At 46.6% G+C, this 142785-nt stretch overlaps 2 protein-coding genes and 3 long non-coding RNA genes across 9 annotated transcripts in view; 2 read left to right on the top strand and 3 right to left on the bottom strand.

Moving 5' to 3' along the window:
• Positions 1-27585: 27585 nt before the first annotated feature.
• FIBCD1 (fibrinogen C domain containing 1) lies at positions 27586-102033 on the top strand. Of its 3 annotated transcripts, XM_083485239.1 has the most exons (8): positions 27586-27699; positions 28294-28389; positions 64505-64981; positions 73663-73822; positions 74746-74882; positions 96342-96438; positions 99576-99755; positions 100714-102033. In XM_083485239.1, exons 2-8 carry the CDS (start codon positions 28318-28320, stop codon positions 100971-100973), a joined length of 1383 nt encoding a protein of 460 aa, XP_083341365.1. In that variant the 5' UTR covers positions 27586-27699; positions 28294-28317; the 3' UTR covers positions 100974-102033. The 3 variants fall into 3 exon arrangements, with proteins under 3 accessions (XP_083341365.1, XP_083341364.1, XP_083341366.1); XM_083485238.1 differs by lacking the exon at positions 27586-27699 and having other exon boundaries at positions 27731-28389; XM_083485240.1 differs by lacking the exons at positions 27586-27699; positions 28294-28389 and adding an exon at positions 61312-61436.
• Positions 102034-106148: 4115 nt separating this feature from the next.
• LOC310698408 lies at positions 106149-114870 on the bottom strand. The gene is made up of 2 exons (XR_014521509.1): positions 114797-114870; positions 106149-107586 (listed from the first exon to the last, which is right to left on the bottom strand). It is a non-coding gene; the product is annotated as an uncharacterized lncRNA (long non-coding RNA).
• Positions 112573-119166, top strand: LOC310698346. The gene is made up of 2 exons (XR_014521424.1): positions 112573-118658; positions 118707-119166. It is a non-coding gene; the product is annotated as an uncharacterized lncRNA (long non-coding RNA).
• Positions 119167-119650: 484 nt separating this feature from the next.
• LOC310698339 lies at positions 119651-122601 on the bottom strand. 2 transcript variants are annotated; one of them, XR_014521408.1, is made up of 3 exons: positions 120387-121618; positions 120128-120255; positions 119651-119953 (listed from the first exon to the last, which is right to left on the bottom strand). It is a non-coding gene; the product is annotated as an uncharacterized lncRNA (long non-coding RNA). The 2 variants fall into 2 exon arrangements; XR_014521407.1 differs by having other exon boundaries at positions 120128-122601.
• Positions 122602-138063: 15462 nt separating this feature from the next.
• ABL1 (ABL proto-oncogene 1, non-receptor tyrosine kinase) overlaps positions 138064-142785 on the bottom strand; it is a 126234-nt gene continuing 121512 nt past the window's right edge. For both annotated transcript variants that reach the window (XM_083485020.1, XM_083485021.1), the window contains exon 11: positions 138064-142785. This exon is cut by the window's right edge and continues 404 nt beyond it. In XM_083485020.1, coding sequence (XP_083341146.1) covers positions 141532-142785 — 1254 coding nt within the window. In that variant the 3' untranslated portion in view covers positions 138064-141531.

Raw genomic sequence — 142785 nt, 5'->3', positions numbered from 1 at the left:
ATTTAATCCCCACAACAACCCTGTGAGGTAGGTTAGGCTGAGAGGGAGTGACTGGCCTAAAGTCTCTCCCATGACTTCATGGCCAAACTGGGGATTTGAGCCCTGCTCTTCCAGATCTTAGTCTGACACTTTAGCCCCCACCCCACACTGGCTCATATTACAATGGGTGGCAATAAAATGCATGTGGACTTGAAAAGAAATTGCAAATGGAGCAAACCTAAGACTGCACAGTGGCAGATTTGTCCATCTTTCCTTCACATTGGCCTTAGCTCGCCTCTACAGTCTGGTGGGTGGGGGTTCAGGGCAGGCCCAGCCTGCCCAGGAGGCAAGGTGAAGCAATTGCCTCAGGTTGACAGGCATGGGACCATTGGGAGGGTCTGCAGATATTGGCCCACAAGGAGTGCGCCCCTCGCCGCTCACCACCTCCCCCTCCTCCCCTCTTTGCCTCCTCCTCTTCCTCAACCACCCCACCTTGCCAGGGTGTGTGTGTGTGTGTGTGTGTGTGGAATCAGTGGGAAAGTTGTCATCAGAGTGGGCGGTCAACAGCAGGGGACTTCAACGTGGGGAGAGGTGGCCCTTTCTATTTTGCCTCAGTGGCAAAACACTCCAGTGTAGCTGAGAGGGGCTTTTGCTCCAAGTGGGGCTAGAAGATTGCAAAACAGTCAAGGCTGTCACTCTTCAGATACCTGCAAAGGTAAGAAGAGGGAGCAATCATGCAGCCTTGGTAATTGGTGACAAGATTACTCCTCTGAAGTGTAATGCTATGCAAAGTGCTTCCAACGCTCTGAAGTGTAATGTCAGTCGGGTATTATTATTTTGTAAATGCCAGGTATTCTTACTCTTTCTGTGGGTGGGTGGTGGTGGGGCTTTCTAGCTTTCTGGTTCTTTCGTTCCAGGGGCAGGGAGCCTATTATTTCAGACCAAGGGCCACATCCCCTTCTGAGCAGCCTTCTGGGGGCCATGTGCTGGCAGTGGGTGGGGCTTGCCACCTTTGTTCTGGCAAAATATAGGGCAGGGCGTGGCAGGATGGTTTGGGGTGATATTTTTTTCATCTCATGCTAAAGTGACTTCAAAGCAATCTATTGCAATCTATTGTACCCTAACAGGATGGCCTCTCTGGAATTTGTCACACACACACACATGCACGTGAATTTGTAAATCTATCTGTGCTTGGCTACCCCAGAGCTTAAATACATGATCTTTCACACACTCTTTCACACAGGTGCATTTGGAGAGAATCCCTGACTTAGCCTAGAGACAGAAAGGGAGGAGCAGAAATAAAAGACAATCAGTATCCTGTGTTGAATACAGGATGTAGCAGTCTACATTGAAATAATGGATTGAAATATGCAACCCTAGCACTGGTTGCGAGGGGCAAAAATGGGCAGAGCACTGAATACAAATGTTACCTTTGCACATTTGGTTTGTTTTTACACACACTCGCCCACCCTCCTCTATGCTCCATCCAGTGAGTCAAGCAGCATGATCTGAGTTCAAGGACACATTTACAGCCAGGCAATAACACTCAAGGAGGATGTGGAGCAGGGCTAGTGAGGAGTGTGGCTGGTGGAAAAGGGGGCGTGACCTAGTGAGGTTACCAAGGGCCACAAAATAAATGAGATTTATTTGGTCTGATCCCTTTTTCTCCTCTTGCAAACTCCTTCCATTGGCTTCCTGGGGCTTCAGGGCCTGTGTGTTTATGCACCCATCCCCTCACTTCTGCCATGGACACCTCTACATCATGAGAACCAGTGTGGTGTAGTTGCTAACAGTGTTGGGCAAGAACCTGGAAGCCTAGGGATAAAATCCTCACTTAGCCATGAAGCCCACTGGGTGACCCTGGGCCAGCCACTGCCTCTTAGTTTACCCTACCTCGCAGGGTTGTTGTGGGGATTAAACAGGGTGGGGGTGGGAACAACGTACAGCATCTCCAGCTCCTTGGAGAAAAAGTGGGATATAAATTCAGCAAAATAAGAAGAAGAAGAAGAAGAAGAAGAAGAAGAAGAAGAAGACAACGACGACGACTTTCTGGCTGAGAGTTAGGGTAGAATAGCCACTATTTATTTGAGAAGAGAGTCTCAAGATCCCTGGTTCAAACTTTAGCTTCCCCCAATAAAAGAATAGGCAGTATTTCCCCCTGAGCTCCCAACTTACAACATGGTGGGATCATCATCACACTCACTGACCTACCTTGCAGGGTTGTTGTGAACCTTACCAAAACAATACCTACAAAGCAACTTATCTATTCATTTATAGAAATACCTATATACACTGGTACCTCAGGTTACATACGCTTCAGGTTACAGACTCCACTAACCCAGAAATAGTACCTTGGGTTAAGAACTTTGCTTCAGGATGAGAACAGAAATCGTGCTCCGGCAGTGCAGCGGCAGGAGGAGGCCCCATTAGCTAAAGTGGTGCTTCAGGTTAAGAACAGTTTCAGGTTAAGAACAGACCTCCAGAACGAATTAAGTTCTTAACCTGAGGTACCACTGTACCTCTCTCTCTCTCTCTCTCTCTCTCTCACACACACACACACACACAGAGAGAGAGAGAGAGAGAGAGAGAGAGAGAGAGAGAGAGGCAGGCCTTGGGCTTGCAGGGCGGGGGTTTAACCTTCCTCCCCCTCACAGGGGATTTAAAACACACCTCACTTAATGGATGAATGAACTGACGAGTGAACAAACACAGAAGCGTCACAGAGCAGAAACACTAGACTTGCCCATCCTGCCGCGATAATGACTACAAATCCCAGGAGCCTTTGGGAGCCGTGACAGTCAGACTAGTGCAAATCCGATATGTAGACAAGTATCTTTTTTTTATGAAAAGAAGGTGGAAGTAGCTTTGGGATTCTGCCAAATAAACACTGCAGGTGGATCAAATGCTTAACAACTTGGCGAGATGAGGATGAAGCTGAAGGGTAGAGGGGGCTGGCAGTGAGGGGTGGGGGAGAGACTCTGCCTAAATCAGATTATGCAAAAGGCTTGCTTGGAGTAGAGGCAAGTGAAGAGGGAAGGAGGATAGGAATTCTTGAGGGGCGGAACGGCAGGGCCAAAAGGACAAGCGGCAAAATGAAATTAAGCAAAAACGAAGTGTTATGCTTGGCATGTCAGTTGCTGGGTGGATGGCGAGGGCGTGGGGGAGGGGGGGGAAGCCATGAGATCTAAATCTATTAGCTGGCAGAGCAGTCTCCTATGGGAAACTCCCAGGGGGAAAATGCTGGTAACTTGAGACACTGAAAGGGAACCTTGACAAAAATATTAGTGTGCTGTGCAAAACTGCTGGTTGAAATTCTCCCCCACTCCCATTTTTGGGATGGAGGGAAAAATAGGTGAATGGGGGACACAAACAGTTTCACAGAATTTATCCAGGGAGGAGCACTTTAATTCACATTTAGATGCTATTCAGCAGTGGCACTGACTCCCTCGGGACGCTGTGGGCCCTCCTTCATCAGAGTTTTTTAAGTAGATGTTGGGTGGCCACCTGTTGGGGATTCTTTGGCTGCAATCCCTACATAGAATCAATTCTGTGATTCTATGACCTTGGAAAGCGGTGGCCTCTCCTTCACTGGAGGTTTTTAAAGGGAGGTGAGATAGCCATCTGCCAGGGATTCTTTAGCTGTGGTTCATGCTTTGCAGGAGGTTGGACTAGATGACCCTTACAGGTCCCTTCCAACTCTACAAGCTCTATTATTCGGATCCCTGGCACTTTGCCGGGAGCCACCCAGAGGAGCCACTCCATCCCAGGAGACAGTGGATCAGAGGCTGGAAGGTGTAATGGAGGTGAACAGGGTGCTTTGCAGTAGAGGCCTGTTCAGAAGCAGGTAAGGACACTTTAGCCTTTGTGCCACTGAGAAGAAAGGACTGACTGACCAGCTGCTGAAAAGGCCTCATTATCAGGCTATCTAGAAGCTTGCACAGGGACAATGGGCTCTATTCTTTATTTTTTAAAAAAATCTTTTTTTTAAGAAAAGGGGGAGAGAATAGCAGGGAGAGAGAACAGAAAGGGACAGGCTCCCCTGCCTGTGCAAACTAGGACCTTTCGCCTGCTTCTTGCCAGCTGCAATCATTACTAGTTGGCCACCTCCTACCCTTCCAAGCCTCTGCCCTGGCCATGAAAGTGTCCCATCTATAGTTAATGATAGCAAATAGGTTGCCGTTCCAAGAAGAAAAAGAAGAATAAGAAATGGGAATGATTTTTTTTTCTTAATGCAACCAACCTCTCTTGCTTGTGCATGGCAGAAAGAAAGAAAAGTGGAGGAGGAATTGAAGAGCAAAGATCTGCCTGCCTGCGGGTAGGTTAACCAGAGCTTTTTTCTTTTTTTCTTCTTGTGAATAATTTTTATTTCATTCGATAACGTATATAAAAAGCAGAGAGAACAGCTGCAGCAACAGATGAAAATTAAAAGATGGAATACAAAAACCATAAAATTGTAGAATGAGTCCAGTTGCATGGAGGCGGAAAATAACAAAAGCCCAAGTAAAGAATATCAGCATTATTCTGATTATCAAGGATAGTGTTCTGTATCTGCCAGGAATGTGATGAGGGTCATCTTGAAAATGATGGTTTTGCTGTACATGTAACGAAGGAGTGCCAAATCATATAATAATAATAATAATAATAATAATAATAATAATAATAATAATAATAATAATAAATGCCTGGAGGTTCTAGTCCCTGTCAAAATCTCAAAGGATGCATAATTTTCTCCATTATAACCACATTCCAGGGTGAGTGGTACCAAGATTTTGGACTGTTTTCCATTACCACTCAACTTGCCAGTATTGTTTATAAGACTTTCAGGTCCTACCTGAATTCTCCTGCTAGGGGGCTTGAAAATACAGGTGGGTGAGAGGGCCCTTAACGATTAAAAAAAATATTAAGAGGACTGTGCATGCAGCTTGCAAGCTTCAGCCTGGCTTCAAATTATAGAACAGACCTTTGGGAGGGGACGGGGTTGCCCTCCTCCCCTCTCCCAATCACATGCACTGCCTTTCCCCTGTGACTGAGGACTGAGGGCGCCAGGGCTATGCAATGTCAGCACGCCCCATGGCACGGTGACGTCACTTGTGCATGCCACAGAGCATGCTGACATGTTGTGTGGACGCCCTCTGGCTTGCACATGTGATGTTAGCACGCCCTGTGGTGTGTGCACACAGCTGACACAGAACTTTGGGGGGCCCCAGCCCCTTCAATGAAAATATTTGGGGAGCCCCGGCCCCCCAACCCCTACCTGCCATGCCTACTCACAGTTAACCTCCATCTCCAGGGGCCTCCCCCATGACATCACTTGGGTGCCCCCACATGGCAGCACCAGAGATTGTTCCTAGGTCTCAGGTTTGGGCCCTGGAATCGTGGGGTCTGGGATGCTGTTGACTTGGCAACCCTACCTGTGGGTGTTGCGGGGGAGGGGAGGGGGGAGAGAAAGCTTGGATCTGGGCAGTTTGGAAGATACCAAGGCATGGGTAGGCAAACTAAGGCCCGGGGACCCGATCTGGCCCAATCACCTTCTAAATCCGGCCTGTGGGCAGTCCGGGAATCAGCGTGTTTTTACATGAGTAGAATGTGTGCTTTTATTTAAAATGCATCTCTGGGTTATTTTTGGGGCATAGGAATTCGTTCCCCCCCCCCATATAGTCCGGCCCCCCACAAGATCTGAGGGCCAGTGGACTGGCCCCCTGCTGAAAAAGTTTGCTAACCCCCTGTTGTAAGGGGATATTGCTTTGAGTAAGGGCAGCCACATGGAGGATTACTGTAAAACAGGGACAGGGTACATCCAACATGGCCCTCTGGATCTCTCTTTGACACTCTTATTATTCTCCCTAGGCCACATTCCCAAGTCCCTTCACAGTAATTGGCGCTGCTACAGACACAACGTAATCCCATACCCTCCAGCATTTGTCTGATGAAAATAGGGACATCCCATTTCATAATGATAATTTTACTATTTATATCCCACACATCTTACTGGGTTGCCCCAGCCACTCCAGGCAGGCTTCCAACATATATAAAAACCATAATGAAACGTTAAACATTAAAAAAAAAAACACCTTCCCTATACAGGATTGCCTTTAGACGGCTCAGGAGTCGGATAACTCCATACCGTCCAACATTTCTCCAATGAAAATAGGGACATCCTAAGGAAAAGTGGGATGTTCCAGGATCAAATCAGAAACTGGGACGGCTTCTCTAAATCAGGGATGTCCCTGGAAAATAGGGACACTTGGACGGTCTGTAATTCTCATTCAGCATTGTAAGGAATTGATCTTTTAATGTGGCAGAACCTGCAACTTTGAAACTCCCTGCCTATTAACTCTGAGGAGTCCATGAGCCAATCATTGATGTCTGGAAGTAGAGAGGTCTCATTGGAGATCAGGGAAGGAGATGCAAGTTCTGGGGCCTGCAGCTCTAAATGGGATGGGCCAGGCAGTGGATCCATCCGCTCCTCAGGGCTGTTGTCAGAGGACTCTGCCTCTGACGATTCCTGGTATGGGGACCACCACACAAGTCCCTACAATTATCACCACTGTCTGTGAAAACCTTGCGAGAGAGTCCAGTGTTCATCCTCCCTCTTCCCATGTTTCCTCCATTGCAATTGTTGGCATATGCAGTAAAAGTAATTAGGAGTCCCAATGCAAATTAGATTTGTTTTCTTTCTTTCTTTTTTAAAAAGCAATGACAACAGCCAATGTCTGTTGCAAGAGATTAATTCCGTGGCTTAATTGAAAGTGCAAGAGCAAAACAGGGTGGGGAGGGGGGAAGGAGGGGAAATGAAATATCTCTGAGTGTGAGGGACCAGCTTCTTCCTAAACTTCATTCATCTTTCTTGATTCCTAAAAGGGTTTCTGCAGCCACAGCTAAGTCAACCAAGACTATATCCCTCGGTTAAAGCAGGTAACCATTTACTGTCAATGTTGCGTCTGGTGACCGTGTTGCTTGATTGCTTATGCCTGCTCTGTTGCTCCTAAGCCTTTTTGTTGAGGGTGTGACTTCTGTGCCATAAGCGGTTACAATTAATTGAGCAAAGAAGGTGGAGCAAATGGAAACACTAGGAATCCCCAAACTGGGTATTGAGGGGGCAGGCAGGAAGTACCTGCCCCACCCAACAATGCACACACCTGGGTTTTCTGAACACCCCCCCCCCCTGCAGCAGCCAGTCTAGTGGGGAACATAAGATTGTGAGAAAAGCCTGGCTGCTGGATCCTGTGGCTTCCAGCAACTAGTATTGCTGCCTCCAACTGTGGTGGCAGAACAAAGCCACCATAGCTAGTAGACATTAATAGCCCTCTCATCCACGATTTTTTCTAATCCTCTTTTAAAGCTATCTAAGTTGGTAGCCTTCACTGCCTCCTGCAGGAGTGAGTTCCATGCAGTTTAACCATGCACTGTAAGCTGTACACTCTTTTATCTATCCTGAATCTTCCAGCATTCAGCTTCACAGGATGTCCATGTGTTATGCGAGATGTCCATTAGTGTTATGAGAGAGGGAGAAAAAACTTTCCTCTATCCATTTTCTCCATGCCGTGCATAATTTTACAAACTTCCATAATGTCGTCGTTTGCTTGTCTTTTCTCTAAGCTGTCTTTTATTCATCCTGGATCTTGCAACAGGGGATGTCCACAAGTTGTAGTCCTATGAGAGAGGGAGAAAATCATATCTCTACCTGTTCTCTCCATAACATGTAAGACCCTTTCCTAAAATGCCTCTGCATGTTTTTAAAGAAGGCCTGAAGTCTCTGTTGCGCAGCGCTTGGGGATAGAATGGGGGGAATGGACAAAAAACCACCCTGCAAATCATCCAGAGAGAAACTGACCTCCACTAGCCAGTTGCAATAAATAGCACCTTAAAAGGGTCCACCAGTATTGTTGTGCACACCATATATCATATAAATCAATGATGGGCCTTCAGTCCTCATAAAGGGAACGCTGTCCACTTGTCACTGCCCCACTTCATTACTGAGCTGACGGTACAACAGTTTTCCTGTGTCCTTCTCCGGAACGCTTGCAGTGTCTCCTTGAATCTAGCCGAGAGGATGTCAAAATCCCTTAAGCAGCTCCGTTCCATTTTGCTTCCCTTATAGGAAGCACCTCTGCAGGAGGCTTATTTTTAAACCCTCCAATCTTTTAGACAAACATTTAGGCAGTTGGTGCAGTACATCAAGGGAACAAAAGATGCGGCCGTCTAATAAGTCAGACCACAGGTCCATCTGAGCCCCGTATTGACTACAATGACTGGCCAAGGCTCTTCAGGATTTCCAGGTGGAGATCTTTCCCAACCCTGCCTGGAGATGCCATTGCATCTGGGATCTTCTGCATGCAAAACAGATCCTCTGCCCCTGAGCTAAGGTCCTTCCCCTCAAAACAAAGTAAGCTTCTAGCCCTCAGTTTTTAAAATAAAGGGTAGAATGATACAGGGAGCTGGCTTATGTCAGGTTAGACAATTGGTCTATGTTGTTCAGCATTGTCTCCACTGGCTGGCAGTCATTTTCCTGGATTTCAGATAAGGAGTCTCCCCCCAACTCTACCTGAAGATGCTGGGGGCAGGGCGGCGGGGGGGGAATCAAACCTGCTGCTCTACCTTTGCCCCCAGATCTAGTAGTAATATAGTTTTGAAGGCATTATTAAAATCTTTCCTAAAGGCGAAATAGGGACAGTATGTTACCAGTGACCATAAGTATCTGCCATAAGAACCTAAGACCCTGATGGATAAATGGCCCATCTAGTCCAGCACCTTGTTCTCACCGTGGCCAACCAGATGCCTCTTCTGGAAAACCCACAAGCAGGACCAGAACACAAGATCATTCTCCTCTTCCGTGGTTTCCAGCAACTTTTATAAGGAAGCATTTCTTCCCCTAGTTGTGGAGACAGAGCACAGTCACTTGCTCAGTCTTCTTTCAGTGTTATGTAGAGTGTCAAACTAGGAACTGGGAGACCAAGATTCAAATCCTCACTTGGCCATGAAGCTCAGTGTGTATGGCCTTGGGGCCAGTCACTGCCTCTCAGCCTAACCTACCTCACAGGGCTGTTGTGGGGGATTAAATGAGGAGGGGGAAGAAGAACCAAGACACCACTTGGAGCAAGACATAAATAAAACAAAGAAATATTTTGATAAACAGAGACACTTGATGTAGAATGGGATCCTGAAGAACAAGACACACCTGGTTTCCCCTAAACTAACAAGAACCAGTTTTCATTCCTGCAGCAGCCCAGCTGCTACTGCATCCTCCTCTCTTAATTCCTCCAACCTACCCCCCTCTTTCCTGAGGATGAAGGCAGATGCACTTGCAAGCAGCTAACACATGCAGATTCCCCCGGCTTCCACCTGGGACTGTTCAAAGCCAATTTTTTTTTGCAAAAACAATGGATTACCCAGCGTTTCAATCAATATTCTTCTGTGGTAGAACGAAAGAGAGAGAAAGAATGAGGGAGAGCTGGAGGCTTGGAGACAAGAAAAAAATAACATTTGTGTTTGTGTGTGTGCATTTGCGTGTGATGAGAACCAGGAGGGAGCAAGAGAATAAAGATGTAGGGTTGTTGATCACTGAAAAAAAATGGGTTTTGTTTTCCTGTTGTTATAACAGTGATGTGTGTTTCTCACCAAATTAAGTGCTGGGGGACAGGTTCCCCAAGGAACTTGGTGAATTCTGTCCCCTCCATAGGCCCCTCCATTGCCTACAGATGGGTCTCTTGTTTCCCACCTCAAGGAATCCAGCAGAATACTGTCCCACCCCGCTCCACTTGCCATTAATTGGAATTCAACAGAACACACATAAAACTGGAATGAGAGCAAGAGAGAGCCGTATGGCACACAACCCCAGAGCAGTGAGAATTGTGTTCTTTTCCTAGGTGTTCGCTTAACCTTCCCCCCTCTTTTCCCTTTGTGTTCAATCTGAGCACCTCTTTTGGGTGGGCTAATGAAGACTCGAGGATGAGGAAAGGAACCCCTTGAACAACAGGGGGCAGTGGTTACAGGTGTGAGTACAAAAAGGGACCTTTGAGGAAGGTTGATGCATACATCCAGGCCAGCGATGAATCTTATTTTGGCCCTTGGTCAACAGGTTAAGAGGCCCAGAAATATCGGGAAGGCATTCAAATGGAGCAGGACCAACAGGAGGCCTAGGTGGAATTTAGGAATTGGGCGTCATAACACATCATCAGAAGTCCCCAGCAAGATGTCCTTGTAATAGTTCAGATACATGGGCTCTTCAGAAGGATGCTCCTTGTGCTACGTTTTTGCTCAGGGTCTCATAATATGTAAGAAAGATCTGCTGGATCAGGTCGGGGGGACTCATCCAGTCCAGCGTCCTGTCCTCGCAGTTGCCGGCCAGATGCCCCAATGGGAAGCTCACAAACAGGACCTGAGCATGACAGCAACTCTCACCACTTGTGATTCCCAGCAACTGGTATTTGGTGGTAGACTGCCCCTGGGCATGGAGGTTCTGCTGGATTGGCCCATTATGAAAAGCCCCTTCTAACTCTATGGTGCTGAGTGGACACAGCAAAGGAACTGGTGGAGTGGTGGCCACCTGGAACCTCAGATGGCTTTACCTGGCCTTAGGTTCCTATCACAATCAATTCACAGGAGGAAGGAAAAGGCCTGCAGAATTCCAACACACAAACCCAGATGTTGTGAACTTAAAAGCATTCGTCTTGATTTTTGATCCTCAGTAATGAAGGGACTGGATCAGTGTTTTTGTTTGGGAGGGCTTTCCCCCTCCCACCCCCATGTTTTCCATTCTCTTCTGCTTCGAATGAAGCTCACGAGGCTGTTTTGCATGCAAGGCTTCTGTCAGCTGCTCTACACTAGGGTCTAAGATCTTAGAAAGAGCTGCCCTTTCATTATTAATATTATTATGATGTCTGATGAGGTGTGTGTGTGCGGTGGCTGTTTGGTGGCTGTAATGGCATGTTTCCAAGAGAAGCGTGTTCCCCAACCCTGGGTGGGGGTGGGGGCCGGTGCGGATCTCAAAGCAGAAGGCACTGTTGTTTTTGCATCTCTCCTTTCTTCCAGTCTCATATATGCACAGCAGGAATATTGGGAAGGACAAATACATTTGGTTTAGGGCAGATTAATGCCTCTGAGCTGTATCCAGAAAAATATGAACCACCGAAATTAATGAATTAAGTTAGTAACACCCATTATTTTCAGTGGGCCTACTCCCAGAAGTACTAGCATAAAATAAATGATCCCCCCCCACCCAGTACACAGTTAAACTATGGAACTCACTTCTTCAGGAAGCTGTGATGGCTATCAACCTAGATGGCTTTAAAAGATGATTAGACAAATTCAAAGAGGACAAGACTATTAATTGCTACTAGCCAGGATGGCTTTGCTCTGCCTCCACAGCTAGACACAGAAATGCTTCTGAATACCAATTGCTGGAAACCACAGGAGGGGAGAGAGGGCTCTTGTGCTCAGGTCCTGCTTGTGGGTTTTCAACATAAGTTATCTGATCTGTTCTGAATCCTCCAACATTCAGCTTAATTGGATGTCCATGCGTTCTAGATTAATGAGAGAAGGATAATTTTTTTCTCTGCCCACTTTCTCCTTGCCATGAATATTTTATAAACTTCTATCATGTCACCTCTTACCTTTTCTCTAAACTAAAAAGGCTCAAGTGCTGCAAACGTTCCTCATAGAGGGGTTGCTCCATCCACTTGATCATTTGGTTGGAGCTTCCTGGGCCTTTTCAGACTCTACAATTTCCATTTTGAGGTGAGGCAACCAGTACTGTACACAACATCCTAAATGTGGTTGCACCATAGATTTCTCCCCCATCCCAGAGAAATGTTGCATAACGGTTCCCCATTGCCAATTTCTCTGCCAGAAAGATTGGAGAGTTCTGAGAAGCCCTTTGAGCACAGCTGTTATTTAGAAATCCTTCATTGATGTCACTCATTTAAATTCCTGGTCCCCACATGCTCCCTGGCCAATAGAAACAATGCCACTACCGATTTTATGGATCAAGGAGACTACGAGATGTTTAATTTATTGTGTTCCCTTAAAAAAATGAAGATGAAAGTAGGCAAATAACAACAGTTGCTTTCTGCAGGAGCTCTCCCAGGTCCTGAAAGAGGCCCACACCACGCTGTATGGAACCCTACCCACTGTGGCTGTGGCTGGAATGTGAAATGGTGTCAACTGAACTTTGTAACTGATGGAACTTAACTTAGTCATTCTCATTGATTTCATAAGGACATAAGAAGAGTCCTGAGGGATTGGACCAAAGGCCCATCTAGTCCAGCATCCTCTTCTCACAGTGACCAACCAGATCTCCCAGTGGGAAGCCCAAAAGCAGAACCTGAGCACAAGGGCACTCTCCCCTTCTGCTGCCTCCAGCTGTGGAAGTAGATTACAGCCATCATGGCTAATAGCCATGGATAGCCCTGTCCTCCATGAAGTTGTCCAAGCACATCTGACTGCCTTCCACACTGGTGACCATTGCTGCCTCCTGTGAAGGCAACCCAAACTGAAATTTGAGAGGCATACAAAACAAGCCGGGGCACACCAGAGGCACAAAGGTTGAGTCCTCTCGCCCTTGTTCTTGAATCTGCAGTGTGGCATATACGTGGAGTGGGTGGCAAGGAATGGACCAACACAAGCTCAAAGCATGATGGAACAACCCTTTAATAGTAATTAATTACTATTAAAGGGTTGTTCCATCATGCTTTGAGCTTGTGTCGATCCATTCCTTGCCACCCACTTGTGCCATTGTGAAATCAACTCCAATTTGCATTAAGTTCAATGCACAACAGTTAATATTTGTTCAGACTTGCTCCCACAGGAGGCAGTGATGGCTGGCAATCTATTATTATTTATTTATTATATTTGCATACCATCTTTCATCTGAAGAGCTCAGGGTGCTTCACAGCATAAAAATACAAACCATAAACCCAAACTAGGTAATAAAAACAAGGACAAGAACAATCCTCATTTAAAAGAAGATTAGACAAATTCATGGAGGAGAAGGCTATCTATGGCTATTAGCCCAGATGGTCATGCTCTCACTTCACAGTCGGAGGCAGAAATGCTTCTGAATACCAGTTTCTGGGAGCCACAGGAGGGGTGAGCACTGTGGCACCCAGGTCCCTTTTTCAGGCTTTCCATTAAAGCACCTGCTTGACCCCTGTGAGAACAGGACGCTGGGCCACAAGGGCCATTGGCCTGCAGCAGACTTTTCTTATATTCTTATATTCTTACACTCATAGACAAACAGTGAGCCCCACAAACGGAGTGCTTATTGCACTGGGCTATTGTGAGGATGGATGCCATCAGGATGTGAAAGAGCACTGCATATGAAAAGCGCTATAGAAATGATTAATAATAATAATAAAAGGCCATTTTCTTTTTGTCTTGGAAGAATAAAATGCCAACAAAAGAGAAGAAGCCAAGAAAAGTGTGTGTGTGTGTGTGTGGTGTGTGTTTTTGTTTTTTTTGCAGCGCTCCCAACTTCGAAGAAGTGTAAAGGCGCATTGCGGGGAAAGTAAATGCCAACATTAATCTGTTACCAAGATGCTCAAGTTAAATCAAATGCCAGCCGATCCCTCCTTATTCGCCACCCTGCCCAAGTTTCCCAAACAAAAGTTGATGCTGATGCAGACAACATCTTTGCAATCAACCAGTGGACACCTGCCTGTCATTCCAGAATCACTTTGAAATCACCAGCATAAACAAAGCCTATGTCTCCTCAGGTGTGCAGGTCAAATATGGCCCTCTAGCCATCTTGGGTCTCCAAGCCCCACCTGGACATGCCAGTGGGGGTTAAGCCTGGGACCTTCCGCATTCCAATCAAATGTTTTACCACTGAGCTAAGGTCCTTCCTCAATAATTTGTTTAAATCAAAATATGCTGCGTTGGGACTGATCCGCAGACCTTCTGCATGCCAAGCAGACCACTGAGCCTTCCCTACCTGTCTCCAGTATTGCAGGTTCCCTACTTCATATCCCACCTGTCCCTCCCTGCCACAGATGTGTCAAATGCTTTGGGTTTTACTGTCCGTCTGAATAACCTTTCCAATTGGCTTTAGAGTAATTTTCTTTTGAGAGTTGGGTGGGGAGCGGGGGGAAACCTGACCAGTCTGTCTGGGAGACAAAGGATGAAATAAAGTAAAACAAATAAAAAGGTTTCCCCCCCCCCCAGCATTTTTGTGTGTGTGTTAAAGAATATATTAAAAATAAATAAAACCAAGCCAGCAATCTTCCAAGCCTCAGTGCTGAGGTCCCTTGTGAACAATTAAGGAACAGAGAAGCTGTATGAATCCTAGCTAACTCTGAAGATGCAGAGGATCAGGGTGCTATTAGGAGAGTTCTACAGCCGCTTCCAAAAAAACCTCAACGCAATCCCAGATGTTAATGAACGATTCATTTCTCTGCTGGATGTTCAGAAGAGTGTTTGGGTGACGTCCAGGGTTCATAATGAAGACAGAGCCTCTGCATATTTATTTCTCTGTTGGAGTGTATATTTAGTCTCTGCCAAATGACAGAAATTCTCAAGGTGGTTTACAATCTACAAGAAGATAGACAGGAGTCAATATAGAGGGGCAAAGACAGATGCAGGTCCTCACTGCCTCACACAGATGTTCCAGCTTCTGCTTCACTTCTAAAACAGGATTGTAGCAGAAGAAATGGTTGCTGTAGAGGCTGGATAGTGATCCTTTGTGGGGCTCCTTCAACCTGTGGAACTGGTACTGTTACAGGTGCCCCATAACAGCTGTACTGCATTTGTAAGAAATCAATCTTTATGCATGGTAGCACCATATTGACACCAGACAGGTGCCTTCAATGTTCTTTTTTTGCCAACAAACAACTAAAAACATTTTTGTTTAGACAAGCCGACCAAGACATGTAGAACACTGATGTATGTTTTAATCTGTGTTTAGTTTATTGCTGATTTTATCTTTCAAATGTTTTATGGAGTGTTTTCCCCACTGATAATCTTATTGTTTTATTCTCTTTGCAAACTGCTCTGAAGTTGTTGGGTCCACTCTTATGCCCCGATTAAGCAAGGTATAAATTTAGTGAGATAAATAAATAGTTCCTGCACTGTGCTTGGGCACCATTTGTTCAAAACGCAGCAGCAGCAGCAGCAGCAGCAACAACAACAATGCCTTTGTGTATGTGTGTCTGTCATATGTTGCCAAAATCTTTCCCTTTCCGCCGGCTGCTGCTTTCTCCAGGGAACCCCAGCAATGTGAATCGAAGCACACTTATGCAGGAGAGAGAACGACTGTCTGTGTGCTCCCAGTTGACAAAACTCTGCCAAGAGGGAAAGGCAGAGAGAGTATTTTATTAGCTGGGTCCAGGAAGTCTGGACAATTACTGCTGGGATCAGTCTGCACCTCCCCTCCCCCATGTTGTTCCAGCAGCAGCAGCAAGCAGAGTTACAGAAATCATCCAGGAACGCTGGTTGGGGTATATTCTGCATGACAGCAGCATCTAAGATGTACAACGGACACCTCAGCCAACTGCCTCCAAAGATATCTCTTTTAAAAGAAAGGATGGTGGGATCAATCCTGATGGGCATCATTTCCACACGCTAGGCCTGAAACTCTTTTAAATGCCCACCAGAGAAGAGTAAGGACAATTAAACTCATCTGTATTTGTCAAAAACTAAACTCCCTTGAAGGAACTTCAAAATTCCACCACCAGGGGAGCAGAACTGGCATGCTCTCTCTTACATTGTTGGATGTAGGGTGCAATCCTGTACTTAAAAGACTCATTGCCTGACGTAAGAATAGCCTGCTAGATCAGGCCAATGCTTGTCTAGTCCAGCATCCTGTTCTCACAGTGGCAACCCAGCTGCCTGTGGGAAACCTGCAAGCAGGATCTGAGCACAAGAGCAGCACTCTCCTCTCCTGCGGTTTCCAGAAGCTGGTATTTGGAAGAATTGCTGCCTCCAGCATGGCAGAGCACAGCCATTGTGGCTAGTAGCCACTGACAGCACTCTTCTCCATGAATTTGTCCAGTCTTCTTTTCAAGCCATCTAGGTTGTCTGACAGGACGCTGGTGGCGCTGTGGTCTAAACCACTGAGCCTAGGGCTTGCTTATCAGAAGGTCGACAGTTTGAATCCCCATGGCGGGGTGAGCTCCAGTTGCTCGGTCCCTGCTCCTGCCAACCTAGCAGTTCGAAAGCATGTCAAAGTGCAAGTAGATAAATAGGTACCGCTCCGGCGGGAAGGTAAACGGCATTTCCGTGCGCTGCTCTGGTTTGCCAGAAGCGGCTTAGTAATGCTGGCCACATGCCCCGGAAGCTGTATGCCGGCTCCCTTGGCTAATAAAGTGAGATGAGCGCCACAACCCCAGAGTCTTCTGCGACTGGACTTAATGGTCAGGGGTCCCTTTACCTTTACTAGGTTGGCTGACATCACTGCCTCATGTGGGAGCGAGTTCCATCATTTATGCACTGTGCGAAGAAGCCCTTTCTGGCTGAAGGGTAGTGGGATGCCGGCATGATAGATATGTCCTCGAATATATTGGTGGGATAGTGTGTTGGTGGAGCAGCCTCAGCACGAGGAAACATGAAAACGTGGATGGGATGGGGTGACAGGAAAAAAGAATACACTTACACCAAATCCCATTGTCATGCTTTGCTTTACACCAACCTCAGAACTGGATGTATGGGGTTCCTTTCCATTGACTTCACTGGTGATGCACAATGGCATTTAGTTTTTGACTAATTGTTGGCAGATGTCCAGTCGTATTTAAGACCTGACTATATATTTTTACAGTTGGAGAGTCACCTTACCCCACATATTGTCACTCAACCACTTTGATCTGCAGAACTGGCACTTTTCCGAGTGCAAAATAGTATTTGTTCAGTGTTTGCAAGGCACCAACCTTTTAGTGTGGCACCCTGGAACTCCTTGCCGATTGATAGGTGTCTTCCCTGTATTCTTTTTCAGCAGCTGCTAAAAGCTTTTCTGTTTAGGCTAGCCTACCTAGACAGGTACAGTTCACATACCTTTTAACCTATAATTTTAACTTATCATGCATAATTTTAACTTGGTTTTATTCATTTTGCCTGTGTGTGTGTGTCCTTGTTTTTAGCATTGATTTGTAGTGGCACTTCAATGCTACTACAAATGCATGTACATTTCATATTCTTTGTGAACCCCTTTGAAGTTTTATTTACAGGGATTCATTTTTTTTTCTTCCAAGGACCTGAAGGTGGAATACATGGTTCTTCCTTTCTCCTCATTTAATCCCCACAACAACCCTGTGAGGTAGGATGCATGCAGAAGGTCCTGGGTTTCAATCCTCAGCATCTCTGCATAGAATGGTTTCACTCTGTGGATCTGCTCCCAGACAAGGTAGACATCACTGGCCCAGATGGACATATGAGACGACTCCATGGAAAGTAGATCCATGCATTGCAAAGCTATCAAGAGAGATGGTCATAAGCAGGGATAGTGAAGAAATTTGATTTAGGTTGGATTTACAGCCAATCCTACCAAATTAACAGTTTCCAAGAGAGTTGAACCCAGCCATTCTGAAAATTCACACTTACCCAAATTTTGTGATGTAGTTTTCCAGCTGAAAATACATATATTATGAGGAAATGTGCCCCAAAATGGCTGCATTAGTGAAAATAACATACAAAAATGCATTATATTAAGAGAATTTGCTTACAGAAATATGCACGTGGGTCAAAAGTACATACAAAAATGTGTTTATCGAAAGAACCTCCGTACAAAATGCTGAAGAGTTTTCAGGAAGATTTTTTTAATTGGAAATTGCTCCGGAAATGTGAAGAATGGTGAGCCTGAAAGACATTTGACTCAGCCTGATGCTCTTGATTCTAGGAAAACAAGTGATCAATGCACAAATGGATACCAGTATATACTACTGTTCACACCTATCTGTAGCACGCAAGCTACTTTCAGCTCTTTGGAGAAAAAGGTGAAATATAGAAATATAGAAAAAGGTGAAAACAGATAAACAATAGCATTGGGTAAACAGTTATGTGGGATGGTCCCTGTATCTAGGGACAGTCCATTATGTGGTTGGTCATATGAAAGACTGTATCTCACTTTGTGAGCCTGTCTGGGTGCTGTGGTCCTCAGGTGGGTACTTGCTCTCAGTCCCATCAACATCAGAGACACAAGAGAGAGAGCAGAAGAGAGAGAGAGAGAGAGAGAGAGAGAGAGAGAGACGGACGGACAGACAGACAGACAGACAGACTCTTCTGCGGTTTCTCCCTTATTGTGGGACCCCTCCCAAGACAGGTAAGACTGGCTGCCTCTTTGCTTTCCTTTTGCTGGCAGGCAAAGACCTTTCTGTTCAGACAGGCCTTTGGAAACTAAGGTGCAGGTGACGCTGATCACTGAGCTGCTGTAGGGGACAAAGTGGATTTGAATGGCTGGCTCTAAATATGTCCGCATGTATTTTAATTACTGGTCTTAACTACTCAGCTTTTATTACTTCATATTACTTAATAATGGAATTTTTAAATGTTGGGAGTCTACTTGAATCCAAGCTTGGGAAGAAAGGATATGAATGATGATGATGATGATGATGATGATGATGATGATGATATCACACACAAATTTCACCTTGAAATTCAAGTTTCAGACTCAAAGTGAAAATTTCACACTCAAAAGACTAATGGCAAATGTGTTTCAGCCGCATCTGAATCTCAGGTTCCAGTTTGGTCTCAAACCCCAGCCTGGAACGGGAAGCCACAATGCTGCCACAACTCTTTCCATGTTTAGGTGGCGCATTTGTTCAACCGCTGTGGGAGCAGAAACCAAGAGCGCTCCCCTTTCCAATTTTCGCTGCTCAATCCTCCCTTTATTGCAGCTTTCATCCTGTCATACCTGCTGATTGTTGACAGAGCAAAAGTAGAAGACCCAAAAAAACAAAACAAAACAAAACAAAATCAATTCCATCAGTTGGCCCTGCTCTCCTCTCTTCCTCCTCCTCCTCCTCCTCTCACCATCTCCCTCCCCCACTGCTATTGTATTATGGGTTTATGTCAAGGTATGTTAGGTGCTAAATTAAACGTCAACCCAACTGTACGTTCTTGGGCTCCGGCAGGAGAAAATGAGTTGCCGGACTTGGAAAAGATCCAGTGTGCTCGGCTCAGCAGGCTGAATGCCGCGGCGTGACAGGCCCACTGAATCACTCCCCCTGCAGATTTCCAGGGCTGCGTGAAGCCAAGACAAATTTATTTTTAATGGTAAATTTTATTGTCAGAGTTAAGTCGAAACAGCTTCGAGAGAAGCAAGCCCCCCAGCTGTTTTGAAAGACGGTGGGGTGAGGATCTTGTCAGGGGCCGGGAGTCTGCCAGGGATGAAATGAGCTGGACCAAACTCCATGGAAGATGGTGACCACCGATACAGCCTGCTCTGAATGTATGAAGGGATCCACCACCTGCAAGACAACCCTCCCCACACCTTGTTTATGCATTTAATCTTATTGTGGATAACAAAAGTGAACTGTGGAAATAAAGCACCACAGATAGAGGCTGTTCCATTTGGGTGAACAGGGGACTGCTCCCCGCCCCCCCTCCAGTCTGCAGTCAGCAAGATCCCACCTGCCCGCCCTCTTACTTACAACTGATTGGAGTGTGGCTCTGCCTGTCATTGGCTCTGGCAACACCTGCTGCTGATCTTCCTGCCTTCTGCCCTACCAGAGGGGGCTGGTCCATGAGGGCAAATGGGGCTGTGCCCCACCAACCTCAGTCTCCCTTCAGCCAGCTCCCACCCAATCTCCTTTCATATTTACAACTAATCCAGGAGGTTGTGCCATCTCCTTCCTCCTCAGCCTCTGTGTTTCCCCTGGTAGAACTCGACAGGGAAGAGGACAAAGCCCGTTTTCTCTGTATAACGCATTTCAATATTCTCATAGTCTTCAGGCCAAGGTGGATAGTCAGTGGATTTTAAATATCTGTTTGGGTGTATTCTGCATGAAAAAGCATAACACTTCATGCATGCTCAGAGGCCCGACAGCAGCCAGGTTAATGCATGAAAAAAGAACAAAGGTGCATGAAAATGCATACAACAGGAAACAGAATTTACTAAATTGCATTATATTAAGGAAATGTATATATTAGGAGAGGCTTGGACTAAAATGCTGATGCTTTTTTTAAAGAAAGAATCCAGCCAGCTCTCCCTATAGCCCTTCCTGCAGGGTGCAAAGCCCCTTGTGGTGAGGACTTTTGCCAGCCAGTAGAAGGGGCTGAACAGGAAGAGGTGATAGCAGAGCTGGAGTCAGAGGGGCAGGGCTTGATTTTGTCACCAGGAACCATTCTTGACTTCCACAGATGGGATCAGATGCACCAGCAGAGTGTGTGTTTGCCCACGTAGCAGTCTCGTAAGGCAAGAAAATCCCATAAAGGAGCTTTAGACGTTCAGCAGGAGGGGCATGAAAATCTTTGGGGCATCTTCATCACTTTCATTCAGCCCTGCCTCTCAGTCTAGAAAGTGGATAAAGTCCGCATCTCGCTTAACACTAGAATTTGTGGACATCCAATAAAGCTGAATGTTGGAAGACTCAAGACAGATTAAAGAAAGCCCTTCTTCACACAGTGCATGGCTAACCTACAGAACTCATCCCCACAGTAGTGATGACTACCAACCTAGATGACTTTAAAAGAGGATTAGGCAAACTTATGGAGGACAAAGCACAGTTGGAGGCAAAAATGCTTCTGAATTCCAGTTGCTGGAGACATGGAGAGAATGGGCTCTTGTGCCCAAATCTTGCTTGAGGGCTTCCCATAATGGGCATCTGGTTGGCCACTGTGGGACCAGGATGCTGGCCTAGATGGGCCATTGAGCAGACTCTTCTCATGTCATTATGTCTACATTGGAATTGTGACTTCTGAACCTTGTGTTCACTGCTGAGCCTATCTTGTCATTTGCCTGATTGAAGATCTCTTCCTAACCCTCTCCGGTAAGAGTCACCGTTGTTGTGTTTGGGGACGGGAGGGTGGTGGCCTTGCCAAATTGGGGAAACAAGCACCCCTTCCCTAATTCCTTCCCCCAAATGTCCCACCAGGCTAAGAAACATGCTAGAAACATGCCTGACTATAATTTAGCTATTGTGCTGTGGGTGGGTGGCTCCAGGGATGTCCCCCCCTCCTCAAAAAAACAACAACAACAAAAAACCACTGTAATGTCTTTTTCCATGCCCTTACTGCTTCCTGATCATCTGGTTCTTTTTCTCTGGGGCCCAAACACACTGGGAAATGGGGAGGGTTAATGTACCATGAGGAGGCCAGCTCTCCTGTTCTTTGAGCTTCATTAAAGGTCCTTCAAGCCATGAAGAAAACAAAAAAACAGTGGCATTCTGGGGCCACACAATACTCACAAGGCCTTCAAATGTCTCTGGGTTGGATCCAGCATTACTTCTCTCTATATGCACCATTAATGATGAGCAGGGAAATGGAGAGACATGGAGGAAAGAGGCAACAACGTGGATGTTTGTGGTAGTGGAATGGTCACATATGTAGCAGGTGCAAAGAGGGCTGTGGCTCAGTAATAGAACACCTGCTTTGTAGGCAGAAGTTCCCAGGTTCAGTCCCCCAGTGGCATCTCCAGATTGTGCTGGGAGAGACTGCTCTCTGAAATACCGGAGAGCTGCTGCCAGAATTAGATGGACCAATGGGTTTTTAACCTGTGTTCACATACTATCCAAAATGCATATGTATCCTGTACTTTTCTGTAAAATATTACTGTCTGAGTCATCATTTCTCAACCCAGCCTCACACCAGTTGTAGCTTTTTCTAATTCATCCCTAGCCAAGGTGTGAATACCTCTGCATAGGGCGAAGACATTCCCACCCTGTCAATGCCCCCTGGTGTGTAGGCAAATGGAATCAAATCTGACACTAATGAAGCCATGCTGATGTGAACAATTTCCCTGTGCTCAGTGCGCTTCAAGGCACTTTGCTGTGCTTCAGCACAGTAAGGTGAACACTCCCTTGCATAAAGCAAATGTTACTGCACACTTTCCAGGGTGTTCTCCTGTCTCGTTCCATATCACAATAAGTCAGATCTTTTTGGGAAGCTGGTTTGTCACGCAAGATCTCCTGACAGACTCTAATTGTGCAATGTGAATTTGTCAGCACATGACTGAATCCTACCTGGAAACAGTGGCAGCCTGGAAGCACACTGAGTTGTTTGCCTGCCTTGTGGGTGAGACCCTGACATGTTTTGCAGGGTTTTGGGGCCAGAAATGCACAATCATGTGCCCCAGGAGACCATCTTGAGGCATCTACAATAAGGAAGCAATTGCAGAGATTCACAGCAAGCAGTGATGTGCACAGACTCCTTTCTTTCTTTCTTTCTTTCTTTCTTTCTTTCTTTCTTTCTTTCTTTCTTTCTTTCTTTCTTTCTTTCTTTCTTTCCTTCCTTCCTTCCTTCCTTCCTTCCTTCCTTCCTTCCTTCCTTCCTTCCTTCTTCCTTTCGTCTCTCTCCCTCCCTCTCCCTCCATCTCTTATTGGCTGCCAGCATCTAAGGAAGGAGTAAAAAATGACACGCAGTTGCAACTAACTGTCTAAATCTGCAATGCTGTACAATTAATTAGCGTGGGGCGTGCGGAAGGACAGCTTGCAATGATTCTGGGAGCTGGGAGGCCTCTTTTAGCTCTCTTGGAAAAGCCACCCGGAATCAGCCAGCTGCGAGATTAAGTGAGGGGCTAATGAAACACAGAGGATCTTCTCTCCCTAAGTCTGCACACCCTTCAACGGCTCCATCTCACTTACAAGCCCCTGGTCCTTCCCACTGCTGTGTGCCCGATCTCACCTGTGATTATTATTGTTATCCAGGTCAGAGGACTCTGCCCAAGGCAAAATGTCACTGCAACTTGGACAGTGCAGAATTCAGAGGGGAGGAGGGGAAGGGGAGCATGTGAGTAGTTATAGAAACCATTCTACTGTACTGTTACGTACCACCCCAATCTCCAAGTTCCAGGCACTTACCCAGGGTTTAGTTTCCTTGGAATGAACATGAGTGGAGACTGTGGTATCCTTAGGATATATGGTCAAATATGCACATATATATGGGATGCGGGTGGCGCTGTGGGTTAAACCACTGAGCCTAGGGCTTGCTGATCAGAAGGTTGGCGGTTTGAATCCTCGCGACGGGGTGAGCTCCCATTGCTCTGTCCCTGTTCCTGCCAACCTGGCAGTTCGAAAGCACGTCCAAGTGAAAGTAGATAAATAAGTACTGCTCCGGCAGGCAGGTAAACGGTGTTTCCATGCTCTGTTCTGGTTCGCCAGAAGCAGCTTAGTCATTGTGGCCACATGACCTGGAAGCTGTACGCCGGCTCCCTCAGCCAATAAAGCGAAATGAGCGCCGCCACCCCAGAGTCGGCCACGACTGGACCTAACGGTCAGGGGTCCCTTTATCTTTACCTAATAAGCTGATCCCTGTGCCCCTACTGTTTCTGTAGCCAGTGCTATGAGAGATTCTGGCCCATTCCTCCTGGGTGTGTCTGTCTAGCTATCCAGGCAGGGTGGGGACCTGGAGCCAGAGAAACTGCCAAGCTGAGCACAGCAAGGCAGGCTGGTAAGTGGCTCCAGATCCAACGTCAAAAGCCAGTGACAAGTAAAGCCAACAAACTCTCTTTTTGCCCTCCTCCTCCTCCTTGCTGAGTTCTGCAAGCGCCAATGCTAAGACTAAGGAGAAGCCAGTTGTTAGGCAGGTCCACCCTCCTTGACTAGTTGTAGGAGGAACGGAAGTTGTAGCTGGCTGAGGGCAAACTGAGGTTGGTGGGGCAGTGTTCCATCCACCCTCCTGGGCAAAGCTTCCACAGCTCAGCTCAGCTCAGAGGCAGGCTGCCCAGACATTTTATAGATTGGGGTAGAACAGAAAACGCCACCCTCCACTGCCTCCTTCTCTGCTCCCCTTCCACCCCCCCCACAAACACACTGAAGGCAGTGTGGGGATAAAAGGAGGCTGGGGAGAGACAGACAGCAGCAATGAGGATGTGCCTTAGAGGCTAGATCTCCACCTGAGGAGACTGCTTCATCCTGTTTCATGGTTGGGCCAGCACTGCTGCCAAGGCTCCTTTCCTCAGAGAAGGAGCTCCCTTCTGCTACTTCAGTTTAGCTGGGGGAGTCCTTTGCCACAGACACTTGTTTTCTGGAGTTTGCTGAGCTCTGCATGGAGAAACCCCCCCCCCCAATCTGCAGCCATCTATGCAGCGTCAAATCCTGGCAGAATCAGATTGCTATTTTTTTTTCTTTGGGGGAGGGGTCAGGGAATGCAGGTGGGAAAGAAAACAGGTTCTGGTCAGATGGAGCAGGAAGCTTAACTTGATTGACAGTGCTGAAATCTGCTGCCAATTAAGAAACTCATACCTGCCTGCCAAGGCTGAGATTGGAACGCATTCTTTTATCCTCACCCCATTGCATTAGGAAGAAAAACGAACAAGTGAGCCCGTGAGTAAGTGATGCAATAGCCAAAACGTACCTGCCATGAATAGTCAGGACATGGTGCAGCTCTGCAGAAGTACTGTGAAAGCATAAAATGTTGCATTGGCCTCAGAATCCAGCTTACTGGCTTTTTGAACAAAACCAGCACCAAGTTTCTAGTCCTTGTGGGTGCAAGAAATGCAAAGGCAAAGCTTAGAATCATCACAAAAGCAGTCTGGGTGGCTGAGGCAAGTTTTTCTCAGTGGTTGAGGGGGGGAGAGAGACCTCCTAGTCAAATGTAGCAGGAATGGAGAGCCATTGGCCCTCCTGTTGTTGCTGGACTGCAGTTCCCATCAGTCCCAGCAAGTATGGCCAATGGCCAGAGATGATGGGAGTTATCATCCAGCAACATCTGTAAGTCCATAGGTTCTCCACACTAAACGTATTACTTTGCCCTATGGCCAGCGAAACCATGCTAGATCAGGCTTCCTCAACCTCAGCCCTCCAGATGTTTTGAGACTACAATTCCCATGATCCCTAGCTAGAAGGACCAATGGTCAGGGGTGATGGGAATTGTAGTCTCAAACATCTGGAGGGCCGAGGTTGAGGAAGCCTGTGCTAGATTATGCAAAACATGGTATGTGTGTTTTTTAAAAAGATCATGCAAAACAAGAGAGAACAGGCATGTTTGCATGATTTATACAGGTTGCAGGATTATACTTATTGTTGTTCTTTTTATACTGAGTTTTTTGGGATGTATTATTTGAATGAGAAGTGTTATAAAAATATTTTACATGAGGAATGCCTTCCTTACTTTAGTATTGCTGGAGGAGACCCTCTGATTAATGGAAGCAATTCAAGTTGATTAAGTGGCTAATGCAAGTTGATTAAGTGGCAATTTCTTGACATGTTCTGGCAGTCCAGGAACATGCATTTTTCTAATGGAAATCACACCCAGAAGCTGCACACATAAATCTTTCTTTTTGTCTTTCTAGGGCAGCAGTTTTCAAGATGGTCTTGCGGAAATTTATTTGAGTTTTCCTCAATGAGACAATAATTAATGGCAGAAAATGCCCCTCAGAGACAGCTTGTCCCTCAACAACCAACCTTTCCACTATTATTATCTGAAATAATTTAAATCTCGCCCTATCCTGTGCAATGCGCATGCAGCTCTGCAATGGTTACAGTAAAATGAAACTCTACTGTAGATCCAGGGGCAGTCTACCAGGTACTTGGGGGAAAACCCAGGGAAGCTTGTGTTGCCTCCATGCCTTGCTTGCAAACTTCCCAAAACACATCTGATTGGCCACTGTGAAAAACAAGTGTCCTGGCCCAAGGTGGATTGAATGAGGCTCTTAGGTTCTTATGGGCCCCATCGGTGTAGTGAAACCTCCATGTGCAGGAGCAATCCACCTCTGAATAGCATTTGTGAGGGGACATTCATTCATTTCATTTATTGCAATTCTAGCCCACCTTTTTCTTCAAGGAGTTCAAGGCAGTGTATGTTGTCTGTCCACCTTTCCTCAGTTAATCCCCACAACAACCCTGTGAGGTAGGTTAGTCTGAGAGCCAGTGCCTGGCCCAAGATCACACAGCGAGCTTCATGTCTGAGTGGGGAATTTGAACCCTAGTTTCCCAGGTCCCAGTCCAAACCTCTAACTACTGCAGTGGACAGCCACTCATTTTTAACCTGCTCTACCTTGACGGGTTCTTGTGAGAATGAAATGGGTGAGTGAGATGAGGAGAACCATAGACACTGCCCTGAGTTCTTTGAAGGAAGAAAAGGAAGAAAAATAAACAAATTTCTGTAGTGTGTGTGTGTGTGTGTGTGTGTGTGAGAGAGAGAGAGAGAGAGAGAGAGAGAGAGAGAGAGAGAGAGAATACCCAGGCAAGCTTAATTCTTTTTCCTCTCAAATGGCCAATTCACTCACATAGTGTAGATTAGTTATAACTTAAATCAGTGGTGCAGTTAGGTAATTTTAGACCCTGGATTTAATGGTCCTCCAGCCTACCCATCCTCTTTAGATGCTAATGTACATTGTTTCTCAGTGGAACATAGGAATCTGCCCCATACTGTCAGCCCGCTTACCCACCTAGCTCAGAATTGTTTACACTGACTGGCAGCGGCTCCCCAGGGTTACAAAATGAGATTCCTCTGACTCTGCCTGGAGATTCCGTGCAGGCAGGCGTTCTGCCTGGCCACAACTGGCTGTCCAAAGCCTCGTAGCGCAGCGGACCCGGCATGTGAAACGCTTCACCTTGCTGCCTGTTTTCTGCCCTCAAGGAGCGCGCGACTGAAGCAGCTCCCTCGTGAAGCCTGGGGGCTAGAAGGGCCAGGAAAAATGTAACCGTGCACAGGAGCCAACTCCTAGAGGCCTTGGGGGGCTTCGACCCCCGCAATAAAATATTTGAGGCAACAAAGTTGATGGACATTTCCATTCAAATAGTGTGTGTGCACTGCATCATGTGATCGATTATGCAGGGCGGGGCTTACCTGGGCCCCCACAATATTTTATTCAAGTTGGCACCTCAGTAACCGTGTGGTGTGGTTGGGCGGAGGGAAAGGTTCGTGCCTACCCCACCCCGCCTATTCACACACAGCAGGCGTCGCTTGAGGGCGCCCTGTTCAGGTGCGGAAGGAAGGAAGCTGCACGTGTGAACGCAGCCCGAAGCCAAGCAGTTTGCAGAGCGGTGGGTAAAGGGGAGAAAAAGAGAGTTGCGACTGAGGAGCGGTTAGAAGATAGGGCACGTTTTCATTAACAACTTTCTGGTGTGTACTTATGTGTGTGTGAACGCCTCCCTTCCTGTATGTAAACGAGTGTATGTGTGTGTCCATCTTCTGGGAGTGTTGGTTCCCCTCGGGAGAGAAGGAATAGAGCCTGCTGCATTATTATCATTATTAATAATGACATTACTTTCAGCAGTATTCGTAGTAATAGTGGCATCTGTGATATCGATAGTATTAGTAACAGCAATACTAGTATGTATACTAGTAATAGTAGTATAGTTGCACTAAGCTATACAATACTATGCTTCTAGTAGTAGTATCGTAGCTTAACAGTTAGTATAACGCGCGGAGGTGCGGAAGGCGATCGCCTCGCTACGCGTCTCCAAGTTCACACGCGCAAGAAACTCCTGCCAGCCTGACGCGCTCGCGCGGAGGAACCTCGCGTCTCGGCACCCCCACACCTTATCCCGCCGCGCTGCCTGCTTCGGCTTTCCCTAAGCGGCAGAAGTGCCGCGAGCTTCGGCCAGACAGCTTCAGTACCCGCTCCCACCCTTCAACATACGCGCGCGCGCGCGCCCCACCATCAGCATTCCCAAGAGGGGAAGTTTTCTCTAGGTGGGTCATCACCATCGCCTTCCTTCCTTCCTTCCTTCTTTCCTCCCTCAAGCAGCCCTTCGTTACCTCCCCCCCCCCGCCACGCACGCACATCCTTCCTGCAAAAGTGGGCTTGTTTTGTCTAGCCAAAAAGAGAAAGAAGAGGGGATTGCCTGGAAACGCAGAGAGAGAGAGATTCCCCCTCAGTTTCTTGCAGATGCGGCAGGTCCCTCCCCGTCCCCGCTCCAAATCTTCCTGAGATCCTGGCAGAAAAAGAGCGAGGGAGGAGGGAGGGAGGGAGAGCGAGCGAGCGAGCGAACGAGCGCAGGTATAAGGATCTGCTAAGCTAGAGGAAGGAACCTCAAGACCCCACCAGGAGGCAAAATTGCTCTGTGCGTTTTCCTATCCAGCCCTTTTCTCTTCCCAGCGCTTGGGAAGCAATCCTTTGCCTGTCTTCTTCCTGCTTCTCGTTTGGAACTCTTTTTGGTGGGCGGGGTGGGGGTGGTGGGAGAGAGACTCTCTCCATCACACCCCCTTGGGTACCACTTTGGAGTTGCGGCATCGCCGGGGCGACCCTCAGTTGCGTTTGTGGGATCTGTGTTTTATCTCCACCAGTCTTTTCACCACCCTATCCAGAAGATGGTCAACGATCGATGGAAAAACGTGGGGGGAGCCTCTCAGCTGGAAGACGGTCCGCAGGAGAAATCCCAGGTAAGCATTTTTTTATTAAAAAAAATTAAGTGAGGATGGTGGTCTAAGAGAGGCAAGGAATAGAAGAACGGGGGTAGGAGGATAAACCCTGAGTGAAGGAGAGAGGAACTGGTATCGATGGAGAAAGAGAGATGTACAAAAGGAAATTGGAGGGGGGCACAATTGGATGTTTAATTTGGATTAGTTACCCCCATTTATACTTACAATCAGGTGGTTAATATGGGGCTAAATAAGAGGATCAGATCCCTTCCCAACAGTACACAAGCTATATTAATATTCCTCTGCACTTGAGGATGTAACCATCTCCATCCAGAGTCACTCTAGATTAAAAGGCTGGAGGCTTTGGATTGGACAGGATACAGGATGCACTGCTTTCTCTCTGTTTCTTAGAAAACCAGCCACCCAAAAACTTTTTTATCCTCCTGTTGATGCTCCTCTCCCCTTCCTGTGCCCAGTCCTGCAATGTGACTGCAGTATCTTTGCACAAAATTAAAAAGATGTAGAAGTATTTGGGGACACACGGATGGTACACTTTGCCCATTCAGCCATGTGAGGTGGTTTCCCTCTTAGCTGCCAATCAACCTACTGGCCGATCTATCTCAGGACCAGCTCTCCATGGGTTTTAGATGGGGAGCCTCTCCCAGCCCTACCTGGAGATGCCAGGGATCAAACCTGGGACTTTCTGCATGCAAAGCAGATGTTCTGTCGCCAAGCAAGGCCCTTCCATTAAATATACAAATAGGATCCTAGTCTCTGGGATTCAGTATGGACATAAGGGGATGCCTTATGTCAGATCATTGGTCCAATTAGCTCAGTACTGTCCACACTGATTGGCAGCAGTTCTCCAGGACTTCAGGCAGGGAGTCTTTCCCAATTCAACCTGGAGATGCCAATTCAACCTGGGACCTTCTGCATGCAAAGCAGTTGCTTTACCACTGAGCTGTGAGCTTTCCATGAAAAGCAAAGCAAGATGCGAGTCCTCATAATTTTGAATCAAGAGCTGAATTAAATAGAGATATAGGTGTTTTATACTGAGACAGACCACTGGTCCAGTTAGCTCAGGATCAACTGCTCTCTAGGGGTCTCAGGCAGGTGTCCTACCACTATACAGCAGCCCATCCCATCAAATGAAATCATGTTCTAGGCTTTAGGTTGCTGAATTAAAGGCTGATTTCAACAGAAACATAGGAAAGTGGTTTTTATTGGGCCAAGCCATTGGCCCCATCAAGCTCAGTACTGTCTATACTGACCAGTGGCAGCTCTCCAGGGGTTTCAAGCAGGAAGAGTTTCCCAGCCCATGCCAGGGATTAAACTGGGACTTTTTGCTTCCCAGACAGATGCTCTAAAACTGAGCTATGGATGCTCTCTGTGAACAAAGGAAGCTGTCTTGTTCAGAGCCAGACCATTGGACCATCTAGTTCAGGACTGCCTACACTGACTGGCAGTAGCCCTACAGGGTTTCAGGCAATGGTTGTGTCTCCAACTCCTGCCTGGAGACTGAGCCTGGGACCTTCCGCATGCAAGGCAAGATGCCCAGCCACTGAGCTACGGCTCTTTCCCTAAAAATAAAGCAATATTGCATTGCAGGGGGGTTGGACTAGATGATCCTTAGGGTCCCTCCCAACTCTACAATTCTAAGATCACAGACCTTGTGGCTCTGAAGAAAAGACTGGTTTTTTAAAAAGAACTTAGCATAACTCAGACATGGGTCCATCTAGCCCAAGATTGTCTGCACTGACGGCAGCTGCTCTCCAGAGCTTTCAGGCAGGGAATCTTTCCCGGCCCCACCTGGAGGTGCTCTTGGGGACTGAACCTGAGACCTTCTGCATGCAAAACAGATGTTCTGCTGCTGAGCTCTGGGCTGTCCTCTTCAAACCGTCACCCCCTTCCCTATGCTGCCAAGTTGAGTGGCATCCGGTCATCCACTGCTGCCAGGATAGGGGTGGAGGACGCAGGTGCATGGCTAGCAGCAGTCTTTGGAACAGGTGCTCTCTCTGAACCACTGTGGAGTTGGGTGGCTGGGAGCCCATCATCCGCCCTGGCAACCCTCACCTCTGTTTGTGCGAGATTAGCAGGCGTGCACAGGTCTCTCGCTGGAGTTTCAGGATGGCAGGCTCTGTACATTCACTCCCAGCTTCACCCTCCTGCACACACACGCAACCTTCCCCAGGGACCCTCTTGGAACCTGTGTTGCTGGCTGTTGGCAAAATCCTCCTTGAATTATTTAGTTTATTTATTTACAGACAGAATGTCACTCTCTTTCTCTCTGACTCAGAGGCTGAGCCACAAGACAGGCAAATGGATAAACAGGCTGGGGGAGAGGGGAAATGACACTCCCCACCTTGCACCCCCCCCCTCTCCAAAGCGCCTATAGAAAACTCACATGTTCCTTTGTGAGCCCAGAGGCACTTTGTTGTTGCAAGAAATGGTATTGATTGATTGATTGATTGATTGATTGACTGACTGCATTTGCATGTACATGGTTCTCTCCAACTCTTCATTTTAATCCCCACAACAATCCTGTGAGGTAGGTTAGGCTAAGAAAGGTAGTGAGTGGCTCAGTGTCTCCCAGTGAACTTCATGGCCGGGTGGGGATTAGTCTAGTGCTCTAACCACTACACCACAGTGGCTCTTGATGATAGTAGGCAGAAGACAAGCTGTAGGCAGAGCCAGAGCCAATTAGAAGTGGAGCCAACTAATTCTAATTTTGTCTCCTACCCCTTCTACAAGGGGCGACACTGAGACTAAGGAGGAAGAAGCTGAAACCCAGGGGCACCCGCTGGACTCCTTGCGAGTAAGAAGACAGGCAAGTGGGTTTTGCCTGGGGGGAAAGGTTGGTGGGGCGATGCCCTTTTCACCCAAATGGGCAAGCCTCCAGCACCTTCAATACACAATTGTAACATAACCTCCAGGCTTAGAAGCAGTTTACTACTTTAGATGCCAGAGACAAACAACTAGCGAGAACTGCTGCCTTCAAGTCTAGCTTCTGGGTGTCATGACTGGCCATAAGAACATAAGAAATGCCTGCTGGATCAGGCCAATGGCCCATCTAGTCTGGCATCCTGTCCTCCCAGTGACTAACCAGATGCTTCAGTAGGAAAACTGCAAGCAGGACCTGAGCAGAAGAGCAAGTCTCCCCTGCAGTTGATCAGAAGTATTACTGCCTCTGACTACATGGGCCCCCTTTGGCCTGCACCAGCAGGGATATTGTAAGCTTCTTACTTATTTTAAACAAGATTTATATTCCACTGTTGTAAATTGATTATTGTTATTAGTATTACACAGCACCCTGGGGTCAATTTGGATGAAGTGCTGTTTAGGATCGTTAAAGAACAAACTCATACACAGGAAGCACTGCCTGTGCTGCTGGGAATGTGCATGAAGCCTGGCGCAATGAAGACTAGCCGCCTTTTAAGGAGGAGTTTGCAGTAGTAGAAGTAAAATACCGTATTTTTCGCTCCATAAGACGCACCAGACCATAAGACGCATCTAGTTTTTAGAGGAGGAAAACAAGAAAAAATATATATTCTGAATTCCAGAAGCCAGAACAGCAAGAGGGATTGCCGCTTTCGCTGCGATCCCTCTTGCTGTTCTGGCTTCTGGGATAGCTGCGCAGCCTGCATTCACTCCATAAGACGCACACACATTTCCCCTTACTTTTTAGGAGGGAAAAAGTGTATCTTATAGAGCGAAAAATACGGTAGCCTGGAGAAGTGTGCAACAGTAATGTTAAATAATCTATGTCGGGGTGGGGAAACTTTTTAAACCCAAGGGCCACATTCCTTTGGGGGGGGCACATTCCAGCGACATGTGGGGAGCCAGAGGGGAAAGAAGGACAAGCAATGGATGCAAATGTTACTTTAGACTTGTTTCTATGTTTACATGCACACACCTCTCTCCATCCTCCATGCAGAGCTTTGCCACAGAGATGCAACTCCCTGTTTGTTCCTGCCAACAACCCTTTGCTGCCTCAGCCTAGTTCTCTCTGAACCTTCCATCCTCCCGTGAGAAGGGTGGAAACACACCACATTTTATGCTACACGTGCTACTCACTGGGTGCTAGATCTGTAGGACCATTTTGGGGCATCAGACCCCTGTCCCCCTACCGAAACAAAGGAGACTTGATAAACCACCCTTTCTCATCTAGAATATGTTTCTCTGCCTGTTCTCTCCCTTCCCAAATCTCTCAAATCAGCAGACCTTGTAACAGCCAAAATTGGGTAATTTCTTTGCAAAAGGATTTTCCTTGTACTGCTTCCTCCCTGCCAAGGATTTTGATAATATGACTTCCATTCTAATGTTTAGCGGAGACATCAGATTCGCTGTCCTTCCTTTTGTGTATGTGTCTCCTCCCCTCCGCCGGCCCATCTGCTGATTTCAGTAGAATTTACTTCCAGTTTTAGTGTGCAAAAGACTGCAGCTGTGGATAGCAGGCCCTACACATAACGTGTGTTGAGAGTTGGGGAGAGAACTTGTGACTCTCCATGAATTGTTGGACTCCAACTCTCATTGTCCCTGACTATTGGCAGTTGTTGACTGGGGCTGATGGGAGTTAGAGTCCAACAGCATCTGGAAGGTCGTGAGCTCTCTTTTCTGGCTTCACAACTCTGTGAGTGCATTCAGTAGGTGATCCCTAACTGGTTGGGACCTTTGTGTAGGACAAGGATACAGAGCCTGCTTGTGGTGTGTGCATGTCAAATTGTAAACAGTAAGGTCTGCTGTTGCAGTTAACATACTAAACTCAAAGTAGCTTCCAAAAAATATACTGGCATATTTACAGGCTCTCAAGTCTCAAATATTGAAATGTACCTTTCCTAATGAACCAACTAATGCTTCAGTTTACAGTATTCACTTACCAACTAAAGCTTACTGCCCTGTGTTCTGCCTCCGCTGTCAGAGGCAATCTGTTTCTGAGTATCAGTTGCTGGGAAGCACAAGTGAGAAGAATGGTTGTTGCACTCAGGTACTGCTTGTAGGCTTCTCATAATGGGACTCTTGTCTAGCCACTTAACCCTTCAATACATTATGGTTTGCAAGGGACTTAAGTACACATTATCACTACACTTTTATTTTGAAGGAAAAGCAGCCATGTACTCTCCCCTCTCCCAAGAAAGATTGGGGGCTTTCTCTCCTCCTCCTCCTCCACCTCCTCTTGCTTCATTTATTACATTTTATCCCACCTTTCCTTCAAGAAGCTCAATTACATACTTCTCCATCTCCCCATGTAATCATCACAACAACCCTGTGAGGAATGTTGGGCTATGAGCAAGTGTCTGGCCAAAGCTCACCAAGTGAGCTTCATGACTGAGTGGTGGATTTGAATCCTGGTCTCCCAAGCCCTTGTCCTGCACTCTAACCATTGTACCACACTGGGTCACTGTTGCCTCCAAAGGTGCTGTTTTCTGGATCAGGGCCCTCCCTATGTGATTACTTTCCCTTTCTATGATGACTAGGCAAAACAAAACAAAACCAGCCATACTATTACTAAAATAGAGTTTTTTAAATTAAGGTTTACTCAGAGTAAACCTATTGAAATGAATAGACCTAACTTAATATTTTTCAATTTCAATGGGTTTGTTCTGGGGAAAAAAAACTTATTTGAATACATCCCAGAGTGTATAGTTTGACCTACTGAGTTTGGCCTAATTTTCAGAGCCAAATGACATGTCACGTTAACTGATATCAATACAAAAGCCATGTTTGTCTTCAGGAATAAAGAGAAATGTGTTTGAGCGCCCCTTGAGACTAGCTCTGAATAAGGTTCTTTCTAGTAGAAAATGGAATGAATGTTCAGAGATGACAACCAGCTTCCTCAGTTGTCTCAATGCACCATCTGATGAAGGTGGTTGTCACAGAATCTTAGGCCATTTTGCATTAAAAAAAGAATAAAAAAGCATATTCAAAATTAGTCTTTTAGAGAAACACATTTCTCTAAAAGTGTTTTTAACTTCTCTACTTAGAATTGGCCACACAGAATCACAGAATCACCGAACTGTGGAATTGAAAGGGACGCATCTAGTCCAACTTGCAATGCAGGAATCACATTTTTCCCTTTAGGGGGGAATAAGCAGCTTTGTTTGGGGGATCCCAATCTGAAATTGGGGAAATCAGATAGATTAAGGTGGGAAGTGTTAATCTTGCCCATTGCTGCAATTCTCCCCACCTTCCTACACACCAAAGTTCTAATCCTGATCAGATCACTACCACCTTCCCCAGCTGCTATCTAAAGCATTTCAAAAACATTTTCCAGACCACACTTACTTTTAATTTTTTTAAAAAATGGTTATTTCTTCCTATATACATTAAAATGTAAGGGTGTCATCACAAAATCCCCACTGAAGAATTTGTAGTGTCTCATCCGAATCCTGTATTTGCATGAAGTTGGGGCAGAAGGCAAAAGAGAAGGCAGGTTTTAAAATGGCAATTTTAAACAACAGCATAGTTTTGAATAAAGCAGGGATGTTGGGACACAGGCAGGGTTGGTGAGCAATATGAGCAAGGGGGCAGCCCCTAGTATTTTTGTTACTATCCTTTGACATACAAATGATGCTTTCTTATGGGCTCATTCTTTGGCATGAAAGAAAGAATTGTGGAAGTGCTCATTTAAAAGTTGCTAAAGTGCTTTAGGTCCAGGCAGAGGAAAATTGGGTTGTTGATATCACATGCACCAGCCAATAGCTCGTCCCAGTCTATAAACATCCCTCCTGTTTAGGCTGTTGGAAACGTCTGTAATCCTTTTTCTTTTCCAACACATGCAAAATGAGATGTTTGTACTGAATTTGATGAGGGCACTTTTGTAAGGCGGGCGTAGAACCTGCCTTTGCCAATGTTTGAAAGTGTCTTTCACAGCTGATTAGGTTAGTGAGTGCCTTGTCAGGAAGACAACCAGGTTCTCTGAGATTTGGGAGCATGAGATCTAATCCTCCCAGACCACAATCCCACTTAAAAGTGCTGTGCGGTGTAAAATCCTCCCTAGGAAGGCAACAGATGCGGTGGCTCAGACTAGATTACAGGAAAGAAGTACCATGAAGGGGATCAATCCTTGTTATCACAGCAGGAGGTGAAACACAACCGTTTTTTGTTTTTTTTTTAAAAAGGAAGTTGTGAAACTTTGTGTGTGTGTGTGTGTGTGTGTGTGTGTGTGATTGTGTGTGTGTGTGTTTGTAAGCCAGAAAAGTATCATGCAGCACATTCAGAAGGAATTACGTTGCAAGTCATGGTTCAACACCAGCTTGTTTCTCAGTGATCTGGTTAAGCCCTGGAGTGTTTTGCCTTGGAAGGGCTGCAACAGGATAGTTATTGCTTCATATTGGTAAGGAATGTATGGTATAGATCATGTCAATGCCATGGGCTCAAGGAAACCCGTGAGTTCCCCCTTTCTTATAAGAGCCTTCAGGATCAGGCCTATGGTCCATCTAGTCCAGCTTTCTGCTTCCCACAGTGGCCATCCAGGAAGGAAGGCACATGCAACAGCACTCTCCTAGCTTGTGTTCCCTAGCATCTGGTATTCAGAGGCACACAGCTTCAGACAGTGGAGGGAGAACATAGGACAAGCCTTGCTGAATCAGGCCATTGGCTCATCTAGTCCAGCATCCTGTTCTCACAGAAACCAACCATATACCTGTGGGAAACCCACAAGCAGGACCTGAGCACAAGAGCACTCACCTCCTGTGGTTTCCAACACCTGGGATTCAGAATTATTACTGCCTCTGACCTTGGAAGCAGAACATAGTCGTTATGTCTAGTAGCCTTAAAGGTAAAGGTAAAGGGACCTCTGACCATTAGGTCCAGTCGTGAGTGACTCTGGTGTTGCGGCGCTCATCTCGCTTTATTGGCTGAGGGAGCCTGTGTACAGCTTCCGGGTCATGTGGCCAGCATGACTAAGCCGCTTCTGGCGAACCAGAGCAGCACACAGAAACGCCGTTTACCTTCCCGCCGGAACGGTACCTATTTATCTACTTGCACTTGGATGTGCTTTTGAACTGCTAGGTTGGCAGGAGCAGGGAGCTCACCCCATTGTGGGGATTCGAACTACCGACCTTCTGATCAGCAAGTCCTAGGCTCTGTGGTTTAACCCACAGCACCATCCTCCATTAATTAGCCTTATCCTCCATATATCTTCTTTTAAAGCCATCCAGGTTGGTGGCCATCGCTGCCTCCATTGTGGGAGCAAGTTCCATAGTTTTAACTGTGTGCTGTGTGAATAAGTCCTTTGCTTTGTCTGTCCTGAGTCTTCTAGAATGCAGCTTCATTGGATGCCCATGCACTCAGGGGCAGAGTACATAGCTACCTCATGCTTCGGGCCCCAGATGTGTGCCCTTAAGTTCATGCCTAAAAGAGCCAGGCAAAAGAGCAACCAGCCTTAAGTTCTGAGCGCTGTCTTATCTACCTGAGAACGTGGGCACCTTTGTTTGGAAGTCAGAAGAGATGATCAGCCTATAAAAACTGCTTTGTTACAGAGTCACACCACCGGCTAGCTTTGCTAGCTGCTTTGACTGATGTAGATCTCCAGGGATCCCAGTCCCAATTTCTGCCCAATTTCCTTTTGTAGTTTGAGATGCCAGGGATTAGATCCGGGGCATTCTGCATGCAAAGCATGTGCTCTGCTACTGAGCTGCAGCCTGGCTGCATAATCCTGTTTTATTCAGCATCTAGTTCAGTATTGACTGACTGTGAACAGTTCTCTGGGGGCTCAAGCAAAGGGAGACTTTCCCCTTACTCACCCATTAACTGCAACTCTGGTTTTAAAACTGGAGATTCCAGAGACCAAACCTGGGGACTTTCTATATACAAAGCTTGAATTCTGCAACTGGACTCTGCACTCTTCCTCATGGTTGCATTACTGCAATGTACTCTTGGGAAGGTTAGCCTTGGGGTTGGTCAAGAGGCTTACAGATGGTGTAGAACATGACACCTAGGTTGCTTGTGAGGATAAATTACCACCAGCATATAATACCCTACTTGATTTGCACTGGCTGTCAATCTGCTACCAGGCCAAGTTCAAAGTTTTGATACTAACCTGTAAGTCCCTGTACAGCTTAGGACCAGGTTACTTGAGAGACCATCTTATTCCTTATACACCCAGTAGATCTGGGCATATTGTGGGAAAGTTTCTCTGAGAAGTTCCAAAGATCTCAGTAACCCACTCTGAAGTTATTCACAGCAGGGCCTTCCATGTGGCTGCCCCTGTTCTGTGGAACAGCATTCCTCTTTGAGAGACAGAGGTGCCCGCTTTCTGCACTATCTGAAAACAACCAGAGATAGGTTTCCCCAGTTGGATAAATGAGTCTTTACCATGAGTGTCCACTTGTTAGGGTTTCAATCTTGTTTTAAATATAGTTTCTGTATTAAAAAAAACCAAAAAACTGTTAGGCATAAATTGCCTGGAGATGGTGGTATAGGAAGGTGATTAATAAATTAATAGTAATAATAACTACTACTACTACAACAGCAACAGCTCATACTTGAAACAGTCAATGGCTATTGCTTTGGGGAGAATGTGCTCATAGCAGTGATGGCTGGCAACTTTTGGGACTGGCATGGTAGACACCGGTGGAGGAACAGGGGTGTGGGGAGAGCACACTGCCCCCGACGGCACGATCCCGGTGGGGTGCCATCGTGGCTGCCCCCACCCCTACAGGAGGCACACCATGCCCCCAGGACACGTGCCATGCCCCTGCAGGCGGCGTGCCACACCCCCGGGACGCACCCCAGCCATGCCCCCTTGACTGCTCTCCTCCCCCACCCCCCGCTGAAGCTTGAAGCTCCACCACTGAAGGTAGATAGCCACAAAGCCAACAATAGGTGGCGCCAGAGCCAATGAAAGGTGGAGCAAGGGCCAATGACAAGCAGAGCCAACCAATCTATGGTGGCTGGGACTCTTTGGCACTGGTGGGGTGGAAGCCAGGAGGACCAATAGCAGATGAATCCAGGACTACTCCCTACCAGGTCATAGGAGGTCAGGTAGCTGTACAGGGGGGGGGGGGGCAGACTGATATTGTTTGGGCAGTACCACACTTGCTTTCATGAACCAGCCTCCACTACTCATGTTAGATTTCCAAAAGAGAAATAATGGTATATATATTTCACATGGACGCTCCCACCCCAAAATATATTTTCTCTCTGAAGTTAAGCCCTATTGATTTTTGATGGAGTTAACTTTCAAATAAGCATGCTCAGGAGTCCTTAGGATGTATCGACCAACAGCAATAAAAGTGTTCTAATGATGTAAAAAGGGCCTTCAAATAACCAGGAGGGTCCAGCAATGGTGTGTGTGCACATGTGAAGTACTTGCTGGGGGAAGAAGGTGTCCTGGCCTCCCCCCTCAATTCCTCCCCCCGGCACCACCTGTGATTCAGAGAAGCAAGTTCAGTCCTGGTGATCCTCAGATGTTGATCAATTGGGAAGGGATTTCAGATTAGTGTATTGAAGACGATAAAGGGACTTGCGAAGACAAATCCAAGAGGATGGGCTGAAAGAGCAGAGGGTGTTTAGCTTACAGAAAAGAAGATTACCGTGTGTCCAGGGGGGAGATGACAAAAGGATATTCAAATATTTAAGACAACCTTATGGATGAATCTGTGACAGCTATTAGATTTCTATCCTCTCCTTCATCACAAGAAGAACCTGCTGAATCAGGCCAGTGCCCCATCTAGTCCAGTCTCATGTTCCCACTGTGGCCACTTGGATGCTTGTGGATGCAAGCAGAGCCTGGGCACGAGAGCCTTCTCACAGCAACTGGTATTCAGAAGGATTACTGCTTCCCACTGTTCTGGCAGAGCATAGCTGTTCTGGTTTGCAGCCTCTCAGTGGTAGAAGTTTTGCTGCACATTCAGAAGGTCCCATGTTCAACCCCATGTGTCTGAGGGCAGGGATGGAAAAGACTCTTGTCTGGGACCCTGGACTACTGCTGACAGTCAGTGTAGATGATACTGAGGTAAATGGATGAACGGTCTGTCTCAGATTAAGGCAGCTTTGTGTGGGCTTGGTCTTTGGTTCACAGTTTGAAAAGACTCAAAAGACAAGAAAGGAGATTCCAGCTAAACATTAGGAAGAACTTTCTGACAGCAGAAGCTGTTTGACAGTGGAACAAACTCCTTTGGAGGAGGTTTTCAAACAGAAGTTGGATGGTCATCTGCCAGGGATTCTTTAGCTGTGAATCCTGTAGTGCAAGGGGCTGGACTAGATGGCCCCCAGGGTCCCTTCCAACTCTACAATTCTGTGATTCCATGGTAAAAGAATACTGCTCAGGATTTAGGGCCATGACAAATTTCCGATGTTTGGAGGTTGGCAGTGGTTATTATGCAGTGATGTAAGAAGGAAGCCTATTGTACATGCTCAAAGCCATTATCTTCTTTTCACATGTCTAGCAGCAAAATGGGACTAAGGAGCTATGCTGGCATTCTGTTGTCCAGAGCCTATGAAAACTCTGGTGCCAGCTCTGCCCCCACCTCCCTCTCTGTCATAATTCCCTGCAGCTGCAGGTGAGATAAAAGCATCAGTTATGCTACCCCTGACTCCCTGCTGGGCATCTCGTGGGACAGATTTTGGCTGCTCCTTCCTCTCTCTGCCTCCCTCCAGCTGCATGCATCTTAGAGCTCTCCCATGGAACTTCTACCATCTGCTGTCTAGCACTTGGCGTGAGGAGGGAGGGCGACTTCAATCTTGCATCTCTCGCGAAACCTAGCTGAGGTTTTCAGCATCCATACAGATTCTGCAACAATTTGCCCAGAACTTGAATTTCTACCGCTCTAGTGCACTGTTTTTAAAAAATTGAGTTTTTATGATGCCGTATACAGGAGTGAACGAAGCAAAACCATTAACAAACAATACTGGTCTGTTGCATAACAACAGAACATGTCAAGAAAAGAGGGGGGCATTCTATACATCACAAAGGCAAATGAAGGTATCTCTACCACTGTGCTGAATGAGTCTTTTGGGGTTCTCCCCCTCCCCCGGTGCTTTTGAACAGCAGGTAAGCACCCCTGGGACTGGCTCCTTTGAGCTCACTGCCTTTCCATTGTTTAAATGCTGTTGGCACAGAGGTTGGAAATGACTAACATAAAGGGTGAGGCTAGCTAATCGTGTCTCTTTTAAGCAGATAGGACTTTTAATCATGGTCTCTTTTGAACAGACAGGTCTAAACTAGTGTGCACCCTCCTGAAGTCCTCTCTGTGGCTGAGCAAAAGTGGAAATGAAGTGGTTCAAAGGCAAACGCTACGCATAGTGGCTTAGGGTTGTCACCAGTGATTTGAAAAACATTTGAGCGGTTAGGTGGAGCCAGGATGGGCTTTGACTGGGCAAAAGGTGGAGCTTGATGAGTTCTTAATGGATCAGGAGGCAGAATGGGGTAGTTTCTAGCACAACAGCGGCAGAGCCTAGAAACATTTGCTGCATCAGCAGCCGTGCCATGGGATGGAGCCCATGGGGTTTGCTGTGTCAGGAGTTGGACCCTGAGAAATGTTGTTATGTGTGCAGTCAAGCCTAGAGGGTTTTGTTTTTTTACTGACAGGAGGTGGAGCCTTGGAGATGTTGCTGCCTCAAGTGGTGGAGATGGGTTGACTTGGAACCTGATAGCAGGCAAAGCTTGATTGATCACAGGGCTGTCCAGCAGGGCTCTTCTTAGGTTATATTCTTATGATCTAGGAGGTAGCAGGCGACCATCCTAACTAGTAACCATGGATAGCCTTACCCTCTGGGAATTTGTCAAATGTCATTTTAAAGCTATGGTTCACAACCAGCCATCACCCACACATTGTGGTAACAGAGTAAGGCCATAAGGACTACCCTGCTGGATCAGGCCAGTGGCCCATCTAGTCCAGCATCCTGTTCACACAGTGGCCAACCAGATGCCTTAAAGGGAAATTTGCTAGCAGGATCTGAGCACAAGGACACTCTCCCCTCTTGCAGATTCCAGCAACTGGTGATCAGAAGCATTACTGACTCTGACCATGGAGGCAAAGCCAAGCCATCATGGTTGGTAGCCATTGATAGATGATGCAGTATAAGCGAATGAAAGGACTTCTTCATGCAGCAGACAGTTGAACAATGGAACTCACTCCACCAACTTAGATGGCTTTAAAAAGAGAATTAGACATGGAGGAGCACAAGGCTATCAATGACTGCTAGCTACAACAGGGGTGGACTTGGGTCTTTCAAAATTCAGTGGCCCCTGTGCAAGGCCAAAATTCAACCCACCTCTTGCCTTCCATTCTGAGTGTGTACTCCATCATAGTTGTGGCGCCCCCCTTGGCTTGGCTCCCGGTGTGGAGGGACCAGTCGTGCTGCCCTGAATCTGCTTTATAGCTACAATGGCTTTGCTCTGCCTCCACAGTTTTGCTTCTGCACACCAATGCTGGAAACCGCAGGAGGGGAGAGTCCTCATGTGCTTGGGTCCTTCTTGATAGTTTCCCATTGGGGCATCTGGTTGGCCACTGTGAGAACAGGAGGCTGGTCTAGATGGGCCACTGGTCTGATCCAGCAGCCTCTTCTTATTTTTTTATGTTCTTAATAGCATCTCTTTCCCCTTTGCTATATCAGAGATGCTTCATTAGAGGGTGATTTGGGTTCAAGGATATGTAGCAAAGAACTTTGGAATGTGCCGTCAGACTCCTGTCCTCTTCTAATCACTCATTCCTATTTCCTCGGGGTGCCCTCAAGGGTGGTGCAGAGCTTGAAATGAGCCAAGAATGTTCCAGCCAGCATCTCGGTGCTGGTTCCCGGGCAGTTCCATGGATGAGACATGCTCTCTCTCCCCACCGGCCTTCCCGATCAAAAAGCACCCGATCATTTGCCCCGAGTGACTGCTTGTTCTGTGCATCGCTGTGCTTTTCCAAGCTTGCAAGGGGCTTGGAGGATGAGATGAGGCTGTTGTATCAACCCCTCATCTGCTTTCCCCTTTGGTGAGACAAGCTCCTTCGTTCTGCCGTGTTCGTTCCCCAGGCCGGGAGAGCGGCTTTATTCTCCCGGCTCCTTTCATTCTCCGAAATGTGATCTGTCAGTCAGAGCATAAAGCTCTGATCCCTACGAGATGGAGATGGAAGAAGGGGGGAATAGGTGAAAAATAACAGCTCTCATTTCACACCAGCTGGGTCTCACCTCACCCAATCTCACCACATAACAAGCAGGAGTTCTTAAGCATTCTGCTTTGTGGGCCTGTTAGAGGTGCTTTGCTTTTTCAGAATAGGTTTAACAGCCATTGTGACAGCTGCAACTCCCCCCCCCCAAAAAAAATCATTTTAATCACCCTGTATTTAATCACCTAGCAGCATTTCCTTCCAGGTAATTCTGAGGTTTTGCACACCGGGCTCAAACTCACCTAAGGCATCACCTAGCAGAAACCTACCGGATCAGACCAATGACCCATCTAGTCCAGCATCCTTTTCCAGCAGTGCCCACCCAGATGCCTCAACATTAAGCCCACAAGCAGGGCCTGAGCAGAAGAGCACTCTTCCCTCCTGCAGCTTCCAGAAACTGGTATTCAGAAGCATTGATGCCTCCAAGAGCAAGCACGGGGTGGTGGTTATGAGCGGTGGACTTGTAATCTGGTGAACTGGGTTCGCTTCCCCGCTCCTCCACATGCAGCTACTGGGTGACCTTGGGCCAGTCACACTTCTCTGAAGTCTCTCAGCCCCACTCACCTCACAGAGTGTTTGTTGTGGGGGAGGAAGGGAAAGGAGATTGTTAGCCGCTTTGAGACTCCTTAGGGTAGCGATAAAGCGGGCTATCAAATCCAAACTCCTCCTCCTCCTCCTCTTCTCCTTCTTCTTCCAACACTGGAGAAAGAATGGAAAAAGAGCCTGCTGGAACAGGTCAAAGAGCCACCATCCTGTTCTCACAGTGGCCAACCAGATGCCTATTGTGGGAATCCCACAAGTAGGATTTGACCATTAAGAGCTGTCTCCTCCCCTGTAAAGGTAAAGGGACCCCTGACCATTAGGTCCAGTCGTGGCTGACTCTGGGGTTGCGGTGCTCATCTCACTTTATTGGCCGAGGGAGCCGGCGTACAGCTTCCGGGTCATGTGACCAGCATGTCTAAGCCGCTTCTGGCGAACCAGAGCAGCGCACGGAAACGCCGTTTACCTTCCCACCGGAGCGGTACCTATTTATCTACTTGCACTTTGACGTGCTTTCGAACTGCTAGGTTGGCAGGAGCAGGGACCGAGCAACAGGAGCTCACCCCGTCGCGGGGATTCAAACCGCTGACCTTCTGATTGGCAAGTCCTAGGCTTTGTGGTTTAACCCACAGCGCAACCTGAGTCCCTCTCCTCCCCTGTAGTTTCCAGCAATTGGTATTTCAGAAGCATTACTGCCTCTGACCGTAGACCATAGCCATGTTTAATCATCTGTTAAAGCCATCCTAGTTGGTGGCCATCACTACCTCCTGTTGAAGTGAGTTCCATAGTTTAACTGTGCTGTGTGAAGAAGTCCTTCCTTTTATCTGTCCTCAATCTTCTGCCATTCAACTTCATTGGATATTGATGAGTTCTAGTGTTATGAAAGAAAGTTTTCTCTATCCTCTTTCCTCACACCGTGCAAAATTTTAACCTGTTACTCACATTTTATCTGCCAAACACTGCAAGCTTTCCACATAGGGGAGTCACTCCTTAATCTTTTGGGTTGCCCTTATCTGAACCTTTTTCAGCTCTGCAGTATCCTTTTTGAGGTGAGGTGACCAAAACCACACATGGTATTCCAAATGTGGTTGTGCCATAAGATTTTTATAATGGAATAATGATACTGGCCATTTTATTTTCAATTTAGTTTAAAGGCAAACCAACCCAATTCACATTTTCTGCAACATTATGTGAAGCAAAACATAGCCATCTGTTGAAATTCACACATTTCTGAATTTTGGAATGTAGTTCTCCAGCCAAACAATGTGTATATGAGGGCAAAGTATGCATAAAATGCATATATTGTCAAAAAGAACATTTTAAAAATGTCTTTGCAAATGTGTATTTTAGGTAAAACTGTACAGACTTCTGCATTTTAGGTGGGGGGGATCATACTAAAATGCTGATGAATTTACATGATGACTTCTTTAAAGAATTAAACCCTTTTTTCAAACTGTTATGGAAATGTGGAGAACTGAACCTAAGGTTGGGAAAATGAAAAACAGAGAGAAACCGGAATGGATGGATAAACCCGCCCCTGCTCCTGATAATACCAAAGACAGGTGCTGCTGCATGTGAAGAGCGCTGGAAACTAAACAGGGTGACTGTGAGAAACAAGAGGGAGTTGTTAGTTTGTGGTCAGTAGACACAGAATGCTGAACGTTGTCACAGGGGTCTATGTGCAGCTTAAGTTGGGACGGAGTTGGTTGGATCTGTTTGAAGAGGGAGGGAGGGGAATGCAGCTATCCAATAAAAAACATTAATAAAAATGAACGTATATGCAGAAAGAGTGTGCATAAAGACGGCTATATTATTGAGAACAACAGGCAAACAATCATTGTGTTACGAACATCTGTGCATTGCTCAAAACTGCATTAAAATTGTGTTTATTAGGAGAAATGTGCACTAAAAATTTGCTGACCAGTTTTCATGGGGACTTACAATTGCAAATTGCTGCAGAAATGTGGAGAATGGAATTTAGGGTTGGAACAAGAAGAAATGGAGGGGGAGCTGTAATTGACGGATTCGCCTGTCCCTGGCTCCTGATAATGTGAAACTCAGGCGCTGTGTGCCAACAGCACTGGAGCCAAACTGAAATTGACAGATCCCTTCCTCCCTTATCTACAACACCCTTTTTGAGATATGGGCTGACTGCAATAAAACAAAACATGAAGCCTTGTAGCTATAAGCTTTCCCCCTGCTCTGAAACAGGCTGCAACACAGAACAGGGTAGAACAGGCAATGCATACCTTTTAAAAAGAAATTTTGCTGTGGGGCTTCTAATTGATCTGTCTCCAGTAGTCCCTATACTTCTGCCCCATACATCAGTTGAGGAGAAACCTTTCCTCGGGGCAGCTGAGCTCTTACAAATCCAGAAACTGCAGGGATCTTGGTTAGCGTATTCCAATTGCCAAAACAAAGAAACAAACAAACCCACAGGCAGTTAAATGCATCTGACTTGTTCAATTTCTCAGTCATCAAGAGTCTATTTATGAGACGGAGGGCGGCTTTCAAACACCACCAACTTAGTCTTGATGCAATTTATACTTAACTGTTGTTCCTGGCAACTGGTCCCATAATCTCTTAATAAGCATCTCAGTCTCACTTGTGTTCCAGAAAGCATCCACCGTGTCATCTGCCTTACGGAAATGTGGACAAACTAAGTGGCTTGATAGCAGGCAGGCTGGAGGGCAACTATGGGGAATGCTGCGATTCTGGTATTAGATAAGACCAGAAGAAGAGCCTGGCTGGTGCATCAAACCAATGGCCCACCGAATCCAGCATCTTTTCCTCACAGTGGTCAGCCAAATTCCTGTGGGAAAACCTCAACTGGGACCCCAGCACAAGAGCCCTCTCACCTCCTGTGGCTTCCAGCAACTGGTATTCAGAAGCTTGATTGCCTCTGACCATGGAAACAGAGCATAGCCACCCTCCATTAATTTGTCTAACCCTCTTATAAAGAATCCTGGGAGCTGTAGTTTGTGAAAGGTGCTGAGAGTTGCTAGGAGACCCCCATTCCCCTCACAGAGCTACAGTTCCCAAGATGGCTTAACAGTCAATCCCTCTTCCATAGCTCTGTGAGGGGAATGAGGGTCTTATAATTATCAGCACCCTTCACAAACTACAGCTCCCAGGATTTGGGGATGGGGGGAGCCATGACTGTTGTATCATAGTGTAAATGTAGACATAGTCTGCTCAGAGTCATGTCTGCTTATTTCAGTGGGTCTACTCTGCCTGCCTTCTTACCTACAGCTTGTGGGGGCAGGCAGTTGCTGCCTGCCGGCTTCCTCCTCCTCAGTTTCGTTGTTGCCCTTGTAGAACTCAGCAGGGAGCAAGTTAGGGGCAAAAGTAGAATTAGTTGCCTCTGGCTGTCATTGGCTCTGGCCCCACCAATAACTGGCTCTGGCTCCACCTACTGTTGTAGCCCTTGACTTCTGCCCGTGGGCCCAATGAGCACCAGCCACCGCCACTGGTCCTGAATAATGCGACACTCCATCAACACTGCAGACCCTTTGGCTGAGGAATGCAGAAATGCAAGTTTCCGATATAGTATAAAACTTGGCCCCTGCTCCCTTTCCTCATCGGCGAGGGGAGCACGTTCTGGCTCCGTCTGTTGCTTATTTTTTTGCTTATTATGTAACTGCTTAAAGACCCTCTGGAGATGTCAAAGACCTTCAACAAAGGACGAGGAGAAGGCAGGAGGAAAAACCCATTGCTTTTCAGAATAAAAATCCTCTTTGCTTCAGCGCAAGAGAGAGGTTTTATTTTATTCTTTTTCAGAAGAGGAAGTTGGGCATAGTTTGGGGCACAATTATATTCATGCAGGTGTCTTGCAAATTGCATGGGTGTCAGGTTCTGGGAGATTGCTCATAAAGCTGAAACTGTGCATAGCCAGAACAACCCAGGAACAACATCCCCCATAGCTATTTCTCCCTTCCTGGAGCTGGCTCACTGAGCAGGCCTTGCCCCCCTGCCCATACAAACTAGAGAGCTTTTAAGAGAACTTTTAAGCTCTCTGCCTTGCTTACTGTGCCCTGGGAAGGTCTCACGTAGGCTCTGGGAGGCTCCCATGAGAACTCATGAATAATAGAATAATAGAGTTAAAAGGGACCTCAAGGGTCTTCTAGAACCTTACATTTGCCCCTATTGAAATTCATTCTGTAAGTTTGTGCCCAGTTCTTCAATCCATTATAGAATCATAGAATCATAGAATCATAGAGTTGGAAGAGACGACAAGGGCCATCGAGTCCAACCCCCTGCCAAGCAGGAAACCCCATCAGAGCACTCCTGACATATGGTTGTCAAGCCTCTGCTTAAAGACCTCCAAAAAAGGAGACTCCACCACACTCCTTGGCAGCAAATTCCACTGTCGAACAGCTCTTACTGTCAGGAAGTTCTTCCTAATGTTTAGGTGGAATCTTCTTTCTTGTAGTTTGGATCCATTGCTCCGTGTACGCTTGTCTGGAGCAGCAGAAAACAACCTTTCTCCCTCCTCTATGTGGCATCCTTTTATATATTTGAACATGGCTATCATATCACCCCTTAACCTCCTCTTCTCCAGGCTAAACATGCCCAGCTCCCTTAGCCGTTCCTCATAAGGCATTGTTTCCAGGCCTTTGACCATTTTGGTTGCCCTCCTCTGGACACGTTCCAGTTTGTCAGTGTCCTTCTTGAATTGTGGTGCCCAGAACTGGACACAGTACTCCAGGTGAGGTCTGACCAGAGCAGAATACAGTGGCACTATTACTTCCCTTGATCTAGATGCTATGCTCCTATTGATGCAGCCCAGAATTGCATTGGCTTTTTTAGCTGCCGCGTCACACTGTTGGCTCATGTCAAGTTTGTGGTCAACCAAGACTCCTAGATCCTTTTCACATGTACTGCTCTCAAGCCAGGTGTCACCCATCTTGTATTTGTGCCTCTCATTTTTTTTGCCCAAGTGCAATACTTTACATTTCTCCCTGTTAAAATTCATCTTGTTTGCTTTTGCCCAGTTCTCTAATCTGTCAAGGTCATTTTGAAGTGTGATCCTGTCCTCTGGGGTGTTAGCCACCCCTCCCAGTTTGGTGTCATCTGCAAATTTGATCAGGATGCCCTTGAGTCCATCATCCAAGTCGTTGATAAAGATGTTGAATAAGACCGGGCCCAAGACAGAACCCTGTGGCACCCCACTAGTCACTCTTCTCCAGGATGAAGAGGAACCATTGATGAGCACCCTTTGGGTTCGGTCAGTCAGCCAGTTACAAATCCACTGAGTGGTAGCATAGTCAAGACCGCATTTTACCAGCTTCTTTACAAGAATATCATGGGGCACCTTGTCAAATGCCTTGCTGAAATCAAGGTAGGCTACATCCACTGCGTTCCCTTCATCTACCAGGCTTGTAATTCTGTCAAAAAACGAGATCAGGTTAGTCTGACATGACTTATTTTTCAGAAATCCATGCTGACTGTTGGTGATCACAGCATTCCTTTCTAGGTGCTCACAGACTGTTTGCTTAATGATCTGCTCCAGAATCTTCCCTGGTATTGATGTCAGACTGACTGGGCGGTAATTATTTGGGTCCTCTCTTTTCCCCTTTTTGAAAATAGGGACAACATTTGCCCTCCTCCAGTCTGCTGGGACTTCGCCTGTTCTCCAGGAATTCTCAAAGATGACTGCCAGTGGTTCTGAGATCACATCTGCCAGTTCTTTTAATACTCTTGGATGCAGTTCATCTGGCCCTGGAGACTTGAATACATCTAAACTAGCCAAGTATTCTTGTACTATCTCCTTAGTTATTCTGGGCTGTGTTTCCTTTGCTGGATCATTTGCTCCAAATTCTTCAGGTCGGGCATTGTTTTCTTTATCGGAGAAGACTGAGGCAAAGAAGGCATTGAGGAGTTCAGCCCTTTCTGTGTCCCCTGTTTGCATTTCACCATCTTCTCCTCTGAGTGACCCCACTGTTTCTTTGTTCTTCCTTTTGCTACGAACATACCCATAAAAGCCTTTTTTGTTGCTTTTAACCTCTCTAGCAAGCCTGAGTTCATTCTGTGCTTTAGCTTTTCTGACTTTGTGTCTACACGTGCTGGCTATTTGTTTGAATTCCTCTTTGGTGGTTTCCCCCCTTTTCCATTTTTTGTACACATCCTTTTTTAATCTTAACTCAGTTAAAAGTTCTTTAGATAGCCACCCTGGCTTCTTTAGGCACCTTCCATGTTTCCGTCTCATTGGTATTGCCTGATGTTGTGCTTTTACTATCTCCCTCTTAACAAACTCCCAGCCATCATGAACTCCCTTTCCTTTTAGTATTACTGTCCATGGGATCTCACCCAGCACTTCCCTAAGTTTTCTGAAGTCGGCTTTCTTAAAGTCAAGAAATTGAGTCCTAGTATGCTTGGCTGCTCCTTTCCGCTGTATAGTAAACTTCAGAAGAGCATGATCACTCGCGCCTAATGATCCTTCCACTTCTACCCCACTAACCAGGTCATCAACATTGGTTAGGACCAGATCTAAAATGGCTGTTCCTCTTGTTGCTTCTCCCACTTTCTGGACAATGAAGTTGTCTGCAAGGCCAGTGAGGAATCTGTTTGACCTTATGCTCTTGGCTGAGTTTGACATCCAACAAATATCCGGGTAATTGAAGTCCCCCATTACTACTATCTCCCTTCCTTTTGCATGCTTGGCCATCTGTTCCAGGAAGGCATCATCTATGTCCTCCGTTTGGCTTGGGGATCTATAGTAAACTCCCACAATGAGGTCTCTGTTACTCTTCTCTCCCTTAATTTTGACCCAAATGCTCTCACTTTGGCTTTGAGGTTCTAAATCTTGGATTTCTTCACAGGTATACACATCCCTGACATATAACGGCACTCCTCCTCCTTTCTTGTCTGGTCTGTTTCTCTGAAATAGATTGTATCCCCCCATTATTACATTCCAATCGTGGGACTTATCCCACCAGGTTTCAGTGATGCCTATTATGTCATATTTAGTTTGCTGTACCAAGAGCTCAAGCTCATCTTGTTTATTTCCCATGCTTTGCGCATTAGTGTACAGACATTGAAGTCCATTAATCATTCCCCCGTGTCTCTTATTTAAGGATTTTTTCCTCCCACCACTAGGTCTGCGTGCTGTTTGCTCCATTTGGTCTATGACATTTGGATGATCATCTTCATCAATTGATAGACTCCTACCTTCAGGAGCACTGTCTCCCTCCCCCACATTAGTCAGTTTAAAGCCCTCCTGATGAGGTTTCTGAGATTTTTGGCAAAAACATTTCTCCCAACCGTTGTGAGGTGCAGCCCATCGCTTGCCAGAAGTCCATCTTCAAGAAACTGCAGTCCGTGATCTAAGAATCCAAACCGTTCCTGTTTACACCATTTGCGAAGCCAGCTGTTCACTTCCACTATTTTTCCCTCTCTCCCTGGGCCACGTCGTTCAACTGAGAGGACAGATGAGATGACAATTTGTGCATTTAGTTGCTTCAATTTCCTGCCGAGAGCCTCGTAGTCTCTTTTGATCTTCTGGAGGCTATTGCTTGCAGTGTCATTGGTTCCCACATGAACCAAGAGGAAGGGGTATTTGTCAGTGGGTTTTATGATTCCTTGCAGTCGTTCAGTTACATCTTGGATCTTAGCCCCGGGGAGACAGCACACTTCCCGAGACATCTTGTCAGGCCCACAGATCACTGCTTCTGTTCCCCTCAGTAGGGAATCCCCTATCACCACTACACGCCTCCTCTTAGGTTTGGTCGGGGTTCTTCCGTGAGCTGTCCGTTCCAAGATCGCCTGCACATTCCCTGAGGACTGACTTTGCTGCTCGTCTTCATATACCTGATCGACTGTAATGAGGGAGAGATCCTCAAATGGAGTCTGCTCTTCGTCTTCCATGTTAGGGGAGAGGACCTCAAAGCGATTGTGTATTTCTAAACAATCAGAGTGAACCCTGGGCCTCCTACTTCTTTGAGTCACGTTTCTCCATATATCTGGCTCCTGTGTTGGGGAACTAGCCTCCTTCTCAGGGGAGTCCCCTGTCTCCTCCTTGGTGGAGACGGTGTGCTCTGTTGCTTCCAAGAAGAGCTCCAGCTCTCTAATTCTTTGGAGCATTAAGGTCATACTGAATCCCGATTCTGTCTTCCGTGACATTGGCTACACCTCCCAGTTTGGTGTCATCTGCAAATTGGATGAGCATCCCCTCCATTCCTTCATCCAAGTCATTTATAAAGATGTTGAACAACAATGGCTGCAGGACAGAACCCTGGGGCACCCTACTTGTCACTTTCTTCCAGGATAATGAGGAACCATTAATGAGCACTCTGAGTTAGATCAGTCAACCAGCTAGAAATCCACCTAACAGTTACCTTGTTCAACCCACATTTTACCAGCTTATCCGCAATAATATCATGGGGGGCATTGTCAAAAACCTTACTGAAATCAAGATATACTATGTAAGATTTCATACTGCCCCATGAGACCTCGCTAAAGCCTCCACGAGCCTTTGTGAGATCATTCCAGAACCCAGTAAGCAAGGGAGAGAAATGGAAGATTCAGGACAGATAAACAAAAGTACTTCCTCATGCAGCCCATACTTGAACTATGTAACTCAATCTAGCAGGAGGCAGTGATGGCCACCAGCTTGGATAGCTTTAAAACAGGAGTGGACAAATTCATAGAAAGGGCTATTGATTGCTACTAGCCACGATGGTTATGCTCTCCAACTCCATGGTCAGAGGCAGCGATGGATCTGCATATCAGTTGCTGGAAACCACAGGAGGGGAGAGTTGCTTTTATGCTCAAATCCTGCTTGTTGCTTTCCCACAGACAGCTGGTCAGCCACTGTGAGATCAGGAGGCTGAACTTGATGGGCAATTGGCTTGATTCCTCAGGGCTTTTCTGATATTCTTATCAGCAATAGTGGGCCCCACCAAGCCCTGAGCTCCTGCTGCTTGCCTGAGGGTGCCACCACGGAGCCTGTCCAAATCCATTTTGTAACTTTGCTTCCAGTGAAACATGGCCTCAGGCCCACACATGGAGTCAAAATCGCCTGGTTTTGTTGTTGTTGTTTTGTTTTTCATGTTGTTCAGCAGATCTGAATACTATTATTATTAAAAAAAAACCACCGTGCTAAATTGTGTAACTCTCAAGATGCTTCCCTTATTGACTCTTGACATCTTGTGTTTGGAGGCACACAAACCCCCAAAATGACAATGCAGCCTCTCTGTTGCTGTTTTAAGGCAATCACCAGAGCTGCTGCCTGGTTTCTGCCAGTGATCCCCTTGGCCAAGTGATTTGCAGCTCTTCAGCTGGACACATAAAAGAAAGTTCTTCATGCAATGCATAGTTAAGTCTATGGAACTTCCTCCCACAAGAGGCAGTGATGGCCACCAACCAGGATGGCTTTAAAAGAAGACTGGACAAATTCATGGAGGAGAGGGCTATCGGTGGCTACTAGCTATAATGGCCATGCTCTGTCTTCACAACTGGAGGCAGCAATGCTTCTGAACAGATGTGGGCTCTTAGCCACTCCAAGGCAAAGGTGTGATCTTTCTTGCCAACCCCTAGATATGCCCTTGCTTCTGAATATGTTGCTGGAAACCATGATGCTCCTGTGTTCAGATCCTGCTTGCTGGTTGGCCATCTTTGCGGGGGGGGGGGGGGGAGATGCTGGACTAGATGGGTCCAGTGGTGGAGCTCCTTGCTCTGGCACCGGGGGCGGAGAGCAGGCGGGGTTGGGGCTGGCGCACGTCCCAGGGTGTGGCACACTGCCCGCAGGGGCTTAACATGCATCCTTGGAGCGTGACGATCAGCGCGGGCAGGGGGGCAGCCACAATGGCACCCCACCGGGATGGCGCTGCCGGGGGCGGTGCGCTCCCCCTGCACTCCTCTTCCTCCGCCAGTGGATGGGCCATTGGCCTGATCCAGCAGGCTCTTCTTATGTAAGCACGGACAGAATGTGTGCCATATCTGTGGCCCATTCCCAGCAAGAAGGGCCTACATTTCTAGCAGAGAAGACAGGAACTCCAGTGCAGTAACATAACACCCGTCATCTCCCCATGTGCCTAATCCAGATCATTGCTGAAGTTGCCTTAATGCAAATGGCTGCAGGGGTGGAGGACAAAGGATGCTGGAAGGAAGATGTCACTCCAGACAGAAACTCACAGGAGAGGCAAGGACAAGGCTTGGAGGAGGGGAAGGGGAACTTTGTCAATGCAGCAATTTCTCTGTCTCTTTTTCCACCTCCCAAGAGGAAAGTAGTTGTCTTTTGTCTCTTTGAATATGCAGCTCATTCCCCCCCCCCGCCCCCCGCTGTGAGGCCTCAATCCATTCTGACAGCTGCATCTGAGGTCAGGAGAAAATCATAGCCTCCGTGTTGCAGGTGTAATGGAAAGCAGGGGGAAAGTCGGCAGGAATGGAGTAAGGAAATGAATGCGACCACAGGGGGAGAGCTGAGTCTCTTTGTGGGGCGAGGCAGCAAAGAAAGCCAATGGTTATTGATTGATTTTTATACTACTTTTTCCTCCAATGAGTTCAAAGTGGCATACATGGTCCCCTTGCTCATTTAACCCCAACAACAACCCTGTGAGGTAGGTTAGGCTGAGAGGCAATGACTTGCCCAAGGTCACCCAGTGAGCTTCATGGCCAAGGGGTTTTTTAACCCTGGTCTCCCAGGTACTAGTCCAACACTCTTAAGCACTATACCACACTGGTCTCAGTGTATGGCAGGGGTAGACACTGGTAGGGGTGTGATAAGGCACTGTTTTCTGCTCTGCCTTCTTTTTCAGTGCAGGCAGCGCTGTTTCTGTTCTACAGCAGTTCACCCTCTGCCCAGAACTATGTTATTTGTCCCATTGTCCACAGTGGTGAGCTCACATCATCATCATCATCATCATCATCATCATCATCAATATCCCACCTTTTCACAGACTGGGACTCAAGGCAGTTTATACAATTTAAAACAACACAGATAAAATACAAAAAGCTCAAAATGTATAAAAGTGAATTGCTAAAAAGTGCTTATATTCTAATAGAATTAAAACATTTAAAAAAGCCAACAACCAAATCTAGAAATATAGATAATAAGAACGGCACAGCACTATTAAAAGCACAAAAAACAGTCAGACCCCAAAATACTTGTTGGAATAAAACAGTCTTCACCTGCTGGCAGAAGGGCATAAAGGAGAGAGCCAGTCTAGCTTCTCCAGGGAGGGAGTTCTAAAGCTTGGGGCAGCCACCAAGAAGGCCTTCTCCCGTGTCCCCACCAAGCCTACCTGTGAGAGTGGCAGGACAGAGAGAAGGGCCTCCCCAAAATATCTCAGAGCCAGGGCAGGTTCATATGGGAGGACAGTGTCCTTCAGAAAGCCTGGGCCTAAACTGCAACTTACGTAACTTATGTAATTAACCATGTAAGCGACACATGTCATTACACTGTTCCATTCCCTCAATACAAAGGAAATGCAATGCACCTGCAGAAAAACATAGTTACATATCATTTGGAGACTGAAAGCAGCAACAATAGCCAATGGTGAATCCACTGGACTGAATTCTGGTCTGGACACAGGGTGAATTAGTGAGCATTGGCAGTTCCTGGACACATTTTTTGTTTCATCAGGATTCTCTGATACCCCTTACCAGTGGGGTATATGTTGACTATGGTCACATTGATGGCATAGATTGAACACATATTGAAGTTCTGTGGTTTCCTCCAAAGAACCTGGAAACTGTAGTTTACCACCTCACAGTTCTACAGTTCCCAGATCCCTTAATTCCCAGGATTCTTTGGGGGAATCCATGTGCTTTAAATGTATGGTGTGGATGTGACTTTCAGCTCCCATCATCCCCGATGGGATGATGGGAATTGTAGTCCAAAATATCTATAGTGCACTATATTGGCTAATAGTTGTATGGGATAAGTTCAGTATATTTGCATAAGGCATAATGGTGCTAAAGGAAGACCATGATAAGATATGGGTTGTATTCAAGTAAGTTCTACTCAGAGTTGACCTGTTAAAAATAATGCCCATTCATTTCAATGGGTCTGTGCTAGTAGGACTATTGCTGGATGCAACCCTCTATAAACCTCCCTCTCCAAAACCCCTTATATTTGTTTGCCTTTCATTTATATATTACTCATACCTGCTTCTTTCATACTCAGCCCAAAAAACACTCTCTCAGGAGCTTCATATAAGATTAAAAAGTAAAATCAATCAATATCCACTTAAGCCAACGTAAGCAGTACAGCTCACAGGTCTCCTTTCTCCTGAGTTTGCCTGATTTGAGGGAGGGTGTTTTGGGTAAGCCCTGAAATAAAGAGAAGGTGTTGCATTTGTGAAACAATTTGTTATGCAGGGAGGGGTGGACAAGTTACGGGCCTCCTGGTTTCCTTGCATTACTGTTCTGATTTTCATTTTTATAGCAGAAGGAGGTGATTTTGCTAGGAAAACAAAGTTGAAAAGTAAAATGTAGTTGAAAAAAAGCTAACACCTCCCTCCCCGGCCATTGCTGTGTGAACAGAAACTGACCTAGAGGCAAGTAAGGAAGGCTCTTCAGAGGACAATCCCTCAGCCACGTTCGACACAGAGAAAGAAAAATGGATGCCATGGCCCCAGAAAGCCAGCACTTGGCTAGTCTGCAATGAATGTAAGGGCCGGCCTTGTCATTGCAGTTTGAGGCGGCTGCCTCAGGCAGCAGAGTGTGCTGTGTGAGCTGCTCTGTAACCCTCTAAGCTAACCTGCTGTTTCCCTCAACTCACGTATGCTAGAGTCCCAAAGGGCGACTCAACTGCCAATTTGTTTAGCTTTTGTGCATGGAATACTTGGAGGCACCACCTTGGCCTCAGGCTGAGATGCAGAACCTGAGACCTGGGGCTGGATGCTCCCTCCCCAAGTAGTCTGCCTGGCCCTTGGGACTCTCCCCAGGCCACCCCCCTCACTGGCCTTCCTTTTCAATCTGCCTGAGTGTTTTTTGATTGGTTGGAATATGACCTTAAACTCTGATAACGTCACGTGGTTGGCTGGATGGAGGATAGGGAGGGCTTTGTGAATGTAGGAGCCAGTCTACTGTACAAAGGTAAATTTTACATTTCTTTCTCTGCCCACCTTTTCCTCTGGCCCTGCCCACTGCTAGCATATGGCCCCTGGAAGGCTGCCCAGGAGGGAATGTGGCCCTCGGGCCTAAAGAGATTCCCCACCTCTTGGGCTGGCTTTACTGGACAGGTTGGTGATGCAATTGGATTGGATTGCACATGCTCCCCCCAAAAAAGAAGATTACAGTGGATCAGCCCTGAAAAACATCAAGAGAACATTCCACCACCACCACCAAATTTCTACACCAGAGCACAACCGTTTGACAAGGCATCATCAGGAGTCTCCATAAGAAGCAAGTGAACAAAGGAGTGTAATTTAAGAGGATTGTGCTCATGGAGCACAGCACTGGAGACTTAGGAGGCCTTTGTAATAAGTGGTTGAAAATAAGTGGAAGAAATAGATGCAGCATCCAGCAAAGGCAAAATCAGGACAGGCCCCCAGAGTCCAGCAAGCTTTAGTACACTAGCCTGCTCTGCTAAGCTTATTTCTGTTTCTCCGGCATCCAAAGTAACCACTACAAAATTGCACACTGGTGTTCAAGCATCAGCTCATTGCAGATACAAACCTCTGCTCCAGCTCCCTCTGAGGTGCTCAATCTGGGTTATATCATGATCCAGTTCTGCAGATCACAGCGGTCATAAGAACATAAGAATGGAAGAAAGCCTGCAGGATTAGGCCAAAGGGGGCCCATCTGGTCCAGAATCCTGTTCTCCTGCTGGCTAATGCCTGTGGGAAACCTGCAAGCAGGATTTGAGTGCATGAGCCCTCTCATTCAGAAGCACTGGCATTCAGAAGCACCACTGCCTCCAACTGTGCAGGCAGAACACAACCATCATGGCCTTTGATACCTCTTTGATAAATCATGGTTAGTAGCCCTCGTGGAATGAGTATAAATAGGTTAAGAGAATCTCACAAGTACTGTAAACTGGTTTAACTTATTTATCCATTCTATAAATTTATACATTGCTTGGTTTTACACACACACACACACACACACACACACACACACAGGTTTTCAAAGAGAATAAAACAATAAAATTATTGGTAAAAAAACCAGTTAAAAACAACTATTTAAAACATTCCAAGAAACAAAGTTAGAAATAAACTAAAAATAAATAAAAATATAGACCAGCATTCTACATGTCTGGTTAGGCATGTCTAAGCAATAACATGTTTAGCAGGTGCTTTAAAAAGTACAACGAAGGCACCTGCCTGAAGTCAATAGGCAGGGAGTTCCAAAGTGTAAGCGCTGTCAAACTGAAGGATCAGTTTCTTACAAATGCAGAACTGGTATTATGTGGCACCTGTAACATTGCTAGGTATACAAAACAAAGCAGTCATCGGGGCCTGGTAGGGACCCCAAGATCTCCTGCAATGCTTTTGCAAAGTTTTTTTTTGCAGATAAAGTCGCTCAGATTTGGAAAGAGGTAGACTCCACCGTGGGAGCAGGGCCGGGGCGGGAGAGTGCCGGAGTCCTGTCTAGGCATGTTATATGGGATCAGTTTCAATCTGTTACCTCCGAGGATGTGGACAGGCTGCTTGGACAAGTGAAACCAACCACCTGTCTTGTTGATCCTTGTCCATTCTGGCTGATAAAAGCAAGCTGGGAAGGGCTGGGTGATGGGCTCTGTGGGGTGGTGAATGCTTCCCTCTGCGAGGGAGCCTTCCCGGACTCGCTGAAAGAGGCGGTTATTAAACCACTTCTTAAAAAACCATCTTTAGATGTGGCCATAATGGCCAACTATCGCCCAGTCTCAAATCTTTCATTCTTGGGCATTCTTGATTGAGTGAGTGGTTGCTGAACAACTCCAGGCACTCCTGGAAGAAGCGCACCATTTGGATCCCTTCCAGTCGGGATTCAGGCCTCACTATGGGACTGAAACTGCCTTGGTCACACTGGTCGATTATCTCCGGCGGGCTAGGGACAAAGGTGAGAGCTGTTTCCTAGTTCTGCTGGATCTCTCAGCGGCTTTTGACACCATCAACCATAACATCCTTCTGGACCGTCCTGAGGGGCTGGGAGCTGGGGGCCCTGTCATACAGTGGTTCCGCTCCTTCCTCCTGGGCCATGTTCAGAAAGTGGTGGTGAGAGACAAGTGTTCAGACCCCTGGGCTCTCACTTGTGGGGTGCCTCAGGGTTCCGTCCTCTCCCCCATGCTTTTTAATAGCTATATGAAGCCACTGGGAGAGATCATCAGGGGGTTTGGACTGGGTGTTTATCAGTATGCAGATGACACCCAGCTCTACCTCTCTTTCAAATCAGAACCAGCGAAGGCAGTGAAGGTCCTGTGTGAGTGCCTGGAGGCAGTTGGAGGATGGGTGGTGGTTAACAGATTGAGGTAGAATCCTGACAAGACAGAAGTACTGTTTTGAGGGGACAGGGGGCGGGCTTGTGTGGGGGACTCTCTGGTCCTGAATGGGGTAACTGTGCCCCTGAAGGACCAGGTGTGCAGCCTCAGAGTCATTTTGGACTCACAGCTGTCCATGGAGGTGCAGGTTAATTCTGGGCGGCTGTCTATCAGCTCCATTTGGTACGTAGGCTGAGACCCTATCTGTCCACAGACTATCTTGCCAGAGTGGTGCATGCTCTAGTTATCTCCCTTGGACTACTACAATGCGCTCTACGTGGGGCTACCTTTGAAGGTGACGGAAACTACAACTAATCCAGAATGCGGTCCTGAGAGATCTGCACTGGCTCCCAGTACGTTTCCGAGCACAGTTAAAAGTGTTGGTGCTTACCTTTAAAGCCCTAAATGGCCTCGGTCCTGTATACCTGAAGGAACGTCTCCACCCCCATCATCCAGCCCGAACACTGAGGTCCAGCACTGAGGGCCTTCTGGCGGTTCCATCACTGCAAGAAGTGAGGTTACAGGGAACCAGGCAGAGGGCCTTCTCGGTAGTGGCACCTGTCCTGTGGAACGCCTTCCCAGCAGATATCAAGGCAATAAGCAACTATTTTACTTTTAAAAGACAACTGAAGGCGGCCCTGTTTAGGGAAGTTTTTAATGTTTGATGCTGTATTGTTTTTAATATTTGGAGTGGCTGGGGAAGCCCAGCCAGATGGAGGGGGGGTCTAAATAAAATATTATTATTATTATTATTATTATTATTATTATTATTATTAGTGGGCGGATATGGGGTAAGGCGAGATCTCACAGGCAAACACATTGAACTTGGCCTAGTAGCAGATAGGCAACCAGTGCAGATCTCTGAGCACAAGTGCTATATGCTCACACAGCTTCACTCCTGTCAGCAGTCATGCTGCAGCATTCTGCACGAACTGCATCTTCTGCAAAAATCTTTGTAGAAACATGATGGACTTGTGAATGAGCACATGCAAAACTGCACTGGAAATAATGGGTTGCATCCAGTGCTAGTCCTGCTCAGAGTAGACCCAGTGAAGTTATCAGAAATGGCTAATTTAGATCCATAAATTTCAGCAGGTCTACTCTTGAGGGGGACTGGCATCAGAAACCACTCCGATCTTTTGGATTTTGCGTGAGTTTTCAGCATGATCTGTCTGTTCATTTGTAGCATTTATTATTAAAAGAAAATGGAAACTTTAGGGGGAGAAGTGCAAAAATGCTCCAGGCAGACTGGGTTGGTTTTTTTTGGGGGGGGGGGGGTTATTATTAGTGACGAGACATTACAAGGTCCCAAAGGTCAGAGCTATCCCCGGCTAGCATCCTTTTGCTGCAAACTTTGCAGAATCAACCGCACACCTCAGAGAGTGTGGCTCTGGAAAGGAATTGGTGCCCTGGGCCATTTCCAAATAAGACTCCCTGCTCTAAAAATACTGCCCCTGCCTTCACCTCCCCTCTCTCCCTGTCCCATCTCCTTGCTTTTTTATTAACGAAAGAGATTCATGATTCATGCAGCAATGAGATGTTTTCTCACTGCAAACCGCCAGACTCATTAAAGAGTCATGAGGTCCGTCAACCTCTTCGGTAGGCGAGGCGCTGGGGTGACTCCAGAGTCACGGTGGAAGGAATTCCTGACCGGAACCAGGTCTCGCCATTTGGCCCTGCTGGAAGCGGGGACTGCTTATTGTCGCACTAAATAAAAACGAATCCAACCGCAGAAGCGCATCTGTTCCGTGACCCCTCCGTCGTTATTATTTCATAGAGCAGGCACCCAAGCGAGCCGTATATCAACTGCGCCCTTCTGTCTAACTAACTGCCTGGTAGAAAGATGTCTCCGAGGAGTGAACATTTATCTGTTCACCTTCAGAGAACAACCCCCGCTCTGTATGATCAGCCAGGTATCTGAGGATAGGGGAGGTGAATAACAGGAAATATAATAATAATAATAATAATAATAATAATAATAATAATAATAATAATAATAATATACAGATGGATACAACTAAGTTCTCATCAGAGTAGACCTATTGACATTAATGGATTTACGATAGTCATGCCCATTACTACGCTGAGTAGGAGAAACATTGGATACAGCACCACATTAATGCTAAGAATAACTGATTTGAGTGTGCATGTGTTTTTAAACAACAAAAGAAAACACAATCAAGTGGTGTAGAAATTTATGGAATAAGTATATTAAATAATTAATAACCTTAATTATACTAGAGCAGTGTGGTATAGTGGTTAGAATGTTGGTCTGTGAATGTCAGACAGTAGTTTAAATCAGTCATGAAGCTCACTGGGCAACCTAGGGTCACAGTTCCTGTCTCTCAGTCTAACCTACCTCCCACTTCTGTACTTGGTTCAAAATATTCTTTCCAATGCAAACTGAGGTGGTCAATCACAACAGCTACAAACACAAGCTAGAAGGCCCTTGTTTGAAATCTGCTGTTGGCCACAAGCTCTCTAGATGACTCTAGGGTTGCAATGCCACCTGTCCCTAGAAAAGCATGATCATTCTTTTTTTCTTTTTTTGGAGAAAAGTGGCCCCTGTCCTGTTTGGACTTCAAGCAGTCTGGACTCCTCCTCCTCCAACTGCGTGGTAGAGGGTTGGTCCAGTGGGAGGAGGAGAACGAGAGCCCGAGCAAAGGGTGGGTCCATGAGGACAGCCGAGAGTGAGAGCCTGAGGGACATGGGCAGAGGGTGGGATGGAGCTGAGAGGAGGAATTTGAGAGAGAGTTTTTGCACGGGCAGAGGGTGGGTTGCAGAGAGGGGGGGGGGGAGTTGCAGTGCACAGGCCTTCTATGGTGGAGTCTCAGGTTTTGTGCTAGCAGGGGTGGCTGTGGGTGGGTGGGTCGGAGAGTGGGTTTAGAGGGGCAAGGTCCAGTGCAATAGTTTTTTGCAGACAGAGTGAATAGGGTGGGTCACAGAGCATGTTTTTGCAAGGCTCTGGTGGAGAGTAGGGGGGCGGCGGATTGTAATGGATTGCTTTGAAGTCATTTCTGCACCAGGTAAAGTAATTGTTGTCGTCGTCCCCCATTCCCACCACCCCCGACCTGTCCTTTTGCCCAACCAAAGGTGACAACCCTACTTTAGACAACCTATTATTTTCCTCCGGCTTCAACACACACACACACACACACACACACACACACACATTGGCAACTACAGTACGGGGACATATCGGCTGTTATGAAGGTTTATTGAGGCTATATATCTTGAGTACTTTTTGTACCCTTGAAAGGCACTCAGCAAGTGCTTATATTCTTATTTTGAAAGTGCCCTTCAACACGACCCTTGGGCAATGGAGTAAGGATTGCTTAAACAAAGAAGAAACTTTCTGAAATCCCAGTGAGTTGAGATATCCTGGGGGATATCAGTGGGCTTGGGGGTCGTGGAGCATTGCAGCTAACCGGTGGTGTTGTGGCCAGTTCAGAGGCACAGGGTCCTTTCACGGGGTCACAGCCATGGCCCCTCACAGATACACCCCTTTTAAGATTACACAATAAACTTATAATCATGCAATAATTCTAATTAAGGGTGCACTGCAACACTCAATGCCAATCTATCTGTGTTGCCCTTCAGCTAGATATACTATTGTCTGTTCACATACATGGTCAAATGATTTGGAATGCCCCAGCATCCTTTTTTGGAGTGACTTAGGTTGTGTTCTCCTTGAGCATATATAACAGAACTTGCACCCCATTCTATTGAAACGGAAGCCCCCTGTGCTGTCAGCAGTGGTGTAGCAAGCTGCTCAGGCACCCAGGGCGGTGTGCAGTCTGCGCCCAGCGGTGGGGCGAGCCGGGGCAGGGCACGCTTTCCAGAGCCTCCAAAGAGCCTACCCACCACCTCTGCCTCAGCTGTAGGGCGGCTGAGGGGTAGACGATGGGCAGACGCAGGCCCCGCACTGCCGTTTTGGGCAACATCGAGCCTGCAGGTGCCTGAGCCACTGTGTCACTCCCAAGAGAGATGTGTGGCTTGGGCCCGCTGCAGGCCCCAGCCTACGGTAAGTGCCACCCCATGATGTGCCCCACTCCTCTGCCCCCCAACTATGCCTCTGGCTTAGCTTTGGAGCAGACAGAACAACAACTCCTTGGTGTCCTTCCAGTGTATCTTCTCCAGAGGGACCCTAGGAGACCATCCTCAGTGGCTGCCCTACCTCCTTTCACTCTGATTGGTCTCCAATCAGAGGAGGCTTTTTCATAGTGACTAAGGGGCTTTCCTTTCATGCTGATTGGGCAGTTCTAGGATGCTGGAGACAACGGACCCTGCTGGGACCCATCTGCAGAAAAAGTAATGGGCTTTTGACCTGCTGTGTTCACAGACTACCACACTTCTGCAGCATACCCTACATGGGAGGGAGATGAGACTCTGATGTCATCTGAAGGAGGCTCAGATCTCCCAGGGTTTTGCACAGTGGGGTCGTCAGAGTCAGAGGAAGGCAGATCCTCTGGCTGGGGGTGGGGGTGGGGGTGGGGGTGGGATATTGGCCCCACAGATTCATCTGGTAGCAATGCCTCTGGAGTTGGCCTTGCATCATCTTTTCCTTCAGGTTCACAGTCCTTGCCTCCATCACCTGATGAAACACCTACACCTTGGAATTCCCTGCCAATTGACATTTGGCAGTGAGGAGATTTCACACCCCCCCCCCCCCATATCCAAGAATCTCCTGAGGAGTCTGCTGATTCTCCAGAGAGGAGGAGGCGTGTTCTGCTCTCTACTTATTCTGCTCCAGCACCACATCAAAGAGTCAGTCAGTGTGTCGGAGAGAGAGAGACTGAGTGTTAGAGAGAGATTGTATGTAGAGATAAGGTTGCTGCTAAGAGCAGCTGCAGACACTCAGTGCAGTGCAGCATTCATTTATGCTTAGACCTATTTAGCTCTGTATATAGTTGTATAATAGTTGTAGATAGAATAAAGAAGATATTCTACAGAGCTGCTCTCCGAGTTGTTTATATACTCTGCTAGACTCTGCTATACTCTGCTGTGTGACGACTGTCTACTTGTGGAAGTGAATCCGGTGCTCACAACTCTAAGCTGTGAGTCCACAGCACTTTGACCTGTTCCTGTGCAGAAGGTGGTCTCTGGAAGTGCTACCCAGCTCGCCTAGCCCAGTCGGGGCTGAAGTGTATGAGTCCAGTTGGTGGCACTGGCTCAAGGGCGATGCTGACAGGCAGGTGTCTTCACTGTGCCTCCTAAAAACATTTCTGCTTAGGCACAGAGAACATTGACATGTGTTTCAATGTGGTTGCCAGCTTATCATCTTATTTTTCTTAATGCTTTAAACAGTTGTTTTTAACTATTTCAAACTCAAAATTGCATTGTTTTATTCTTTTTTGTGAACCCATTTGAGATTAAAAAGAACCCTATCAAATGGTAATATAAGAACACAAGAAGAGCTTGCTGGATCAGGCCAATGGGTCATCTAGCCCAGCATCCTCTTCTCACAGAGGCCAACTGTGGGAGGAAGCCCATAAGCAAGTCCTAAGTGCAACAGCAACTCTCTGCACCTTGTGATTCCCAGCATACTGCCTCTGACAGAGGAGAGATAACATAGCCATCATGAATGGTAGCTGTTGATAACCTCCATAAATTTGTCTAGCCTATTTCAAAAGCTATTGAAGTTGGTGGCTGTCCCTGCAGCTTGTAAATGGATGGCGAGAGAGTGAACAAGATATGAAGGATGAGTAAGAATATTAGAAAGTCCCACGGGATCAGACCAATGGCCCACCTAGTATAGCATCCTCTTCTAACAGTGGCTGACCAGTTGCTTGAATGGGAAGCCCAGTGGTAGAACCTGACCACAAGAGCCCTCTCCCCTCCTGCCAGTAACTATTATTCGGAAGCATAACCGCCTCCAATCATGGAGGAAGAGCATAGTCACAGTGGCTAGTAGCCATATAATTAAAACACAACAGATTGTTGAAAAAATAAATAAAATGAAGAGGAACCCAGCTTCTGGTCCCTGACATGAACTGACTTTCTCTCCCCTCACTTCCCATCCCTACCCATCCCTTGCCATTGCTATGTTGGCCCACAAAGTGGCCATAACCTTCTCTCTGCTTCCATTTTCTAGAGAATGAGCTGTGGTTATATCCTCTGCACCGTCCTCCTGTCTGTGGCGGTTCTCCTCGCCGTCACTGTCACTGGTGCCATCCTCTTCATGAACCACTACCACACGCCCGTCACGGAATCCCCACCCATCATCAGCACCAATCCCGATGAAGCCAACGCCTTGGTCACCATCGAGAAAGCTGATGGCTCTCGTGTCAACATATTCATCGACCCCAATTGCCCGGACCAGGGCACCGGTTTCACCCGCCTGGAGGGCCTCCAGTCGTCTGTCCTGAGGGCTGTGACAGATCTTGATGCCGAGACGAAGTCATCAAAGGGGCAGGAGAGGGCGTTGCTGGTGGGCCTGTCGGATGAGGTGTCCAAAGTTCTCAGCCATGCCACCCAGCTGAGGGCAGACTGTGACGGTCTGAAGAAAGGGCACAGCACCATGGGGCAGGAGCTGAACGCTCTGCAGAACGAGCAAGGCCGTCTCATACAGGTGATGGATGGGAGCGGAGGGGCAAGAGGCTAGTTCCTGTGAACACTTGCCCCGTAAACACACAAATCATGCAAAGTTTAAGTTAGGGACCAATATAGATTGAGAGGATTTTCATATGTTATGGACAGGCAGCTAGCAGAACTGCAGTGTGCCCCCCTCACCCCCAATAACTTATGGCTTGTGTCCCAGGAGCAAGTTAAAGCCATTTGAAGGGTCATAGTCAGAGGTCTAGCATCTTTAATTTCAGGGGAAAGGTTAGTTTATGGAAGAACTCCTGCTTGAAACCCTGGAGAATCACTGTCAGCCAGTGTTGACAGTACTGAATTGGATGAAGCAATGGCCTGACTCAGGATAAGGCAGCTTCCTGTGTTCCATTGCTGCTGACCCCTTGGCCCTCAATCAATTAAAAATGTGGAGTCTCTTTTTTAAAAACATCATCTCAGTTTAAACAAATAAAATAGTAGCTGACCAGAGATTTTTGTGAACTGCAGACTGTCCTCTAGATTGGAGGGTTTTAAAATATTTTATTTAAGTCACTTCCATCCATGTAAAAAACCAAAATCAAATTATATGGGAAATGTTAAGTTCTGTTGCAGTTAGGTGCAGTGCAAACTTTTGGTTTTTTAATTATTATTTTAGAAACAGATGTCAAAACATTTTCTATCTCCCCCTGAATATACACCATTACTTACCCAGGCTGCCTGGTTTACAGGACGCTAACTCTCTTAACGGGTTTTCAGGAAGTGTGTTTTTCTTACAGAAAGAACGGAAGAAGGCAGGAAGGAGCATTCCATAGCCTCTATAAAAACAGTTGTGGTTGCAAGTGCTGGAGGTTAGGCCATATAGAGGTTGCTGCCCCACCAACCTTAGTCTGCCCTTGGCCACCCCCTACCTGACCATCTTCATGCATACAACCAATCAGGGTGTGGCTCTACCTGCCATTGGCACAGGAACCACCTACTGTTGGGCTCCCTGCATTCTTCTCCACCAGTCCCCATGGAACCAGCCGCTGAGTTCAATGGCGCTTACTCCCGATGCAAAGGACTTGCTCATTCTGTGTGCTGCTCCTTTTTGATATATGCATGTATAAGCATTTACTTATAATCTCTTTATTGTATCCCACCTTTTTCTCCAAGGAGCTCAAGTTGACTTACAATAGTTCTCAGCCTCATGACAACCCTATAGGATATTTTAAACTGAGAGGCAGGGGACTGGCCCAAAGTCACCCAGCAAGCTTCATGGGGGAGCGCAAATTTGAACCCTGGTTTCCCAGGTCCTAGTAGGACACTCTGGCCACTGTATCACACCGGCTATAATGGATCACACAGTGGTCTGCATTTCTGAACTCTTCTCAGAGCTGTGACTAGGATGGGGACCCTCAGGATTGGAGGCTGGATGCTGCCCTATAGCTCTCTAACTAACTGCCTAGCTCTCAGAACTTTTCCCAGGACCACAGCCATTACCAGCCCTGCTTTGCATCCTTCTTGAGGGTTTCTGCCTGCCTGGGATGTGTCCGTGAACTTTGCTCAAGACTCCTACTTGTCTGGATGGAGGATAGATAAGGATGTGTTGTTGTGGTGGTGGTGGTTGCATTTATTATAGTGTTGTGAATTGGGGAGGTAGGCTGTGTACCTGTATACAGTCCCTTCTAATTCCTGGATACAATAAGGTTTCAATTGCTGGAGTAGCCAGGCAAGTTTTATGGTGACTCTTGGTGGCTCTGTGCCAGAAGACAAATGGGCAGGGTAGTTAGAAACTGTCTGGCACTTAGAAAGACAAAGGCCAGAATTGTGTGAGCTAGAAGCTGGAGGCAGGCTGGGCAGATGAGAGAAAGAGCTATGCCTGGTCTCTGCTTGAATCTAGTGCTGAGGCCATGGGAGAAGCAAGGCCCTATTGGGGGTGTTAATGCTGTGAGCCCCTCCATCACAGGCTCAGGTTGTACAGTATATAAATAAACCATATGACACATTGTCAACCTGGGGTGGCTCAGTTGGTAGAGCATTAGACTCTTAATCTCAGGGTTGTGGGTTCGAGTCCCATGTTTGGGCAAAAAGATTCCTGAATTACAGGTGGTGGGACTAGATGATCCTCGTGGTCCCTTCCAACTCTACGATTCTGTGATTCTGTGACACCACCGTCTCTGCTGTCCCTCATTCCGAGGACACCGGACCCTGGGTAAGTGCCTGGAACCCCTGGAATCTCGCACCGCTCAGAGATTGGGGTGGCATGCAACAATATTTACTTATATCCCACCTTTTTCCGAGACCAAGACTCAAGGCAGCTTATACAAGTTAAAACACCACTGATTAAATACAAAAAGCCAAAAACATATAGAGATAATTGTTAGGGTAGAAACTAGACTACCAGCCAAATTGCTCAGCCCACTTTTGGCTCTGACCCCACCCACCACAGGCATGTGGCCCCCAGAAGGTTGCCCCCAAAGGGAATGTGGCCCTTTGCCCCTGATAGATTTTCCTTGGTGATGTGGCTGTATAGGGGCTCTCACAATGAGTTTACTTCCAAATTTACAACCGCAACACTGGTCTGGGATGCCACAGAACTGCCCTGAGATCTATGGATAGAGGGTGGTATAAAAATCTAATTAATTAATTAATTAATTAATTAGGGTGGGGGGAGAGTTGCAGCCACAGCTTTTCATAGGACGAAAACTGGGAAGGTTACAGAAGGCAGGGGAGGGGAGTCTGTGCATGTTTTGCACGTAGCGTTTGAGAGCTCATTTGCCAGACAGGTAGCTAAATGCTGGTGAGCCCTGAGGATGTTGGCTTACCTCAGTGAACTCTGTTGCATTTTGATTGAAGTCATCAAAGGAGGCTTCTGCAAATTCAGTGCTGATGCCTAAGGCAAGGTTAGAGGGGGTGGTGGAAAGAACAGCCATTACATCCCTGTAGTGAAAGGGAAAGTGCATCACCTGGAAACAAAATGGCTGACCATTTCAACTCTGCATTCAATTGAGGTTTAATTGTCTGGGCAGGGGGAAGGGGTTCAGTCCCATAAACCTTGAGACTGGGCTAGGGCAACAGGGATGCCTCTGAACGTGTCTGTGATCTACCTCCATATTTGGAAGCCATTAATGCTTCTGAATACTAATTGCTGGAAACTGCAGGAAGGAAGGGTGCTTTGTGTTTAGGTTTCCTATAGTTGGCATCTGGTTGGCCACTGAGGAAGAACAGGATGCTGGACTAGGTGGGTTGTTGGCCTGATCCTGCAGGGCTCTTCTTATGTTCAGGAAAAGCGCATGTTTTGCACACAAGAGGTCCCTTCAGCCCCCAACATCTCCAGGTAGGTCCAGAAGGACACCTGTCTGGAATCCTGGAGAGCCACTGCAGTCAGTGTGGACAATATTGAGCTAAATGCCCCAACATGGACTAAGTAGGCAGCTTCCTATATTCCTAGGAGTAAAGGCGCAGTGGTAGAGCACCTGTTTTGCATGCAGAAGGCCCCAGTTTCAATCCCCAATGGTATTGGCAGGTAGGTCAGGGAGAGACTCTCTGCCAGAAGCCCTGGAGAGCCACTGCTAGTCAGCGTGGACAGTACTGAGTTTGATAGACCAATGGCCTGATTCAGTGTGAACCAGTTTCCTGTAGTTCTAAATCCTCCTCTTCGCCTGCATCTTCAGTTAGGTAAGACATCATCATCACATCCTTGTAAAAACCTTTATAAACCCTCCTGGTTTTGCACCTGTTTCTTGCTGAAGTAAGGCAATTCCACAATGAATCATCACTGTATATTAGATAAGAACTGCTGACTCTTATGGATAAGTCTGATAAAAGGTGCGAGCAAGGAGAAAAGCTGTTCGCATTTTCACCCCCCACCCCCGTGTAGGGTGTTTAATGGAAAATTGTGATGTTGGAAAATCTGCTTTTGAAAACCACCCATCACTTCTGCCAAGGGATCCTTATTTTTTGAACTCAAGAGTTCAGCAAGCCTCACTGAATTGTTTCAATTACTTTGATGAATTAGTTATTGTTTGCTTTAATTATATGCTACTGTGTTTGATACTAGGTATAGCGATTGCAATGTTGTTTTTAATGCTGTTGTGAGTATTGTGAGCCCCCATGCAATACACATACCCCCCCTACAGCCACAGGAAGCTTTGGCAGCACACTAACAATGAAATGGCACCACCTTAGTCCATGGGTAGGGAATCTGTGGCCAGTGGGCCAATCTTGGCTCTGCAAGGGGTCTGCAAGGCCATTTCCCCCCCTAAGCACATCCAACTGCCCATCAGCTGACCCCCACAGCCAGCAGAACCTAACTTTCTGCTCATCAGCTTATGAATAAAGTGTACGATCCTGCTGGGTACTGCTTTGCTGGTTCATTCCTTGATGATGACTGACATGTAGGCTGCCCTGCCCGTCTGTTAAACTTGGCCCATGGGGGCCAGTGGCAGATAAACTTCTGCCCCCCCCCCAAGACGAAAAGGTTCCCTGCATGCATCTAAGTGTTAATTGCTATTTAATACTTTCCATGTGCTGTTCTTGTTTACCAATGCTTAGTCATCCCAGGAAAGCAACAACTTGGTCAGGAGGGCACAGGGGTAAGGTGATATGCTGGTGCTGTTCTGGTGTAGGGAAGGTTCAGAACCTTGGGTAGTTCTGTCGGTATGCAAAACCACAGTGGAATGATTTCAGCACAATGGAAAGCAAACCTGCAGCTAATGTAAGAGACAAATTACCTCAGTAGCAGCCTGGAGCAAACACCGGGGTTATATAGTCCTTTGGGAAACTACACACACACACACACACACACACACACACACACGGGTATCTTAAAGGACATAAGTCTCATGCCACAGTTTCTGGCTCCTAGCGGGTGAAGGTCAGAATAGTGATGACCTGGTTGGAGGGAAATCCCTGGTCACTACAAGGTCCAGTCATCAGAGTCTGAAGACAGCAGTAGTTTCCTCAGACAACGCAGGATCCCAGGCAAAGTGTCCTACATGGGAAGAACAACAAAGCAAGTCTTATTACTCCTCTGATATCTCAGTTTCTAAGTTCTTAGTCCATGCCATGATATGTCCATTACTTTTATTTTCTGGGCCTGGCTTTGGTGTTTTGGGTATGCCTTGTTAACATTTTTTAGTTTGAGTTGCTACAGTTGTCCTTATGTGGAGCTCAGCAGCCTCCCCTAGGTCTCCAGAAGTCATATCTTCAAGTACTACTAGGGTGGGAAACCTCTAGCCTCCCTGCCTGGGAGTTCAAGTTGGCCCACAAAGTCATTTCTCCCAATCCATGGCCCACCTGTCAATCCTCTGACATCACTGATGGGTGGGAGAATTAGGTTCAATCCTGCTGGGGTCTGCTTCACTAATATATTCCCTTAGCAAAGGAGACCCCTGCATCCACAAGGACTGAACCTGGTGAGCAGAAGTTTCAATTCTGCTCAGTTTACCTGTTCCCATGCTAGGAGAAGGCGCATATAGTCAAAGCACAGTGTAGGGCTGTTTGAAAGCTATTTTGCAAACAGCTCTTTTAGAAGTTTGAATAGCAGTGTGAGGCTGTTTGCAAAAGGGCTTTCAAACAGTTCCTCACCATGCTTTTAAGTCCTGGCAGTTGGGGCATCAAAGCTCAGTATCACCTGATAGCAGCTGGGCTCTCCAGGGTTGGGGGTGATAGAGATCTGAATCACCAGTCAGAAAAAGCTCCCCACCCTTAAGGAAGAGTAATGGGCAAATGCTCCTTGCCTCTAGTGTATGTGCAAACACACATGCATATGTACAAGCAATAAGCCATTACGCAGTGCACAGCCTGCTACTCCATGCACTGCAGCTGAAGTCAGCTTTGTAGAGTTGATCACCTATAGCAGCCCAATTTTCAATCACGTTTTTGTTGTTTAATGACAAGATTTACATTTCTGCCCATCAACAATGTTCCCTGGGCAAGTCTACAGGGCAAAGGGAATAAAATACATGATCATTAAAAGCATCAACAAACACAGCAGAATGCAACATAAAACTCTAGATGTTTTGGCAGAAAAATGCAATCAATTTGCAGCTCAATAAGATAAAGCTTCCACAATAGGGGCCCAGATAACATTTGTTTAAAATGTTTCCATATACATTACTAGGTCCACTGTGAAAGGAGGGGGAAATTATTTCATACTATTACGTTGCATACTCCTGATATTGAGAACCAGTATGCTGTAGTGTTGGGCTAGGACCTGGGAGACCAGGGTTCAAATCCCCAGTCAGCCAAGAAGCTCAGTGGATGACCTTGGGCCAATTACTGTATTTCAGCTTAACCTACCTCACAGAGTTGTTGTGAGGATAAAATAGGAAAAGGGAGGAACTGTATATGCTACCTTGAGCTTCTTGAAGGAAAGTTGGGATATTAACATAGGAATAACAATAATGATAATGATAATGTTTTCTTCCCCATATGATTCATTTACCACGGCATTGTTTTATTTAAAAAACCCACCTTCAGAATGCTTTACAAAAAGAATAAAACAATAAAAGCAGCTTAAACTGCTGTGTAAACATTCAAATAATAATTAAAAACAGAACTTAGCTAAAAACGTATTAAGACACATGTAAACATTCTACGTATCTGGGTAGGCTTGTCTAAAACAATAATGAGCAATGCAATATGTATATTAAAAAAAATTCCACGCACACACCCCAGCAGACTATTATTAGCATTAGCATTAAATGTATTACCCTTTACCAGCAGGGTCTCAGGGCAAGTTACAACAATTTAGAATTAAAAATGATTAAAAACAGATTACAGTCTCAGGAATAGGTCAGGGTAAAGAGGTGCGACTTCAGCATTTGCCAGAAGTTGTATAGTGAAGAAGCCAGAGCCACTTCTGTAGAGAGGAAACTTCACAACTTAAGGACTTCCACAATGGAATGTCCTCTTCCAGGCCTGCCACTACCCTAAACTTCTAAGGAAGGTGAAACTACGAAAATGTCTTTCCTCTGCTGATCTTAACACCCAGGAGAGTCTGTAGGGATATACCACTTACGGTTTTGAACACTACACTAAAATGAACACTACATTAAAAAAATCTTAGCATTCGGACTAATGTAATGAACCACCATTAATACCTCAAAGTGCTGTATACAGAAGAAGAAGAAGAAGAAGAAGAAGAGGAGGAGGAGGAGGAGGAGTTAGAATAAAATAAAACCCAATTGATACTTTGACAGAAATGACAAGATTGCTTTCGGTCACTGTGGCTGCCTTAGTCTAATTTTAGAAATGGCCAGAGCAAAAATCTGCAACCTTTCCTATTAGCTCAGCAACTTTAGCTCCTAGACAAACCAACGGGCAATGAGAAATCATTAGTTATTAAATCTGTATTTCTTCCATATCATAAAAAGCAAAGATGCACTGCAGTTCCCTTGACACATTTCCCTTCTCAACGTAAATGAAAAGCATCTTGTGCTTTAATTTTTGAATGTAAACTCTCTTATATAAATTTAATAAAGGCAGACTGTTTGGGGGGGGGGAGAGAAAGAGAGAAGGAAGGAAGGAAGGAAGGAAGGAGGCATTAGGGATGTCGGAAGATTCTGGCAAAACGAAATGGGGCTGGGAATTGCAGATGCTGGCTTATTCACCACCATGTCCAGAAGAGAAATCAATCCACTGAGTAGAATCAGTATTCACTGTTGTTATTGTTTTCAGTTCATAAATGACTGAAATGAATGGGGTGCCATAATGGAAGAGGAATCTCATTTACATAAGTTATGTAAGTTATATAATTTTGCCTCAGTGGACAACTGAGATTAATAATGTGGTTTTGGGTGGAAGATGAACTGTGGCAGAATCGAAATGGTCCTGCGTGGAACAAATACAGGGCAGAATGGAAATCAGTATTAGAATCAGAGCATCATAGAATTGTAGAGGCTGGAAGGAACAGCCGCTAAGGGAAGGGAAGTACTTGAGTATGGGGCAGGAAGTTGAAGGGACAGTTTAGAGGAGGGAGCTGTAGAACAGAGCAAAGCCTCGCTTAGTAGGATTGGGCTGCAAATCCCCTTGAACTCAGTAAGGCTTGCAGCTAGGAAAGCATTCATAAGTCCCATTGAACTCTGTAGCAGTGCTTTTAAAAGCACCAAGCAAAAAAAGACATTATTCAGAGGTTGTGTCTAAGATCATAGGGGATATCACCTAGTCAGGACGCATGGACAGGGTGGTGATGGTACCATTGTCTGGCTTGCCTCATGCAGCAAAATTGGCACTACTGCAAGTGCCACATAATACCTATTCTGCATTTGTAAGAACTTGATCACTTAGTGTGGCAGCACCTGCACTTTGGAACTCCCTGCCTATTGAGATCAAGAAGGCACCTTCACTGTACTCTTCTCATCACCTGCTAAAAACATTCCTATTTTGACAAGCCTACCCAGATACTTGAAGTAATTTGAATCTATTTTAGTAGTTTAACTTTTTCATGTTTTAAAATAGGGTTGTAGTTTTTTTTATTGACTTTACTGTTCTATCGTTCAAAACTTAGAAGTTTTGTGTTTTTTTTACAATCAAGTGGTGTATAAATTTTATGAAATAAAAGAAAATATAAAATATAATGTCTTGGGACTGGCCCTGGTTGAGACCTTTTGCAGGCTGTCCTAAAGCTAGTAGTGGACAGGTTGGTGCCTGCGGATGGTGTGTTGGCAAACCCCCTGAACTGAGTCATAACGAATTTGGACTTTTTCCACACAGCTGCTCTCAGAGAGCCAGACCAACATGGCGAGACTAGTGAGTTCTGTCAGCGACATCCTGGACACCTTGCAGAAGGACCGCAGTGCGGTCCGTCCTCGGCTCAAAGCTGACCTCCAGAAGGCTCCAGCTCGGAGTGCCCGGCCAAAAGGATGCTCCAACGGTAGGAGATCTGCTTCCTTCTCTTCTCCTTCTTGGGGCAATTATGAATATAATTTATTCACACTCCACCAACCACAAATAGGAAGTTAGAGAATGTAAAATATGTATGCTGGGCCCCATCTGCACTTCACATTTAAAACAGTTTCATGCCGCTTTAAACAGCCATATCTTCCCCCAAAGAATCCTGGGAACTGTAGCTTGTTAAGGTGCTGAGAGTTGTTAGGTGACCCCCAATTGCTTTCACAGAGCTAAAATTCCCAGACTGGTTTAGCAATCAGTCCCCCTTCACAGGGAATTGTGGGTATTCAGCCCCAAATGCACAAGTGAGCGCTCAGTGGTAAGTTAGAACTGCATTTTGCATTTTTGGTAGGAACATAGGGAGCTGCCTTATAGTGAGTCAGCTCATTGATCCATGTGGCTCAGTATTGTCTCTACACACTGACTGGCAGCAGCTCTCTACTGTTTCAGGCAGGGGGTCTTTCCCAGCCCTATCTAGAGACATCAGGGGTTGAATCTGGGAACAATTGCACGCAAGGCAGATGCTCTACCACTCAGCTATGATTCTTCTGAGCAAAAAAACCACAGTCCCAGATGTAGCATACTGCTTTGTTTCTGCACGAATCAACCCCCTAAAAATCAGAGAGAGAGAAACTGTATTGCAGGGGGTTGAACTAGATGGCTGTTTGGGTCCCTTCCAACTCTATAATTTTATGATTCTATGAAACAAGAGTTCTGCCAGAACTCCACTTGCCCAGAGCTTAGAAGGAAAACAGAACAAAGTCTCTTTTAGTGACAGCAACCAGTTGGAATAGGCGAGAGTCCAGAGCCAAGGGCTCAAACAGTGATGTTGTAATTTAGTCTATTAATTAGACCTCTCTTGTTTCTCTTCCCCCCAACTCACTTCTGCCCCACACTTCACTGCAGGCTCTCGGCCTCGGGACTGCTTTGACATCTATGCAAGCGGACAACAAGAGGACGGTGTTTTTTCTGTCTTCCCCACTCACTACCCTGAAGGCTTCCAGGTTTACTGTGACATGACGACGGATGGCGGCGGGTGGACGGTAAGGGTCTGTTGCCTGTTTAAGTCTCTTTGATGCATTGGTTTGAGTAATAGACCCCTTGGCTTAGCTGGTCAAAGCATGTGACCTTCTGTCAAGGTTGAAGCAGAGAAGCAATGATGGGGAACAGATTCTGGGAGCTTACGGAGGAGACAAGAGAAGCTGGCATCCTTTGTGGGTTGATGGGCAGGGCCTTCTGGGCATGGAGGCACTATGGGCCTCACTGCAGCAAGAGCACAGGGCCAGTCAGTGCCAGGGCAAATGCTGAGGGTGCCTTCAGATATGGACAATTTAACAGCATCTGATCAGCACAGTTTGGGTTTAAGCTGGAAATGGGATAGCAGCTCAGCTTCCAGACTTTCAGCACCCTGTGGCTGGGATCAGGATGCTGTGCCTTTCCAGTTGTTGCTAGATGACAGCCACATTCATGCCATACATTTAAAGTGCAGTGATGGCACTTTAAACTGTCATGGCTTCCCCCAAGGAATTCTGGGAGCTGTAGTTCATTAAGAGTGCTGAGTTGTTTGGAAACCCCCTATCTCCCTCACAGATTGTTAAACTACCCTAGAAATTGTAGCTCTGTGAGGGGAAAAGGGAGTCTCCTAACAACTCTCAGCACCCTTAATGAACTATAGCTCCCAGAATTATTTGGAGAAGGCACAGCTGTCTCAAGTGGTATCATAATGCTTTAAATGTGTGCTGTGAATGAATGTTGCCAACAACTTCCATCAACCTAGATTGTTGGCTATGTTGGCTGGGGCTGAAGGGAGTTGGATTCCACTGTAATTAATTTCACTGGGTCTACTCTAACTAGAACTTAGTTGGATTCGACAATAACATTTTAGGGAAGACACAGATGGAATGAGATTTCGATTTTTATTTTTTTAGTAGGTAGGACTTAACGAAGAACAAACGGCATTTGCTATCACTGTACTTGGTTCTATGTTTTGGGGTTCTGAAATAATATACATAAAACAAACCTTCCCTGGCATTATCATGCTGATGTAAAATAAACTCATTTCTGGAGAGGAGCAGATGGGAAATAAATATATACAAGAGTAAATGCAAAATATTGCGATAATGCTGACTTTATTATTAATGGAGCACACATAAAAAACAGTGTTTGTGTACTAAACTTGATGGTCTGTATGCCAGCATGATGTTCTGTTTGTTTATCTCTAGGCATAGAATTAGTTTCTAGATTTCATTGCGGCTTGGTGTGACAAGCAGATAGCCGAGAAGGTGGGGGCAGAGCTGTGCATGGAGAAAGACTCTCACAGTTCATTAGGAACCCACAACACTTTTATAAGCAAGACCATACCCTCATTTTGCCCATGGCTCTGTCTTGCATTTTGAGCTCAGGGGAGAAATGTGGTTTCCCAGAAAGAAGAGCCCAGCCTTGGAGAGTGCTCTGGTTTATTTCCTGCACAGCACCTGTGTACATATGAAGGTGCTTTAGACTTGGATTCAGACAACTGATTCATCTGGCTCTATTTTACCAACAGCTGTACCTGGAGATTGAACATGGTTCTGTCCTTGAGGTACAGCCTTTCCCTAGAATTAAGGTCCTAATCCTCATGGTTCTGAATAAGGAGCTGATTGAAATAAAAACATAGGAAGTGATGCCTCATATCGAGTCAAAACGTTGGTCCATCTACCCCAGTATTGTCTACACTGACTCTCCCCAAACCATCTCCAGGGTTTCAGGCAGGGGACACTCCCAACCTTACCTGGAAAATTGCATTGGGAATTCTCCATGCAAAGCGCGTACTCAACCTCTGAGCCCTTCCAAAATATGTGCCACTTAATTGTAGGTAGAACCTCTATGCGGTTTGCAAACAAACATTAAAATGATCATAAAAAATTGAAAACATGAATGTTAAAAAAATCAAAATACTATTAAAACCAACAGTTTAAGTTAAAACTAGATTTAAACACATCAGCTTCTACATGTCTGGACAGGATTGTTAGAACAAATACGTTTTTAGCAGGTGCAGAAAAATGTACAGCAAAAGTGCATGCCTGATGTTAATAGGCAGGGAGTTCCAAACCATGGGTGCTGCCAAACTAAAAGGCTGATTTCTTAAAAGTTCAGAAGTAGATCATCAGTCCTGGATAATGAAGTAGTGGGGTTTTCATTCCACTTTCAGCAAATGGCAAGAAAGCAAAACTTTCAGCTGGGCTAAAGAGTTCATCGGCAGAAGTACCCAGGAACATAACAGGGTGGCTAAGTGATATTAAGAAGTAACTGATCCACATGAAGTGCCCTAAGGGTGTTTGAACTTAAGACACAACAAAGTGACTGAAGGTTTATCAGTGGCTCTTAACACGCAATTCCATCTCCTGACCTGCCATTTTCTAAAGGGAAGATGAAGTCATTGGCAGAAATTTAACAAGTTTCCCCTCTGGGAGGAGAGTCATAGATGTGACCTTCCCAGAGAGCGCTGGGGTCATCACAGCAATTCATGTCTATGGCAAAGATGCTAGATTGGGGGCTAGTTTGTGTCAACAACGCCAGCCTGGAGAAATTAATGAACGAGGCTGAAGAAATGCCAAAACAGTGAGGCAACGAGACAGGAGCAGAAAAATCACAATCGTGACAAGAGCAGCTTCATCCGAGAACTCGAATAGTCAGAAAGTTAGCTGAAGTAGGAGATACCTACAGACAGGCAGCTACTGAGAACTGGCTTTAGGAAGTGGTAGAAAAATCACTCTTGTCAAAAGTTGGCACTCTTCAGATTTCAAAACGGTGTACAAGGAATACAGTCATACCTCGGGTTACAGACGCTTCAGGTTGCGTTTTTTTCGGGTTATGGACTGCCGAAACCTGGAAGTACCAGAATAGGTTACTTCCGCGTTTCAGCGGTCGCACATGAGCAGAAGCTCTGGATTGCAACCCGCGCGTGTGCAGACGCACAGCTGCGGGTTGCGAACGTGCACCCTGCACAGATCACATCCGCAACCCGAGTGTCCACTGTACACACAGCCATGGAAGGAGCATTGCTGCTACTAGCCATAATGGGCATGTTCAAATGTTAGAGGCAGCAATGTTTCTGTATACCAGATGCTGGAAGCTACAGAAGGGGAGAGTGCTGTTGTGCTTGGGTCCTGCTTGCACACTTTCTTCCATTGAGGCACCTTGTTGGCCCCTGTGAGAAGTGGATGCTGGACTAAATGGCACATACCGTATTTTTCGCACCATAGGACGCACTTTTCCCGTCTTAAAAACTAAGGGGAAAAGTCTGTGCGTCCTATAGAGCGAATGCAGGGAGGAGGCAGGCAGGAAAAGCCCTCAAGAGCCCCACACAAGCTTCGCGCGGCTCTTGCGGGCTTTTCCCCAAGAGGGAGAAGGGACTGACGCCGCCAGTCAGTCCCTTCTCCCTCCTCTAGAAAAGCCTTGCACAACCTCTCCAGCCGGGGGGAGGCTTCGCAAGGCTAAAGAGGAAGCCAGGGCAGCGAGCGCGATGCATCCCGTTCGCTGCCCTGGCTTCCTCTTTAGACTTGCGCGCCTCTCCAGCGGGGGTGGTGGGGGTGGGAGGCTTCGCAAGGCTAAAGAGGAAGCCAGGGCAGCGAGCGCGATGCATCCCGTTCGCTGCCCTGGCTTCCTCTTTAGACTTGCGCGCCTCTCCGGGGGTGGGGGTGGGGGTGGGAGTCTTCGCAAGTCTAAAGGGGAAGCCAGGCAGCGAACGGGATGGATCGCGCTCGCTGCCTGGCTTCCCCTTTAGACTTGCGCGCCTCTCCGGGGGTGGGGGTGGGGGTGGGAGTCTTCGCAAGTCTAAAGGGGAAGCCAGGGCAGCGAGCGCGATCCATCCCGTTCGCTGCCTGGCTTCCCCTTTAGACTTGCGCGCCTCTCCGGGGGTGGGGGGTGGGTGGGAGGCTTCGCAAGTCTAAAGGGGAAGCCAGGCAGCGAACGGGATGGATCGCGCTCGCTGCCTGGCTTCCCCTTTAGATTGCGCGCCTCTCGGGGGTGGGGGGTGGGGTGGGAGGCTTCGCAAGTCTAAAGGGGAAGCCAGGGCAGCGAGCGCGATCCATCCCGTTCGCTGCCTGGCTTCCCCTTTAGACTTGCGCGCCTCTCCGGGGGTGGGGGTGGGGAGTCTTCGCAAGTCTAAAGGGGAAGCCAGGGCAGCGAGCGCGATCCATCCCGTTCGCTGCCTTGGCTTCCTCTTTAGACTTGCGCGCCTCTCCAGCGGGAGGGGGGAGGAGGCTTCGCAAGGCTAAAGAGGGAGCGATCCATCCCGTTCACTGCCCTGGCTTCCTCTTTAGCCTTGCGTGCCTCTCCAGCCGCAAGAGATCTACCAGAGGTAGATCTTAACCCTTGCCTCACCTGGGAGCTTCTCTGGGCAGGAATTCCCTCAGCTTAAGTGAGGTGGGGGAAGTGTGGCAAGTAGGGGGGGAACCTACCTAGACACTGAAGCCACATGTCTCTCAGATGAAAATTGGGAGTGGGCATTGTGTGAAGTGCTCTGATGGTGTGGGCATTGTGTGAAGTGCTCTGATGGTGTTTCCTGCTTGGCAGGGGGTTGGACTCTATGGCCCTTGTGGTCTCTTCCAATTTTATGATTCTATGATTCTAAGTGGCTGTGGATCTCCTGCTGCAGAACTGTAGGACTGTATAGAGTTGGGAGGGCCACCTGAGGGTCATCTAGCTCAGCCCCCTCACAATGTAGGAATCACAGCTAAAGAACGCCAGGCAGATGGTCCCCCAACCGCTGCTTAAAAGCCTCCAGTGGTGGAGACCCCAAACACCTTCCGAGGTCATAGAATTGCAAGGTTGGAAGGGAACCCCAGGAGTCATCTAGTCCAGCCCCGGTGGACAGCGGGCGCAATCCATCCCATTGTGCAAGACTAAAGATGCTGTGCAAGGCTAAAGAGGAAGCCAGGGCAGTGAGTGCCTGCCCTGGACTGCCTTGTCTTCTTCTTTCGCCGCGCTGGAGAGGTTTAGCTCCTGGCTGGAGAGGTTGCGCGGCTATGGATCCCGTGCGCTGTCTTGGCTTCTTTGCTCTTTGGGGCTGGTGGGGGGACCCGGGCTTCCCCCGCAGCCCCGAGAAGCTCTGGGAGAAGCAGACAGGCTGTGCGCAGCCTGTCCGTTGCTCTTTGGGGCTGGGGGGAGGGATAATATTTTTTTCCTTGATTTCCCCCTCTAAAAACTAGGTGCGTCCTGTGGTCCGGTGCGTCCAATAGAGCGAAAAATACGGTACCTAATCCAACACAGCTATTTTGATTTCTCCCTCCTTTGCTTCTGAATACCAATAACTGGGAAGCATAAGAGGGGAGAGTTGCTATTGCAACTCAGGTTCTTTTGCAGGTTTCCCAGAGGTTGGCAATTGTGAGAACAAGATGCTGGGATAGCTGGGCCTCTGGCTCTTTTTATTTTCATGCATCGTGGTGGCATATCCATAAAGGGACATTGTGTCAGCAATATCAGAGACCTGCGAGTAGCCTGCATGCAAGACCTGAACACAACAGCATTCTTCCCCCTTGTGATTCCCAGCACTCAGCATTCAGAGACATGCTGCCTCCAACAGTGGAGGTACAAGTCATTCTGGCTAATAAAGACTGATAAAATTATTCTCCATGAATTTGTCTAGAGCTATCCAAGTTCGTGGCCATCACTGCCTCCTGTGGGAGTGTTCCATTGCATGTAGAATTTCTTCCTTTTATTTGTCCTGAATCTTCCAGTTTCCAGGGGAAGAATTTTATCTCTGCACTTTCTCCATGCCATGCATAATTTTATAAAATTCTATCATGCCACCTCTAACGTCTTTCCTCTAAAAAGTCCCCAGCGCTGCAACTTTTCCTCATCAGAGAGGCACTCCATCTCCTTGATCATTTTGCTCGCCCTTTTCTGAACCTTTTCCAACTCTACATATTAAATGATTGCATAGTGAAAACTGAGTGAGGGATCATATTTTGTTTACTGGAGCCTACAGGGAAGGTGGGCAGTTAAGAAGCTGTTATGTATCCAGGCACTGTAGACCAAAGCTAGGCTGTATCCATGCATTACAGGCCTAGGAACTCAGGAACAATCTGCATAACAAAAGACAGAGAGGAGTCTAAAACCCTCCAATAACATTGTTAATAGCTGGCAGGCAACCAATCCCTGCTGAGATAGGCCAGTGTTGTGATTCCCTAATTGCAGCATTAAGGCAACCTATCACAGGTGGAGTTTGTGTTTCTCCTGAGCCGTCTTAAGATATATATACTGGGCCCTGTCAGTCTTGTTCCTGTTGCTACAATAAATCCCTTTGAGCTGAAATCTGGTCTTTAGGTTATGCCTGAACCCACCTACACTTCAGTAGCCATGGTGACATGACAGAGCCATCTGCATATGTCTTTCTACTGAAATCAGGGCCAGGAGACAGTGTGATGCTGGTGACAGCTTGGCAGATGTCTACAAGCATACACTACGATCGCCAGGTCAGAGGCCTGATTCATGGCGGCTCCTCCAATCCAGATCCCTGACAAAACATCATGTACGATTTGCCCAGCACCCTTTTCATGAGGAAATGAGGGATGTGAATAATATCTTCTCCCTGCTCTGCTCAAGCCAATCTCGCACACATCTATTATAGACACTGGTCAGGAGCAAAAGACCTGTCAGAACAAATTGTTTGGGGACTCAATCGCAGCTCGTTAGTTAAGAGGAGAAGCAGAGGGTGTCACTTGGGACCCATCCATTTTTCTTGACTTGCAGACACAATCTCTGCCATCAACACTGTGGCTAGTGGCGATGGAAGCGTTTGGGTTGAAAATGAGAGTGGATTGTAAAATTAAGAGCTGCCAGAGAGGCAAACCATTTTATCACACCTTCTGCACCTGGTGTGTGGTAAAATCACATGGGCATGATATTACGGACAGCCAGGTTACCCCGAGGTGAGAAAATAAAGCCTGGGATTGTTTGGCTTATCTGAATAAACAACATAACATTTTTGTTTTGCTGTCTTTCCTCCTGCCAGATAGGGATAGGGATAAATTTTGTTCACTTTGCATTTCATAGAATCATGGAATTGTAGAGTTGGAAGGCACTCTCAGGGTCATCTAGTCCAACCCCCTGCAATGCAGGAATCTCCACTAAAGCTTCCATGATAGGTGGCCACCCAACCTCGGCTTAAAAATCTCCAAGGAAGGAGAGTCCACAACCTCCCAAGGGAGTCTGTTCCACTCTTGAACAGCTCCTACTACCAGGAAGTTCTTCCTGATGTTTATTCAGAATCTCCTTTCTTGTAACTTGAAACCATTGGTTCTGGTTCTGGCCTTTGGAGCAGGAGAAAACAAGCTTGTTCCATCTTCCATGTGAAAGCCCTTTAGCTTAGATATTTGAAAATGACTGTCCTATCTCCGCTTCGTCTCCTCTAAACATACCCAACTCCCTCAACTGTTCCTCATAATGTTTGGTTTCCAGGCCATTGATCATCTTGAAAGTGACTCTGACTTAAGATCACATTCACGCCATACATTTAAAGCACTACGATACCACATTAAACAGCTTTATTTAAACCCATGCTGTTGTTTAAAACCACCATTTAAAAACTTGCCTCCTCTTTTGCTCCCCTGCCCACCAACTTCACGCAAATCCAGAATTGTGGTGTGGCACTACAACTCCTCCAATGGGGGCTGCACGTTGGCAGCCTTACATTTTTATATCTGTAGGAAGACAAGTAGTCCATAAGTGCCAATAAATAAGGCAGCAAGTTGTTTGTGCAGAGTCAGCATGCTGGTGCTTTGTGAGAGGACTAAGGGAATCCCTCATCGGTCAGACTAGGCCAGGCCAAGCCAGGCCTCACCTCCGTTTCTAAGAAGGTGAAACTGGAGAAAGTCAACATAAAAAAAAAATCCAAGTATACAAAGCTGACTTGATAATCCTGATAGTTGCAGTTATATAACCTGTAGGCCCTTTGTTACCCTAGAAAATGAGGACATGAGTTAGAAAAGGCGGTTGCTTGGCTGTGAATGGCACCTTTCCAGAAAAGCAAATTACCCAGTGTCTCTTTAAGTCCATGGCTTAAGGAATCAGAGAGCTGTGTGAAGGAATGGATGATGGGGCCTAGGGAACTCCAGCTTCAGCTGAGAGCAAGAATTAGGTCCTTATGGATGTGGGGAGAGGGCTGCAGTTTTGTGTCCAAAAGCGGGACAGTCCCTGTTGGTGACCAGCTGTATTGTTTGCCTGTCAGAGCTTCTCTCTGTGTTTAACAGTTACTTAAATACCAGAAATTCTTCTCTCTACTGGAGGGGGAAATTATGCATGTTCAAATTTTGCCTGCAATTGTTGAACACCCTGATGCTCTTTTAAAAACAAAAAAAAAATGGTGAGAAACTGAACCCAGATCCTCAGGAACATGTAGCAAGAGCAATTCTGTGAGGGAAACGAAATGGGATCCTATGAGCAGACAGTGATTGGCGATGTAGTTCTTAAAAGGTTTAAAGCTATTTTCTTAATATATATATTTTTAAGGCGGGAAACCTGAGTTTCACTAAGGCAATTCTGTGAGGTAAATGAGGTGAGCCCAAATGAGCAGACATCAGTGTGTGAGGGAGGAATTGAAAGGTGGGTTTTGAAGGCTCTGGAGCTCTTCAAGAAAAACTAAAAAGGAAGGAAACTTATGCATGAGGATGTCAGTTTTTGTTTTTCTCACTTTCTCATTTTCCCAACCGCCCTGCTACCAAGTTTGGATACATTTTTATGTACACACACAGCTAGCTAGCTATTAAAAATTGCTATTTATTTATTTATTTAACATTCATTTATTTATATGTATATTTGTACATTTATTTATTTGTACCTTCATTTGAATCCACACACGTTACAATAAAATGCACTTGGGTGTGCTATATCCACGACTACTCTCCACACATTTATGCACACTTTACCCTATTATATGCATTTTTGTACACAATATTTGGCCAGAGAAGTGTGTTGCAAAATTTAACTGTGGGTGCTGATCAATAACTGTGTTTATTTGTTGTATTTCTATCCCACATTCTTTTCCAAGGATCTCAAAGCGGCATACATGGTTCTCCCCCCTCCTTATTTAATCCCCACAACAACCCTGTGAGGTAGGTTAGGCTGAGAGACTGGCCCGGGGTCACTCAAATGAGCTTCATGGCCAAGTGGGGATTCAAACCTGGGTCCTAGGCCCTAATCTGCCACTTTAACCACTACATCACACTGGCTCACATATTGCAAATTAGGTGGGCGGATCTTTAAATTTGAACCAAATACAATTACTCCAGTAGCCCTGCTTGTGGAACTGCTCTGATAAATGTGTGGCTATTTTCTCTTTTTTAATCCATGCTTACTCCAGGACAGTCAAATCAATTTGTCTGAACCAGATCAGGATATAAACAGGTTGTGTCTCTCACACTGTGTCAACATGCTCCCCACTCCACAGTTTCTGAAAGCCTACTGGGAGCCAGGACATAGGTTAAATTGCTCATGCTGCTCTATAAATCCCTTTGGATGAGATCATATAATTTCTTCATCTACAGCTCAGGTTGCCAGCGAAGCCCATGACATGCTGAGGAAGGAGATTCACTCAGCTTCTTGAGGGCTTGCTGGTTTCCTCCTCTGACAAATAAACTGAGCACAAATTGGATGCAAGCTTTGTATGGATTCAAAGAATGGCACAAGCCACATAAATCCACATTGCGCCACATGCAAAAAGGAGCACCTGAGATTCAATCTGTGTGACCACAGTAACTCAGGAGTAGAGCAGGTCCTGGGTTCAATCCCCAACATTGTATTGCATTTTAAATATTCTGTTGGGAGCCGCCCAGAGTGGCTGGGGAAATCCAGCCAGGTGGACAGGGTATTATTATTATTATTATTATTATTATTATTATTATTATTATTATTATTAACATTTCCAGCTAGGGCTGCCCGAAACCCTGGAGTGCTGTGGCCAGTGAGTGCAGACAACAGCACTCCTGATGGACCTGTGTTCTTATTTAATTCAGCCTTTTATTCAGAACCATGAGGACTAGAATCTTATTTTATTTTTAGGGGACAGGTGGTAGCTTAGTAGTAAAGCATCTGCTTTACATGCAGAAGGTCCCAAGCTTAATCCCCAGTGGCATCTCCAGGTAGGCCAGGGGAAAGATTCATGTCTGCATTCCTGGTGAGTTGCTGCCAGTCCGCCCATACAGGACTGAGTTCATTGGTCTCACTCGGTATAAAGCAACTTCAGATGTTTTTAGACTTTCCCCTTCTGACAAAAGATATGATGCTCAAGAGGAATTGGTTTTCTGATGCACTTGTAATTAGCGAAGGCAGCCATTTCCCCCCTGCCACATGCTTTTTCAAATTAAATGACAATGTCTCCCGAGAAACCTTAAAATAACTCTCCTGTTGATGCTTCACTCTAAAGTAATTAGTACTTATTTCCAGCTGACTACTACACCGCTAACAACAGCAAAACAGTGTATTGCCCCAAAGTAGAAACATAAAGACCCTCTTGCCATATCTGATCAGTTAAGGAAAACCTGGCAAACCTGTCTTAATTATAAAACTTACATATTGTTACCGGCCACCCCAACCTCTACTGAGTGGCAGCAAGAGATTTCAAGGTTCTTGGAAATTAACCAGAGTTTGCATTTACTTGGGAAAAATCAGGTACAACGGAGACTGCAGTGTCTTAGAAATATGGTTTATTCACACATATTTACACCTGAGTTAGAGAGAGAGAGAGAGAGATCCCAAGAGGGGTTGTCCTTCCAAGCAGCGCAGCACTGGATTTAGAGGCACCTTAAGCCCCATCCCCGCATCTCTCTGTTAGTGGCCTGCTCCCGCCCAGCCCTTTAGTTTGCTGGCCTTCAGTCCCTGCATAGAGTTCTGCCCACTTCCTGTTCCTTCTTCCCAGAAACCCCTGCTCCCAGATCATCAGTTTTAAAAGGACACCCTCCCTTCCTGTGGTGACATCACCTCCCTTGTTACCCTGGCAACTTCCTTCTGTGACTGGCAGAGCCTTCTGCCTGGTTGATGACTTCCATTGAGGGCTGACAGCTGGCTATCAGCGCCATCGTTTCTTCAATGGCGCACCCCCAGCAAGGCATTACCAAGCTGGCTTCATGAAGAAGTTTGCTGATGTTATTCCCAGCTCTTGCTAAATTCAGGAATTTATGATTTTGCTCAGATTCTGCCACTCCACTGAATGTAGAGACTATGGGGAGTCTGCCACACCCCCTCATAACAATACTGTATAATAAAAATGCAATACATAATAATCAAGAAAGCAAATTTATTAAGCCGTGTTGGGCCTTATTCTTATGTTTCTGGAATGCCAGTGTAAATGATTATATATTTTCCCCCTTTAATTTATTCACAACACTATAGAATTTTTGTTGTTTGTTCTATTATCCCTTCCAGTGCTATTTTTCAAGAAAAAGAGGTGCGGGAACTCACTATGAACACCTCCCTTGTTCTCTTATAATGGCAGTATTGCCCACTTGAGAGATGCTGGAACAGTTCTGGCGAGTTCTGGCTGGAAAAAACCCCCTGATCTCTTCCCCTCCTTATACACTTCCTTTTTTCTTTCCCCTTTATATTTCATTCTTTTTCTTCTTAGGAAACAAGAATGTTTCATATATAATAGTTTTGACAATGAATTGTAATAACATAACCTTAATAAAATCATTAAAATTAAATGGCAACCTCATCCCTGTTTCCCCCTCACTGCTATCTGGGTTGGAGAAAAAGAGTTGAAGGAGAAAAGGATGGAGTCACTCATGAAAAGGTTAAGAAAGGCCACCTTTCTCCGTACCTTCTCACAGCTTCAAAAGTGCTCCAAGGACTGAAACAGCGACTTCTCAAAGGGCAGTGGGAGATGATAACTCCAATACTTATGTGCCTATTTAAAGCCAGCCCAGTCAGCAGGATCCTCTCAGCTTTGAGGAGAAAATAGTTTTAACATCAAGGCAACACGCTGGCAGCAAAATGCCTCAACAAGTCTGTCAGCATGCTAGACATGTCATGGCTAAATCCAGACCTTGAGCATCAGACGGACCACGCAGGGCAAAGATGCGAAAGAGGGCCCAGATAAATGCATTTCAGGGCTTCGGACTTATGGTAGGACAAGCTGCAAATTATGCTCCATTTTGGTCTCGATGGCACTCAAGCCAAGGTCTGTTCCATCTCATTTGGTCCTGTTGTGAGCATTGTGTGTGAACTTCTTACATAAATTACACACTTTTGCAAAAACCCATCTCCTCTCCATCTTTTAGAACTCTTCTTGCCTTCTGCTGCATTGTTGCTTCCTAGTCTTCCTTGGTCATGGCAATATCAAATAGTTCATTGCCAAAATTGTTCCCACCTATAATCATAAATATTCTATTTCAAATCCCTGTATTGGTTTGCTGTCCTCTTCCATATCCTGCAGAAACTCTTTGTCCACACCTTTGGATCATTCCACAATAGCCTTCACATATCCCATTGTTCTTCATCATCATCATCATCAAATTTATTTCCTGCCCTTCTCTGGCAGGGTCCCAGTGTGTTTGACCATAGAAGCATAGAATTGTAGAGTTGGAAGAGATTCAAAGGATAATCTAGTCCAACTTTTGCAATGCAGGGATCACAGCTAAAGAATCCTTGACAGATGGCCATCCAATCTCTGTTTGGATACCTCCAATGAAGGAGAGCCACCAATGTCCAACAGCACTTACCGTCAGAAACTCCTTTGTAATGTTTAATCAGAATCTCCTTTCATGGGATTTTAATCGTTTGGTTCAGGTCCTACCCTCTGGAGCATCAGAAGACAAGCTTGCTCAGTTTTCCATGTGACAACCCTTCAGATCTTCTTTTCTCCATGCTAAACATACCCAGCTCCTTCAGCTGTTCCTCGTAAGGCTTGGTTCCCAGCCCCCTGATCATCTTGGTTGCCCTCCATTGCATATATTCCAGCTTGTCAACATCCTCTGCAATACTGGCACCATTTTCCTAGATGTAAAGCACTGGTTAAATGTGTGGCACTTGCTGTAACAACTTCATTGTGAGTACCAGCACCTTTTTGCTGCTGCATCATACAGTTGATTCATGTTAAGCTTGTGGTCTACCAAGACCCTTAAATCCTTTTCACATGTACTGCTAGTAAGCCAGGTGTCACCCATCTTATATTTGTGCAGCTGCTTCTTCCTGCCTAAGTGCAGAACCTTACATTTGTCCCTTTTGAAATTCATTTTTTTAGCTTCTTCATCTGAAGTCTTTAAACATAGGTTAGGTAGTCGTCTGTCAGGGATTATTTAGCTGTGATTCCTGCATTGCAGTGGGCTGGACTAGATGACCCTTGGGTCCTCCTTCCAACTCTGCAATTCTATGATTCTACATTATGTTCCTCAGATGATCAATTCCAATCCAGCTCTCTCAGTCCCAACATGGACTTTTGAGGATAGCCAGAACCTCATGAGTGAAGGAGAGAGAATTTTCTTCTTGTACAAGAAATCAAGGTAGGCTTCTGACAGAACCTCTTACACATCACTAACATGTTAAGACAAACTTAGGTTTTGCTCCTTTGACCCTCTGAGTCAATTCTGTTTGACTGCACTGTCATGACACCTTTTCTTCCTTCCTTCCTTCCTTTCTTTCTTTTTCAGAAGTGACACTAGTGTTTAACTAGTGGGTTGCAATATCCCCCCAGACATGGCCATTTATGTTTCCTGTTTTGGTTTTGACTTGTATTTTTACCCCAACTCTTGTTTCAATGATAGTCTAAAAGCTCTAGTTACTGGTCAAAAAACTTACACAATTCACCTGCAGCTTGAAAGCCAAGTGAAAAGAGAAGGGGAGATGTGTAACAACAAAAAAATATGTACAGAACGTTCACGATTCTTTGAGGCTCTGAAATAGCTACTCGCCTGCAGCGAGTGAGAATTGCCCCCAGGCAGCAAAGCAGGGAAGAGAGTTAGTTCTATTTACCTCATATGTTAAGCCCATCAGTACATTGAACTTGACAAACATTGGCATATGGACTGACTGGCTAATATTTACTGGTGCGAAAGAGAGAGAAAATAAGAATTCCTGGATGCCAAGATCCAAGTTTGAGGCCCATACTCTTTGTTGAGAGAACCCCAGCAGAGTTTTAAAGTCTCAAAATATGTGGTAAAGGATGGAAATATAGGTTGTTAAACTTTTAAAATACGCCCTTCCAAGTGAGGTGTTCATTGTGAGTTCCAGCACCTCTTTTTCTAGGATAATAGAACTGGATACAACCCAATTAATCTAGTAAGAAAAAGCAAGAACAGGCTTTGTCCATCAAATGTTCCATGGAAAAGTCGCTGCAGACCTGTTGCATAAAATCTAACAATGAGAAAACCATCTTCTCTCACCTGAATCTGGAGTGCCCCCAACATGTGCGCACTCAACTGCTTTGGCAGAATTGACACTGCTGAGGGTGCCACATAATACCCATTCCACATCCGTTACAACTCAGTGAATTAGTGTGGCAGCACCTGCACTTTGGAACTCCCTGCCTATTGAGATCAAGCAGGTGCCTTCACTGTACTCACCAGCTAAAAATATCCCTGTTTAGAGAAGCCTAGCCAGGTGCTTAGAATGTTGAGGTGATTTTCATCTGTTTTAGTATTTTAACTTTTGTATGGGTGTGATGTTGTTATTGATTTTTCTGTTTTATCTTTTGTAGAGCAGTCTGAGGCTTTTTTATAAACAAACAAACAAACAAACAAACAGTGTATAAATTTTATGAAATAAACAAATAACTAGCTTCTGGGGTGAGGATGTACAGTACCCAGATCAGCTTTCCCCAAAATTAAAAACAGAAGAACTTGCTTGCGGCATCAGAACAAAGGCCCGTATGTCATCCCAAACAGGTGCCCCAATTCTAAACCTGCAAGTAGGACCTGAGCACAAGAGCAATCTCCCCTGCTTAGGTTTCCAGCAACTTTTATTCAGAAGCATTACCACCTCCAGCCACAGAGGCGGAGCTACAGTCATCATGGCTATTAATCTTTGATAGCCATGTCTAATCCTCTTTTAAAGTCATCCAAGTTGGTGGCCATCGCTGCCTGCTATGGGAGCAAGTTCCATAGTGTACCAATGTGCTGTGTGGAAAAAGTCTTTTCTTTTATTCTTCCTGAATCAGCCGTCTATAAATTCTAGTGCTGTGAGAGAAGCTGAAAAATGTTTCTCTCTCTCGCTACTTGCTGGGAGGATGCTGGGAGCTGAATTGGTCCAGCAACGTCTGGGGCCTGAAGGCTGAAGGACACTGCTCTGTTTTGAAGGGCTGTAAAGTTAACAGATCCAAAGAGGGGAGAGCAGGAGGGGCCTTTGTGGTTGTCCATCAATGGTGAGCACCTGGCAGGCAGAGGCCACCTGGTCACAGCCTTCTCCATTAGGGTGAAATGCAGTCTATTTCAATTATAGCAATTACGGTATGTCTAAATCTGGACCTATGCATATAAAAGAGCAGATGCACAGTTTATGAATATATGTGCACCTCTTTTGCAGTGACGCATAAGTGACAGTCCTTGATTCCAGTGAAGTTAATGCAGTATCAAAGCAATACACTCTTGAGTGGTCCCTGGTTATTAAAACTGTTGCTGTCACTCTCTGAATGATTTGTGGGTAGTCTGGGGTAGTCACTGAGGCCAATTGCTTGAATGCACAAATACACTGCAAGTACCTCCAGGAAGGTCACAACTGATCACTTCCTGGGGCAGGCAGGAAACCCACACATGTAAATTTTGGGGTTGAATCAGGAGATAAGTAAGCCCTGTAGTCAGGATTCCTGTAGTCTGCCTTCAATAAGTACAGTACTATTGCCAACCGCCTTGTGGCTTCAACCAGGTGCAACGCTAAACAAAAACAAGTTGCAGTGATCTTGGGTGCTTGCATCCTCCCACTGCCTGGCCCAGCTTGCAAGAATTTCAAAAGCTTTGTGTCCATTTTGTACCACTGACTGGTTGCTGTGATGCCTGAACATGGATAACCTGTGGTTAATCTTAATGATGGCTTGCATGAACAAGATGACTTCAAACTGTTGTTGTTGTCAACAAAGGTTGTTGTTTTTTGACAAACCATAGTTAAGACTAACCACTGTTATGGTTAGTTTGGGATGGCATGCTAAAGTATGTTCAATTTAAAACAGAAAATTCTGATCTCCTCTTCGTGGCCATGCCAGGGTGGGCAGACGTGAACCTGTGTGTAAAGCCATCTTTTATGAAGAAAATGATATTGGAATCTGATACCCTAGTAGTATTGAGCCACCATTCCCCAGATTTACCCAGCACAGCCTGTCTCTGAACTGCCTAAGGAGCCATTGGCTTTTCAATCATAGCTTGGCAGCCTTACCAAACAACATCAATTTCTTTTCTGACCCTGGAATAGAACACTTGAGTATTGAGTTCTTGACCCTTGTCTTTGAAGCTATGAATGCTTTCCCTTTGTGATCCAGCAATAAAACTAAGTCCTCAGGGGTACAGACCCAACCACAACACCTTAGCTATTAGCAAAACATCACAGCCCCTTTTCCTTCTGATGGCTGTGTTAATCTGCTTGGGACTCCCTGGCTGCGACCAGACATATTTGGATCCTGTTACACCTTCTTATATGACGTACTGATGGCAAGATTAAAAGGGATGGCAAATTCCCCTGATTTCAGATTTAGGTTTCTAGCCCACATGGCTACAGAGAAATCAGCTCTGGGGGAGGAAAAATAACAAGTCACATTGAGGGGCAAAGGAACTGTGGCTGTGGCGTTGTGCGCCACTTCAGGGTCCATGCATGGCTGTCTCTGCACCTCCACAAAGGGGGATAATCAGCAAAGAGGCATTTATCACCAAAGCTGTTCGGGCCACTAATCTCTCAAGGCATTTGTGTAATCAGGCCTTTACATGGACGGTTACGGAGAGGAGAATGAGAGTGAGGGAGAGCTCTCCGCTAATGCAACTCAAGCCCCTCCAAACCCTCCTCCATCAGTGCCGTGGACAACTGGCCTACTTTGCAGCCTGAGGTCAAAGCAGCTTAATGAAGGAGCTTGCATTATCTCCTGCTCCCATAACCTTCCCTCCTTCCCCATGCCCCACTGATGTGGGAGCCAAGAAAAGCTCTCCATTAGCAATCAGCTTTGGGCCCCTTTCCAGCAAAAGTGTCCTTCAGCCGTCAAACTGTTCAGGCCCAAAGCCCCTTTCAAAAGGGCTTAGCAAAGGCAGCTTCTCAAGTGCTCAATGCAGGGATAAAAATTAAGGGTTCTAATTCTAGAAGGTAAGTACTGCTTGGATCAGAGGCGAGCCTGATGAGTGAGAATCATGTCACAGCCTCCAAACTAGGGCTTGCAAAGTTGGTCAGAGCTGTGGCAGGGCATCTAATGGAGGGCTCGGCAATTCTTCTCAGCCTCAAGGGCCATGTTTCCTTCTAAACAGCCTTCTGGGGGCCACGGAAAAGGACTGTGCAGGCCGACAAGCAAAAGTTGCTGGAACGAGTGTCAATTTACTTCCTGCAGTGCTCCTGATGCACTATGCACACTGTGCAACTAAACCCGTCATGCCCCCCTAAATCTGCCTCTTCTGGGGTTCTCTACATGCAAATGGTGCACTCTACCACTGAGCTATCTCCTTCCCCTAGCCACAATAAGCAAGATTCTAGTCCTCATTGTTCTGAAGAATCACGCAGCACATAGTTCAACTATGGAGCTTGCTCCCACAAGAGGCACTGATGGCCATCAACTTAGATGCTTTTAAAAGAGGGTTAGACAAGATCGTGGAGGGGAGGGCTGCTGATAGCTGTTAGCTATGATGGATATGTTCTGCCTCCATAGTTGGAGACAGCAAAGCTTTCTGAATACAAGTTGCTGGAAACTTAAGGAGGGGAGGGTGCTGCTCTTGTGCTCGGATTCTGATGCCAGTTTCCCATAGGCATCTGGTTGGCCACTGTGAGGACAGGATGCTGGGCTAGATGGACCATTGGCCTGATCCTGCAAGGGTCTTCTTATGTTCTTAAGTATTGATTGAATTAAGTAGGAACATCTGAAGCTGTCTGATACTGAGTCAGACCATTCAACCATCAAGCTCAGTATAGTCCACACTGACTGGCAACAGCTTTCCAGGATTTCAGGAAAGGGACATTCCTAGCCGCATCTGAGGATGCAGAGGATGGACCCAGAGACCTTTTTGTATGAAGCATGTGCTCCCCCACGGAAGTACAGCCCTTTCAAAAGAAAAGAAAAATCCTGTTCTTTTTCCACCTTAAAAAAATAAATAAATCTATCCATGTTTTCCTGTCTGCCCTGGTTAGCACACAGCCCCAGACTAAGACTGTGGGAAGCCCGGTTCCTGGCTGCCCCTTAACAATGTTCCATTGTGATGCAACAGAAACACATCAGGATTTTGAAGCATATGCTGGCCGCGGTGGAGCTCAACCTCCAGATACTGCAATAATGTAATCATGGGCAGTTTATGCAGCATGAAATTGCCCGAATCTGTTCAGGAAGAATCATCCATAGCAAGAGGGTTTGGTGTGGGGGATGTTTGTGCAGCTCATGGGAAGAAAACAGGAGAGGGAGGACATCAGTCAGAGATAATTCTTCCCCTCCCCCTCAACACACACTCCCACAGAACACTACAACTCCCTATCACCCAGTGCAATTGACTGTAAATATTTCACACACTTGCAAAATTAACTACAGAAATGGTGGCGATCCCTGGCTCAGGTGGGTTTTTTGTTTTTGTTTTTAAAGAGAGGCTTGGACAAATGTGCAGAGAGTAAGCTGGTCAGAAGCTGTTTGCTTCTTGGTTTGGAAACTGAGTCCAGCACAGAACGCAGTGATGGATGGAATGAGAACGTGTGAACCTCCCAACTTCCCTTGATGCCCGTTGGATTCCCCCAGTGCTGGTTTTAAGCTAGAAAGCCCCATACTGTTTGGGATCCCTATACCCAGAATACTGCCTTTCCACGTATTTATTTGTTCCATAAAATTTATAACTGCTTGATTGTAAACAAAATAAAATGGTGGTGGGAGGGGAGGAAATCTCAAAGCAGGTAACAGAAAGGAAAAGTAACAACCATAATACTTTTGAAGGATGAGAATAACAGTAGACTGAAAACCCACATCAACTTTCTAAGAGTCTGGACATCTTTGTCTAAACAAAAATGTTTTTAGCCAGTGCTAAAAAGAATACAATGAAGCCAGCTGCCTGATATGAATAGGCAGGGAGTTGCTGCCACACTACTTAAAAATGAAGGGTGGGTATTATATGGCACCTGTAAGAGTGCCAGTTCTGCCGAATGAAATGGTCAAGTGGGCATAAATGGGATAAGGCCACCTTGCAGGTAAGTTGGTCCCAAGTTGTTAAGGGCTTTATATAATAATGACACACTGAACTTGGCCTGGTAGCAAAACAGCAGCCAGTGCAGATCTCTGAACTCAGGTGTGATATGCTGACAATGTCTCAGTCCTGTCAGCAACCAGGCTGCAGCATTCTGCACTAACTCCATCTTTTGGATCAATGCAAGGGAAGCCCCACATAGAACACATGGCAGTAATCCAGTCTTTAAGTAACACATATGAAGAAGGAGAGCTGCTGCCAGTCAGTGTAGACAATTCTGAGCTAGATGGACCATTGGCCTGACTCTCGGTATAAGCAGCTTTCAATGTGCTATGAAACTAGCTTAGTTTATGGAGGTAAAGTTCATGTCTGCCTGCTTTTACATCTGGCACCTGGAAGGTTGCCCATAATATGCGGCCCTCCAGCGGAAAAGGGTTCCCTGCCACTGTTAGAAATAATACCCCAGTTCCAACCCTCCAACCATTATTAGCCTGAGGGTAATGGTGGCATATTGGCATCACCAGTGGAAATAGGGTTACCATCACCAGAGTGCTGCTTTAAAGTAAATGGATGGGCCATTGTACTTGTATGGGCAACTTTGAAAGGCCTTTTAGGTCATGGCTGAAAATCCAGTGATCTGAGAACTCAGCTGTTCTGAAAGTAAACTTTCCTTTTGGTGCCCTTCCAGTCAAAATGTGCCCCTGCTTCATTAAATCAGGGGGTGGACGCTTAATTAATGGTGAGTAGCAGACACAGGAGGTATTTTCTTGATTCTCCCGCCAATAGATCAAAGTTTAATTAAGCAAGAAAAATACCAAAAGGAGGACATTTCACTTGGCTAATTTGAGAACCATGGCAGAAGGGGCTAAGGCGAACCAGTAAATGCACAGTTCGTTATTGCTTAATCTTTAATCAAAACTCTTTTGTTGCCTAGAAATGAAAGCCAGCTTGAAATGTTCATGTTCACCAATACATAGGGTTTGCCTATAAGACGCCTTGGTTCAAATGCAACACAGCAGGGCTTCCCTATCACTTGGCACACCACTCACAAATACCAGACCGTGGGCACCTGAAGGGAGGTCATGTGGTCATGTGCCCCACAGCAAGTTTAGCGAGTTATAAAACACTGAATCATGAGATAACACATGGCTAAGGGGAGATCTGCTGGTAATCCAAAAGGCAGAATACAATTCAGTAGTTCTTCACGCAGAGGATAGTTAAAAAAGGGAACTCACTCCCATAGGATGCAGTGGTGGCCACCAACTTGGATGGCTTTAAAAGAGGATTAGAAAAATGCATTGAGGAGAGGGCTGTGCTACTACCTGCAATGGCTATGCTTAATCTCCATGGGTTGCAGGCATGCTTCTGAAGACTAGTTGCAGGAGACCACAGGAGGGGAGAGGGCTCTTGTGCTCAAATCCTGCTTGCTGGTTTCCCACAGGCATCTGAGTGGCCTCTGTGAGAAGAGGAGACTGGACTAGAAGGGCCACTGGACTAATCCAGGAGGGGGTCATCTTATATTCTTATGTCTGCTTTGCACATTACTTAAAAAAACAACAACCCTACAACAGTGTTGGGAAACCTCAGTCCCAGGGACCAAGTGCATCTCTGGAGACCTCTCAATCCAACCCTTGGGACTCCCCTCGGGCTTTACCTCCTCCTCAGCCATTCCTTCTTTCCATAGGCCACACTCCATACTACCTAGGCTTTGTATCCTTCTTGAGTGCTTTTGCCTGGCTGGAATGTGCCCTTGAACTCTGCTCATGCCCCTTCCCTCCCTCCCAGCCTGGCTTGCAGCCCCCAGGAGGTTGCCCAGGAGAGAATGCAGCCCTTGGGCTGGAAGAAAGCTCCCTGGGTGATAGCCTAGAATGAGAAAATTAATAGCCACCATATCTGTAACATAACATTTCTGGTTTCAGTGTCAACCTCCCTATTAATCCTGACAGGAAGCCTCTTCAGAGTCCCTTTCGCTGAACCACTCCAACATAATTAGCCAATTTAACGGGGTTTTTATTTTGCATCTCGGCTCTTTCATCTGATAAAGCGGCACCATCGCTCTTCAAACTGGACCATGAATGGGGGAGGCAAAGACAATGCTGACGCAGGCTCGCCCCCGCCTCCTCTCCCAGTGAACACATACATACTCTCTCTCTCTTGTTCTTACTAATCCTGCACTGATTTCTCCCACTACAGGTCTTCCAGCGGCGTGAGGATGGCTCTGTGAATTTCTTCCGCGGGTGGGAAGCTTACAGGGATGGATTTGGGAAACTGACTGGAGAACACTGGCTCGGTATGTGCATCTTGGCCTTTATTATCACAGCTTTGGGGAAGAGGCAGAGAAGTGGCTTTATTTATTTTTATCCCACCTTTTGCACCAAGTTGCTCAATGTGGTGCACATGATTTTCCTCCTCCTTTTCATCCAATCCTCACAACAACCCTGTGAGGTAGGTTACAGGCTGAGAGGCAGTGACTGGCTCACCCAAGATGGTGGTCCTCATTTCCTCCTGTGGAAGTGAGTTCCATAGTTTAACTATGTGCTGCATGGAGAAGGACTTTATCTGTCCCAAACCTTCCATCATTCAGCTTCACTTGATACCCATGAGTTCTAGTGTTATGAGAAAGGAAGAAATTCCCACTCTCTCCAGGTCATGCATAATTTTATAAACTTCTATTATGTTGCCTCCTACTGCTTTTTTCTCAAAACCAAAATGTCCCAAACGCTCCAAGCACCTGTTCACTTTGGTATTTCCCTGTTATGCCAGCCTTGACCTGTTCCTAGATAAGCTGCACACCAGCGAGCAGAAACCTCTGAATCAAAACTGTTGGGGTTTGCAAGGAAAGCTGCTGTTGACGGTTGTGTCATGTTGTGGAGATGATTTCTACCTAAGGAGCCTGCAGCCTGCAAGTATAACTTAAAATACTGGTAATTAAAGAGAACAGCAGGTATGATGGAGGAGAGGTTTGAAAATGGGAGAGAAGGAGTCATCACTCACGGCGAATGACAACTTTCCCCAAATCACCTCTTAATTGAGAAATGATCAGCAGGACTCCTTCTCCCCTCTCACTACCCACCTCTAGAGAGGTGCTTTTGCAAGTCCTAATTGATAGGCAGTGAAATCCCATCTCTCAGCCTCTGAAGGCCCACACTAAAAGCTGCATGAAACAGAGGCTGGGAAGGTTTGGTCTGGGAAGTGGGACTAAATTGTGGATAAGGCACATGACACAACAGCCAACAGCAGCTTTCCTTGTTGTGTTGGCTGGGCTCTTAATATCCCATGGCCTCTTCCACCCCCACCTCCAATTGGTGCATGACATGGAGAAAGTGGGTGGTTTTTCTCCCTCTCTCATAAAACTGGAACTTCTGGACATGCAATGAAGCTGAGTGTTGGAAGATTCAGGACAGATCAAAGAAAGGACTTCTTCACTTCCTCCCACTGGATGCAGTGATGACAACCAGCTTGTATGGATTCGAAAGCAGAGTGGACAAATTCGTGGAGGAGAAGTCTATCAATAGCTACTAGTCATAATGGCTATGTTCTGCCCCCACAGTTAGAGACAGTAATACCAGTTTCTGAATACCACTTGCTTTGGGACCACAGGAGGGGAATGTGCTGCTCTTATGCTCGAATCCTGCTTGTGGGTTTCCCAATGGGGCACCTGGTTGTTTACTGTGAGAACAGGATGCTGGAACTAGATGGGCCATTGGCCAGATCCAGCAGTGCTTTTCTTATGTTCGTACATCCGTAAAGGTAAAGGGACCCCTGACCATTAGGTCCAGTTATGGACGACTCTGGGGTTGCGGCACTCATCTCGCTTTACTGGCCAAGGGAGCCGGCGTACAGCTTCCGGGTCATGTGGCCAGCATGCCTAAGCCGCTTCTGGCAAACCAGAGCAGCGCACAGAAACGCCGTTTACCTTCCTGCCAGAGCGGTACCTATTTATCTACTTGCACTTTGATGTGCTTTTGAACTGCTAGGTTGGCAGGAGCAGGGACCAAGCAATGGGAGCTCACCCCGTTGCGGGGATTTGAAGCGCCGACCTTCTGACTACAGCACCACCTGTGTCCCTTTTGTACATTCTTAGAATCATAGAATTGTAGAGTTGGAAGGAACTCTGAGGGTCATCTAGTCCAATCCCCTGCAATGCAGGAATCTCCACTAAAGCATCCATGGCAGGTGACCATTCAGCCTCTGCTTAAAAACCTCCAATGAAGTAGAGTCCACCACTTTCTGAGGAAGTCGGTTCCACAGTTGAACAGCTCTTACCACCAGAAAGTTCTTTCTGACATTGTGTCAGAATCTCCTTACTTGTAACTTAACGGTAACTACCCAGTGCAGAATCTTGAATCTCCAATATCTGCCCATCACACATTTTAAAAGGCAAAGTAAAGGACCCCTGACCGTTAAGACCAGTCACAAACAACTCTGGGGTTGCAGCGCTCATCTCGCTTTACTGGCTGAGGGAGCCGGCGTTTGTCCGCAGACATTTTTTCCGGGTCATGTGGCCAGCATGACTAAGCCGCTTCTGGCGAAACCAGAGCAGCGCATGGAAACGCCGTTTACCTTCCCGCCAGAGTGGTACCTATTTATCTACTTGCACTTTGACGTGCTTTCGAACTGCTAGGTAGGCAGGAGCTGGGACTGAACAACGGAAGCTCACCCCGTCGCGGGGATTCAAACCGCCAACCTTTCGATCAGCAAGCCCTAGGCTCAGTGGTTTAGACCACAGCGCCACCCGCGTCACACATTTAGGCAGGTCTGATTTTTAATATTTTTGGTAGCCTTAAGAAAGCTGCTTTCTGAAAAGGCTGCACCTTCTAAAATGAATGTAGCAAATTATGTATTTCATAAAATGCATATACAGTGGTACCTCTGGATATACATACCTCCAGTTGCTTCAGGATGTGAACACAGCAAACCCGGAAGTATTTTTCCGGCTTTCACCACGCGCACATACGCAGAAGCAGTCCCTCCGGTTGCGGAAACCTCAGGATCCAACCGGAGCTCCGGAAAAGGATCCCGTCCACAACCGGAGGTACCACAGTACTGCTTGATTGCAAAAAACCCAAAAACCAAAGATATCAAATTCTCAAAATGGTATACAAAGAAATAAAACAATGAAATTGCCAGTAAAAAAGTACAAAACAGCTATTTAAAAATCTTCAAAATACAATTAAAACCAGGAAGTTTAAACTGAGATTAAAACATGTCTGCATTCTACATGTCTGGATAGGCTTGCTTAAACAAAAAAATGTTTATAGCTGGTGCTGAAATAAGTGCAGCAAAGGCACCTGTATGATGTCAATAGGCAGGGAGTTCCAAAGTTTGTATTTCCTCGTTTATAAAATGCAGTGTCTGACAAACGGTAATGTATTTAAGGACACATCCATGTCCCACATATAAACTGATTAGAAACTCATTTAATAGGGCTGAAGAGGATCCATGCCTTGACCACGCAAGCCAACTATGAGCTGCGCATTGACCTAGAGGACTTTGATAATGGCACAGCTTATGCACATTATGGAACATTTTCGGTGGGTTTGTTCTCTGTCGACCCTGAGGAAGATGGCTATCCAGTTACTGTTGCTGACTATTCTGGGACAGCAGGTAAGTTTGCCTGGTGCCTAGGGCAGAGGGGATATGTGTGAGAGGGGAAACAGATACGCATGTGCAGTGGATATTTGTGCACTGAGGATGTGTGTTTGTGAATAGCTGTGGAAGTTTGGGGTATATACCTCTTCGTGGATCACCAGGAAAGAAGGAAGGTAGGAAGGAAGGCCATTTGCTCTGTGCTCAAAATACCGTGCATTATATCCAGAACAGCACCGGTGCTAATAGCATTGGAGCAATCGGGCCTGTCAGAACGGCAAATTTCCACTTCAAAACAGCTGCTCAGAATTGAAACTTCAGGTCAGAAATTGACATTTCACCCTGACAGAAAGAACATTTAGGTCGGAACGTCCAATTTGCAAGGAAGAATTTAGCTCTCAGCTGTCAGGGACTAACTCAGAAAGCAAATATTTATAGTTTTATTGACGTAAAACAAAACAAAACAAAATTTTATTTCAACTGAATTGCAAAACCCTTTCTAAAATGTAGAGTTACAGTTCTGTTCATTCATTTAGCCTCACCAAAACCTGCACCTTTAGTTTTTCAACCTTCCATTACTTTGTCGCAGAATGTTGACATTAATACCCCTAGCGCAGATCTGGCACCACCTGCTAGCCACAATGGCTATGCTTTTGTCTCCATGGTTGGAGGCAGTAATGCTTCTGAATACCAGTAGCTGGAAACCTCAGGAAGGGAGAGTGTGCTTGTGCCAGAATCCTGCCTGTGAGTTTCCTACAGGCATCTGGTTGGCCACTGTGAGGACAGGATGATGGACTAGATGGGCCATTGGCTTCCTCCAGCAAACTCTTCTTATGTTCTTACAGACCTGCTCAGAGCTTTTGGAGCAAATTTCAATAGGCTGTCTGTGGAGTTGGGGGGCAGATGTCCCTGTCCACCAAGTGGCCCTTTCCAAAGACCTCACCACACCCTGACAAATGACTCCTTCCCTCTGCAGGCGACTCGTTCCTGAAGCACAATGGCATGAAGTTCACCACCAAAGACTTGGACAACGACCACTCAGAGAACAACTGTGCCTCCTTCTACCACGGGGCCTGGTGGTACCGCAATTGCCACACCTCCAACCTGAACGGGCAGTACCTGAAGGGCCACCACAGCTCCTACGCCGATGGCATCGAGTGGTCCTCATGGACAGGCTGGCAGTACTCCCTCAAGTTCACCGAGATGAAGATCCGGCCTGCCAGAGATGAGAATTAGCTAAGTCTCCTTCCCACATCACCCTACTTGTTCTCTATCCCCACCCCACCCACACCCACACCCCCAGTCCCCCGTAGCTCAGTGTTGTTTTTTTGTCTGAGTCTGGGGCAGCAGGACCTGAAAGAGCCCCCTTCCCACCAACCAATGTTTTAATACTTCAAGAGTTCCCCTTGATGTGCACAGCCGGTTCCTGGAAGCAAAGGCACCAGCTCTACCTCTTCCAAAGCAAGGGTTGTCTTAAGTCCACAAGTCTCCCATATAAACACAAGCAAGAAGGATTCCCCAGCTGCACAATGGAAGCCATCTTACTCACCCCCACCCCGACGACAACGACGACTACGTATTATTCTCATTCTTATTATGAAAAAAGAGAGATGCTTTGATAGCCAAAGAACCTGGCCCCTAGAATGTGTGAATCTCTTAGTGGTCCAAGCATATCCAGCATCCCACCCCATAGTAGAGATGTAATCATGTTATTTATAACAACAGCCTGATCTTTAGGCAAGGTGAGCTCACATACAAGGCCAGGCTGAAGGAGATGAAATAGACCCACGGCAAGGAAGGAAGGCTTTGTGTCAGTGCTGAGAATGACTGACAGTGCTTCAAAGAAAAGCCAAAGGAGAATATTGCTGTGCTGTCAGGAAATCACACATCATGGATTGCACTGAAAATGACTCCTGGATCATAGAATCGTAGAGTTGGATGGACTCAAAGAGTAATCTACTCTAGTCCACTGCGAAGCAGGAATCACAACTCAAGAATCCTTGACATATCCAACCTCTGTTCATTTGGTGTGAGCTTGCCTCGCTGTCACAACCAGGGCCATCAAGAGAACTTTGAAGGAAACAGGAGCAGGAACTGCTGAAACAGTTTGCTTTTTCGCCTTCTTGTCTGGAACAGAAATCATTCCAGCGATTATTTTCAGTATTTGCCTTTGTTGTTGCTTCCAGTCTGCCGATGATCTGTAACCGATTATGCTACACACACACACACAGACACACACCGATCTGCACTGCATTTCCTTTGCATTAAATAAATGCGGTGGGATAATGTAATGACAGCATATGTCACCTGCGTAATTTATTGTGTAAGTTACATTATTTCATCACAGCAAATGAGATGAGTAGTTTTGGTGGAAGACAAAAAGGAGCAGAATGGAAACGGTGTTACATGTGACAGCTACAGGGCAGAACCAAAAGGGATGTCTTCTCACATCTCTAGTCACAACACTTTCTTTGTTTTGCTGCACGAAGACTGGAGGGTGCCCCACTGTTCTTATGGACAAAAGGACAAACTAAGCACCAGGGTGAAGGATGGAGTCAGCACCTCAAGAGTAATGATTTGCACCAGGACATGCAAACCAAGAATGGCCAGCCTTCGGGCATAGCTGGACTCCTGTATCTTCTCTCAGCCTAACTAATTCAAAGCCACAGGAATCAGCCACATTTGTTTGTGAATCCTTTTGAAGCTGGGTTAGACAGAGGTAACAAGGCACCCACAGGCCCTGAGCCAATAGAATCTGAGCAGGAAAACACACTGGAGGTTGTGAGAAAGAGCCACAAGCAAGGAGGGGGCTGTACTTTCAATGGGAAAGAGCTCAGTGGTAAAGCAGAAGATGTAGAAGATCCTAGGTTCAGTCCCCAGCATCTCTCTCCAGATAGGGCAGGGAGAGACCCACTGTCTGAAACCCTGGAAAACTGTAAACAATGTCATGTGACAAAGCGCGCCAAACAATACTGAACTAGATGGACTAATGGTCTGTCTCAGCATAATAAGGCAGCTTCCTGTGTTCATCAAGAGCATCCGCAGCTCTGTGCCAGAGTACCTGCTATGCATGCAGAAGGTCCAGTGCTTTTTTTTTTCATTCGGAGTGTGTCGAAGCACAGTTCTGGCACTTCTCAGCCATTGTGGGCTGGCGATCCTCCCACCTGTTTCTTGCCTTTTACGTACTTCTGAGAAGCCCAAAGCAAACATTTGAAGTCAAAATGGAACTTGGTCAGCATGTGTGAGTCTACAGTTTTTTCAGAACTATGACTCCACCTAGCTCCTAGCCGTGATTGGTCAAGCTGGGGGGGGGGATTCATATTCCATTTTCTTCAATCAGTCTCCAGTGTAGCAGTGGCAGGCTTTAAGCTTTCCTGCCAGGCCTCCACTGTTGCACATGTGTGTGTTTCTGCAAGGGCCTTTCTGAGATGCCCTAGCCACCTGCCTGAATCTAAGAGAACGAGGGAAGCAGGGGTGCATTTATCTGACCTGCACCGGAACCAGGGGTGACCTCCAAACCGGTTAGAGAGACAGCTTGCAGTAGCTTTTAGCACCTCTGTGGGTTTGTTGTCAAACTGGCAATTGTTCAGGGTTGCCCTGAGTTGCCCGATGACTTACTGTAACAACTTTGTGGTGAGTTCCAGCACCTATTTTTCTAGTGGGTAGGACGGGGGAAGCACTGAGAAGGCCCGAGGTTCAATATCTGGCATCCCCAGACAGGGATGGGTTGACTCCTTATTTGAAACCGTGGAGAACCTCTGCTAGTTAGTTTTGACTGTACTAGGCTAGATGGACCAACCGTCGGACTTTGTATAAGGTAGCATCCTGTGTTCCTATGGAGGAATTTGCCCTTGTGTCTCAAAGCGAAAAGGGCAGGCACCTCTGAAGAATCACATTGCCTTCAGATGAGGGAGCAAGCTGTAATGTAATAAAGGCAGAATTAATTCATGACCCCAAATCCTGAGCACCCAGTGCTTCCCTGCACGCACACACATAGGCAAATGAGGCTCATATTTCACATGGTGACTGTCAAATTCTCTGTGGCCCATATATCTAGGAAAAAAAGTTTTAAATGGGGAAAGCTCAGCCTAGTCATAGAGCATCTTCTAGAGCAGTGTTTCCCAAACTTTTTTGGGCAACGGCACACCTGTTTACTGAAAAAAAATCTCGCGGCACACCACCATTAAAGCCCCGCCCCGTGACGTCAGCGCGCAGTGTCACGCCGGGAGGGACGCACGAAAGTGAAAGTTTTTTTCCCTCCCCCCTCAGTCCCTCGCTCGGAATTCAGCTCGTTTGGGGCATCGCTCCGGCTGCTCCCTCTCCCGCCGCGCAGGAGTGATGCCTCTCTCTGGCTCTCCCTCCGCGCAGTCTACGGAGACAAAGCGAGAAATGTAAGACTAAATCTAAGTGAATCAATAAGAAAGGAGGATATGATGGTATGTAAATTAGACGGGCAGGTTGAGATGACAGGAGGGGCTGGGATGGATGCGGCTCTGTAGGAGAGAGGGGCAACCCGGGCAGCGGCTGAGAAACCCGCTGCGTCCGCCGGTTTCCACTTATTCTGCCCCGCGTGGGGAAGAAGGCAGGAGGCCTGTGGCAGGAGCTCCGCCCCGAGGGTTGTCTTCTGCTGCGCCGGGGGAGAGGATCCGTCGCTAAGCCGGACACACGCACGCTCTTCTCCGCCCAGAGGTTCGGGAGCGCACGCAGCTCGGGCTCGGCTGAATCTCCCACCAAGCGCCTCCTGCTCGCCGCTGCTCTTGGCTCCAGCCTCCCTCGCTTTGCGCGCCGAGCGGCTCCTCGCCGCCGCCGCCCCGCCTCTCGCCGCCCGACTCGCCCGCCTCCCTCCAGGCATCTCGCGGCACACCAGCCGATGTCTCACGGCACACTCGTGTGCCGCGGAACACCGGTTGGGAAACACTGTTCTAGAGATGCAGAAAGTCCCAGCTTCAGCCCCTGCCATTTCCAGGTAGATCTGGGAGACTTGCTACCTGAAACCCCTGGAGAACCACATTCAATCAGGGTAGATAATACCAACCTAGGTGGGCCAATGGTCTGACACAATACAGGGCAGCTTCCTATTCTCCTATTTAACTATGAGGTTAAAAAAAACCCGTGAGGTTTTTTCAGAACCATGAGGACCAGGATCTTGACAAACGTAGGGCTCTAGCTCAGTAGTAGAGCATCTGAGTGTCATGCAGAAGGTCCCAGGTTCAATCCTTAATGGCATCTTCAGTAGGGCTTGAAGAGAACTCTTGCCTGAAACCCCTGGAGAGCTGCTGCCAGCCAGTGTAGACAATACTGAGCTAGGTGGACCAATGACTTCATACAAGGCAGCTTCCTCTGTTCCCCAAAGCCTCCCCAAAGACCATTCAACTGATCAAACTGGCTCTTGATAATCAATAACTGCACTGCCACCCAAATTCAGAATCTGGGATTCCCACTGGCACTAATGCCTGCAAGTGCTTCACACATCATGCTTCTATAAGTATTGGGGGGGGGGGGGAGGACCACTGTCCACATGTCCAAACAGGCACATGGGCTGTCACTCAGTGGGATTGGACCTGCTTTGCATACAGAAGGTCCCAGGTTCGACTACCAGCATCTCCCATTAAAAGTGAATCATGGACAGCAGAGGCAAGAATGGCCTATACCCCAAGTTATTTGGAGAGACTGGCTGCCAGTCAGAATAGCCCATTCTTTGTTATATGGAGCAATGATCTAACTCAGCTTCACAATCACAACTTCCATGGTCCTGTAGGAAATGCATTATGTGTGAAGCAGCCCCAAGGATGGTTATCAGGCTATTACCTTCTCCTTACCAGGAAATAGGCTTCACAGCTCCCACATTTGGTGAGGATTGAACTTTCAATACACTATCAGGATCAGGGGGGGGAAACAACTCACCCTATTATTCTTTCTCACTGCCCCCTCTCCCTGTCATTCAGCACCTTCATTTCTGTTAACCTGTCTATTGTCAGTTCCCAAAACTGGGAGGAATCCAGAGTCAATTTGAGTTTGGGTTGCATTGGATTGAGTTGAGTTGAGTTGAGTTTATCTTGTAGGCAGAATGGGAAGTTTATAGCAGACATTGTTCACCCCTGCTCTTGATATATCAGCTTGGGAAATATTCCTAAGGTGGAGAATGTGTGTATGTGTATGAGACAGCTCCCATATTTTGGGTGGCACTGAAAAAGCTAAGTTCTAGCCTGCTCCCAGCTGAATAGTGGGTACAAACCACATGTCCAGCCTATGATTTTTCTCACCTGGCTTGCTGAGGAGCGTATGACTTCCGCCTTCCATCTGTGGTAGAATAAATTGTTGTGCACACCCCAGTCTCTTTAGTGGTGATAGATTTCAGGGTGCTTACACAGGGTTCAGTTTCCTTGGAATGAAGGTCAATGGAGACTGTGGTGTCTTTAGAATATATGGTTTTACTTCTACATATATACAACCTGAGTTTAGGATGAAGGGTCTCACAGCCTTAACACTCTGACAGATATTGCTTCCCCTTTGGGTTTCCAGGGAAACCCCTGAGTCACAGCTTGGGGTCTGGCACAAAACAGGCATGCCTCTCTGTCTCCAGCTTCCATCATCAGCCAAAACTCTGTCTTACACAAAAAAAACTCCTTAGCTTGTTGTTCCCCATCCTAGGATTATGTGGCATCCAGCCAGGTGAGGTGGTGGAAAGCCAATCCATATGTTTCTATGGCAGTCTCTTTGGACTGGTCTGACCAGTTCACCAGGTTTCCTCTTGTAGATCTTAACCTCACAGTCACGGGGTCACAAGTTTGAAAGGTACCCATGGAGATCATCTAAACTAACCCCCAACCTTATAACAGTAGTGGTGGTTGCCACATTCCCCTTGCTCCAGCAGTGTCTATTGCCCAGGGAGGACAGAAGGCCATGGGCTCATTTTTGCATCAGACAGAAGCTGTGCACCTTTCAAGATTCCCCCAAGCCTCTCATTTCTTCCTATCCCATTAAGGTCTTGCAGAAGCAATCAGAGAGGGCTTATTATCTGTGGGTCACTGATAACTTCAGAAATTGCTTCCCACCTGTCCTCAAGCCCTCCATACCTCAGCTGCTGTTGCATGGCAGAAATCATGTCAAGGTAGAAAAGCTTGGTTAATATGTATTTCTTTTCTTTTCTTTTCTTTGTCATCTCAGGCTTTCACAGCAAACAACAGAAAACAGGATTGCCAAAGGAGGTTTAAGCAAATGTCACAACCCCAACTGTGGTGCTTAGTTTGTAAAGAGACTTCAATGGAGTGGGGGGGGGGCTCATAAGAGAGATAGTTAGCAGAGCAAGCTGTTCTCCATCAAGCCCAGATGTTCAAAAATGGGGTGTCTGCCTTAGCTTGCTGTGGCCAATTCCACTCACTTCCAAGTGCTTATGGGACAGATCTGGCAATGGTTTTGCAGCAAACTCTTTAGCAGTTTGATGCTGAAGGACTGGTAGAGAGAAGAGGCGAGACAGAGGAAGCGGGTGTGTTCTTGGCACTAACAGGGAGGCAAAGGGTGGTTTTAAAAGTGGGTTGGAAAAATTCATGGAGGAGAAGGCTATCAACAACTACTAGTCATGTTCCACCTCCACAGATGGAGGCAATAATGCTTCTGAATGCCAGTTGCCAGAAACCTCAGGAGGGGAAAGAGCTCTTGTGCTCAAATCCTGCTTGCAGTTTTCCCATTGGGGCATCTAGTTGGCCACTGTGGGAACAGAATGTTGGATTAGATGCACCATTTTTGGCTTGATCCAGCAGGCAAGCTCTTCTTGTGTTCTCCCAGTTGCTGAGAATCACAAGTAGGGAGAATTGTTCAGCTTCTGCTTTTGGGTCTCCCGTTGGGGCATCTGCAAGAACAGGATGATGGACAAGATGGACCTCATTTGTCCTCATCCAGCAGGGTTCACCTCATGTTCTGCCCCCTCTGTAGGAGGCTGTATGCCTCTGAATACCAGTTGCTGGAGGCACAGGAGGGGAGAGTGCTCTTGTTCTCAGGCCTGGCTTATAGGCTTCCCATTGGGGCAGCTAGCTGGCCACTGAGAACAAGAGGCTGACTAAATGGGCCAGCAATTTCTTATGATGGAGCCTGGTTAGATATAGTGGTTCAGGAGATCTCCCATTGTCTCTGCCCTGCAGGAATGGGAGAAAGGATTTTGATATGAGTTGCTGAGAGATTCCTTCTCAAGAGAAATGAATCTGGAGATTCTTGTGGAGGGGAGAACACTCAAGGAGTTGCATAGGAAGTCTTTCCTTTCAATAACAGAATATTTCTCAGGTGAGGTAGGTAAGCAGTTCCACACAGCTCTGAACCGCCACCTGAATTTGCCTACGGAAACATTTTGAAGGGTATTGGAACAATCCATGCATGGGCAAAGTTCCCTAGGAATCCCTGGAGAAGACAATTGTTCTGCCAGCATTACCTGGCTGGTGTCTTGAGCTTGGCATGAGAGGAGCCAAGATTAAGAACCAACTTCCATGCCATGTAAAATACCAAACTTAAAAGAAAGGGAGCTTTGGGGCAGATCCACACCAGACATTTAAAGCACACAGATAGAGTGTCCTGCTTTGTCTGATTGACAGAGCAAGGCCAGTCAAAACCTGTTGGTGGGCAATTAGACTTCGGGGACTAGGGTAGAGGACAGAGATCCAAATAAACTGTCCACATGTTAATTTGTATGTAGAGATACAAACTGATAAATAATACAACTAATACAATTGGTGACATAATTCATCTTATCTTATCAGGGTATGGGGAGCCTGTGTCCAGTTAACAGGCACCAAATCCTTAAGGCCTTCAAATTTACTGTGGTATACTTTTGCAGGGAGAGGTTATTAAGGCTGTTAATATCACAGCCAACTGGGGCTTGAAAAATAGAAAGTGGAGACCATCATCTCTGTGCACTGGAGAATTGGAAGTTGTGTGAAAAAAGCATTGTTTGCCTGCTATACAGTCTCCGTTCACTGCTTCTGGCAGTCTTTAAAAAATCTGCAAATGCTGTTTGAGCATAGAATCGTAGAATTGTTGGGATGTACCCCAAGCACCATCTAGCTCAACCTCTTGCAATGCAGGAAGCACAGCTGAAGAATCCCTGACAGGTGGCCCTCCAAGCTCCATTAGAAAACCTCTGATGAAGGAGACCCCACCACCTTCCAAGGGAGTCTGTTCCAATGTTCAACAGCTGTTACTGTCAGAAGGTCATCCTAATGTTTAACCAGAATCTCCTTTCTTATCATTTTAATTCATTGGTTTGCATCTTACGCTCTAGAGCAGCAGAAAACAAGCTTGCTCCATCATCCATGAGATAGCCCTTGAGTTATTTGAAGATGGCTTTCATATCTCTTCCCAGTCCCCTCTTTTCCAACTCCCACAAGCATTCCTCATAAGTCTTGCTTTCCAGACCCTTGATTATCTTGGTCACCCTCCTCTGCACACATTCCAGCCTGTCAGTATCCTCCTTAAATTGTGACACCAGAACTGGACACAGTATTTATTCCAGGTCTGACTAAGGCAGAGTAGAACAGTACTATGACTTCCCATGATCAGGACACTAGACTTCTGTTGATGCAGCCTGGAGTAGTATTCACTTTTTTTGCTGCTGCATCACACTGTTGATTCATTGTTAAGCTTGTGGTCTGCTAAGATCCCTAGATCCTTTTCACATGTACTACTGGCAAGCCAAGTGTCTCACATCTTATATTTGCAAGGTAGGCGCAACATCAATTAACTGCTCCCAAGGGCCAATTCCCTCAACATTAATTCATTTAAGATTGATACTGGTTGTTGTGGAGAGTGCACAAAATATTACATGAAGATTTATTCACATTGATGGTGATGCGAGGGCATGCATCCTTTCTGATTCACAGGGAAGGTTGCTAGATCTGATTATCCTCCAGGTGTTCCAGCTGCCCCCCACCCCCATGTGTGTGTCCATCCATGTTAATTCCCCACAGTAAACGCAAAAAGTATGACAGAAAAATAAATGTTCCTCTAAACACACAGGGAATGGTGTACCAGAGTAACAATTGGCCATTAACCATTTATATAGCTGCATCCCAAACACCATTAGTTGTGCCTCATATTGGGAGGTGTTGTTGTTTTTTTAATTCTCCTTGTCAGGCTTATCTACCCTGCTGTGCCCAGGGGTGGTGGGAGACACTGCCAGCTTTCAGCTTCATGAGATGTCCACAAGTTCTCTCCTAACACTAGGACTTGTGGGTATCCGATGAAGTTGAACATTGGAAGATTCAGGACAGATAAAGAAGTTCTGCATTCAGCACAGAGTTAAACTGTGGAACTCCCTCCCACAGGAAGTGGTGATGGCCACCAACATGGAAGGCTTGAAAAGAGCACTGGACCAAGTCATGGTAGAGAGGGCTATCAATGGCTATTAACCATGACAGCTGGGCACTGCCTTGGGGGTGGTGCATCCCATTTCACCGCTTGAAGCAAAAGGGGGAGTGTCCCCTTGCCCTGCTCCCATCACCACCATACCTGCTCCCACCAATGCCACACCTCTCTCTGCCCTGCCACCACCACTGGCAGAGACGCAGCACCAACATCACCACTAATTTCAGGCAAGATCTTGCTGAAATCATGTGCAAACGCAAGATCTTGCACAATTTCAGTCATTTCAGCTGAATTCGGCACTAATAACAGCACTGCTTCTGAACAGGCAGCAAAGCAGGTGGGGGGCCCTCAGGGCTGCTACCTTGGGGGCCACAGTTTACCTAATAGTAGAGCTGGCTCTGCACTGCCTCCATGGTCAGAGACAGTCATGCTACTGAATACCAGTTGCTGGAAACCACAGGAGGCGAGAGGGCTCTTGGGCTCGGGTTCTGCTTTCAGGGTTCCCATTGGGGTATCTAGTTGGCCAATGGGAGAACAGGACGCTTGACAAGATGGGCCTTTGGCCTGATCCAGCATGTGCTTCTTAGATTCTCCTTCCACTTTTGGAGGCATTGTGCCTCTAAATACCAGCTGCTGGGAATTGCAGGTGGAGAGTGTGTTGCCATTATACTCAGGACCTGCTTGTGGGTTTCCCACTGTGGGGCATCTAGGTGGCAGGATGCTAGACTAGATGGGCTCGTCTTATGTTCTTATGTTCATATTCATTCAGGAACTCAAAGAACCTGGACCAGTCTTGGAGGACCTTCCCTATATAAGACAACCCCACTCAGCTTCCATCCCAGGAACAGAAACTTGTCCTGCTTTCAGAAGGGTGTGTTTGAAAACAAGGGGTGGGGGCAGGGGGGCGGGAAGCAGCTGTTATCTTTACCTTACACCTGGAGAAAATTTTCGGTTGAGGAATTAAAGCCCATTGACAAATCCCACTCCTGCTGTTTCTTCCAGCCTAATTAAGTAATTTGATTTACACTCAAGCCCAAACAATACCTGCAATCAAGTGAAGGCAGGAGAAATCTGCTTCTTGTTGATACTGGAAGGTTAGGAGTTTGTTTGTTTGGTTTGTTTGTTTGTTTGTTTGTTATTGCTCCTGTATCTACAGTATCTAAGCTTCAAGATTTGGGACTGGTTTGATTTTTTTTTTAATAGTTCAATTTGTTCAATTCGAAGAAGATTCCGTAGATATTGGTGCATGTGCTCCACCTCAGAGTACATTCGGTGAAGACAAAGTCTCCCACAAATGAACGGGACATTCTGCTTTTATATAATTCACCCAAGTGATGTGGAAATAGATTTTATGGTGTTTGCCTTTGTGATGCTAGACAACCAGTCCATTGTGTTTTGCTTTAGGTGGAATATTTTCTAATTCTGTTGGATCGGGGAGGAGATAAGGGATTAAGCGGTCATCTTGATCTCTCCATTCCCACTCCCACATTTTGGATCTTTGAGAAACTGCTTTCTTGCCGGGAGGAAAAAAAAAGCAAAACTGGGTTGTCATTGGCTTGTGAAAACATTTCCTCTGGCATCCTGAAAGCCTCGCCCCAGGAGTGCCTGTTGGGGCACAGCTCTACCAACCTCAGGCTGGCCTCATCCAGCCCCTCTCCCACCTGCCCTCCTCCTTAGACCCAGTCTGAGGGTTGCTATTGAATGTCAACTTCCTCCTCCTTAGTCTCAGTGCTGCCCTGCCAGAGGCAGGATGGGGACAAAATGAGACTTAATTGGCTTTGCCCAGGTGCCACCTACTAATTGGCCTAGGGGCCACCTACTAATTGACCTAATTGGCCCAGGTGCCACCTACTGTTGGGCTCCTTTGCCTTCTGTCCCACCAATCCCAAAGAGCACCAGCCTCCACTGCTTTCCCCTAGTGAGGTTATTTCAATGAAAAGGAGTGGGCTGTCTAAAATGTGGAGTTTCCAGGTTGGATACAAGGATTAACTCCTGAAGAGTCTCTGTGTTATCTGTTTCTCAGGCTTAGGCTAAAACATGTCTGCTGTGATGCTCAAGGCAGAATAATCCCAGAGGGGCAGCCAGCCAGGTTAGCCTCTTGCACCAAGAACAAGGAAGAGTCTTGTGGCACCTTAGCCCTCCTAGTCCAGGGGTCTGCAACCTTTAAGACAAAAAGAGCCACTTGGACCCATTTCCGAAGGGAAAAAAAACTGGGAGCCGCAAAACCATTGCGACATTTAAAACAAATATATCTCCGGAGCCGCGATCTGACAGCGGGCGGGAAGGTGATGTCGGGACGGTGCGTGACTAACGCACGCACCGCCCCCATGCGACGTCACAGCCAGTACAGCGCCCGCCACAGTGGGGAGTGTCGGGGTGCACAATGCGCCTCCTCCCCTCGCTAGTATCCGCCCCGGAGCCACGGCAAAGGTGTAAAAGAGCCACATGCGGCTCCGGAGCCGCGGGTTGCAGACCCCTGTCCTAGTCAGAAACCAAGCAATGGGGGGGGGGATTTTATGGGGCTTTTTTCTACCCTGATCAGAATTCAAGTGCATCTCAGCTGTTAAAATGTTCCAAAATAAAGCTGAGTTTGTTGCATCAGGAGAAGAGCACTTTAACCAGTTTCCCTGGATCAGTTTTCATTTGAAAAACCATATGAAACTTCTTTTTAAACCCAATACTTTTGCTGAGACGAAAAAAACAGCAAAATGGCAAAACTGAATAGGTTATGTCGGCTATTTTGAAACCTTTAGCATTTTTTGTTTACAGAACAAAAATGATAAATGGCAAGCTGTTGAAATTCAGGGACATTGTTTGCTACTACACAGGTGATGTTCATCAAGGAGGACTATGTTGCGGGTCTACCCCAGTGTAAGTCCTGCAATGAAAAGTGCTCACACAGCAGATTTTAACTCCACTTTTTTTGGGGGGGGGGAGTGAAGAGGGTTAAGAATTTAAAGTATGAGAAACATGGGTGGTTAAAGATGATGGGTGGTTAAAAACATGGGTGGTTAAAGAGGGGCCAATGCAAGTTTTAATATTTTCCAATCTAGAGAAAAATTGTGATGTTAAGTCACAGTAAAATTACTGAGATATGTTAGTAGAAATTGGTTGAAGTTCTGTTTACAGCAATGGGACATAATCATGACTCACTTTCTCTGTATCTACCACAGTCCCCATCATCCATGATCAATGGTCACAGCAGCTGAGGCTGATGGGAATCATGGAGTTGGAAGAGACACCCATCTAGTCCACCCCCCTGCAATGCAGGAACCTCAACTAAAGCATCCATGACAGATGACCATCCAACCTCTGCTTAAAAACCTCCAATGAAGGAGAGCCCATCACCTGTGGAGGGAGTCTGTTCCACTGTCAAACAGCTCTTACCTCCAAAAAGTTCTTCCTGATGTTTAGTTGGAATCTCCTTGTTTTGGTCCTACCCTTCAGAGCAGGAAAAAATAAGCTTTCCCTTAAGATATTTGAAGATGGCTCTCATGGAGAAACTATAGATGGCTGCTAGCCACAATAGCTATGTTCTGCCTCCACTTCTGGAGGCAGCATCCTTCTGAATATCAGTTGCTGAGAATCTTAGGAGGGGATGGTGCTCTTTTGCTCAGGTCCTGCTTGGGGGCTTTCTTTTGGGGCATCTGGTTGGCCACTGTGAGAACAGGAGGCTGGACTAGATGGGTCTTTGGCCTGAACCAGCAAGGCTTCTCTTATGTTCCTCCATCTTAAAGATGTTACAGTCTTGCAATTCTTAACACTGTATGGCTTATCAAAACGTATTGTGTGATGTATTTCTGGGTTTTCTGTGCACAAGAAACCAGGGCAGGATGCTACAGAAGATGAACAGGGCAGCTACTTGACATGGGTGTTTCTGGATCTAAGATGTACTCCTTCAAAGGCTGATCCTTGATGGTTAGATGCTGCTCTGAACAACTACTTGAACAGAGGCTGGCCTGACCTTTCCAGTGATGCTTTCCAGTGAGCCATCATTTCACTTTCATGCACTGTTTGATCTTGACAATGACAAGGAATTATACAAAGCAGGGAGAGTTTGCCACTTCTGCATTTCATTGATCTGGAAGTTCAGCGATAAAGGGAGGGTGGGGGAAGAGAGACGTGACTTTCATGTATTTTGCATGGGTCAGTTAAGGGTGTGTGAAGGTCAGCAAGGGAGCTGGGTATAGGATACTGCCCATTCATCTCTGAACTGCTGGGCAGATCATGTGCCCATCCACCATTCCAGTGAAGTAGATCACTAGTGTGTGATTGGTGTCCAATAACATAACGTGTGGACTTGCAAAACCTTAATAAAAAGGAACTCATTGTTATGCGTTGTTTGGTTTACTGCTTTTCCTCAAAGGTGAACATGAAGGCTACTGCCCCAATTCAAAACAACCCTGTGAGGTAGATTAAGCTCAGGAAGGAGTGGCTGGCTTGCCCAAGATCCTCAAGTGAGTTGTCATGCACCATTAGAGACAATGGAGCAACTCTCCTATGGGGAAAAGTTGCGGCATTTGGGACTTTTTAGTTCAGAGACAGGCAAGTAAGAGGCGACATGATAAAAGATTATACAGTTGTGCATGGCCTGGAAAGAGTGGGCAGAGGGAAGTTTTTTCTTCCTCCCACATAGCACTAGAGCATGGACATCCAATGAAGCTGAATGTTGGAAGATTCAGGAGAGATAAACAAAAGGACTTATTCACGTAGTGCATGAACTGTGGAACTTGCTTCCGCAGGAGGCGGTGAAGGTCACCTACAAGGATGGCTTAGGTCATCAATAACTGATAGCCACGATGACTATGCTCTTCCTCCACAGTCAGAGACAGTAATGCGTCTGAATCCCAGTTGCTGGAAACATCAGAAGAGGCGAGTCCTCTTGTGCTCAGGTTCCGCTTTCTGGTTTCCCATTGGGGCATCTAGGCTGCCACTGTGAGAACAAGATGCTGGGCTAGGTGGGCCACTGGCCCCTGCCATCAAGGCTTTTAAATTATTAAATTTGTATACTGCCTTTCATCTGCAGATCTCAGGGCAGTTCACAACATAAAAATGCAACATCGAAGCACAAAATACATTATAAAAACAAGAACAAAACAAAAACAAACACCACAAACTAATACCCTCCTCCCTACATGTGTCATTATGTCTCCTTATCCAGGAACAACATTGTGTCTGGTTTTTCTAAAAATGGTTATTGCCTGCAGGGGTTGGGCAGATGTAAAACTTCAAATCAACATTTAATAGGATCACACTCCTGGAGTGATCAGCCCTTCTCTTGAACAAAGTGTCTGTGTTTGAGTGCTAGCTTTGAAGACAAGAGTACTATAAAGCAAATCAAAGCAAGATATACTTTATTGTACTAGCCAAAGGCCATGACAAAACCATACAAACACAATCAGGAAAAGAAATATCTATATAACTGTATATAAATCAGTATAAAGGATAAAGCAAATAAGTGCTCAGGAGGGAGCCCAAGATGAAAATACTCAAATCAGATATCATGCACACATAAAAAGCATTGAAGCCTAGGATTCCTTGTGCCTGCAGGCATAAATTGAGGTAGGGATCATATGGAGAAGGCCCTTTCTCTTGAAGCCACCCCTTGTATATATTGAGGACTCTTGCCCCTTTCATTAACAGCTTTCTGCTCACACCGTTCTTCTGAAGAGGCCAATTAGCTGCTGCCTAAGTCAAATGGTGGTTGGTTTTGTTAGTTGTCAAAAGACGATTCACCTTATCTAGTAGTTCCAGCACATGGTCATTAAAAACAATTATCATTCACCTCTTCCTTCCCTCCTTTGGCCTCACACTGTCCTCAACCACTATATGTGCCTTCAGCACTAACTACTTTTTAATTACATTGCTGAACTCCTGCAGTGGTTCTCAACCTGTGGGTCCCCAGATGTTGTTGGACTACAACTCCCATAATCCCCGAGCTCTGGCCTTGCTAGCTAGGGATGATGGGAGTTGTAGTTCAACAATATCTGGGGCCCCACAGGTTGAGAAAGGCTGCCTTAGGGGATCCCTTAGCTGTGGTTGCAGGGGGTTGGACTAGAGGACCCTTAGGGATCTCTTCCAACTCTGTGATGCTATACTATGATGATAATCAGCATCACCTTCTTCATCTTCCCTGTCACTCACGGGTGACTCAGTGCTAATTAACGATATGGTCCTGGGCCTGCTTTGGGATATAAAGAAAAATAACAATTGAATTAAATGCACTTTTAAAAGGGGGAGCATGAACAGCTAATCAAAAAGACTTTTTTGCCCTCAAAGCCCAGTCAGATCCATGTGTCGTCGTCCCCGTCCCCCCCCCCCCCAGACTTCAGGCTTCACAATGGAATCCTAGGCTCTGGAATGCAGAGCAATAATCTTATCAGAGGGGCGGGGAGGGTGTCTGTTTAATGAGAGGTCTTATTTAAAGAAAGGGAGACACGGGCACCTCATGCACATCCTACTTTCCCACCTGGACGGAGCAGTCAATCTAGCAGAAGCAGAAAAGTAAGTACTCAAGGAAACCTGTTGCCATGTTCAGCGGAGGTGGTTTTAGGGTAGCAAGGCTGGTTCGGCTGCACTGGGCAGCACACTGCAGGGGGTACCACAACAGTGCCGTAGAGGGAGTATGAGAGGTGTTGTGTGTGTGTGTGTTGAATTTTAGTGTCACACAGGGTGCCACTGAAATTTGACAGCCCAAAGTCTGCTACTGTGTTCAGAAGAAAGCTTATGCGTTTTTTTTTTATTCATTCATTCATTCGTTCATTCATTCATTCGTCAAGGAATATTTTCCCCCGAGTGGGTATTCTGTCTCGCAAAGGGTGGCATAGATGAGGTCAGCTCTTGAAACTAGTTTTCTAAAGGTAAACAAATCTAGACTCCTATTTCCGTAACTTCAGCCATTTCTAGACTACTAGGGCAAGGAGATTGGCCTTGAGTTCTCAATGCTTCTTTGGAGGCTAGAAAGAGGCAACATTATGGTAGTTTATAAAATTTTGCATTGCACTGAAAAAGTAGATAGAGAAAAGTTTTGATCACTCTCTTGTAACACTAGAACTCGTGAACATCCAATTAAGCTGAATGTTGGAAGATTCAGGGCAGATAAAAAGAGGGACTTCTTCCTGAAGCACAAACTATGGAACTCCCTCCCACAGGAGGCAGTGATGGCCAGTAGACCCTCCAAGTGTCCCTATTTTCCAGGGACAGTCCCAGATTTACAGAAGCCCTCCCAGTTTCTTATTTGATCCTGGAATGTCCCCTTTTTGCTTAGGGCGTCCCTATTTTCATTGGAGAAACGTTGGAGGGTATGGAGTTATCTTACCCCTGAGCCATCTCAAGGCAGCCCTATATAGGGAGGTTTTTAATGTTTTATTGAATTTTTTTATATGTTGGAAGCCACAGAGTAGCTGGGGCAACCCAGTTAGATGGGTAGGGTATAATAAGGTTGTCCTTGCTTGCAGAGTGGCCTCTGAAGATTCCTCACTAGCAATGAGATGCTGAAAAATCAAGAGCAGGGTGAGAAAGGGACGGGAAAGGATGTCATGGGACAGGGATATGGGGGGACATTTTGCAGCCGAGGGCCGCTTTCCCGTCTGCGAAACCTTCTGGGAGCCACATGCTAGCAATGGGTAGAGCCAGAGCCAAAGTGGGTGGGACAATGGATGTAAAATGTCACCTCTGTGCAGCCGACTAGGTTCTGCATACCCCCTGCATACTCTCGATTCTCCACGCAGGCCAGCAGGAGGCATTGTCCGAGTCAAGGACAGCAACTCCCAGTGAATGGGAGAATTGGGGACCAGGCAGAGAAGCCCAAGGGGTGCATTTGGGTCCCTGAGGTCCCCCACCCCAGACTCAATAAGCCACAGAGTCTCCAGGTCTGGGCACTGCCGTTCTTTGTGACCGATAAACAGAGGATATTTGGGAAAGTCAACCCCTGCTAGGCTCACAATGGCTCCAGACCTGCACAGACCCAGGCAGTTATTGGACTGAGCTGTTCCCTGCATGGTTCTCCTGTAATCCAGAGAGGATTCCCCTTGCCTGGTTTACCTGCCTTCCACCCTCCTTGCTTTCTGCCATCTCCCAAACCCTTGCAAGGGGGCTTCTCAGCTTGCCCCACTTCCTCCGGCTCACCCCCTTCTGCAAATGTCTCTATGCATCCATGATCACAGAATTATAGACCTGCAAGGGACCTGCAAGGGCCATCTAGTTCACCCCCTGCGATGCAGGAATCCCACCAGAAGAATCCCCGACACATGGCCATCCATCCTTGGCTTAAAAACCTCAAAGGAAAGAGGAGGTGCCAGACCGAAATCGTTCAGGTGTGTGTGTGTGTGTGTGTGTGTGTGTGTGTGGTGTTTGTCATTGTTAACTGACCTGTGTAGGTTTGTATATTAAGGGACATGTGGTAAAATGTTGTTTAGAGAAACATTTGTGGGATATAAGGTAAAGTGAGAGCAGTGGGTGGACTGTGAGAGGAGGATGGAACCTTGGGGTGTGCTGCGGGCTGATTGGCTGAGGGGAGTGTGACAGGCAGGTGACAGTTAGGACAGTGTGTGTGTGTGACAGTTAAAGGCAGTTGGGCTTTGGAGGAGGAGGGAGGAGGGAGGAGGGAGGAGGGAGGAGGGAGGAGGGAGGAGGGAGGAGGGAGGAGGGAGACTCCAAGAAATCCATTTCCTCAAGACATGTTTGTGGCTTAGACAAGCTGATTTGTCTCAGGAGGGCAGTTGGGTCCCAGGGACCCCAGTTGCCAATCCTGATCTCCACGGAAGAAAGGCCTTGACAGTCTCATCTTTGGGAAGGAGCGAGGAATCTGCCCTGCTGAGGTCTTCCAAAATTTGGCAGTTGTGGTCCCAGCCATTGTCAACAGATACAAAATCAGTTCCTTCTTATAAACAAATTCAAAAGAGCAAGACAAGGGGAAGGGTGAATTGTTGGCCCAGTTATCAAAAAGATCTCAGAAAATACTTTGGTCCAGGACCCTTTGTTTGGCGCCGTCCTGCCAGATATGCCTGTGGGTCTCAGGAACCTGGCATGGTGGGGAGGCACCCCTATGTGTACAAAATAAATTCATTGTGATGTCAAATAGCAACCATGTGCCATTTGCAGGGAGAGGTCCCTGGTTTGAGCTGAAAGAGAAGAGCTTTCTCCCATCTTTTTCTTGTATCTGAACTTGCCTGGGAAGTCTCTTGTCACCATAGGCATAACTGGGGGGGCAGGGGGGAGTCCCCCCCATCAATAAAAACCAATAAAAATACATAGCAAACTGAGGTTCTGCCCCCAAAATGAAAGGCCCCCCCTAACCAAAATCCTGGCTATGCCCATGGTTGTCATTCTTTGTGGCCAGACTTAACTTGGCAAGATCTCCCTCTCCCCTGTCTCAAGGTCAATGATGATGATGATGATGATGATGATTTTTATTTATACCCCGCCCTCCCCAGCCAAGGCCAGGCTCAGAGCCTTGATGAGGACTCCGTCTGGGTGGAAGGGAAAGGAGAGAATGGCCACTTAAGGGATGGGAAACCCCTAGAGGTGCCACACCCCACCCTCCCAAGCCCAAACAGCCCCTATTCTGTTGGCTACCAGAAGATGCTTCTTTCAAGCCTGATTTTGGTGGGGGTGAGAGGTGAACCTGTGGGCGCCAGAGGCTGTCTCTCTGGCCCCCAGGGTGCCCTTGGGGGGCATGTTGGCATGTCCTATCCAAGGACTGCCCCCCACTGCCTCCCAGAGCTTGGCTTTAAATGCCAAAGATGGTGGAGGCTGAGGTACCCTTCCCAAGTTCGCCCGGCCACATGAAGATCATCTTCCCAAGGGCTCCACCGTGAACCTCCTCAAAGAGTGGAGCTCCAACGGTGGGCCCTGGGCTGGCAACTCTGCAGGTGAAACAAAGGGGGAAATGTCAGAAATAATGTAAAATACAAACTAACCACCTCTGCCTTCCTCCAAGTATCCTCGAAGCAGAGGTCAGTCTCCTCCAGACTCCATTATCATCAGAGTCTTACAGACCTCGCAATCGTCTTCCTCTCATCAACCGAACAATTGCTCACCTGGGCCCCCAGACTCGCCTGTTTCCATCCCCTGGCCACTCACAAGGGCTGGATCTTCCTTGGGGACAAAGAGGTGGACCTTGTTCCTCTTGCAGCAGTTGCCCAGCAGCTTTCGCAGCCTCTTGAAGCTAGGAGAGAACAAGGAGAAGTTGAGAAACTGGAGCCCTGGGTTCAAAACATTTCTCAGCCATCAAGCTCCCTCCACTTAGCCCACTTCAGGGAAGTCCGAATGAGGCAGAGGAAGGCCGCAGCAATGAACCTGGTCATTGCCTTGGGGCCAGGGCTTCAAACTCACTGCCAGCTCTTTCACTCTGCTCCTCACTGCCAACTGCTGATCAGTTGCAGTTGGTCCCTAGAAGCCAGCAGTGAGTGATGTCACATAGGCTGGGCTGGGTGAGCCATGGTTGCCTTGACAACAGCCTCCCCACTAAAGCTGGACCACTCTGGCTCCTCCTTCAGAATGGGGAGGCAAGACCCTCCAAGTGCCCCTAATTTCCAGGGATAGTCTTGGATTTACAAAAGCTGTCCCGGTTTCTGATCTGATCCCAGAATGTCCTCCTTTTACTTAGGACATCCCTATTTTCATTGGATAAATGTTGGCGGGTATGGCTTAGTTGACTTTAAGAGAGGATTAGGCAAATTCATGAAGCAGAGGGCTGTTGATTGCTACTATCATGATGGTTATGCTCTGTCTCCCTATGCTTCTGGAAAAAGTTGCTGGAAGCAGCAGGAGGGTAGAGGGCTCTTGTTCTTGGGTCCTGTTTGTGGGCTTTCCACAGGCATCTGGCTGGACATTGTGAGTACAGGATGCTGGACTGGAGGGACCTGATCTAGAAAGGCTCTTCTAATGGTCTACTTCCACTGTCAGAGGCAGCCAGCCACTGAATACCAGTTCCTGGGAATCACAAGTGATGAGTGAGTTGCTTTTGTGCTCTGATGTTGCTTGTGAGCTTCCCATTGGGACATCTGGTGTGCTACTGCAAGAACAGGGTGCTGGACTACATGGGCCAGCGGTCTGATGCAACAGGGCTTTTCTGATGTTTTTGCTGTCTTAGATCAACTAAAATATCACAGCAGTGCTCTCCTCTTCCCAATCTTATGATATCACAAGAAGCACATTACAGTAGTACATTACATAACTGAGAGTGCATCAAGTTACAAATGCCCTTGCTTTAAATTTTTTATTTCAGTGATGTCATTTACCATCCCTGAACAGTATCACGCAACTCCTTTTCCTGCAGAAGCAGACATTGAAAGATGTGGAGGATGTATTTGGCAGGTTCACTCTCTCCAAGGCATTTACAGATGTATTTGCCTCTGGAATTCTGAGGACTTGGATGGCAGCCTCTTGGAGTAGCCTGGCTTCATGAGGCAGGTTCCAAGACAACAACGGACTGTTTTTCTAGGAAGTTTTCAGTGGGGAAATTTAGGTTGATTTGCACTGGAAATATATTGCAAATTCATGGACAATGCGGCTATCAACTGTTACTAGCTGCGATGGCTATGCTCTGCCTCTATGCTCAGAGGCTTTTCAGTTTTTAGACTATAAAGTGGTGGAGCCACTGTGCACCAAGACACAGAGTGGCTCCAAAGGGTTAATAAAGTATAAACCCATCCAAAGATTTCTTTTACAAATAAGAAAGATTTATAGAAAATAAACGTATCATCCACTTGTGAGTTCCATCATTATTGTTCTATATAGCGTTAAATGAGCCAGATATTTGCATGTACAGAAGGCACTGATTGACCATGCGCCTCAGCATTTGTATAGGGAATAAAATCATGTCGCATATTGAAAAACAGTCATTCAAGCTCTGCCCTTTAGATACTTTTAGTTTTATGAGATATCTTTTCAGGAAAGGTTATTTTCTTTCTTTTTCTTATGGTTGAACTTTTTTTCTTAGCAAATCAATAAAAAATTAAAAAGAGTAATGCCCCTGAATACCAGTTGCTGGAAACCACAGGAGGAGAGAGTGCTCTAGTGTACCTGTCCTGAAGCATCTGTCTGACCACCGTGAGAACAGGATGCTGGACGAGGTCTTATCCAGAACCAAGGGTCACCTTATCTTCTTGAAATGGCAGGCACAAAATGTATTGTGTTAGTGGAAATTCACTTGCAAAAATGCGCAGATTAGAGGAAATGGCATGCTAAAAACAAGTGTGTCATTTGGGAGAAAAGTGCCTCGGATTTCTACAAGGAACAGAATTAAACACATTTTGTTGGCTGAGGCAGAGCAGGAAACGACGAGTCTCCTCCCTCGTGCCAAGTCAAGGTACATGGAGTTAACTAAAGGCTGGCTGAATTATTCTGGCACCTGAAGCAGAGAATCCCACAAGCGCTTCTCCCTGGGGAGTAAACATGACAATTATGATAAATTAAAGGACTTAAAATCTGCTGCCCTTTCATGACTTGAGCAGCCAGATGCAAAGGAAGGCAGAGTTGCTGCATTTTTAACAGTTATCTAGAAGAGAAGATTTCAGGGGGTGCAACTTGAAGCAATGGGGAAATTAATTTATTTATTTAGTATTCATATTCCATCTTTTCTCCAAGGAGCTCAAGGTGGCATACATGGCTCTCCCTCTCCCCAGTTTATCCTTACAGAAACCCTGTGTTGTAGGTTAGACTGAGAGGCAGTGACTGAGCTAATGAGCTTCATGGCTGAGTGGGGGATTTGAACCCTGGTCTCTTAAGCCCTAATGCAACAACTACACCACACTTGCTCTCCAAATAAAATAAGTCTATCTCCAGTCTGTGCTAATTTTACTTGGGTTCATATACCTGTTTTGTTTCTGCATTAATCTGAGAATCTGTATTTAAAAATCCACATGAAAATCTGTACTTAATTATTTGGGGTTGTATGCAATGCTAGTCCTACTCAGAATAAATATATGGAAATTTATTGCAGTGGCTAACTTAGGTCCATCAAGTTCAATAGGTCTGCTCTGGGTAGAACTTAGCTGGATAGCAACCCACATAATTTTATCACATAATTTTATTTACCTTGAAATCCACATTTCATCTCAATATACACATAAAAATATATCCATTTTTAATGCCTTTTATTATTTGAACCGAGAATGTCAGGCTTGGGGCATGAGTGTTAAGGGCTCTTCCATACTTTCATTTAATATAGCTAATAAGCTTTCTGTACCTCCATTAATCATCTGTTGTCTATATTACATTCTTCTCCAAATTGCTGCCTTCTCACACCTTCCTGTCCTTTTCTCATACTAATTTCTTTTTCAGAGTATCCCTGGTATGGGGGGTAAAAAAATCTGGATCAAGGGAGGGGAACATATAGGAAAGCAGTGACTTGCAGGAGAGCACCATGTGGACAGCAGTACGTGTGAGAAGGATCTAGGGGTGATAGTAGACCACAAACTTAGCATGAGTGTGATACTGCAACCAAAATGGTGAGTGCTAATCTAGGCTGCCATCAATGGAAGTCTAGTGACCAGTTCAAGGGAAGAGATAGCACCACTCTATTCTGCCTTGGTCAGACTGCATCTTGAGTACTTTGTCCCACAGTTTAAGATGGATATGAACAAGCTAGAATGTGTGCAGAGGAGGGTCTGGAACCAAGGGTCTGGAAACCAAGCCTGATGAGGAATGGTTGAAGGAGCTGGATATGTTTAGCTTAGGAAAGAGGAGACTGAGAGAAGATATGGTAGCCATTTTCAGATATCTCAAGGGCTGTCACATGGAAGATGGAGAAAGCTTGTTTTCTCATGCACTGGAGGGTAGGACCTGAACCTATGGTTTCAAAAGACAAGAAAAGAGATTCCAACTAAACATTAGGAAGAACTTTCTGATGGTGATAGCTGTGCAACAGTGGAATGGACTCCCTCAGAAGGTGGTAGACTCTCCTTCCTTGGAGATTTTTAAGCAGAACCTGGTTGGCCACCTGTCAGAGATTTGTTAGCTGTGATTCCTGCCTTGCAGGGGGGTTGGACTAGATGACCCTTGGGTTACCCACCCAACTCTGCAATTCTTTGATTCCGTGACAACAGAGAATTAATGGAGCTACATGAAGTTTTGTATCCAGATTAATTGGCAGTATGGATGAGCCCTCTTAAAGTGGGGTTTGCATTTGGCATCAAATCTGGGACCAAACGATGCACTACTGGAAACAGCATCACTCAGGAGTTCCCATTAAGGCCTTCCAAGTGGAGCCAAACTTTCCTGCAAGGACTTCTATTCAGTGGTAAATTCCATGCCGAATGGAAACTCTGATTGCCGCATGAATCTTCCTTTACAAACACTGCTCAATTCAAGCTACACCTGTTAATGAATACTTTCCCCCCTTCTGTTATTTTACCCACTTTCTCTGTCAACCCACCCAGTACTGGCATGAAGCCCACAGAAGGTTTCCAATAAGGGGGTGTGACCCCTCAGTGCTGAAAAAGACCCCTCCACCCTAAGCTAAGCCATCATTCATTCACTGTATTGTGCTAAAAAAAACCTATCATCACCCTTGTTATTTTATCAACTGCTGTAATTTTATTATAATATAGTTGCTGTTGAAACATAAAAATCTATGTCTGGGGAAGAAGAAGATACCTGTGGTGTGTCAAGGGTTTGCAAAGCTTTACACAAAAATTCAATAAATGTTTTAGACTATTCTGTATCTCACCCTACGAGACAAGAATGAACTCTGCGAGAGAAGTAGGGCACACAATTTTGCAGTGCAAAAAGGAAGAATTCATTTCACAGCAGGAAAGGAAAAGGGGGGATGACTGTGTATTCCAAAAGCCCACATTTCAGCGGTGAGCCTTTGCTCAAAGGGGGCTCCATGCCAACCCCTCAAAACCATCCGAATAATTGCGACCGGAATTGACTCTCTTTCAGCCTCAGTTTGCCAAAGGAAGCTGTCCAGATCTCTTGATTAATTTGTTTTCCTGCATTCTTGTTTTACAAGGCTCCTGTTGAATCCACATGGTGCTAATGGAGCGACAGAGTTGGCAATCTGGGGAGTGGAAGAGGTCACAGGCCAGATCAAGCCATGGGGCAATTTTAACTAGCCAGGCCAAATTTTAATCAAGATATACTAATAAAAGAATGAAAGGGGGAAAATGCCTGCTGCTTCACTCAGAAGCAAAAGTGAAAAACTTCTAAGCAGTAAAAAAAATAAGAGCCCAGACTTCCTCTTGGATTTTGTAGGAGAGTAAGGCAGTCGTTCAGTGGTGCAGCACATGAAGTTGTAACAACAGCAGCAATAATTTTAATGTGTGGCAGAGAGCAGTCCTAATTCAAAGGCTGGAGAGGAGGGGGGCCAGGAGACAAGATGGGGTGGCTTGCTGAAGACTCCAGGGAGTCTCCTCCTCCTGCTGTGACCAGTTCCACTCCTGCCTGGTCTCCCAGAACACATAGAGAAATGAAAAGAACAGATTGGTTGTGTTCAGACACAGTCTCAGAATGCTTGGGGGAAAGACCCTAGAGAGGAAGAGACTCGGGCAGCTGTGGGAAGACCTACTGGGAAGAGTTGCTGGGATCACTACAGCTGCACTATTTGGGTTTCTTTGAATAAAGAGTTAACTTCACCGACACCAGTGTTTGTTTATTGCTGCCCTTCACCTGACTCTAGCTCCTGACAGGCTTAACCATCAGAGGAGGGAGGGAGGAAAAGTAGGATGAAGGCCAGTGCTGCTCGCCTCTCCCCACAGTTCCCATTGCACCACCTTGAGAGGTCAGGCTGCCTCCCCCCTTGCTCCCCTTCCCCACTGCCTTTCCCCACTGGACAGGGGAATTCAGGACTCTGCTTGACATAGTGAGAAGCCATGATGGCGCAAGGATTTTTGTGACTGTCCCAGCATTTTTAGGGCAGTTGGAGACTATGTTGGCCACTATGAGAACAGGATGGGCCCTTGGCCTGATCCACAATGAATATTCTACCTCCATCGTTGGAAACACCAAACCTCTGAATACTAGCTGCTCGAAACCACAGGATAGGAGAATTCTTGAGAGTTGTTAGGAGATCTTTATTCCCGTTCCTGGAGCTATAATTCCCAGAGTTCCCTGAGAAGAGTTATTGATTGTTGAACTAATGGCTCTCAGTATCCTTATATACTTTTAAGCAGTTTGAAATGTGAATAAAACAATGAACTTGTTAAAAATATTTATTTAAAACATTCAGAGAATAATTAAAATCAATGATAAATTTAAAAATGTGAGTAAAGCACACAAGTCCTAGAGTGATTTGACAGTCAATCTCTCTTCCCAGGGAATTCTGGGAACTGTGAAGGGAATAGTGGGTCTCCTACCACCACTCAGCACCCTTAACAAACTCCAGCTTCCGAGAATTCCTTGGAAGAAGCCATGATAGTTTAAAGTAGTATCATAGTTTTGAATGCAGCCACTAGCCCTTCCCTTATTCATTATAAAGTACAGAGGCGTTTGTGGTGTGTGTTTGTGTGGTGGGTTGAGGACTTGTCTAGGGATGCCTAAATCCAGCGACATGTCTTTCACTCTTTCTCCCCAGATGAAGGCCTCCTGCCTCTTCTCCTGCTTCTCCCTGCTGAGCTGCTGTGTCTGTTTCCCCCTGGATGAGGGGCAGGCATTGGGCCAGAAGGCCAGCCTCTGGGTCCCCGGAGCTGCCAAGTGGAAGTGTTCGCCTGGAGACTTCAAGTCCCTCCTCAGCATCGCCAGGGAACTACAGGGCTTCGAGAAGGAGCGAGCTGGCATCCGCCTCCGCTTCGGGAGGGAGAGAGGAGGAGATCCAGAAGATGAGAATGAAGCCACCAACTACCTGCCGGAGGAGGCAGGTGAGAAGAGGGCTGGCACTTTGGGGAACCTTGCTGAGGAGCTGAACGGCTACAGCCGGAAGAAGGGAGGCTTCAGCTTCCGCTTTGGGCGGCGGCGGCGGACAGCAGCTCTTTTCTGAAGTCCACTGTCCACCCACTTCAGCTGTGGAAGTCCTTCCTTATCTGTCCTGTGCTACATCTTCAACTCTCTTGGAATGGCCAGCAGTGCCCTCACCCCTGTTTTCATCCATCTGTTGCCTCATACAACACATGCATTTCTCATTTTCCTGTTCCCTATTCTGCAAAATCTTGTTTTTCGCAGGAGGGGGTCAAGAAGGGGTTGATTCCGCAACAGTCTTCTCCTCTCCACTGACTTCAGCTGTTCTGATTCGGCAGCTCAGTCTCAAGGCCACTTCTGCGTGTTTTGCAGGAAGGGAGAACAGGGCAGAAGAGATTCCCTTGCATTGGTTCCCCCCCCCCCAAACGCTACAATTTCCCCCCTGCAATGCCTGACCGTAAAGGAACATTGGGAGCATAGATCACAGTCTTCATTCATGGAGGGCACCTCTGAAACTCAAGAACACCTGGCCAGTGCTTTTAAGAACTGAGCAGATGCTTGAGAGAAAGAGTGGGGAACGGTTTTCAGCTCAAGGGCCACATTCCCTTCTGGGAGTCATGGGCCAGTGGTGGGTGGGGTCCAAAGCAAATGTGGGTGAAGAAACAAATGAAAATTTCACCTTTGTACCATAGCTTAGTTTACACCCACCCACACCTACCTTTATATCCAGAGCAAGCAAGAGGCATTATTGGCGTTCAAGGATACATATTCTAACCATGCAAAATAATGGGGGGGGGGGAGTTAGGGGTGTGGCCTGGTAAGAGTAAGTGTGGAGTTGGTGTAGCCTTCATAGAGTTCTGAGGGCCAGACAGGGAGCCCTTAAGGGCCATGACCACTCTCTTTTATTTCTGACACAGTATCCTTGTGGAAGAATGAGGCGGAGGGGGTTTGCTTTCTGCGTTTGGGGAGAGAGATCACCCCTTGCTGGAGATGGGTAGAACTGTGAATTGAAGTTTTTCTCCATTTTTAATTTCTCCAAACAGCTCTCCACATTTCCACAGCCTGTGGAAGACCGCTATTCCTTTAAGTTCTCATGAAAAGTCATTAGCATTTTTATGCAGATTCTCCTAATTGATACGTTTGAAATATTTTTCCACTAACAGGCATTGTTTCACAAAACAATTTCCCCTAAAACAACACTTATTTGTATGCTGTTTTTGTGGATGTGTGCATCTTTACTCACGTTACTCCAGAAAAGGGCAATGATTGGCAAGAATTGCATCACTAAATTTGGAGAAGGGCTGCAGTGCAGTTTCTGCATTGTTTCTGAAAGTGCATATTATGTAAGTTTGCCTTTAAGTGAGCTGAATTTCTTGCCCATTTCCTAGCTACCAGTTGTGATAGTTATGTTCTCCTTCCACGTCAGAGGCAATATACCTATGAATGCCAATGGCTGGGAACCACAACTGGGTAGAGTTGCTCTTGTGCTCAAGTTCTGCTTGGGAGATTCCCATAATGAACATCTTGTTAGCCACTGAGAGAAGAGAAGGACAGATGGGATGGGCCTCATTCAGCCTGATGCAGCAGGGAATGCAGGACAGTTTTAAAAGGGGGTCAGACATGTTTATGGAGGGCAAAGCTACTGGCCAAAATGGTAACACTCTGCTGCAACAAAGACAATAATGTATCTGAATACCAGTTTCTGGAAGCCACAGAGGGAGGAGTGTGCTATTGTGCTTGCATGCTGCTTGTGAGCTTCCCATATTGGGTATCTGGAAGCCTGTGAGCAAGACCTCACACAAGAGCACTCTCCTGTGCTTTCCAGCAATTGGTATATAGAACCACTGCTGCCTCTGCCCCTTTCTCAATCCGGCTCCACCTCCTTCTTGAATCTCAGGAGACTTGAAAATCATAGAACCATAGAGCTGGGTCCCCAAAGGGTCATCTAGTCCCACCCCCTGCGATGCAGGAATCACAGCTACTTGGTAATCGAGGCGTGGAAATGGCATAATCAAAATCTGTGGGCCAGTTACCGATTGCAGACTGAAATGACTGAAATAAATATTTGCTTGTTCCTCCCTCTGGTTTAAAGGAGGGAACAGAATCCCCACCCCCACCCCAAGTCCTGCAGAGCCCCAATTGAGCATTGCTTCACCACAGAAGAATAATCTGAAGATGAAATCTGGAGCCCACCAGTTAGCATGACTTTCCCTGAGCCTGGTGCAGTTTGGAAACTCTTTCATTGCAGCTGGGTGGAAAATTGTCAGGCTGGATATTTATTAAGTATCTGAGTGCTTAAAGAGTGTTGCGGGGTGGGTTATAAAGTAAGAGGGCTGTCTCCATGGAAACATCAATTAAAAGCTCCCAGCAGCTTTGCTGTTCAATCAAACCATACATTGGGGTTGTTTTCTGAAACAGAGCTCTCCCGTGGGATGAGATTAAAAGCAGGGTTTGTGAGGCATCCCCTGCACCCAGCCTCTGGTCATCTTCCTTTGCAACCTGGCTGAAGAAGCAACAGGTGTCATTCAGCCAACCATTTCCAGAGCAGCAAAAAGACATGTGCTCTCAGGGCTTCAGCCCTCTGTGGGTCTTGAACTTGAGATAGGAGGAATGTCAGGCTGGAACTTGGCCTAGTCCATAGCCTCTGTCTCTATCCAGATCTGTGCTTGCCACCATGTCCAGCATCCAAAAGTTGGGACACAGCTGGCAATTTGCTGATCTCTAGGAGAAAAGCTGGTGCTCAGCTGTGGAGGATCTGCTTTGCACGCAGAAACTCCCAGGTTAAGTCCTTGGAATCTCTAGGTAGGGCAGAGAATGGCCTCAAAAAGGATATTGCAGGGTTGGGAAAGCTTCAGAAAAGGGCAAGCAAAATTATCATGGAGCTAGAGAATCTCCCCTATGAAGAAAGGTTGCAGCGTTTGGGACTTTTTAGTTTAGAGAAAAAGGTGAGTGAGAAGGGACATGATAGAAGTTTATAAACTTGGCGGTATAGCAAAAGTGGGTAGAGACAAGTTTTTCTCCCTCTCTCACAACACTAGAAATCATGGTCATCCAATGGAGATGAGAATGTTGGAGGATTCAGGGCAGATAAAAGAAAGGGGTTTCTTCACGCACCACAAACTGTGGAACTTGCTCCCATGTGGGGGCAAACAGCCGGTAGTTTAATTCTTTATTGACAAAGAAAGCACCAACCTAGGGTAGCTCCAGAGGTGAATTAAACACACACACACACACACACACACACACACACACACACACACAATCCCCAGGCTAATGCTCTGAGCTGGATTGTTGGAGCAACAGGCACAAGTAACCTGTGACTCCTTTGACATGGAAGCTGTTGCTGTGCCTGCTGCTTTCTGTCCCCACTTCAGGCACCTTCTCTGCTTCAGCTCCTGGCGTGTCCTGCCCTTCCTCACCCATCCCTGACTGCTCATATCTCTTCCCATCCTCCAGCTCTGGCTCCTGCCTTGTAGGAGGCACAAACCCCCATAAATTGCAACCCACTTCCTCTGGATCAGCCTCTGAACATGCTAACCCTTTTGCCATTCAATAGAGCCCCACCAGTCCTTAACAGCAGCTCTCCAGGGTTTCGGAGTGTTCTTCCCTAGCCCTACCCAGAGACGAGAAGGATTGAACCTGGTGCCTTTTGCATGCAAAGCAGATGCTCTGCCAACAAGCTAGAGTGTTTTAACTATGATGAAGTTAAGGTTCCAGTCCTCAAGGTATAAGAAGCTACATCATACTTTACTGGTTGCTGGAAACCACAGACAAGGAGAGTGCTATTGCACTCAGGTCCTGCTTGCGGGTTGGGCCACTGTGAGAACTGGATGCTGGACTAGATGAGCTATTGATCCAATCCAGCAGGCTCTGCTTGTGTTCGTATGTACTGAATCAGAGCATTAGTCAAAGCAGGTGCTCTATTGCTGAGTTATGGTGCTGTTACACTGTTGAAATGGATATGATGATTCAAGAAAATAAACCTTGGGATAATGGGGTTGACTGCAAAGTCTGTGAGACAAACTTAGTGTGCTGCCAATATTTTGGTTTTCTGTAAAAGCAGATTTAAAAAAGCATGAATCAGAATATCAATATATTTATCTTTGGGGCACAGAAACTGGCAAGAGCACCTACCATCATAGAATCATAGAATTGTAGAGGACCCCCCAAAGTCATGTAGCCTAACCTCCTGCAATACAGGAATCACTGCTAAAGAATACTGTTATCCAATAAGTCTCAAAGATTATGGACAGTGCCTCTGAGCTTGCATCTGCAAGCTTCTTTAGTTTCCTTGGATGCAGCTCATCAGGCCCTGGAGATTTGAATTCATTTAAATTAGCTAGCTGTTCCCTCACCACCTCTTTTCCTATCTTGGGCTGCAGCTCCCTCCTTACATCCTTTAGTCTGTTATCAGCAGGTTGGGCATTGCTTTCCTTTTGGGTGAAGAGGCAAAATAAGTGTTGAACAGTTCCACCTTCTCTCTGTCACACAGTAGCATTTCTGTCTTCTCCATGCATGAGATCTACTCCTTGTTTGTTCTTCCTCTTGGTTTGAACATAGCTGAAGAAACATTTTGAAAATTATTTTTAACCTCTCTTGCAAGCCTGACCTTCTTCCTGCAGCTGTTGGCTGCTCATATATACTCTTTGTGGTTTCCCTTTTCTTCCATTTCTTATACATGCCCTTAAATCTCAGCTCATCTGTAAGCTCCTTATGCAGCTACACCAGTTTCTTCAGATGTCCAGAACTGGACAGTACACCTAAGTGGGGTCTGTCTAAGGCAGAATACATTCATTTCCCTTGATCCTGATGCTATAGTTCTGTTGATGCAGCCTAGACTTTCAGCCAGTGGAAACAGAGGAAAACAATAGAATGCGAAAAACCAGAGATCTGTTCAAGAAACTGGAGATATGAAAGGAACATTCCGTACAAAGATTACCATAGTAAAGGACAAAAGTGGTAAGGACCTAACAGAAGCAGAAGACATCAAGAAGAGGTGGCAAGAATACACAGAGGAATTATACCAGAAAAATATGGAGGTCTCGTACACCCCAGGTAGTGTGGTTGCTGACCTTAAGCCAGACATCCTGAAGTCAAATGGGCCTTAGAAAACACTGCTAATAACAAGGCCAGTGAAAGTGATGATATTCCAGCTGAACTATTTAAAATTTTAAAATATGTTGCTGTTAAGGTGCTACACTCAATATGCCAGCAAGTTTGGAAAACTCAGCAGTGGCCAGAGGATTGGAGAAGATCAGTCTACATCCCAATCCCAAAGAAGGGCAGTGCCAATTAAGATTGCCGGAAGAAATATCAACAACCTCAGATATGCATATGACACAACCTTGATGGCAGAAAGTGAGGAGGAATTAAATAACCTTTTAATGCGGGTGAAAGAGGAAAGCACAAAATATGGTCTGAAGCTCAACATCAAAAAAACTAAGATCATGACCACTGGTCCCATCACCTCCTGGCAAATAGAAGGGGAAGAAATGGAGGCAGTGAGAGATTTTACTTTTTTGGGCTCCATGATCACTGCAGATGGTGACAGCAGTCACAAAATTAAAAGACGCCTGCTTCTTGGGAGAAAAGCAATGATAAACCTAGACAGAATCTTAAAAAGCAGAGACATCACCCTGCCAACAAAGGTCCATATAGTTAAAGCTATGGTTTTCCCAGTAGTGATGTATGGAAGTGAGAGCTGGACCATAAAGAAGGCCGATCGCCAAAGAATTGATGCTTTTGAATTATGGTGCTGGAGGAGACTCTTGAGAGTCCCATGGACTGCAAAAAGATCAAACCTCTCCATTCTGAAGGAAATCAGCCCTGAGTGCTCACTGGAAGGACAGATCCTGATGCTCCAGTACTTTGGCCACCTCATGAGAAAAGAAGACTCCCTGGAAAAGACCCTGATGTTGGGAAAGATGGAGGCCACAAGGAGAAGGGGACGACAGAGGATGAGATGGTTGGACAGTGTTCTCGAAGCTACCATTATGAGTCTGACCAAATGGCTCTAGGAAAATATGCTGGGCCACCAAAGATCCAAGGGACAGAGTCAAGTTCCCCACCACCACTGGCTGAGACCACTGGCTGCACCCTTTTGTCTAGAGGTGTAGTCTAGAGGTGCAAGCAGAGCGTAGGGATATGAGGCTGCATTGGGCAGGGGGCAAAGACCCTTTACAATTTTTTCTGCATCAGAGCCCCTGCCTCAAGCATCCAAAAACTACCCAATCAGCATGAATGGGGAGCTTTTTAGCCAGTGGTACCCATCAGAATGAAAGGAGACGAGTCAGCCACAGAGGATGCGCTCCGAGAGTCACTCTGGAAAGGTGGGTGGAAAGGAGACTTAAATCACTAAAGGACTCTGCAATTCAGAATTTGCCACTTCACTGCAGACTTTGGGACAATATAAAGATTATGGATGGTGGGGAGAAAGTGGGTATAATAATGTCCCCCACCCTTTTGGGGAAAGGGCTAAGTTTTCAGTAGGAACAAAGGAAGTGATCTTATGATATAGGCACAGGATTTTCTGTTAAATCTCTATCTTGAGCTTATCTGCATGGATTTTTTCTAACTCCTGTTTTGCTCCTTGCTCTCAATGAGGAGTTGTTTGTTACCAGCTCTGCTAAAAGTGCAAACAATTATCATATATTATGTGTGTTATTATACGCCTCTCCACTTGAGGCTTCCTAAAGGAACCAGCGCATAAAATGTATATATACACAACAATGTAAATAACTTATGTGTTTGTGTTCTTATAAAGTTGTGGCAGAAATATAGTACTGGATGAGGCTGGACTCTTTTAGATGGATTATAAATATAATAGACATACTTTAGCATCCCATTTGGCATATAATTAGTCAGGCAATGCGCGAATGGCTTAGACGTAAGCCGACACTCAAAAGGCGGTCCAATGCAGGCGAAGCCAAAGTCTGTGCCTGAATCCATTTAAAGGACATACATAGTTAAACCTGATGGTACTTGCTCCCACAGGAGGCATTGACAGCAAACAGCTTGGATGGATGGCTTTAAAAGAAGATCTACTGATGGCTACTAGCCCCAACAGCTAGGCCAGGCCTCCACAATCCAAGACAGTAAATGCTTCTGAATATCTGTAGCTGGAAAACACTGGAGGGGACTGCACTGTTGTGCTCAGGTCCTGCTTGTGGCCTTCCCTTTGGAACATCTGGTTGGCCACTTTGAGAAGAGAATGCTGGACTAGATGGGCCAGTGGCCTGATTCAGCAGCCAGGCTCTTCTGTTTTCCCTCCACCATGGGAGGCAATATGCCTCTGAATACTAGTTGCTGGGATCCACAAGCAGGGAGAGTGTTGCTGCTGCTCTGAGGTCCCATTTACAGGCTTTCCACAGGGGCATCTTGTCAGCCACTATGAGAACAGGATGCTGGACCAGATGGGGCACTGGCCTGATAGCAACTGCCTTCTACACTTTGCAACCCTGTCCAAATGACCACAGGTTTCAGCCGCACCTCCAAACATATTAAGTGAGGTAGGAGAACTTCTTTGGCCCAAGGTCCATGTTCCCTTCTAGGCAACCTTCTGAGGGTCATGTGTCGGGGTGGATGGGGCCAGCAGCAAAAGTGGGCACGGTATAAAATGTTTGCTTACACAAACCCTTTTCTATGTTCCATCCAGGCAAGCAAGGTGCATGATCAGGGTTAAACGACACATTGCATGCAGTCAAAAACTCTCTAGAAGGGTGCAAAGAAGGATCAATTAGAGATATGGCCTGGGAAGAACAGGCATGGCTGTGGAGTGAGTCCTAAAGGTCTGGCAGAGAGGCCTGGAGGGTTGCATTAGTCCTTGGGCCTCAGATTTCTCCTCACCTGTGTTTTAAAGACAGCATTCAGGGTTGGAAGCTTCAGAGAACCTAGCTTCAGATTCTCTTCACAGAGACAGCCCCACAAATTTAAACACTCTCCTTGCCACTTTTGGTCCAATATCAGATTATCATAACGTGAAGGGTGTGAAGGGGACACCATCCGTCACTTCCAAGGTAGGCCAGCAAAGCAGGAATTAAGTCTCAGGTCAAGCTGAGCAAAAGGAGGGCAGGGAGCTAAAAAAACAAAAAATCTGCAGAAGTATCGTACCGGGGGGGGGGGGGACCCATAGAAAGGACAGTGAAAAATAAAAATAAACCACCCATCTTCACGCATGGATCCAAGAGCCAAACTTAGCTTCAAGGAGAGAGGGTTCTCACGCAGGTGGAAGAAGATCTGCCAGGGGAATAGAAACCAGGGAGGGAAATTCTGCTGGCTCAGTTACTTTTGTCAATTTCAGATCATATTTTCTGGGTAGGAAAAAAGCAACACAACAACAACAACAACCCTTCTCTCTGCCATCCCTCCTCCACCAACCTTCGACTTTTCCCCCCCAGTGATGAAAGAAGTTTGCCAAGAAGAAAAGCGAGGGCACAGGGGCTCGGCTGACCCAGCAGATGTAAAGCTGTGCTCCCACAAAGAACATACGTCTATGAACACAATAAATGCCCTGCTGGATCAGGCCAGTGGCCTGCCTAATACAACCACCGGCTTGTACCCCACCATCTGATATCCAGAGGTAGTTTCCTTGGGTGTGGAGGTTCTATTGCAGTAGACCTCCATATGGAGAGTCCTGCTGCACCCATCTAGTCAAGCATTCAGTTCTCATGGTGGCCAACCAGATGCCTGAGGAAAACTCTCAAGCAGGAGCTGAGCACAAGAGCACGCTCTCCTCCTGCAGTTTCCAGTATCTGGTATTCAGTAGTAAAGACCCCCCCCCCCCAATGAAACCTGATAGCGAGCCACTGCCAGTCAGATGGGCCAATTGTCTGACTTGGTAGAAGTAAGTTTTCCATGTTTCTGTTTAAATGAACCCTTTATCTGGATCCATGAGGACTAGAATCTTACTTTTTTACGGGGAAGTGCTGAAACAGTGTTTGAGCCCTTGCTTTGTATGCAGATGCGCCAATGTTCGATCCTGGCATCTCCAGGTGGATTTGGGAATGTCCCATCTAAAACTCTGGAGAGCTGCTGCCAGTCAATGCAGACAGTACTGAGTTAGATAGGCTGGCTCAGTTTAAAGCAGATTCCTGGCTTCCTTTCCACATCTCAGTGATACTGTATGCTGAAGATGTTTCCCAAGGCTACTACACACTGTGCAACCTTTTACCATCTACGTAACAACAACAGCAGCAATAAAAATCCTGCCCTCCCCCCAGAGAATGCCCCCCCCCACTCTCTCTCTTTCTTTGTTAAGTTTTCCAGCCAAGCTGCCTCTGAAAAAGGGAGGGCCAGCATTCAAGGCTGGCCCTGACAGCAAACATTACCATTTCAACTACGTACTACACAAAGCAAGCAAGCTGCTATCCTCTGCACTCCCACCCCCCCAGCCAGGGCGCTCTCTCGCTCTTGCTCAGGCTCAATAACCCTGAAAATTGGAGCTATCAAACTGTTAAATGCATCGATCTGTTAAATCAACTCCCACCGTATTAGGCTAAGTTTAGGCTTCAACCCAATTGCCACCACTTTCGTCCAACCCACCACTCCCAGCTTGATGTGCTTAGCTCCTTTGGGGAACCTTCCCTCCCTCCCAGATGCAGCCGGATAAAACACAGCAGAAGCTCAAATGCCTTCCCTGAAATGCCAAAGATCACCTGAAAAGCTCACACTAGGAAGCAGCTGAACCCCCTTCTCTCTCTCTCTCTCTCTCTCTCCCAACCAGCACAGGAAATTCCCACCTGCCAGAGCCAATGAAGCACCGAGCTAAAACTGGTCAACGGCTGTTAAATTCTCCCTGCCGGCCTTATATGCCAGAGATATAAAAATGAAAATCATGCTCAGCTTTCCATCTCTTGAAGGGGCACAGGCATAAGAACCTAAGGAGAGCCCAGTGGCCCATCTTAGGCCAGCAAGCACCCTGTTCTCACAGTGGCCAAGCAGATGCCCCAAGCGGAAGTCTACAAGCAGGACTCAAGCACAAGAGCACTCACCCCTCTTGCGGTTTTCCAGCAGCTGATATTCAGAAACAATGCGGCCTCTGACCATGGAGGTGGAGCATACCCATCATGGCTAGTAGCCATGGATAAGCTCCTCCTCCTCCATGAATATGTCCAATTATATTTTAAAGCCATCCAAGTTGGAGCCCAGCACTGCCTCTTGTGGGAGTGAGTTCCACAGTAGCTATACATTGAGCTGTGTGAAAAAGTCCTGAATCTTCCAACACCCAGAGGTGCATTTTCAGCATTTGTCAAAAGCTGTATAGCGAAGGTGGTGGACATACCATTGTGGGGAGCAAGTTGCACAGCTTAGGGGCTGCCACAAAGAAGACCCTCTCCTGGGATGCCACCACCCCAAATCTATGAAGGTGGTGAAGCTACCAAGAGGGCCCCTTCTCTGACGATTTTCAAGCCAGGGAAGGGACTGTAGAGAAAGAGGCAGTCTTTCAAATATTTGGGACCTAAGCTATTTAGGGCTTTAAACAATAGCGTGTGTCTGGAATTGGGCTTCGCTGGCAACCAAAACAGCAGAGATCTGAAGGGAACCCCAGCCAGCAATGTGGGTGCTGCATTTTGGACTAGTTGACGTTTCCATCTTCAAGGGTAGCCCCACAGAGAACGCACCACAACAATCAAGTCCAAAAGTTACCAGAGCATGGAGGACCATGGCCAAGTTATCCCTGTCCAATATAGCCTATTGTTCAAAGGCAGAGTTGCATTTGTTGCCACCCCTTCAGACACTTTTGCCTCTGGCCCTCCTCATCCCTGGAATTCTGCTCATGACAGAATGTGGTCCATGGCCTGAGGGGGGGTTCCCAACTCCTGAGAGATTCTTATGCTTGCCCCAGAATTAGATAGGTTACCAAAGCTCTAGCATTGCCCTTCTCGCTGATGCACTAGCTTTCTATGTGTGAGAATTTTTTTTCTGGGGAGGAGCTTCACCACATCTTGTGTGTGGACTTCTGAGCAGGTAGAAGGCTCCCCTCCCCAGAAATTCAGAGAGAAAAAAGTGCTGCTTCCATGCTGAATCCCACAATGAGGCTGTGCAGAATACCGTCAGGTGTTGAAGGGTGTCAACCTTCCTATCCATTTGAAACCGGAGAGAGTTTGACTTCATTTGACAGGGAAGAAAATGCTCCTCCTTTCTTTGACATCAATTTATTTAAAAAAAAAACCGCTAAGGAAGAAAAATCTGGAATTATTTAAAAAACAAACACAAAGCCAAAGATAGAGAGAGAAAGCCATTTACAGGGGGAGGGGAGGTATCCTCCAGCCCCCACCCCCGCATTCTGAACTGGACAATCATCAGCTGAGGGAGGAAAACTACAAAGTCCCGCAAGTATTATTGCGTGGGTGGGGGTGCAAAGAGAGACACAGCTATTCACATGTTGTAAAACGAAACAGACAGAAAGACCTACAAAACTGTGTGTAATATTGAGTTACAAACATATATCTATAGTGGCAACAAGAGATTATCCACAAAAACGAAATTGGTACCCTCTGGAAACAGTAGAGCCCAACAGGAAAAGAGAGATATCTTTTTCTGGGTGTGTATGTGAGTGTTTAGGGGTGCAAGTCTTTTTTGGTCTACTGTTTGTTTTTTGTCATGCACATCTGGGTCCACAAAGGCAGCCGGCAGTGGTGCATTTACATCCCCATATTTATTGTCATGTACAACCCCCCCCCCATGTTATGACTATGTTGCAAAGCGGTGTGCGAGTGGGTTTTGTGGGTGGAGTGGAGAGGAAAGAGTCTCAGAAATGTCACAGCGACATAACCAACATATAAAAAAGGAAATCGTAGCATCATAGAATTGGTAGGGTCATCTAGTCCAACCCTCTGCAATGCAGGAATCACAGCTAAAGAACCCTCAAAGGGGAAGGCAGCAATGTAATTTAAAAGTGGTTAGTGCTGAAGACACATAGAGAGGATAAGGACAACGCGAGGCAAAAGAAGAGAAGGAAGGGGCGAATGATAATCGGTTTTGGTTTCCTTGAGCCTCGCTGTTTAAAAAATCAAGTGGTGGTAAATTGCAGTTAACAGGGTGAAGTAGCATTGAGCTGATCAAAAAAACAATTTTTGCCAAGGGGACAGTAGGTGGGATTGAAACCTCCTGGGCAGTAAATGTGACAGTAGACTGGTGAGCAGGTGATGGGACAAGGCTTTGGGAAGCCAGCATTAGGGGAGCTAATCGCTTTGCAAAGGGGCAAGGGGCTAGCTATGCTCTTGGATTAGGAGAGTCTGTCAACAAATGTCTCATTGGATAAAACTGCTCCTGGCTCTTTGAACCCTCTGTGCAGATAGGATCAAATGCTCCCCTGTGTCTGTTTATCTAAGAACATAAGAGCCTGTTGGATCAGGCCAATGAGCCATCTTGACCAGAATCCTGTTCTCACAGTGGCTAACCAGATGCCCGCAGGAAACAGGCAAACAGAACATGATTTCAAAAGCACTCCCCTCTCAAGAGTTCTGGAAATCAGAAGCATTACTGCCTCCGACTATAGAAGCAGAGCACAGCCACCATGGCAAGTAGCCATCAATAGCCTTCTGCTCCCTGAATTTGTCCACTCCTCTTTTAAAGCCATCCAAGTCTATCTTATCTATATATCTATCTATTTAATTGAGGATGAGGGATCCTACAGAGACAAAGACAGCATGTGACATGCCTTCTTCCTGCACACTTCTTCCTGACATGCCTAGTTTGGCATCTGCAGGGAATTACCTTTTGCATTTAATCATCTAATCCCCTCTTGGCACTTGTTAGGAGCGGTGCTACTGTAAGATGAGCCTTTGTCAAGAGGGGTTTATGAACACAAAGGATTGCAGTTCATTTTCATTAAATCAAGAGTCAGTGGTTGTGTGCCCTTACAGACGTTATTGAACTACAACTTCCAAAGTCCCTGACAAGGGGCCAGGCATCCAATAAGAACTAGTTGCCAGTCCCTCATTGTTGGGCTCACATCTCACAGCTCCCATCCACACTGGACTGTTGGCCATGCTGGCCGCTGAGAACTGGGAGTTTCAACAGCATCCAGAAGGCCACAGGTTTCCCATCCATGCCCTGAACAAAGTACTTTGTAGTCCAAATATGAAAGCACAAAGTGAATCTACAGTGGGAATGGCTGAGCTTGTTTCAGGAAGGAAATTAGTGTGGGAGGATAAAATTCTCTTCTGCCTCTGGTTAAATACTGATAGTAAGCTCCACTTCTATGAAAATTAACAAATTTCTGAAAACCCACCAAAAGTGTTTCTTTGCAGGACAGTGCTACATATTTATTTTTTTTGAGGGGGAGAGATTTACAGCTCCCATTTTAATTTCTAGTCAGATGCTAGCAATTCACCACCAGCATACATTTTGGGAGGTACCTGCTTTAACTGATGCCCTGTTTGAATCATGCCATTTAGAAATAATTTGGCTAGGCTGTTTATTGGAGAGATGGGAATGCGGTGGTGGTGGTGGTTTTTCACCACCAGAACAGGTCTAAGGTAAGGTAAGGTAAGATAAAGGACCCCTTGACAGTGGATACAGGTAGTGCTGGGAACATGGGGGCAAAGGGACATAATAATTGCTCAGGTTCTCCTGGCAAGACAGGGCTTTTGCATCATTGCCAATCTCCTCCTCCCTCTGTCCCCTTCGCTAGCCAGTTCCAAACTGGAAAATACAGAGATCTGGTGCAGATGACAGGGAAGTGGAGAAGGGCAGGTATGGAATAAAACACCATACAGGGGAGAAGAGAAGGAAGGAACTTGAAGAGACCTCCTCCATACACCTTTTGGCTGGGAAAACTGGTCCAGGCAGCAGGGTCCATCAAGCACAGCCTCCAATGTACAGGTTGGTCCAAAAGAAATGAAACATTAAACAGGAATAAAAGGAAATGATGCCAGCCTCAATACTGTTCAGTCATTTCCCCTCAAGGCGAGAACTCCACAGATAAGAGGATTTCGAGACAGCAGGGAATCTGGGTTAGAAAAGGGAGAGGGGGAGAGGGAGAGAGATATGTGGATGGGTGGACCATCTCTCAATGAGTCTCTAGTTCAGGGGCTAGACTTGCAATGAACAGGCAGCTTTGTGCCCACACGATAGGATGGGGTAGTTCAAGGTGAGGCAGAGGGTTTTGAGAGCCCGTAAGGGTGACACAGAGGGAGGGAGGTAGAAGCCCTCAGAGGATCCTGTGTAACCCCTGGCTAAAATTGAGGAGAGCTGTTCTTGCACACTTTCTGTGTCTGTTTGTGTATTGACTTCTTTCCATCACAGGACTCCAGGTGGTGCACCTTTGTATCTCCTGGGAAGCCTCCTGTTCCGGCAGTGACCAGATCCAGACCTGCTTCACTTCAGTGAGCTTCATAGCCTCACACACCCCTTGAATTGTATTTCCTGGGACCCACTGGTTTCAGTTGGGTCAAGCGCAGAAGACATCACCCTGTGTTAGTTAATATGTGTGATGATTTTGGGGCTGTTTTGTTCTGCCCCAGGCCACAAAATGCCTTGGCCAGTCCCAACTGATGCCCTCCACCCCCACCCATGCCACCCCACCCCCAAGTCCTGCATCAGCACTCAGTTGTGCAGCAACCCATCATCTTCCCCAGTTACAGGTATCCAGTGGCTTCTGCTACCTCTGGACGATGTCACTAATTTCTTTCACAGAACTGAGCAACTTGCTAAAGTCCTGGGTGGCAGAGGGGCCCCCGGTGGCTGCAGTAGGGCAGATCTGGAGTTCCCGGAGGCTGTTCTCCAGCTTGTTGATGGCTTCCCGGAATGTGAACTTCCGCATCTGCTGAATGGAGTCCACATAGCTGACACAGAAAGTGTAGAGATTCTTGCCTGCCTCCAGGACGGCGCTGTGGCTCACCATCTGCTCAGAGTTCTTGCTGATGGCCGTCCGCAGAGCCTCAGAGCTCTCCAAGACCATCCCCTTGGTGACGGCACCACTGGCGATCTTCTCTGGGGGCTGGCGGGTCTTTCGCAGGGAGACACGAGTGGAGATGAGGGGGATGAAGGCCGTAGAGGGAGGCTGGTCAACACTTGGGGCAGATGAGGGAGAAGTAGTGGAGGAGGCGGAGGCTGCCATCAGCAGCAGTTTTGTGGCGGATGGGGGCTTTGGTACAGAGGAGATCGCAGGCTTTTTCATTCCCTCTGCTAACAGACTGGACTTGGGGGGCTCAATGCTCGAGGAGTCTGTGGCCTGAGTTGGCTGCTTGCCCTTTGGCATGGGTGTCTCCTCGTGTCCCGGGCTAAGACCCCCCTTGCTGCTTTTCCCTATGGAAAAAGATGAGGAGGAGACTGGAGGGGGCGGGGCTGGTTTCAACTTGGAGAGCTTCCCCTTGTCTTTCTCCGAAGGCTGTTTTGCCTTCCTCAGCCGGGGCTCTTCAGCAGCAGCTTTGCTGAGGAAGATGCCAGCTTTGGCAGAGGGGCTCTGCTCTGTTCCCAACCCACCTCCTAAGGCACTGGATTTCATGCCTTCCTCTTTGTGAGGAAGGCTGGCGGGAGGCACAAGCTGCTGCCTCCGGATAAGTTTTGGCGTCAGTGTGGGCGGGCTGGAACCCGGGCTGGACTCGGCATCTCTGAAGACGTCTTCAGGTGCCTCATCGCTCTTCTTGAGCAGCCGAGGAGGTGGGGTCACTGTCCCCCGGGTGACCACATCTGCCTTTGCCTCGTTGGCCCTCTTCCGAGGCAGGGCAGGCTTCTCACTCTTGTGCCCCCCAAAGGTGGACGAGTTGAACTGACGCCCTGTGGATTGCAGGTTCCGGGGCAGGGTGACCGACTTCCACTCTGTGTCCTTGGTCCCATGGGGCACACAGGAGGCCGAGCACGATCGCAGGAAGCGCTTGCTGGCAGAGTTCAAGCTGTTCTCTTCCTCACTGGC

The sequence above is a fragment of the Podarcis liolepis genome (assembly GCF_965112155.1).
Source record: "Podarcis liolepis genome assembly, chromosome: Z".
Classification (NCBI taxonomy): Eukaryota; Metazoa; Chordata; class Lepidosauria; order Squamata; family Lacertidae; genus Podarcis; species Podarcis liolepis.
Note: the sequence above shows the minus strand (reverse complement) of the source record. Positions and strands in the feature narration are given on the sequence as shown.

Coding starts and splice junctions, on each gene's coding strand:
- FIBCD1 (XM_083485239.1), top strand. CDS start 28,318: ATGGTCAACGATCGATGGAAAAACGTGGGGGGAGCCTCTCAGCTGGAA. Junction 64,982..73,662: donor AGCAAGGCCGTCTCATACAG/GTGATGGATGGG, acceptor TTTTCCACACAG/CTGCTCTCAGAGAGCCAGAC. Junction 74,883..96,341: donor CGGATGGCGGCGGGTGGACG/GTAAGGGTCTGT, acceptor CTCCCACTACAG/GTCTTCCAGCGGCGTGAGGA.